Source organism: Homalodisca vitripennis, chromosome 8 (genome assembly GCF_021130785.1).
Source record: "Homalodisca vitripennis isolate AUS2020 chromosome 8, UT_GWSS_2.1, whole genome shotgun sequence".
Classification (NCBI taxonomy): Eukaryota; Metazoa; Arthropoda; class Insecta; order Hemiptera; family Cicadellidae; genus Homalodisca; species Homalodisca vitripennis.
The window spans coordinates 17,227,657-17,371,835 of record NC_060214.1 but is presented as its reverse complement, the minus strand read 5'-3'; the positions used below and the strand labels follow the sequence as shown (position 1 = coordinate 17,371,835).

Genomic DNA, 144,179 nt, shown 5'->3' with positions numbered 1-144,179 from the left:
GTATACATTTTCTGTACAAAAGTAGGCACAGAGTTGACTTGTCTGTTAAACCATGCAAATACAAAAACTGCATTATCTAGTGACAACTGTCTATTGATTTTCAGTTGACAAAAGAACATTTCAAGAGCAATACCCAAGAAATAAGCAAACACTCATATAAGTATATAGTGTTCACTGTGTGAAGCAATGAATTGGATGTTATTGCTCTATTATCTAGTTCTGATCTACATTTCAAATTTCAAAACTCTAGGTCTCCGCAAAACTAGTTTATAATTGATACATTATTTGTCTTACTTTTATAGACAGGTTTACCAAAAAAAAAAAAAAGCACTTACTTTTTTACAACATACATCATTACTACAAATTATATAGCATTTGTATGTGACCTGGTCTTATTAAAACCTGGAATTAATTACTGAAGGCGAGTTCTTGGGGATTAAGAAATCAGCTAAGCTATTAAAAATATGATTACATTTAACAAGACATAATTTACATGTTTAACATGAATGTATGTATAGAATTTTAAAAACAATCCATACAAGAACTCAATTTTCACTTTTAGTCTTTCATACTCAAGTTAAAATAAAACGTGGCAACAAAAATTTAATACTACAGTAAAACCTCAATTATTAGAAATATTACGGGATTTCCGATAATACTAGGTTATGTCAATATGACGAACTTCTGGGAAAATAAGTGTAGATACACTCAAATAATAAAATTACTCTTTTTATGTACAGAACAAGACATATAATTGAGACAAGCACTGGGCGACCATGGTTCACCTAACTGTCACCATGGTTGGCAAGGGCGGCGCAACCTGGTTGTGGCACGGTTGTGTTGTCCAACATGTGGACGTGGCAGCAGTGGTATAAGGGGGAAGTTGGTGACTCACCTACTAACGGTAGTTACGTTTGGGTGGTGAAATCTCGGATGGTAGTGAGGAGAGAGTTTTATTGCTTTTCTGTGAACGTCACCTGGTTGTGGCACGTTTACGTTGTTGTCTTCCACTGGCAGTCCCCAATAAGTATTTTAGTGTTATCACTATAATATTGGGATTACCGCACACCCAAATAATATTATGTTCTCTCTGTAGCTTCTCCATTCGAGACTAATAGATCTGTTTACACTACTTCGTCATTTCCGGTATCTGGGTTTTACTGTAAATTCATAGCAAATTGATTTACCCTCATTTCACTCAGTCTATTTAAATGTGTCAGACAATACAACATTTAGACTAAGGACAATTTTCGGAATCTGTCAAAAACATAAGGTTGACAAAATAATGCTTTTTTCTAAAGGCAGTATTTATTTTCAGATAAATAATATGAGCATTTTACTTAGCTATTATTTAGCAAAATCCAGATGTGTACGTGATTTTGCAAGATTCAAACCAATTCCACCTACCTGTGTAATATGTACATGTGTACATAGTAATTTACTTACCCGTCCAATGCAATTAAAATCATGATGCTTGCAACAGAAAGCTCATTTCCTACTTCCTAAATTTTACTAATGCAACATGGTAATTGATAATTTGTCAAATTTGTCAGCCAAGTGAAAGAGTTTAACAGCTTATTATTTTTCAGCCGTTACACTGAACATATTCATTTGTAGCAGTCCAGCACACATAGCATCAACACTGAGTATGGACTGTACTGTTACAGGTTAATTGTAAGATCAAAGTTATTAATGGTTGAGTAATTCTGCCAATCCATGTTTTCTGGGACAGTTAGTGTTCAGAGCAATTACAGGAAATAGAACATTCTAATAGTAATACATTTTTAATTCATCAATCAATATTTTACCACAGTTAACTAATCATCGTATTAATAGTCCGATCATGTTCTTATAATCATAGTCTTCGAATATAATAAAAATGTTTAATTCAATTTTTTTTAGACCATTTTTGTTCTAAGATATGAGTAACATCAGAATCAGATAACCAGTGCAATATTCTTATGGCCATCATTTTCAAATGAGTTGACTGATTTTGTTCATTTATAAATTTGAAACCACAAAGATGATTAGATGACAAATTTCAGACTTACTTCTACACAAAATCAAGTTAAAGTTTTATAAACATAGTCAGGTTATTTCACAAACATGGAGTCCAAAACAAAAACCAAATACATTTTAAATGTATAAATACTTTTTGAAATAAAATCAATTCAATGAGATAAATTGAAAGAACATTTTGGTTATGTTAGTGGGTATGACCTTGTTTTTTTGCCGATAATATTTTTAATATTACTGGATTTTAGGCTTTAATTTTATACGTGGTAACTGAACCAGTTTCACGTTTAAATATTTTTAATGACACAAATATTATTAACAATACAGATTTTTGGTTTCGATTCATTAAACGAATATTGTTCTTTTTAATACATACACATACACACTGCACAAGATAACTTGAATAAATACATCTCTTAAGTAATACATCGGCCGAGTACGGCCACTTAAGTGAGACAATGAACAACAATGTAGAACAAAAACTACGTTACAACACAGTCAGCTTAAATCAAGACACAGGTCAACATATGTTTGATACTGAACATTGAATTAGCCACACTAACTTGTGTCAATGTTAACTGGTATCTGCATTCAAATTAATTTAGGAGAGAACGATTTGAAAAAATGTCATAATTTTAGCTATAAATTTTAATTTTAATAAATAATGCTAACCTCATTTGCAACAAAATTGAGTCTAGTAATACATTTTTATTGAATCCCATCCTTTAACTAAAAATTTGAATGATAATCTGTATTTACAAAGCCTAATAATTTTTAAAATCTTTCAAATATTTTCCAAAGCATGAGATTTGAATTTCTGTAATTAAAATGAGTTGGAGATTTGTGAGACACGGCATACGCAAGACATTAAAAATAACTAAAACAGTACGGTAGATTTTTTAATTCAAAATGATTAATTTTTTACATTTATTTATGCACAGATACATTTTGTAACGGGCTTTTCAAAAGTGACTTCTACAAACGGGGAACAGAAAAATCCCAAATTTGTAAACGAAAATATAGCAAGTGTGACGCATGTAATGAAAACCACATAAAATTGTAGAATTCCTCCATGTCCCCAAAGGCATTGCACCTTCAAAATCCAATTGCTTACGGAAAACCTGTTTACAAGTTAATACTTTGTAAGGTCGATATCAGTATAATATACTGAAACAAATTCATTTTGTGGTACAATGTGTTGTTTTCACCGTCTTTCTAAAGAGTCTTCATCTAGTAAATTAAGTATGAAATTGTTTAGTCTCCAATTTCACTTCTAAACTATCTCTTTCTAATTATTGTTTGAAATATAAAGGCATCTCTAATCACAGCTCTCTCTTTTCAATCCTGTCGGATATTCAAATTTGAGGAAGAATATAAGTGTGTCTTGTACAATTTACCAAAACTCATCTGTGCAGTAAAGACAAATTAAAATAAGTCTTCAAGTGCAAAGAGGATTGCCAACTTGAGAGAGAGCAAAAACCAACTCTCACAGGCAGAATTTAAGCATAAGTTCACATACATCGAAGAAGGATAAATAAAAACAAAACGTTGTCGAAATAGCGCACATATATTTGTCAAAAGTGGTGGAAGAACACAGGGTCAGTGCAGCGAAAGCACCAAGTCCTACAAGGCAGTAGTCATGCAAAACCAAGTAAGCAATAACCTAACGCTGCACCACGGATGGAGTATGGAACAATGGGTACAAATACTAAATTAGTGTCAACGTAAGTGTGTACTTACGACAACGGCATTGTCCGCGATGTACGGCTTAATCGTAATCAATCTGCAAAGATAAAGAAACGGTTGATAATGTGAACGAGGGATTGAGGGGACCGCAGGGGACCTGGGGGTCCAACAGCTATCAGCTGTGACGAGATCATCGCCTTAGCGGGTCCCCTAGAGGACACAATCGCCTGACAATCAGGGGACCGGGGTCCAACAGACCAGCTGTGATTGTGCCGTCTCGCTAACCTACGGTAACAAACTTTCTAACAAACCTGTTCCTCCATACGGTAACAAACTTTTTAACAAACCTGTTCCTCCATACGGTAACAAACTTTTTAACAAACCTGTTCCTCTGTACGGTAACACTTCAACAAACCTGTTTCTCTTATGCGTTTTAACTTATTTCCAATATAAAGGTTGAACAATTTTTATTCCTTCATCTCGAACATGCATTACTGTATAAATGTAATATTAACTTCATTGAATGTTGACAGTATAATTACCATCCGTATTTCACAAACTAACTATTTGAGTTTCTGTTTCAGTTTGCAGTAATACAATTGTACAACTCAGAAAGGTTTTGTATTACAAATTTACAAATGTAAAGTGTTATGACATTCCACAAGTTTCATTATATCAACAGATGACTGTTTAATGGGTTTCTTTACCTTTTATAACCATTTCCACATATCTCAAATTTAGTAGCTTATGCTAAACCTTCTTTATCTGTGTACATTAAAAGGCAAAGTGGGTTCGTTCCAAATGAAAATTTTCACCTGGAATTTAAGTAAATCACCAAAAAATATTGTTTTGAGAAAAGGAGCAGTTTCTTTTTTTTAGAAACTAGTTTGTGTATCAAAAGACCTTTCAGTTTAATTTAACCAATCATCTTTCTTCATAGAAGAAATTGGAATAAGATCAAAATTTTACCAACGGCGCAAATAGTTTGAAAAATATCAGAAATTTACGTTTGTTATTGATTTAATATAATTTAGTAAACGCTGTACAAACTTAAGAGTTATAAATAAAAATATGTTTTGAATTATAAATTAATTGACAATCACGAATATTGTGATAAATATTAAGTATCATTATAATACATTATTGAAATAACGTGGTAATACACTTATTTTATTATCTATTTTTATTCAGATTTCATTGCTTAACAATTTTGTTTATACATCAATGTCAATTGATTAAATTTAACAAATTACTGTTAATCTTTTGAAAATATTAAATTTATAGTTTTAGTTCTTTGCAACTAAATATTTAATGTATTTATATACAAGGTCTAGTATATAAAATAACCGGACCAGGACTTTAAAACTCTTTTATTTTTACATCTTCACAACTTGAACAAAATCCTCTTGAATACACTTCCTTCCACGATCCTCACACCACTCCATACAACATTTCCACTGGCCAAAGCAATGTTCGAAGTCTTCTAACACCAAATTCACAGTTTTCAGTCTCTTTATCTTTTAAGACTTCAACTGTCTCAAATCTTGTTCCCTTCAGTGCTTCATGTTGAGAAGGAGAAAAATACTAGAGGGCAAGTATTGAGTAGAATTGATGTTCCAACACAGTGCAATAGCTGGCCTGGTGAATAAACCATGTTTGTGTTAACTTAATTACATTTAAACACTTAAACCAATATTTAATACTTTTATTTTTGTGAGGCCTTTCGAAAGCAAGGCTATCTTCGTCAGACACATCACAAATCTTCAACACGTTTGTCTTACCACTCATTTTGTTTTCAGTTCTTAATAGCTCACAAGAATTACCAATTATATTCAAATTTTATTTTATACATGTACTTGAACGCTACAACTTGTGCACAATGTGTGTACTTACACGTGTTCTGGTGTAACATGTGTTTATGTTCTTGACTTCTAGTGCTTGTGATGATGTACTAATTGTCTTCTCACATGATGAAGAGGATACGATTTCAATCCTTGAAACGTAGTTTTATGCATTTTGTAACATACAACGATGGCAAATGTATGAAATACTATTACTCTCTCAAACCTTCCATCGACAATAACAAACTCTAAACAAAGAAGATTCCATAAATGTACAAAAAACAAATCATTGCATTGAAATTTTTTACATTCAAGCTAGCCATGATCTTTGTGAAATGGGGTTCTTGCGATCCACAAATTGGCACTGTTTCCAGAGCATAAAGTGAAAAACTACTTTCTTCATCACACGTTATGGTTTTTAGAAATTTTTGGTTCATCATTTCAATAGTGTTCAGAGTGTTAGCACAAATGTTTACTCAAGTCTTTTTGTTATTTGTAAGCTTCTTAGGCACTATATCTTAGCTTCTTTCAAAAGTTAAAATATTCATGCAAAATCCACCAAACTGCTCCTTTGTCAATTCTCACAATCTCAGAAACTACACAAATATCCAATCGAAAGTCTTTTCAGATTAAATAAATTGTTTAAGTGTTCTCGGTTGTACGTCGACAATGAGAGTCTCCTTGGATGTGGTCATCTTCAACTTTTTCTTGTACCACTTCTCGCATAAATCACAAAAACTCACCTACGTGACAGACATTTATCACCATACACTCGTTTTTTTAGAATGGGCCTTTGTGATGGACTTCACGTGTTGCTCTTCCAACACGCTAAGCATTTTCCTGACAGAACACAAACGAATGCTGTGATCTAATTGAAGGCTGACTGGAAGAAATGGAGAGACGTCATGAGACTATAGGGCGTGTCTCCAGGTTTGGTTAGAAAAATTAGTCCGGTTATTTTTTGCCAGACCTTGTAGATTTTTGAAGTATCTAAATTGGTACGGAAATTTTAAAATAATAATTATTATAATATAAACAATTATTAGCGTTTACTTCATTAAGTCATATGATAATACAATAACATTCTCAGTAATAAAAGTATAAGTATAATTATAAATCTTTGGGATCATCTTTTACTATAATAACATTTCAAACAACATAGAAATCCATTACAAAATTAAGTCATGTTTTAATACTGTTTGAAACTATTGAGAATTTAACACTTGGCAAATTTGCTCAAATAATAATTGTAAGTATTTCAATTGACCTTATTGTTGCAACTCGTAGTAAATAATAAAATACTTAAGAACAAAGTTTGAATAAAATAAAAATAATAAGGAAATAGCAGTAATCTAATTTATATTGGAAATAAGGTTCGTCCAGAAAATAAATAAATGAAGACAAACCTGCAGCGATGACAGCCAAAGGAATTGTTAGGACTAAATAAAAACAAACCAGCTCCTACCTTTATATTTTACCAATTGATATTGATAATCGTGAATTACTGAATTGAATTACGTCAGCATTCACTGCACACCTTGTAAATTGAGATTCCTTCAGTTCTAAACAATTACATGATTGAAGATCGATACATCGGTTTCTGTACACTCTCACATGGAGTTCTATATGAATGAAGTTTGACTTACCTCCGACATATTCTACATTAACTTGCTGTAATCAATGAAATGTGCAAATATTGTTCAGTTCTCAGAGAAAAAATAATACAGTTGGTTTTATTTTCGCCAATTATTACTATTAAAATTTATAAAATTCAGGAAAAACAATAATTCAGAATGAGCCAGTTCTTGATTCTTAGTCGCTCGGTTCCTATTGTCTATTGTCTATAGGGAAAGACATACAATCTCCCCTCCCACCCAAGAACCATAAAAATAAATAAAATATTTGTGTAGCATTAACTCCCCCCCCCCCACAAAAAGTCCTAGTTAAGCCACTGCTTTTAAACCTAGAGGCAATAAACGTTGTGATGACACGATTTTGTCCTCTATCATTTAATTTATTTTTTTATTTTAATATTTGAAACAATTTTGAATCCCTGAATGATTTTTCCTCAGTCCTGAAACTGATGTTTTATAAGGCTGGGCCAATTTTTCAACGGTTATCGTGCGTTATGTGACAAGACAGTGTACAACAAAAATTGTCCCCTACACCCCATCTTTTAGAAGACACAATTAATTGTACGTGTATGTAAGTGGGAGGATCAAGAAGTCCCAGAAAACTGTTTCCATCACTTTTCTGACTGATTTCTGAACTTCCTCGGTGGTGTAGATCTCTTTAGCCACCACTGCATGGACAGCACTTGGTTTCAGGGTCCCATTGGTAAAGCCATTGGTTTTATCTCTGATCACTAGTCGGACCATCAAGTCTTCTGGGTCATTTATAGAGGTGCAACAGGTCCCAAGAGGAAGTCACACGATCATGGAGAGGTTCCAGGCAACCATCTGGCTGAGACTTTGGACACACCCAGAATGTCATTAATTATCGTAAATGCACTGCCACAGGATACATTTAGTTCAATAGCAAACTTCAGACCTTTATCCGCTGATTTTCCGTAATTGGGTTTCAGCACGGGTTTCATGATGTGGATCAGTCGAGGTGGAACAGGCTAAAAGATAAGCCGGGCTACTTTCTTATACCTTAGTTACAAAACTTGTTGATCCGCCCTTGTGGATACAGTCTACAGTCAGTACAGCTTTGAAAACTGTACAGAATGAATGTATTATATCAACAGTGTGATATTAATTTGCCCATGTCAGATATTTAAATATGGATTCAAGACCAATGGAGAACACAAATAGCTAGACAACAGTTGCCACTTTTTCATTCAATATTGAAACAAAAACAAAATTTTAATCAGGTATAATGTGTCGAACTGCGGTAGAATTGCCATGTGTTCCCAATCGCTCAGCTTGACTGACACCATCACAGGATGATATTTAATGTCCATACATATGATTGATGTGGTAATGTATATTACATGTCAAATGAACAGAATTAAATTCATGTACCATTCATAATTTTTCATAAGTTATACATAATTAAATACATAGCTATTTAATTATATATAATCTGGAAAAATAAGATGTTCAAAGAGGTCATCCCTAATTACAAGGATCTCTCCCTTTAAGGGACTCAAGTAAATCTATTGATAATTCATAATAGAAATTAAGTACAAAACAAATCAGAATTCGTCCATTCCCAAATGTGTTTGTTTGTAAACATTAAACACAAGCTGTGTAGGCTACATCTATTTGTTTGTACTCTACAAGACCTACAAGTCACTGCAAATTTAAGTTTGTCACAGTAAACAAATATTTTAATTTCATAATATCTTTAATCGATTCATAGGGTCTTATTTGCGAATTTTCAAATTTCTTGTGTTTACATTATGACTATCACATGCAAGTAATTCAGCAAAACATTAATACTATCTCAATGGTGAAAATTAGAATTCAACAAAGTAGTATATTCCCAAAGCTGATTTCTTTCTGCAAGTTAGAATTCTTCTTTAAATAAGAATTTAACAAACAAAGAGACCAGGAGAATCAAGAACTGGCATTATTGAACAGCTGAAAAATAAACAACTCATTCGCTAAATTCTGGGATATACAGTAATTTCAAATCAATAAAATAAAATTACTAAACCACAAAAACTCTGTATTTACTAAACGTTACCATCAATTTTTTGTAACAAAAAAATGTATATCATTTTCATAAATATTCCTGGATAAAATCAATGGATAGTCAACAAAACAATACATCACTTAAGTAGGCTAACAAATGAACCTTGCAATTAATTGAGAACTGAACAAACAATAACAATATCTCATCAAAATATTACCTTTGATTTGAAGTGGACAGTGGGATATTTTTCATATATATACAATCAATTAACTAAATTAAATTAATTATAAGTTATATACCTTCAATTTTAAGTAATCATTTACGTGCCTAACCTAACAAGTTTGTTATTTGCATGCCAAAACATTTTAACTTAATCAAATAAATATTTTAATGTAATTTCAACAAAAGTCTTGTATTAAAAAATGTGTATTAGTAATAAGGTGTACAAAGAAAAATACAGAACAAAAATGAACGAAAAACGGTTGATCCGTATGTTTTAGTTTAAACAAAATTCAAGAAATTAATTGATTTAAAAGTACGGTAGCGAGCAATTAAAATTTCAATCACATTACCAGCTATGGTAATTACACAAATACATGATCAGCTATTGGCATTTGGACGGAGAAAATCACACACGCAACATGGAATAGGCATTGCACTCGGCAGTACGGGTGGCAGGCGCAGAACTCGGCTAGTTACAGGGGGAAATAAAATTGTGAACATCGTAGGGAACAACAATCTATTTATTACAATAAAATATGAAAAGGTGTAGACAAATTCACAATGCATGGACAACAGTTAAAGCCAGGGCTAGATTAAGAAAACATATTCTCAAATTTAACTTCATTGCCTTAAAATTGTAACATTCATATTGTAGATATTACGGTTTTACAGTCAGTAGCTTGTTAATTAATTGTGACTGATTTGTGTATCCAAACCTGCAGATGATGCTGTGGCGCTCGGTAACCGTGAGATATATCTCACCAATGTGTCATCCAATCACAATTTACTACAACAGTTTGGAAAGTTAACACGTAAAAAATGGTCAGAGAGTTAATTAAAATTTAAAAGACTTCAATAAAGACCAGAAACGTAATTAAAATTATTGTATATAATTAAATTCTACATAAAATTGTAATGGCTGGGAAATTTAGGATGGTGTTTCTTTTTTTAAGATGATGATGATTATTATAAACCCAAACTTTTTAATTATTTGACAATACTGTTAAAATTAAAATTAAAGTGAGGACCTACTTTATCCAAACAAATTTCTACTATCTGCAACAGGCTTTTGTGAGGCAGCAATAAAAAAATTAATTGATTTAAGTATTTATTTTGTGACTTCATGCTTATTTTGAAAGTGTAATACACAAACATTTGTTGACGTGTACAGAAAATTTGTGTTCAATGGTGTACATAAATAGATTATGTACGACCAACGAACTTTAACATGACGTAAGACAGGTACTCAGCACATATTATAAGAGATTGTACAAACACTGTTATATCGCATGCTTATAAAAATGTTCTTAGTTCCTGAATACCAGATAGACTTGTTTTTGGGATGAGTTTAAACAATTCTTCTGAAATTTATATAAACAGAGAAATAAAATCCTATCCCTATGTTAAAGCTAAATGCTTTCCTCACCACAAAAAACCTTATTTATATAATACATACTCGTTTATTAGTATTATAGAAAATATCACCAAATCAATAATCCAAGGCCACGAAAAAAGCGTGTTAATAATAATTCTAATCATGTTTTGCAACTCAAGTCTTTAAAACACCGCCAAAAATAGCCATTACAAATTTTAATCCTCAAAAACAAAAATAACACTAGTAAGACTTCCTTGTAGATGCCTGATCCCGAAATCGGATGTGAAAGCACAGTTACCGAGAGCCACAACACGTGTGAAGACTTCTTGTGCAAGCCAGTTTACAAAATAACAATTCCACTTACCGGCTTTCAACACAAATATCACCAATGTGACAAGATTTCACCAAAGTGGATACGCTCCAAGATGCTACTCCAAATCGTCTAAATCACCTACTAGAACCAACGTCCACTACCAAAATACAATCCAAAGAACTACTTTAATCGATAATAATAAAGGTTAGACTTGTCTCAGGTTAATATACGACTATATTTCAAACATTAAATAAAACACAACGGAAATGCGGTAAATGGCTTTCCACACAGTGGGCCCAGCCTCTCGTTCTCGCGAGATAACACAACTTGGGACTACTGTGGGTTTAAATAAACTCTGAAATCAATGTGGATTTCTTTGTTATTAAACAGTTTGAATAAAAATTTAACAAGACGCAATAAAAGAAACAAACAACAATATGAAAATATTCTTGAGAATTCATGCAACATATTGCTATAGTAATGTTACTATCAGTGAATGTGAAATCAACTTAAAGAGATCATATTTTATCCACAATAATAATAGAGTAACCTTTTTGTATTACGTTCATACAGTATTTATTAAACTAACAATAATAGTTTTCAGAAAAATCTACAACAATCAACTTCTATTAATTTTATTAAAACAATGAAAAGAATTTGTGCAAAAACGTATTGAGCTTTTGAAAGAAAACTGATATCCAACCAATACTCTCTTGGGGAGAATAACTGCTAAAGTACGTGAACTTCACCACTAAAAATCTAAAAGAAAACAATTCAGCAAATGACAAAACAAAACAAATGTTATAATAATAATTTTCAATTTCGTTTCAATTAGTTTTTGCCCGAACATTTGAAAATTAACAAATATAATCACCATGAGGTAAAAGTCACACATTTTTTCCAAACGACACACGCGACTGCGATTGTCTCAAATGTTTCGTGTTTTTGAAGGAGCATCCATCGAGCGAGCAGCTTACCTCTCGGACAGGATGAATGTATGTGGACAAGAGGAATGGTCTAAGCACAGACTAACAGAACACCATTCCCAACCAGTAGGCTCGCAGAAACCATCTGTTGTCTCCATGCCACTTGGTTCCACCAGTTTCAGTGAAACCCATCAACCTTACCCCTTATAATATTTACTTCCACTATGCCTTATTGTTTTAGTAAATAAACCTTAGCTAACATGCTCTTTGTTTTCTGCTCACTACTTCGCTGTATCAAATTCTATCAGTAAGACCTTAATTAAATTTATGAGTTCCATTTTTAAATTAATAAATATAAATTTAAAAAAAGATATTCAACTGCTGAAAATTTACATTGAAAACTGTGAACAATATTTCATGGCTTCACCACGGGATTCGTTTAACTAAATAAGTAACAACTATTGAAATACAAATCCATGGTTGTTTTACGAACGAAGGAAGTATGGAGTGTGACTCACGATTGTAGGAGATCCCCGCTATTGTGGTTTTACATTTCAGATAAAATCCATTAAGGTACGGTTTGCACAATAAAAGTGACTTTAAATTTAAAATTGAGAAGCTGAGTAGAGCCGAGTTCAGATGTTTTCTGTTTAGCCCCGGGGTGACTATGGGACTTGTAGGCTGCCGATAGATAGAGGTGCACTAACACTCAAACGGTAAGACACCCATGCTATGGGTCAGGCCATAACAGCCATAGGCCCCCCGGAATACCTTGGGATCATCTGAAGCGGTGGTGCATCATGGGGAGCATCGGGGGCCCCGGGAATGCCATCGGGGGGCCCCCGTACGGCATCATGCCCCCCGGCGGCAGCGCTCCGATCAGACCTGCACAATAAATAGCCAAAAACTCATTAAAATGTCTTCCTGAAAACTTAAAAGTGTGCCAAAAGCTAAGAATGCTTTTAAAATTTAGACTTAAAGGAATGACGGAGAGTGATAGGATGAAATGGTTTAGAAATTTACAAAATGGATGAGGGAGAATTAAACGCAACAAATGGATGCTAAACTAGGAGTACCAGAAGAACAGAACAAAATACAAAAAGGAGACAGACAATAGAAAGGTTGAGTGAGAACCTTTGCTACAAAGACGGGTGAGATGTGAAAAAGAGAACTAGATAGAGAAATGATGGTACAGAAGAGTAACTTAGCAACTATCAGTAACAAATATTAATGATCTGTTGTTAACAATTGTTGCTGACAATTGATCTTGTTAATAATACAGATGGCTGTTATAAATATTTTCTTCATCCTAATACACAATTTTCCCCTATAATGATTTGGCATTTGTTCTAACTAGCAACATGATACTTCTTAACCCTTGGGGATTATTCACTCTGCTATTATATGTTTAAAATAAATTTTAAACAAAAACTGTATAGATATTATACTATTTTTATATTTGTCTATGACTCCTTGCAAATTATATATATATACCAAAATTTATAATATCAGGGTATCTAGCAAAGTGGCTGAAAACAATTTCCTGACTTTTTCATACAAAAAGAAATCATTTTCCAAATCCTATTACCGATAAAGTGATGGTATTTTAAAAGTTAGTTTTAACAGTTATTCAGAAATAATATGAGTAACTAAATATGGTTATAAATACTAATCAAAATACAATATTAGGTTTTAAAAGTTAGTAAAAAGCTAATATTTACTTAGACAATGTTATTAGCACATCAGTTGAAGTTAAAATAATGAAAGGCGTATATGTATTGTAGAGCGGTTATAGCATGACCGGTGACTTCGAGATGCGCCGCCGTAGGCAAAGACGGAACTAAAGTGGTGGGGGGTGGAGCGGCTCAGTCTGTTGCCGTATTTAGCCTTGTGAACTTCGGTCACTTCTATACGTGCCGCCCAAAAAACATTCGCTTGTGCCATTTCACGAGTTGTAATACAATTTGTGAATTAATTGCGTTGTGCTCATTACGTTTTAAGTAAAGAGTTTGTGATGGATCGTAATGTAAAAAGTAAAATTGGAGGTAGAAAGGTTATACACAGCCAAACAAGAGAAGTGACTGCAAATGTTTACCATTTTATGAAACGGGAAGCAGAAACCAACACACTTATAAATTTGAAGAAAGTTCAACAGCGTGTCGTAGAGGCAACTGGAATTTCTGAAAGTACGCTGAGACGAATTTTGAAGGAGGAAAAAAAATAAGTCCAATTGGCAATTCTTTTAGTACGCCCAACAAAGTAAGAAAACGCAAACATACTAAAAGTGATCTGGACAATTTTGATTTGGGTGTAGTTCGAAGAACAATAAATAATTTTCATTGACAACGGGGTTTTGTTATGTTAACTATTGCGTGTGGATCGTTGGCGTTATTGTTATTTTAAGTATACATCATTAAATTAACTTGATACAAGTTGGTAGATAAAACTGAGTTTTTTCTTATTCTACTGTGTATATTGACAAATTAGTTTCACCAGTTTTATATTAATTTTTAATAATACAAAAATTAATATTATTAAAAGCAGCTAGGCTATGTCAGTTGAAAATTTTGTAGTGTATAATTGTATCTACTATCGTAAATCCTGAAGCTTACACGGTTAGTATATGATAAATTGAATTTTAATGGCTAACAAAGCGTAACAATTACAATTCTGAACTGTTGTCGGCGTTGGAGATCAAGAATAATATAAATTCCTACCCTTTCCCAATTTATGAGAACCTTTCTTACCACCAGGTAGGTATCTCTACTGCGAACTCATTAAGAAGGGTGAGCTATAAACACAATTTCGGCAGAACATAGTCATTGTTAAGATCACGTACATCCGGTCCCAATATTTCCAAGATTTCCTGTATTGAATTCCCCATCATAAAACTCTGTCGCCGTAACCACAAAAGAGTCTAGAAATGTTCAAATATTCTCAAGGTCTCCTATACTAAATTGCTCATCATAAAAGACCACCGTGGTAAGAACATAAGGGTCTAGAAATGTTGGCAAACACTACAATATTCGGCTCCCGCCACCACTATGAGCCGGGAGCCGAAAACTCTCAGTAGGGGTAGTAGCACCGTATTCACTCCCCTACTCTAGATTGTGCCCCCACGCGCTCACCTCCTCCACTCCTCACGCGCATCCCACCGGTCATGCTATAACTTCCCTACTATACAGTATACAGGGGTGTTTGAAATTCACAACCCGACCCCGGAAAGTTCCAGAAGGTCTACTAAAACTTCTCTTGCATCTTCTTAATACCCGAAACTAATACAAAAAAGATTACAAGACGGGTATTCTACTACTGATGTACAATAATCATTACAAACCCATTAATAGGACTATCTATTTATGATTTTTAAACACAATATATGAAAAAAACCATAGTGGTAATTTAATGACGCCCCCGCAAGAAAATCTAGATAATTTTCCCGGTCTATCATGAAATTCCCTGACCTTCTCCATATTATTAAAATTCCTTGACTATACCTGGTTGAATATTTACAGTATGTAAAAGCAACAATTTCAACATCCTTACCTTTATTTCATGATATTACAATAGTACAGGTTTATATGATAACAAATCACCAATGCTCACATACCTGGGTGTATCCCCATGTGGGGGGGCCTCATCATACCCATATTGAGGTGGGGCCCGGCTAAGGGCATGGGGCCTGGTCGCAGCATGGGACCTGGTAGCATGGTGGGGGGCCCTTGCATCATGCTGGCCACAGACACCGGCATCGCCATCGGGAACCTGGCTAGCATCGGTCTGCGATCCTGCATCACAACAGATCAAATTTAATAAACAGAAGCTTTCCTGTATTAATTGTGTCTCACAGGACAGGAACCAGAGACTTCAACAACATTTTACTAAATATAATAATACAGTAAAACTATTAACCAGAAATTATTACATTAAAACCTCAATAACTAAAAACTCTCATTTACATAAATAATTTTTCATTATTTAAAAAAATTAATAAGTTAAAAAATATACAAAAATATTTTAGAAAACCCTTTATTTTCTAGGACAAAACTTAAAAAGTTTGATACCAAGTGGTACGTAACTGTGCCGTACAATGTGAATCCAATGACCACACCACTGTAAAATACTTAACCAGTGTACCAGAACACCAGTGTACCAGAACACCAGTGTACCAGAACACCAGTGTACAGAACACCAGTGTACAGAACACCAGTGTACCAGAACACCAGTGTACAGAACACCAGTGTACAGAACACCAGTGTACCAGAACACCAGTGTACAGAACACCAGTGTACAGAACACCAGTGTACCAGAACACCAGTGTACCAGAACACCAGTGTACCAGAACACCAGTGTACAGAACACCAGTGTACAGAACACCAGTGTACAGAACACCAGTGTACAGAACACCAGTGTACAGAACACCAGTGTACAGAACACCAGTGTACCAGAACACCAGTGTACAGAACACCAGTGTACAGAACACCAGTGTACCAGAACACCAGTGTACAGAACACCAGTGTAACAGAACACCAGTGTACAGAACACCAGTGTACCAGAACACCAGTGTACCAGAACACCAGTGTACCAGAACACCAGTGTACAGAACACCAGTGTACAGAACACCAGTGTACAGAACACCAGTGTACAGAACACCAGTGTACCAGAACACCAGTGTACCAGAACACCAGTGTACAGAACACCAGTGTACCAGAACACCAGTGTACCAGAACACCAGTGTACAGAACACCAATGTACCAGAACACCAGTGTACCAGAACACCAGTGTACCAGAACACCAGTGTACCAGAACACCAGTGTACGGAACACCAGTGTACGAGACACAGGCCATTTAAGTTAAAAATTTCAAAAATTTATAGTTGTTTTATTTGTTACAGAAAACAATTTTGCCAAGTTTTCAAATCTGCGTTCTAATGTTGCAAACTGCCTAATAGACAATAGATAAGTATATCATCAATTCTATCTAAAGAAATTTTTTTTTGTTGCGGGAATGAACATGTTAACCATTTTATCAAAAATATCAGTAATAGCTAAACTCGTAATTAATTTATCACTACAACTGGAACAAATAGTTCAGGAGACAAGACAATTTGCATTGTATAAGCACACAACAACAATTTGGTTTTTCTTGAAATCGATTGAGAACTTTCCTCTATGGAAGAAATCTACCAAAAGCCACACTAGTCTTGGTGAAGATCGAAATAGTAAGTTATGAAAAAGGTTAAACATGTTAAATAACTATTGTTTCTCAGATCTTATTAATACTAAGGCTGTTTATTTATTAACCTCCGATCTCACGCCATGACGTCCAGACACGTGGTAGATCCGCAGTGTGCATAGTAGTTCATTGCTCATCGGGCTGTTACGGAGGAAAACATTATGAGTCATGGTGTTGTGCGTAAATAATGTAAAAAGTTTAAAGATGGCCAAAGTAACATACGCTATGAAGGAGGTCAAGGATGCAAGTCTGCCTATAGACGGCCTTGGTGAACACATTGACAAAAGGCTTAGAGACTACCGCAAACTCTCAATAAGTGTTTTGTCTTTGGATTTCCAGAAGTGTCAAAATCTTCTCTTTACAGAATACTTAGGCTAAAAAAGATTTATGCTTGCCGGGTGCCAAAAATGTTGACTGACACCCACAAAACACCTGAATGTTAGCTTTGACATTCCTTCAATTGACCCTTGAATTTGACATTCAGCCATCTTTAAGCTTTTAAAAGCGATACATACACAACACCATCCCTCATGATGATTTCTCTGTACACACGGTACATTCTCCGATGAACCTCTGCTGCACTATTCCCTTCTGCTTGCAGGAAACTAATAACATTCCTCAATTTACATTTGGCAGGAGAATCAATACAGGCGGCCTTGTTTATGCAACTGCAGTTCAGTGCAAACTGACCGCTTGAATTCGGTAATGACAAATGTAGCGGAGAAAATGTGTGAAGGACTACTGTGCACTCTGCGGACCTGCTACGTGTCTACGTAGTACTTTTTGTACACAACACATATTTGACTACCAACAGAGTATGAATAATGCTGAACACAATTGAAATAATCACTAACAAACATAAAAACGGTAGAATGTTTCCGTGTATTGTAATTACTGAGGCCAAATATCAATCGCAGTACATGCCTTGTACAATGCCAACTCATAAAAGGGTGGGTTTAAATACATTCAACTCAATCAATCTCTTATTTGCATAGTAATTCAATATTAATTAAAAGTGTACTTATTCTACATTTTTGTTTCTTCAATGGAGCTTTTTTATATATAGGTTACAATGTATTTATTTTTTATAAATAAACATAGTCAAATGACATTTAAGGAATTCTATCATTTTTACTGACATCAAAATGACTAATTAAAATGGAAGAAGAGAACAAATAAATACAAATTTCATATAGAAAACCTATCAAGTTTAAAGACAACATTTATTTTGTTATTTTCCGTGGCTACCAATAAGAAAGATAAACATCTTATGGACAGTGAAATATAAAAATACAAAATGTTGTTGAAATTTTGACTTGGCTAAATAAACTGAACCAATAAAAAATTTGGTGAATAAGGGTGTAACTCAACCATGATGGCTTTAAAAACAAACATCTTAAAAAAAATAATTATAAATAATTTCAGTTGGTAGCAGGCATTCATAAAAATGGCTTATTTTTCTATACGATGATTCACGTGATACAATTATTCATAAGTGTAATCTAAAGCTACATACAACATTAAATAACTAAATCTTAACTAAATAAAACAAGAAAACTTGAACTAACCATATGAGGGTGCAAGTCGTGCAAGAAACTAACCTAGCAAAGAAAACAAGACAAGATACAAAAATAATAATAAAATATCAACAACAAAGTCTTATAACAATAACAGCACAAGACCATTAAGTAAATAACATTAACCTGCAATGATCGTGACTTTATTTTAACCCTGGGACTGGCAAATTGCATTCCCCTCCGGTGACAGGCCATTTTTTGGTGTTTTTACCGATACTTTATAAACATTTCTACTATTAACCTCAGGGAATTTTACATTATTTTCTCAGGGAATGTGAAGATAATTATGGTATAAAACACTATGCATAAACCGTTTAAAAATATATAACTACACTAAAAAGATTTATTTTATTTTTTAAGTGGGGGACTATACACCTGATAAAATTTGATAGTGTAATAAAAATTAGAATCTTAGATAGTAAATGTATTTTTCATTTTATCTAATTTCAGAAAATATATAATGGTATCCAGGTTCTCTTAAATAAAAAATTAAATATAGTGTAAAAAACACAATTTATTAGTACATGAAAGCCTTGTTACTGTAGGAGCGATTATTTTTTTAAATTTACAAAAAATATAATTCATTCACTAAGTGTTTCCAAAATACATCAACATTTAAAGAATTATATGTACTATAAAACAAAAAATAAATTATTAACCAATTTCTAAATTTTTTATTTTTTGAAAAGTGGTGGGATGCACCTAAATTTGTTTCTATGGATACGATTATTTTCATTCAAAAATAAAAATTAAGAACTATTAAGAAGTAAACATTTATATGAAAATATTTCACTGATAATATTAATTGTACAATAAATAAATACTATATTTGAACTTTAGCTGAAATATTGGCTTAGTTTTGGGTTCCAGAGACCATAAAGGGAAACCTAGGTGTCACTGTCAAGGCCATATATATTCATATATATATATATATATATATATATATATATATTATTAGGGGGGTGACACCTAGGTGGAAACACCCTTTATGGTCTCTGGAACCCATAACTAAGCCAATATTTAAGCTAAAGTTAAAAAATAGTACATATATATATAAAACCATGAAATTACTGAAATTATTTAAAAAGATCTATAATAAACTCGTTTATAAGTAATTAACACTGTCTCGTGCAATAGATACTTTTTGTCAATAAATCTGACATCACTGTTGCCAAAACAGCAAAACAAATTTCCATATTGAAATCATCAATTCTTTCTGTTTGAAATGGTATATAAATAGTTTTGGCAGTGTTGAAATGTCACAACGAGTGCGTGTCAGATTGACATTATAATGTTGTTTACCAGTTCCAGGGTTAAAAAATAATGTTTAGTACATTTTGGAAAATAAGCTAGTGTTTTATTTTGAAAAAAAATTATTGTCTTATTAAATTTGACACAAGCATTGTATTTTTAAACTAAAGTTACAATTTTAGTTATAATATTTTTTATTTCATAAAAAATAAACTGGTTAAACGAGCACTTATTTTGATGCTTTCAATGCAATATAGTAATATAATCTAACATCTATATCACAGTATAAAATATAAAAGACGAATGTTGTGATAGATCCATGATAATACAATTTTAAAATCATAATTTACGTTATATTATAAGCTAATAATGTTTATAATAATGTGTCTTTTCTAACCCTTATAGTATCTGTCTATTTGACATGTTTACTTTTTGTTTTATATTTGCTCCTTAATAACAAAGCTTCATAAACAATAACATTGATATTAGAGATTTTTCAGCCTTATCACAGCCAGAAGTTTCTACATTCAAACAAACAAAATGCTCATAAATGTTTTCACCGATGCAACAACTGAGCGTACAATAAGAAACGCTTTCTTTACATGCAACAAACATTATTCGGGTACTTGTATTAATTTCTCATTTTAGACTAATCCCAGCCCAAGAAGCGGCAGCTGTAATTGATGTTACCAATATAAATGGTTTACTAGTGAAAACTTCATTCAGGAGAAAGTATTTGCATTCAATATAACAATTCGTTCACATAAAATCTGATCTGTTGTTAAATTTAACTTGAGCGTATTCTTTCCCTCGTATTAATTTATTTTTATTTTTACGTTTGCTTTATCATATCTGAATTTTTTACATCTGAAATAGAGGATAATTTGTATTTCTGTGAGGTCTTTCTAATTCAAAGACACAATCAGATGACTCAACAAAACATTTTATTGTCACTATTAGTTACCATGGATACCTACATAGTCTTGAGAACACAATAAGACAAGTAACATGTTTGTGGTTACCTGGTACACCTTTCAATTTACAGTAACAAGCCAAATTACTAAACTGGAACACAAAAACCTTCATCCTGGCATCATAACACAAGCAGTTAAAATAACAAATCCATATTTAACAATAATAACTCAAGTTTCCTGTCTGTGAACAACAGAAACAACATGCAATGTGCAAGGCTTACTAAAAAACTTTACTTACAAGGTGTGTTCAAAAAGCATCCAATCTTGTTTTCTATTATGCAAGGAAAGAATTAGAGTGAGGTCTGGCATATAGAGTCAACTATAGAGCGCATGGTCAGCCTGAATACGCGACCTCAATATATCCAGTCAATCAGCTGCAAGCTATTAAACGTCAATGTCTGTACTGAGTGTTCATCATATTTTTATTTGTTTCTAAGGCACAGCGATATTGCACATAAGATTTTTGTTTGTTTTTATGGAAAAGCAATATTGCACATAAGATTTTTGTTTTTTTTTATGGAACAGTGATATTGCACATAAGATTTTTGTTTGTTTTTATGGAACAGTGATATTGCACATAAGATTTTTGTTTGTTTTTATGGAATAGTGATATTGCACATAAGACTTTTGTTTGTCTTTATGGAACAGCGATATTGCACATAAGATTTTGTTTGTTTTCATAGAACAGCGATATTGCACATAAGATTTTTGTTTGTTTTTATGGAACAGTGATATTGCACATAAGATTTTTGTTTGTTTTTATGGAACAGCAATATTGCACGTAAGATTTTTGTTTGTTTTTATGGAACAGCGATATTGCACATAAGATTTTAGTTTGTTTTTATGGAACAGTGATATTGCACATAAGATTTTTGTTTGTTTTTATGGAACAGCGATATTGCACATAAGATTTTTGTTTGTTTTCGTGGAACAGCAAAATTGCACATAAGATTTTTGTTTGCTTTTATGGAACAGCGATATTACACATAAGATTTTTGTTTGTTTTTATGGAACAGTGATATTGCACATAACATTTTGTTTGTTTTTGTGGAACAGTGATATTGCACATAAGATTTTGTTTGTTTTTATGGAATAGTGATATTGCACATAAGATTTTTGTTTGTTTTCATGGAACAGCGAAATTACACATAAGATTTGTGTTTGTTTTCATAGAACAGCGAAATTGCACATAAGATTTGTGTTTGTTTTCATGGAACAGCGAAATTGCATATAAGATTTTTGTTTGTTTTTATGGAACAGTGATATTGCACATAAGATTTTTGTTTTTTTTTTATGGAACAGTGATATTGCACATAAGATTTTGTTTGTTTTTGTGGAACAGTGATATTGCACATAAGATTTTGTTTTTTTTTATGGAATAGTGATATTGCACATAACATTTTTGTTTGTTTTCATGGAACAGCGAAATTGCACATAAGATTTGTGTTTGTTTTCATGGAACAGCGAAATTGCACATAAGATTTTTGTTTGTTTTTATGGAACAGTGATATTGCACATAAGATTTTTGTTTGTTTTTATGGAACAGTGATATTGCACATAAGATTTTTGTTTGTTTTCATGGAACAGTGAAATTGCACATAAGATTTTGTTTGTTTTCATGGAATAGTGATATTGCTCTTAAGATTTTGTCAAAAACTGGTTATTCCCTAGATGAAACTGTAAAAAAAATTCAACAGACTTTCGGAGAAGACACTTTGAGAATGTGACACAGATAAAGAAGTGGTACAAGTTTAAAGATGACCACACTTCAGTGGACAATAAACCTCGATCTGGTAGACCAGGAACAAGTCAAAATGATTAAATTATTGATCAAATTCACAGTTCAGTAATGGAGAATCGATGTATTACTCTCCGTGAACTAGCCACAGAAGTAGTGGTTCAGTTTATCCAATTTACAGAGAAGATTTGGATGTCCGCATATGAGTTAATGCAAAATTTGTTCAAGAAAACAAAGAAGCAATTGCAACTTGTAATTAGGATGCACTTAGAACATGTTAGGATGCACACAAAATGGCACCAATTTTCTCAAAACAGTTATAACAGTCGATGCATTGTGCGTTTATGGTTATTATAACACGCAACATTACTCTATCTAAAAAAGCAAAATCAAAGTCATGCAGTTTTTTAACTAAAATGGAATACTATTGGTCTATGAGTAACTGCTTAGAGGGTGTAAACATCCTGATTTGTGGACCACAAAATCTTTAGACCTTCATTAGACAATATTACACTGCACTCTTCTTGCTTTTGTCAAAACTTCTTGGAAAAAAAACAGCATTCACATATGACATTCTCCCTATGGTACTATTTGATTTATGGTTGTTCCCTCACTAGATGATGCCCCTAAAGCAGAAGCCCAATTTGGGACGAGGAATAACGTAAGACAAAAAAAAACCACTCAATTAATATCTATTCCAAACAAGCACTTCAAAGCTTGCTTCCAAAAGTGGCAGGAGCACTAGAGTAAGTGATTGGAATCTCAAGGTGACTATTCCAAAGATCACTTTAAAATAGGTTGATGACCTTTTTTCCAAATTAAGGTAGGATATTTTTTGAACACACCTCACATGAGATAGAATAGTTGTATATATAAGAGAACAATCAACTAATTTTGTGCCCTTATCAAATGCTTTGGAACAAAGACAAAAATTTTGCTTTTATTTTAAATTGACTTCCACAATGCAATTAACTCTAAAAACAGTGCTAAAATAGATTAGCCCATCTAGGATTGGAAAATAAACAAGTATGAAAAAATCACACAGTAAAATAAAATGCTATTAATTTTTTTTTTTTTATAAAAAACTGTTTTTCAGTTTTGGTTGTTAATATTTGTTTCTGATAACCAAAGCATTATATCTGAACACACTGAAATCATCAGTTTCCTATGAAGTATTATGAAAAATTAAACCTCAAAAAGCTACCCCAGGCAAAAACTGAGAGAAGCCATGCATTATTTGTGTTGATGATGTACCTCTACTGCCGCTTGTGCCACAGACGAGGGGGTGGATGTGGCAGGGGGTGTGGCTTGAGACTGTACCACCTCCACCTTGGGACTGGTTACCACCGGTTCGGGGGCCTTGTACTTGGGTTGTCTGGATCTGAACTCTTCCTGCACAAAAATCATATAACACATCAGTAAAGGGTAATATAGTTCATATATAGTTCATATATAGGTAATAGTAACTGGTAATAGTTCATATATTTGTTTTAAAGATTCCTTATATTACTGATCTAATGTTATAACCAATTTTACTACAATAGATGGTCGGCTATACCATGCTGTTTATCACAGAATTTCAACAGTAGGCTCGAAGTAGGCCTAAACACCATGAATGAGATAATTATACTATTAATCCTAAAGAAATTTTAAATAGTCCTGTACACTAGAGAAACTGATCAAAAACAAAAACTATTGTCTACTATTTTAACTGTTTTTTATTTGTGAAATGGTCTGATGATGGAATCTTTAATTTTGAAAGGAATCACAAAAAACTAACATTGGAAAATGTGTGATAATTTACTACTGGTATCTAATTGAAATCTTTCTAATCCTCCAAGAATCTTTATGTATAACCCTTTGACCACTGTAGATGAATATACTCACAAACAGAGCACTTGCCATCAGCGCTACTGTCGAGTATTTTCACACCACGCTATCGTTGTTCTGGAAAAATCAGGTGAAATTCTTGAAATTTGTGAAAAAGCTTTGTTACCACAAATTTTACACCTCAAGGGTTCCAAGAATCAAAATCAGAATCCTTACTAAGACCACAAAAAACAATGCCTTGCTGCACACTGGATTTTCCTGAAGGCTACAATAAACATGATAATAACCTTTTTGTTCATATTGTAACAGGTGATGAAACTTGGGTGATGCATGTTAACTGTGAGATGAAAAGGCAGTCTATGAAAGGGGGAGGCCAGAAAGATTGGTAACTGTTTTCTGGGTTAATAAGGGCGTGATCCTATTTGATTTCTTCGAATGAAACTCGATAATAAATGCAGAATGATATTGTGGAATACTGCAGAAACTATGGCGAGTAATACAAAACAAGTGCGGAGAAAAACAGCTCAAACACAGCCAATCATAACTGACATCTCTTGGATGATTCTGGATGTGAGATGTTCGATCATCCTCCATTAAGCCCGGATCTAGTACAAAATTGGCTGCCACCTCTCTCCAGTGATGAAGACCAGATTAATTGTTATGGTCTCAGGAAACAGATTTCTTCTAAGTTGGATTCGAAAAACTTGTGTCACGCTATGATAAGTACATCAAGTTGAACAGGAATTACATTGAAAAATGAATTAAGCTTTCAAATGCATATAATAAGTCTCAAATAGCTGTCCCTAAACTCCACGAATATGGTAATTATCTTAGAAATCTATCTCAAATCACTACTTGTAAACACTACATCTCACCTCAGTATCTACCACTATATACCAATCAATCAAAATTCAATAAAATTTTCCCCACCTCCCATCATCTGCAGTTCTCCAGCTAAATTCCTGATATACTGCTATTCAATCACACTATACATGAGTGCTCTACACAAGAACTGACTAATATCTTAACTGAAAAAAGACACAAAAAGAAGGCAGTCAAACTCATACAAAAAAACTGAGCCATGAAAATCAAAGAGGTGTGCCACAAGTATCTGTCCTCACCCCTGTCTTTTTTTATTTTATACACAAACAACCTCCTCAGTTATGGTGAACAGACAAATACCACCACATATGCACTTGACAAAGTTCTACTCTTCAGCAAGAGAACACCAAGTCTCACATTGCACTTTAGCCCTAACAATCTAGTTTTGAATGAGACTAAATCAGGACACAAGTCACGGAATGGTCTGCTCCAGCATAGGAAATCTACAAAGACCTCTCTTTCTTCAAGAAAGTGCAATTGAAATTTAGCAAGTTTACAGCCCAGAGAAACTTGTATTAAACTTTCATTTAACTCAAAAATGATAATGTCTGCATGTGATAGAAACTTGACAAGAGACCTACAACACCCGACGGGTTGCAAATTTCAATTTCAAGAATGTCACTGATTTAAAAAATAAACACCTGCCACACCAAAGAGTTAAACTGTTCAATATACCTTGAAGACATCAAGTTACAAGAAAAGAATAATGGCATCTAGATGAAGCTAAGAACAGTTGCTGAAACCCCCTTTTATATAATTGATGAATCTATAAATAAGAGGACCAAGTGAGTTTTGTATGGTTAAAAACATAATATTTTTATACATTGACCACCTGTTGATTTGATAGCAAAACTCATTATTTATACTTGACACTATTATAACTCTTGAAGGATGAACATATAAGGATTATATTCTATCGTTTTTAAATTCTAATTTTATAATCTTTCATGGACTACATTCCTGACACATTTCGGGTGGATATTACCACTACTCACCAGAGATATATCTTCCTGAGGATGGACAATCTTGCTGGAAGCACCTACTGTGTTGATGAGGCTCACTTTGGACGGCTCCGTACCCGACGGTGTGGTGGAGTTGGTAGTGGAGTTGGAGGTAGAACTGCTAGAGTTGCTACACAACAGAGAGCCAACACCAGAGTTAGTTAGTGCACTGTACAGCTGCAGGCATTCGTACAAGTTCAACTACATAAACTATAACTTATTATTTAAATTAATTAAAATACATTACAACTGCAGATTACGGTACTTAAACTAATTAGAGATCAAGAAAATTCAAACTCTGGTCATCCATTGACTTAATTTGTACAACTATTTGTTCTTTAATTTAACAAAACGAATTGTGACTACTGAAGCTCATCAAAAACGTCTAACTGGTGGTATTACCTATCTTATGGTAATACGATACAACAATAAAATACCTGTTGTGAGTTGTTCTTCTTTTGGAAAGGAGATGACGAAAATTACTTAAGAAAACTCTAAGATTTCTTGAATTCGTCTGAGCTTTCCTGTCTTAACAGTGTAAATATTTTAATTTCTCACTGGCTGATAAAAATGTAAGTTTCCAATGTTTTTTTTCATCTTTTTTAGTTTGAGTGTAACATGTCTATAATTTATGCAAGTTTAGTCTACAGGTTTGATGCCAATGTTTATTGTCATTCAGCACATAAGTATAAGTTATTAATTAATAATTTGAGTACATTTTTTCTATTGCATTTCTCATAATATAGTGTACTGATTCATTTCAAGAAATGGGCAATTCTCGTATATCAAGTTACATAAAAAGATTCTTGTACTAATCTAAATGGATCCAAATACATTAAACAACATGATTACTCGTCAACCAACATTTTTATTGCTCGTAACCAGATTGCCAAGTGTGTGGCTTGAAGCGATACACAAGGTCAGTACAGTCTCAGAACAGCTACTTCAGTACTTATCTGCTGCTGTAGGCAAGTAACTTGCTTCTTAATGACTGCCTCCACCAAATCTAAGATTTCTTGAATTCGTCTGGGCTTTCCTGTCTTAATGTTCTAAGTGCAATGTGTATGATCTTAAGCTAAAAGAACTTAAGAAGAAGCAAAAATGCGGAATTCATAGAGCAGGCTGACAATAAATCAAAAGCTGTCTGGAGGGGTAATCAACTCTGAAAGAAAACAAAACACCACAACCATAATTCCAGCAAGTTTCATTGTTGAAGGTGAATTACACGATTCTCCCAATAAACATTGCCAATGCTTTAAATCAATTTTTTTCCAGAATAGCAGAGAAGACACTTGACAAAAATAGAACAACTGAATCAAAATCTACACCAGCAAATGTTATTCAGGCTCACTTTGTTACTAACTTGCAGCACCACAACACTACTGAAGAAGAAATAGGAACAATTATTGACTCCATGAAAAGCCTAAAAAACATCTGCTGGAGAGGACGACATTTCTTCAAAGCTAATTAAACATTGTAAAAGTGAACTTTTAACCCCACTGACAACTCTTATAAACAAATCTCTGGACGAAGGAATTTTCCCTAACAGTCTAAAAGTGGCTAAAGTCTATCCCAAGTACAAAAGTGGCCAAAATCAATGACGCTGTTAACTATCGACCAATATCTCTGATATCAAAATCTTTCTAAGATCCTAGAGCGAGTAATATTGAACAGACTTATAGCACATCTGCAGCAACACAACCTCCTGACTCTAGACAACATGGATTTATCAAGAACAGATCAACAACAACTGCAGTAGTACCAACTAATTGAGTACATTATTGATTAAACTAGACCAGGGATGTGTTTGCAACAAGTGTCATGCTCGATTTCAGCAAGGCATTCGACTGCCTGGACCACAACCTGTTAATTGGAAAGCTCAAGGCACTTGGGATAATTGGAAAAGAAGCCAGCTGGTTCACAAAGTTATCTCAGCGATAGGAAACAATTGGTTGAGCTCAGCTACAAGGATAACAACACCCTTCTCACAGTAAAAATCTGAAACCCTCCCAATGAAAAGAGGAGTGCCACAAGGATCTGTCCTTGGCCCTGTACTTTATATACTCCTCACCAATGATTTTCCAAGTTACCTTTCAGAGTTTTGTGAGACAGTGATGTTTGCTGATGACACAGCACTACTTGTTGCCACCAAAAATCGACAAGAGCTTGAAATAAACTCCTATGTGGCATACAGCATGGCAAAACAGTACTGCCTTCAAAATGATCTGGTCCTGAATGAAAGTAAAACCTATCAAACTGATATACACATCACTTCCCAAATGACTACCAAGGCCTTCAGAATTAACAACACTAAACTCAAATAAAATATCTAGGCATAGTCCTTGACAACAATCTCTCATGGACACCTCATGTGACCCAACTTTGTAAAAAAACTGAACATGGGTCTCTATGCTATACGAAGGCTAAAGCAGGTCAGTGATAACAGAACAGCCATCATAGCCTACTACTCTTTATTTGAAACCCACCTAAGATATGGTTTAGTGGCCTGGGGTGGGACGAGCGCTTCAAACCTCCAAAGAGTATTGGTAATTCAGAAAAAGAGCCATAAGAACACTGAAAGGACTAAGACCGCAAGAGACGTGTAGAGAAGCCTTCAAGGAGCTCAGGATCTTGACAGTTACTGCACTCTATATTCTTGAAACAGTAATGCATGCAGTAAAAATAGGCCCGAGCCAGATTAGGAGACCACCACACATACAATACAAGGCATAGGCACAACTTCGCACTTGATACTCATCATCTCTGTCTATTCGAGAGAAGAAACCATCTTATCGAGGAGCTGCCTTCTACAACTGTCTGCCAGAAGAAATGAAGAGAATCCCTGAGAAGAATCTGAAGAGAAGACTCATGGACTGGCTGCTGGAAACGAACAATATACACAGTCCAGGAGTTTTTGGATTGGAGAACTCAGCAATGAAGGATGAATAATGACGAATTCTGTAACTCTTACTGTACATACTTTTTACCTAATTCGAACTTAACAATTGTAATTCAAATGACACAATCGCTGTACTCCATGTATATGTGAATAAAGATTTGATTTGATTTGATGTCACTAAACTTATTCCTGTTCTCAAACCAATAAGTTTGAGTATGTTTCAATAAAACCTCTTCCGTCTTTTGCTCTTCTTTTGTCCACTGCGAAAAAGTAAATTTGTACCATCACATCAGTAGCTTTCTATCATCAATGTTGCTTGATGAAGAACCAGGAAAATGCAGAAGAACGAGAAATTGCTGGATCGATTGATTGCTAGGACAAGAAAATACCTTTCAACCGACAATTCAACGAGCAACCACGTCACCGAATGTATGGGTAGTTTAAGATCCTGTTGTATGTCCTTCTTTCACGAGTATAATAATTACAGTGGTAGGACTGTTGGGCTAAGAGGCATGTATGTACTAGAGGAACAAACACATTTTACAAATTTGTTTCGTATCATCACTATAGCAAAGAGGAGAACAACCTTGCTATGACTGGTCATGGTACAGTGCTTTAAGACGGGTACCTTATTACGTTTGTATATCAGCTCACTATAGGCTTCACAAAATCTAGGTGATTAACGAGCAGGTTGTTTTTTTTTCAAAAATAAAGTTGAAAGAGATTTTTGTTCTATTGATTGTGTTGAGATTATGTAAATAATACAATCTAATATTTAATCAACTCAAAAATATACATAAAGAAGAGGCCGGTCCCCTTTAAACCTCATTCTGCTCATCACACTGACCTGTGTTAAGATCTTATCAGACAGAATAAGGGAAAGAATTAATAATACAAGATCGATTGTACTCATAAAAATTGCTGAGGTCAAGAACAGTAAGTGAACTTGCCTATCTCTAACTCAGATTCAAGTCCAACGCCTAACAGCCATCAGTTCTCCTATACTCAGAACGTTGTATCATGTCACACAAAAATTGCTGAGGTCAAGAACAGTAAGTGAACTTGCGCTATCTCTAACTCAGATTCAAGTCCAACGCCTAACAGCCATCAGTTCTCCTATACTCAGAACGTTGTATCATGTCACACAAAAATTGCTGAGGTCAAGAACAGTAAGTGAACTTGCGCTATCTCTAACTCAGATTCAAGTCCAACACCTAACAGCCATCAGTTCTCCTATACTCAGAACGTTGTATCATGTCACACAAAAATTGCTGAGGTCAAGAACAGTAAGTGAACTTGCGCTATCTCTAACTCAGATTCAAGTCCAACACCTAACAGCCATCAGTTCTCCTATACTCAGAACGTTGTATCATGTCACACAAAAAATTGCTGAGGTCAAGAACAGTAAGTGAACTTGCGCTATCTCTAACTCAGATTCAAGTCCAACACCTAACAGCCATCAGTTCTCCTATACTCAGAACGTTGTATCATGTCACACAAAAATTGCTGAGGTCAAGAACAGTAAGTGAACTTGCGCTATCTCTAACTCAGATTCAAGTCCAACGCCTAACAGCCATCAGTTCTCCTATACTCAGAACGTTGTATCATGTCACACAAAAATTGCTGAGGTCAAGAACAGTAAATGAACTTGCGCTATCTCTAACTCAGATTCAAGTCCAACACCTAACAGCCATCAGTTCTCCTATACTCAGAACGTTGTATCATGTCACACAAAAATTGCTGAGGTCAAGAACAGTAAGTGAACTTGCGCTATCTCTAACTCAGATTCAAGTCCAACGCCTAACAGCCATCAGTTCTCCTATACTCAGAACGTTGTATCATGTCACACAAAAATTGCTGAGGTCAAGAACAGTAAGTGAACTTGCGCTATCTCTAACTCAGATTCAAGTCCAACGCCTAACAGCCATCAGTTCTCCTATACTCAGAACGTTGTATCATGTCACACAAAAAATTGCTGAGGTCAAGAACAGTAAGTGAACTTGCGCTATCTCTAACTCAGATTCAAGTCCAACACCTAACAGCCATCAGTTCTCCTATACTCAGAACGTTGTATCATGTCACACAAAAATTGCTGAGGTCAAGAACAGTAAGTGAACTTGCGCTATCTCTAACTCAGATTCAAGTCCAACACCTAACAGCCATCAGTTCTCCTATACTCAGAACGTTGTATCATGTCACACAAAAATTGCTGAGGTCAAGAACAGTAAGTGAACTTGCGCTATCTCTAACTCAGATTCAAGTCCAACACCTAACAGCCATCAGTTCTCCTATACTCAGAACGTTGTATCATGTCACACAAAAATTGCTGAGGTCAAGAACAGTAAGTGAACTTGCGCTATCTCTAACTCAGATTCAAGTCCAACGCCTAACAGCCATCAGTTCTCCTATACTCAGAACGTTGTATCATGTCACACAAAAATTGCTGAGGTCAAGAACAGTAAGTGAACTTGCGCTATCTCTAACTCAGATTCAAGTCCAACACCTAACAGCCATCAGTTCTCCTATACTCAGAACGTTGTATCATGTCACACAAAAATTGCTGAGGTCAAGAACAGTAAGTGAACTTGCGCTATCTCTAACTCAGATTCAAGTCCAACACCTAACAGCCATCAGTTCTCCTATACTCAGAACGTTGTATCATGTCACACAAAAATTGCTGAGGTCAAGAACAGTAAGTGAACTTGCGCTATCTCTAACTCAGATTCAAGTCCAACACCTAACAGCCATCAGTTCTCCTATACTCAGAACGTTGTATCATGTCACACAAAAATTGCTGAGGTCAAGAACAGTAAGTGAACTTGCGATATCTCTAACTCAGATTCAAGTCCAACGCCTAACAGCCATCAGTTCTCCTATACTCAGAACGTTGTATCATGTCACACAAAAAATCAGTTTTTTCGTGATGAGATTTGAAAGAACAACTACAAAGTAACCTTATTAAAATAATAAATTAAAAAATTATAGGTTAAACTATGTTAATTTAATTTGCACACTACAATAATGAACAAAATAGTTGTATTACTAACCAGAAGGGTAAGGGGTAAGATTTGCTATTTATAGGCAATGTTATGGTAAAAAGTAGGTTAGTGTGATGGGTAGCTTATGTTTGTGCCAGTGACACTGCACATCCCCATTCTGTGACTAATTGTCCTCCAACCCAGGCGTGGAGAACTACTCTCTTAGGGATAGGTAAGAAACACATTTTGATGGGTTTCATCCATGTTGATGTAGCACAAATACAACTGAATTGGCCATTCCTCTAGGTCAGCTTTCTGTAATAAAATAATGTTTATACTACTCATACCACTGTATGTTACTGAACATATCTATATAGCTCTTTTAGGAGTCAAAATAAAACATTTTTATAACATCATTCTGCCTAAATGTTGCCTTTTACGAAATCTCCAAAGATAACAAAAATTCTTGTTTTGTAACTGCAAACAAATTGATATTTTAAATATTACAAAATTAGGTGCTTTGAGATAACGTGATTTAGTTTTTAATCTAGTTTTTAGCATAAAAACGGTAGCTTTTTTCCTTTTTAGCCTTAAACTGCTAGTCCTTGTGGGCCACTGACCTGTGCAAGGATCTTACAGAATTAGAGGAGTCTCATAAAGCCATCTTGTCGTCTCGCCCCTTCCCTTCGAACAGCTCTGATTTCAGAACGATACAAAAAAACACAGTCCATACATCCATGTGACTACCAGCCTTCCCAAGTTCATCAGGCACATCGTCTACAACCTCGTAAAAGACGGCAACCCACCCACCATCATCGCCAATTCTATTCAAAGACTATAAGAGACAAGTGGCTGCACAGTGGGAGAAAAGCAAAAATCAGCGGAGTTTATTTCAACGAGAGTCTTTCGGGTTATCATAGGCTGTTACTCAAAGACGCTAAGCTAAGAGCCAGAACACATGGCTACGCTTTTTGTTTGGTTTAGTGGCGGGAGAGTATTGGTGAAAAAGGGAGAAACCAGTCAAAATGTTCTGGTCATCAAGTCTAGAGACGACCTAAAAAAGATAAACTAGGTTAGCCTAAAGTAAACTCAAACAAAAAACTAACTTAAATTGTTTAACTTCGAAATGGAGCCCTTTTTTCACCAGTATTCTGGATATTTGGTTGTTTATATTGTTTGTTGGAAGCTGTAGCATGAATTTATTTAGCCTATATAGTACCACCACAGCATTTCTTACCATATTTATACTATAGTAGGCCTTTAGAAATTGTTGATTTTTTCATAGTTTGTTTAATTTATTGTTGTTTATTGTATCTAGATCTCTGTTGTGTGTTGTTAATTGATTGTTGTTATTGCTCTTTACACCTCTTTAGTTTATTGTTCCCTTTATTGGAGGCAAAGAGGGTTTTGTTAATTTTTTAATAGTCCTATTTTAGCTTGTTATTACTTGTTGCCTCTCTACCTTGTTGCCAGTAATGTTTAGATTTTGTTGTTACATTATAAATAGTTTATTCTTAAACTCATTATTCATGCAGGAATTAAATTTAAAACCGATAGTCGTTTATATTACTGTAATTATGGCAGTTTTGATGAATGGACAAATAGCCTAGGTGAAAGTAGAAAGGATATAGACCTTCTTTATCTAAACATCAGATCTCTGAATAAACACTGGGACACACTAAAATTACAAATTTTATCCAAAAATAGTAGGCCTAAGTTTTGATCTGATTATTTTATCTGAAGTGTCATGTGACTCTCATGAGTTTAGCTTTATTTAGTTTTGCCATCCTACACTAAAGTGTCAAAACTTAGAGAAAACAAGGGGGGGAGGGGGGATTGTTATGTTTGTCAATGACCTAACGCTTCAGTTTTCACAAATCACAGTTGATAAACAAAAGCACTTACGAACACATTACTGGAGAATTGAGTATAGTGGGATCGAAAGAACCTTACAAATTTATTATTCATGCAGTGTACAGACCTCCCACCTCCTCTAGTGGTTTTTTCACTCCCACAGGCCCACCGAAGAGCTAACTTATGCCCTCACGAAACTGCACACACTCGAAAATTTGATACTAATAGGGGATACCAATATAAATCTGTAGAACACAAGTGATATAAATGTATTGAGTTATGAGGCAGCATTAGCAGAAAGGGGCCTAGAAAGGGGTATATGGGACTACACGAGAGAGGAAATACGCCTGGGTAGTGTAGTAAGATCATGCATAGACCACATTTATTATAAACTGGATATGTCTATTAAAAAACATTTTTCACTGGTATAATTAAAACCAAAATTTCTGACCATTACCCTATAGTTGCCAGAATAGAGCTATTGGGAGGAAGAAAAAGAGACACTGAGGTTGAAAAAACTAAAAATACTAAAAGAACCACTGCTAAGGAAACTCATAGAGAAAGAAACTTGGGATATAGAAGATACAAACTAGTGTAAATGCAGGATTCGAGAAAGTAATAAATAAATTCATTAGCATCTATGACAGAAGTACTATTACCATAAATAGGACAGGTGGGAGGATTGATAAGCAAGGTGGACACCACGTAAGGACTCCACTAAAAGAATGGATGAATCAGGAACTAATAAACTTAATAAAGGAAAGGGACAGAATATTTAGACTATGGAAAGGGGACCCCTCTAACATCAGATTCCGAAATTTGTACAAGAATTTAAGAAATAGATTGAACAATAAAATAAAGTATAGAAAAAAATAGGTATTACCAGCATTTATTCGAAGTCAACAAAAACAATTCCAGGAAGGTTTGGGGAAAACATAAATTATCTTTTGGGAAGAACAACTAAAAATAATATTGATAAGACAATTGAGGTGGCTATGGGAAAAACCATGAATAACAAAGAAATTGTGGATAGCTTTTGCCAATTATTTTTTAGAAGGCATTGATAGAATAAAACACTGCTGTGGTAATAGAGAGGAATGTGATATGAATGACAATATGGGATAACAGTGTATTACAGAATTTCTACATACCTATAGCTACTCCGAAAAGTATTGTAAAAAATAATAAAAGGCATTAATGCTGACAAGTCCCCAGGAATCGATGGAGTAAGAATGAAAGACATTCAAAAAGCAATGGATGGTATCACCAAACCATTGACTATATTAATAAATAAATCATTAAAAGAAGGAATATTTCCGGATTGCTTGAAAACATCTATTGTTAGACCAGTATACAAAAATAACAGTAAAAAGGATTTTCAAAATTATCGTCCGATAGCCATATTATCATCTGAGAGAGAAAATATTAGAAAAATATGTATTAGAAAACTTAAATAAATACTTAGATGAGAATAAAATATTAAGTCATAAACAATTTGGATTTAGAAAGAATTACAACACTGAAATGGCATTAAAAGGGTTTGCAGATATAGGAAATAAAATTATGGACACTAAACTGCATGGATTGGCTTTGTTTATTGATTTTTCAAAAGCTTTTGATACTGTAGAGCATAATAAGATTGTTGCAGCCCTATTCAAAATGGGTGTGAGGGGTCCCTATTTAGAATGGTTTAAGAGCTATTTAAAAAGACAGGAAAATTTTGTGGTAAAAGTATTGAACACCACTAAGCGATGAGAGAAATATAAAGTAACGGAGTACCGCAAGGAAGCCAAATCGGTCCAGCTCTTTTTATAATTTATTTAGATGAGATTTTAAGAAAGATTGAGGATTGTCACATTTTTGCTTTTGCAGATGACATACTACTCCTGTCACAGCATAAAGATATAAGAATTGCAGAAGAAATACTACAGAATAATTTTAACACGTTAAACAAATGGACTCATGACAATGGCTTGATAATAAACAACCAAAAGACATGCTTAATGCATATTTGCCAAAAGAATATGAAAATTGATAGAGTAGTAAATATTAAATACCATGATTGTGAATGTTTGCATGGTCATAAACAATGTCAATGTGAGAGTATTAAAATTGGTTGAAACTGTGAGATACCTGGGCATAACTGTTTGACAATAGGCTAACATGGAAACCTCATGTAACTTTACTACAGAGAAAACTCGGCCCCTGTATTGCCATAATGCATAAACTGCAAAATAAACTTACTGAACCAGCAAAGATAGCAGTTTATAAGGCACTATTTCAATCAATAATCACATATGGAATAACTACCTGGGGAACAACAGCGAATAGCCATTTAAACCAAATACTAAATTTACAAAAAAGATGTTTAAGGGCACTCTACGGATATGAATTGGACATAAATGACAATCAATTGGACCAGCACTATAGTTTAAAGGGACAACTAACACCTAAAGGATTGTATATATTTAAAAATTTACAGATATATTATGAAAACAAACAATTTTAAGGAAACCCTGGACAGAAGCTAATAATACTAGGCATTTGGCTAAGTACAAAATACACACCCCAAGGACAGACTATGGGCGCAGGCTACCAGAATATATAGTACCCAATCTATTTAATCAACTGCCTAGTGAAATAGAAAATTTACCAAATCTAAAGAAGTTTAAATCGGCAGCCTACATTTGGTTAAATACAGCTAGACCTCTATATCAAGTATAAAGACAAAACTTTGCCATTTGTAGATGTCTTAGAAATAGGCCTAGCCTGCCCAATCCCCACTAAGCCTGCACTGACATTCCACTACACTGCACAACACTCAAAACTATTTTCATTACTCAGATTCACTCTCACTGTACTAGACTGTTGTTTATTCACACTACTTTATTCACCGACTACGAAAAGGCCCACTAAACCCACTTTACTCAGTGAGCAAAACATAACATAAACATAACCCAAAAACAAAACATAACCTAGCCACGATTAGCAGAAACTGTTTCGACCAGACGACACTACTGCAACACAACTGGAGACAGACAAAGAGGAACAAATTCAGACAGGTATGCACGTATTACACACCACTGAACTCCAGAAGAATATATTGTTATTATTATTAGAAAAATCGTTTTCAGATATCTAACCATGTTATTGTAATTTATATTGTTTTTCGTTATGTAATCGTTATATTATTTTATTGTTATTGTTTATTGTTATTGTTATATTAAGTTCAAACCATATTTCATAACAATTGCCAAATATAAATAGAAACATGATGCCTGCCCTAAACCGCAATAAATCGTCATTAGTAGTTTAATTTATTAAATTGATTTAAGCGATACAACTTATTAAAGACATTATTGCCAGTAGAAGTGGAGCATAGGAAGTAAGGAAATATCGCTGGACCTCGCCGACAAGTTTTTTTATGTAACTTGGCGAGGCCAAACTGTGTAAAACAATGTAATTGAATAAATAAATAAATAAATAAATAAATAAATACATTTTAGGGCCACTGACAGACTTTTTAAACATTTCAAGTCTATTCATAATTTTATTTTCAAGAGGTCCGGTGAACAGACAAGACACTTATATACAAAACAGAAATTGTGTCGTCCTATTAAGTAATAGGCTTCAATGACACTCAGCCTAATTCCATAGCTGGACATGTAACACCACAGAACTTATTCTTGTCTACGAAGAAATGAAAATTCATACAAATTTTAATTAGAGCCTACACATAAAATCTTACCCAAGATAACTAGCTATGTAATACAACCAAATTTTCTTCATTAAGTTGGGTTTCATAGCAGTGTTTAAATAATGAAAGTATTGTTGTGCACCAAAAGATGACAATGTATGTTTTGCGGTAGTTAGGCTACGTGTTAACCCTTCCCATGCCGTAGACGGATGTATTCCAATGACAGACTTTGACCAAAACGCCAAATACGATTATATCCAAAATTATAGATTGTAAAGTGAAAGTAAAATTAAGTCTTATTTTACCAGGTGAAGTTAGGAGAAGAAGCTCTCTCTAACACTTACACTTAACCTGGGGACCAACGGCTTAAAGGTGACTTCCGAACCATCACCAATGGCCGGGCAGGCGGACTGCTTGCAAGGACAGGATCGCTCAGCGGCCACCCATCCAAGCAGCAGCCACGCTTGACATTGCTTGTACCAGTTATTTTGTGATAACCGTTGTACCCACTACACTGCGCCATTGGCACTTTGCTTGTCTCTTGTTTTTTAAAGTTGACTAGGAAGTATTTCTAGACAACCTACACTCCACAGCTGAGGAGAAGGTGCCGTTTGTCTAGCTCCATCCACCTGCTCATCTGTTTAGCACCATAACCAAATATATCTAGAAGATAAGATGATAGACCTTATCTATAAAAACCTTAGATAAGAAAATGCTCTAATAATTAGTAGTTCATATATGTTTCAGTTTTATTAGATTGTACCACAAATTTTAGTTTTAAATAAAATTCCAGTATGTTAATAGTGGTAAAATAGTTTGTTTTTAGATTTTTATCAATATAATACTAATTTTAACTAAATTGCCTTGTTTTATATTTTTTTGTGTTTAGCTCATATAGCATATTTATAATGATAATTTTTGAACTTAAAGAAAAATATATTTTATAGAAGTGTTGGTGTTAAAGGAAAATTATTGATCTCATTACAGAGTGGCAAGGGTTAGTATGTCACATGTTCAAATCTCATACTGTACCGATTGTATTAAATTGTAATTCTGGGGTAACTGGATTACTGGTGGAAGGAGTAGGCCCAGAAGAATGATAAGGACTAGACAGTACAAAAGAGGCTACTTATCAGCGAGGCGCGCATCGCAGATGGGAGTGTTTGATAACGAAATTGAGAGGTGGGGCGAGGTAGATGTGCCGTACCTCCCGTCTCAGTTGATCGGAAGTAGTAATAACAAGTAGTCTTTGAAAGTGCTTAGAGTTATTTTTTTGCTAATCGTCATCGAACCTGCGGGTAAGTGAACTTTTTAACTGGAGTCCAGTCAATATTCAATCTTAGTTATTTTGAATAATTTTGGGAAAGAAATATTGTAAAAATTAAATTTAATGGGAATTTAGGAACTTGTCCTTTTGATCTGTGCAATATAAAACTTGTTGGTGCAGTGAACACATGTATATAAAATTTTATGTAAAAATACTAAAAGAGTTTTGTGGTTGTTACAGATGCTTTCAGCAATATTAAAATTCTAACACTGAAAAGAAATAATATTTAAAGTAAAGTAAAGAAAATTAGTAACAAAATAAAATTGAATTTTGAAGAAAAATTAAAGTGACGAATTGCCAGATCAGATTAGAGTGTGAAAGTTTTGAATTTTGAAAATTGAATAAAAGACAAGCTGTAAGAACTTTGTACACTTTGAGTGACGAATATATTACAAGTTTGAATTTAAAAGTCATCAAGAAGTTTTTATTTTTAATTTTAAATCCAGTAATTATTTTCAAGAAGAGGTTTTATTTTAGTTTGAACTTTATTTATTTCAGAAGATTTTCTTTCCTTTTTTTGAACCTTCACAAAAATTTAAATTTCAAAGCTAACCCCTCATGTGCCAGTAAAATGGTACATAAAGATTGTTTTCAATTTGTTTAAAAAATTTAATTTTTAATTTTCCTTAAGTTGGTTGGTTGCAACTGATTCTCGGGGAAAGAAAATAATTACTAGATTCCGGCTAAAATTTAATTTTCTCAGTCCCATCTAGTCCATTGTTCTTTGCATCTTTACTTGTGCTGTATTCAACTAATAACAAAATCTTTTTAGACAATTAATTATATAACCATAAATTTCCGCATGTTTTATGCCACTAATGTTTTCATCACATAATATTGATGTTTGCTTGTGAAGATGGTAAGCGCAAAATGTTGTAAGTGTTATATTTGTGCACGTAGGGAGGGTTATATTTCTGTACTGTAACTACTCACGCCACCATATTGTTTATTAGCATTGCACCACGTTAAATACGTTAGCTGCTAACTCCTGTTTTGTCGCACTGTGCAGTGACGGAACTGGTACTCTAGATTAGCAAATTTCAGTAACGACTCTGTTTAAGCATACTGTCATTTTCTAAATCACAATTCCAATTAGTTTTTAGTTCACACCAATAAGAATCAACAAAACTGATTATTTATTAATCTTTATAAAAATAACTATAAAAATCTGCTGATTTGGAATGACTAAAAAAGCTATGGAATCAAAATGAGGAATGGAATTGACAATGAACCCATCCATACTTAACGTTTACAAGCAATTCTGTAAATAAAATTCAATCCTAAAATAGAAGATATAATCTTTAACTTACCAAATTGGGACATCACACCGGTTTTTGCCTCTATGGACAATAAAGGAAAGAAACCTCCACACCACCACAATTCACCAGTTAATACGCACTTCAGCATTTTTGCATTTTGCATATGGGCAACTCACAAATAATTCTACAAATGTATAAAATAACACCATTTAACTGTAACTTGTTAATGTCTTCATGTTAAGAATTTAATTTTTGAACTTTAAATTATTTTTTCTATATTATCATGAATTTAGCATAATTGAGTAATATGTAAGTGTCAACCAAATCCAAAATTAATTTAACAAAGTTATTATTAAATTAACATTAATTTAAAATGTTAATATTAATTTAACGATCCCATAATATTAAAACAATTACATTTAGCGTTAAAAAAGTAAAACACGCACCAGCACCAGCTAAACACGCCAATGAAGGCTGCACGGAAAATCAAGAATACTCAGCTCTACCCTCAAAACCTATAATGGCTTCCTTCGCCATGTGGATAAAATCAAGACTTGGAAGAGAACTGTGTTATAGAACTATGCTAAAACTATGAACAATTTTAAGCTAGTAATTTTAATATATATTAAAAAAATTATGTACCATTAATATAAAATTTTCTTTAGTAAAAAAAAAAAAAAAAAACAATCTAAGAGTACACCAGACCTTATGTTGTGTATTGGCTTTGCTAGTTTCATGCAAAATTTCAATTCTATAGCTCATTTTGTTCTTAAAATATCATGTGGACAGAGAAAAAAAAAATGGAAGAGAAATGTTTGCAATTCCATGAGTGCTACCCCCAAATTCTATGGCTCTCTATAGAAATTGCACCTTTAACAAATGATTATATTGTATTTAAATCTAAAAATTAGTATTAATTACCTGTATCTAGTAGATAAGCTCATTATTAGAACAGGCATTGAAGAACATAAATGTGTTAGCAAAGCTTATTCACTCTACAGTCTAGCTTATCAATATCTTGAGAACAAGATATCTTATAGACCAAATTTTGCACGAAGCTTCATTCATATATATAGGCAACACTTGAGTTCGATGATGGTCCACGTCACTCCATAAGATTTCTCTGAGCGTTAGGGAACATTACTACATTGGTCTTATGGGTAACCATGATGGCAACGAGTAAATTTCACAATAAATAATTAAATATGAAAACAAACTGAGTACAATCATATGAAATTTTAACACATGACATAGTAACAAATGAAGCCTATTACCTCAACACATGCAATATCACCACTTGGTGTGCAGACTTTTATTACTATAAAACACTACTATGAAAACCCAACAGAATGAACAAAACTGTGAATATATATCATGTCACAAGAAATGTTGAGAAAAATATCATCTGTAAACTAAATTTTGCAAGAAACTTCATTTTTACATACACAAAAATGAATTCTAGGGTGGTACATGTCCAACAATGGGATTTGGCTGAGCATCATTTGAAGCCTATCACTCAGTAGGCTGACACAATTTCTCTTTCTTCTGACGGGGATGTAAAAATTTCTTTTCTGTACAGTTATATGTTTGTCTGCAGGACATCCACAAAAATAAAATATGCTATTATACTTGAAATTTTGCATGCAACTTCAGCAAATCATGTTGTGGCGTACTGCTTGAGCAGTAAATAAGTAGAATAAGCTGTTCTGCTGTCTGTACTAAACAAAAGCCAGTAAAAGTGCAGTACATTGACATCCGACTGGATATATGGCTGCTGTGTATATTTGACGGTTAGGAGCCGACTGGTTTTATAAAACTAAGACCGATCATTATGAAAATTTGTATATATATATGTATATGCATTTTTTCACGGAGAAAAGTTTTATAAGCTATGCCCATTGATGTAACTCGCCACCAGGCGGGTGCTGCTGCAAAAAAATAAAAGTTTTCAAAGCGCCTGCACATTATAAACTTCAATTACGAGATAGTAACTTATATTAAATAGCCAAACACTATTAGAAGGCACTAAGTTATGATGTATATTTGTCTTTAAAATAAATTTCTGGTTGAATGCTCGAGTGTCAACCCACTTCATAATAAAAGCGTGCGAGAGGCCTCGGGAAACAGCTAGTTTAGAAATATAAGTAAGTTGCCTTTTATTTGTAAGTTCTAGTTGTTTTTTTTTTTTTTTTTTTGTAAGTTAGTTGTAATAGTTTTTTTGGTGCTTGGTTACTCCATAGATTTATTTTGTTTTCATAATTATGTGTAGTAAACTATCTGATTGTTTAAAAAAGGTTTATTGTATAGATTTTAACCCTTTGAGTGCCAACGCCCCGATTTTACCGGACGTTTGGGAAAAAAGTCAATAAAAATTGTAACTTTTAATATTTTTTAAAATAATATCATATTGAAATGTTTGTGAAGAATCGTTCTTTTTCAAAATAAATTGTTATAGTACACTTTCCGATCAAACTTTAAATTATGAAACTCACATATAAACATTTTTTGGTTGCCATAGCTTACCAGAAAAACAAATGTGACAATAGTTTCTTAAAAGTTGTATAACTTACTAATTATTGAAGATAATAATATAAATTTATCAAGATTTACAGACAATTACATACACTTTCCAGAGATATGGACTAAGAAAAGGATATGAATTTTGTTAGTGGTCATAGTAATTTTGGTTGAAAAATGAAATTTAAAAACTTGAATTTTTGAATTTTTTTTAGGTAGGCAAGTCCATTTTTGGTATTCCTAAATTTAGTGTTATAGTAACTTTGTTATTTTATGTTAATTAAACAGAGTTTTCAGAGAAAAATAAAAAAAGAATCATGTTGATAGCTTATTAAATAATCAAACTGTGAAATTTTTTACTAAAACCTTGCAAAAATGCCCTGCAAAAGGGCTTGGCACTTTTAGGTACAACACCCCACGCAATAAATACTTGACACTCAAAGGGTTAACCAACTGAAAGTGATGATTTTAGACAAGTATTAACAAAGCTATTTTAGAAATATTATTGAGAGGTATATTTAAAATTTACAGATTGAAAGAAATATTTCTATTTCAGTCTTGCCTTTGTCAATTTGATTATTTTTTGAGACTAAATATTTAATTCAATTGGAATATCCTTAAGCAACCAAATAGAAGTAAAAATACCCAAAAATGTTACTTAAACACATTAACATATAAACCAAATTTTGCTGTATCAATTGGGATTGCCAATCTATTTTCGACTTCTTAGTGTTATTATAAGAATCTATAGCACAAACAACAAAAAAACATGTATATTTAGAAAAATACCTGTGAACCAATTGGTGCGTCTTTATTTTTTATTTTAATGAATTTCGCTACTGTACCGATTGGGTACAAACAGAATCGTGACATTTAAGTTAGAAATTTGTCCACTTCATTACTTCCACTTCAAAAAGTTTTGTCATTCCATAACCTCACCTCAAGCATACTTTTCCACTCAGTGCAGTTCCTCTAAACAAACAGTTAACCACCACTCCCAATGTAAATACAGGTGAGTGTTTTGTTTCTAGCAGTATTTGTTTTGTGTTCCAGTTTCATCTTGTAATTAATTTACTACACAAAATTGTACAATGAATGATGACTTACATGAATGATAACAAATTAGTTTCTGGATGTTACTATTTCAAGTGAACCAGATCGGAAAATACGGTGATTTTAGACATCTGCATTCAATTTTGCCTGGATTCGTTTCATCTTCTTACAATATTATAGGCATACTGTATGTATAAATTCCACATAAATACAATTTATACACATATTTTATCAAATAAAGTTTCCCTCCCAACTCGTTTACTCCACTGTGTCTTTCACTAATTTCACTCAAATAGGAAACAAAATGCGCACAACACTGGATTTTTTTACAAAATCCGTTTTTTTTAAAGACAGCACTCATAGATGGTTTATTTGTGAAACAGTATTAACAAATCAGATTTTGAGATATGTTTGAGCTATACTATCAGCATGTTTAAGCAAGACAATAACAATCCTACTTTCCCTCACCTGATTTAGCCAACAAAGCAGTATTGAAATAAAGCAATATTCTGTAGTAGGGCCTTGCCAATATACTGCACCGTTAGTTCAAAAACCGGTGTAGGAGGCAACCAAAAAATTAAAAATCATCACAAAGGCACTACCACCAATCCAAGGGCTGACTGATATATCGATTGGTAACATCAAGCCATCTAATGTTTTACAATTTTAACAGTTATTGAGGCTGCTACATACAAGAGTGCCCAACACTTTCTATATGTAACCCCTCTCATGCCGTAGACAGATATATTCTAATGATACACTTTGACCTAACACCAGACACGATTATATACAAAATTATACATTGTCAATTTGGAAAGATTTTTTTAATTCACAAAAAGTCTTCAGAAAGGCAGAGCACAATCTGTGCCTATCAGTTTAACTAGTAAGTATTTTTAGATGACCTACATTCCAAGGTATGGGGAGGGGGTGCCCTTTGTCTAGTTTCACCCATCTGTATCTATCTTTGTCTTTTCCCACAGCCATAACCAAATATATCTGACCTGCCTAGATATATCTATCTTATCTTAGAAAAGATAGACCATATCTATGAAACCTTAGATAAGAAAATGCTCTATTAGTAGTTTATATAATTGTTCAGTTTTATTAAATCGAACTAACATAAATTAGTTATTTTTAGATTTTTATCAATAACTCTGCCAATTTCAATTAAAACGCCCTGTTTTATATTTTTTGCATTTTACCTCTTATAGCATATTTATTAATAAAAATTAGCTTTGGAACTTAAATAAAAATATATTTTATTATAAATGTGTTGGCAATAAAGGGAAAATTATAGAATTTCCGTATTTTTAATTTCTTAACGTCCTATTTTGGAATAGAAACTTAGTTACAAACATGTAAACTAAATAAGAATTTGAATTAACTCTTTTAAATTTACTGTTTAAGTAGATGATGATGAAACCTGGTTATGATAGGCGAACATCTAACATGATATGAGAAGTTACGGAATGACAGAAGACACCCTTGAAACTTCCAAACTAGGAATTTACTTTCTACTACAGCTAGAATAAACAAAGTGTATAATACATGTTGCAGATTACTTCTTTACTTATAATCAGATTTAATAATTATTAAATAATTTTAAAAAACTTTGCACGCCACTAATAAATCCATTGATTTCCCTATAACGGCTAAAGACATCTATAAAATATATTTGCCTTTTACGTTCAATTAGTCCTAATTTTTAATTATAAATAATGCTATACACAGAGGTTAATGCGAAATTAAAATTTACACTACACAGGGAGTTTTTAGTTGAAATTAGTTACATTTATTTGAATAGAAAATCTGAAAACAAACAATTCACTATAGTTAAATTTGATCTAAATTTCCAAATTCATGGTAACAAACTAATAAAAACTCATAATTATTATCACAGGGTAATTACCTAGTTATCTAAGAGCATTTCCTGTATTCTAAAGTTTCACAGAAATAAGGTGTATCTTAATCTTAATCATCCAAGGGCAGACAAAGATATATTTTGGTTATGGCTTCTGTTAGGACACACAGAGACAGATAAAAACAGGTGGACAGGGCAGCCCTCCTCCCCAGAGTAAATACTTTCCCTTCTCAACCGTGCGATACTGGCACCAGAGCCTGCACGCTGCCCATTTTTTCGAAGAATCTTTATGTGAAACTAAAACAAAAACTCTCCAAAGCGGCACAACGTGTAATATCGGATATAACTCTAGCCGGTGTTTTGGTCAAAGTCTACCATTCTGGTATCATCCGTCTAAGGCTATGTGCGGAACGATGGTTTAACCCTTAAGAACTGTTTATAATCGACATAAATCTATGTCGGTTAATGCCAGGCTGTTTGTGGTTGTTTAACCGTCAAAATTTTGTCGGTTCAAAACAATTCTCCTCCGTATAATTATTTTTGCTTTTTATTAATATACTCCATGGCTAAACGTATATCGGATATAATTCGAGTGCACCATTGGATTCGGAGAAAGAAAAATGCTAAGGAAACAGATGAGTTTTATTCCCTCTTTTGTTATTATGGTTATGACGTCTGCCAAGGCTTGTTATTTTGAACGTTGAAAAGAAAACGCGACGCCAGTTTGTTGTTGGACCGCCGCCATATTGCCCATGCTGGCCGTTCCTTGTATCACACTTTTTCGTGCCCGAGCTTGTGGATTGGCTATTTTGGTAAGTTTTTAAATAGTTTTACACGTGTTGTTTATAGTGTCGTATTTAATGTTGTAGATGGTGTGAGTGGTGTTTGTTTGATGTCATAGTAGTTGTAAACATATATATTTTAGAATAAATCAATTTCTATTTACTGAAAATATGTTTGAGAAATTACAAACGCGGCTTTGTGTAGGCTATATGGGCAAAATGACTTGGCTTAAAATTTCATTTCACATAGTTTGTTTTATTGTTTTCACTTACTAAACGTTATTTATTAGCAGCTCTTTTAGTCTCTGATGTAACTATTTAATTTTTTGGTAAAATAGATAGTTTTCACAATAAAATATATATTTCCTGTAATTTTCTTTTCTTTGGTTATGATAAATAATAACTGTTTTGGGTTATTCTATATTTTTTTTCAATATCTTTAGTTTATATTTATTAGTTTTTAACTACATAAATCAATTTTCCTATCACTCACACATATCAAACCATAAATTTAATAAATTTTGATATAGTACAAGCTTTTAGGAAACTATTTTATATTTATGCTGAATGAAAAATTTTTTCGCACAATTTATTGAATAAATGAGCAAAATTCTTAACTTTTTTTACTTTTCAAGAAACCATAATTTATGGGTAATATATTATCATTACTAACTTGGTATATTTCTATTTTATTCTAAGTAATAAAATATGCAAAATAACATGTATTCCATAAGATAAATGTTATTAAGCAAAAAAACTTGTTTTACCAAAAGTCTTATGTTTACCCCCGATTTTCAGTAAATTTTATAACGCCATCGCTGCTTTTTGTGTCTATAGCTTTATGATGCTTTCATAAATGTGTATAATGTTTTATGTTTTTATGAAACAAGATAAAATTTTGACACAGAATGGCTATCCCCCCCCCCCCCTCACTTATAAATATTTCTCCACTATAACTTTTCATTTGCTAGGTTAATGGTCCCGCCCCAAATTTAAGAAATATTTTTTCGTAAATTTTAAATATTTGATTAAAAAAAGTGTTTAATAGAAAATTTTATTTGATGGTTAATTTTACAATATAGTGCAATTCTCTAAAACTACGGTTTAATTCTGAACACAAAAATATATATACTCCTTATTTATATTGCTTTTATTTTATATTTTATAATATTTTTTAAAAAAACCTTGCGCGAAAGCTCCAAAAACAGCCCGACACTACAGGATAAAATGACCGCTCATGTTCTATGGGTTAACATCAAACAGCTCCAATAAGTGAATTTTATTTTTTGTGATGCCACATTTGTTTATCAAGGAAAAACATCATAGAGACCCACAACAAAGACACCCACAAAACTAAAGAAGTGGTTACATTATTACTTGTGCCATATAATTTCTGTAACGCCACTTTGTTTTCAATTATGTAGAATCTGATGGTTTTTTTGTTTTCTTGAAAACGAAAAACCTATGATGTTTTAATTGATTGTATAAGATCAAACTATTCTGTCAACAATATGTATTCCTTTCTCATCGAATAAAAAATTCCTACACATGACATGAACTGTTTTTAGTTGTAATCTAAGATTTGTTAAAAAAAATAAATTCAATGAAAACAAAAGATCGACAGTCTACGTATTTATACAATTAATTAATCTTTACAACAGGCACATTTTTAATTACAGCCCAGAACTTTTCTTTCCTTCCTGAGGGAAAAGGAACAGTTAGTCCCCGGCAGCTTTAGTCCTAAAAGGACCTTTGTGGGGGGGGTGGGGGGGGGGGGGGGTGGGGGGGGGGGGGGGTGGGGGGGGGGGGGGGTGGGGGGGGGGGGGGGTGGGGGGGGGGGGGGGTGGGGGGGGGGGCGGGGTAGACAAAAGGAAATTGCGTCATCCGATTGATAGGCTTCAATGGCCTAAGTCAATTCTATTGTTAGGCATGCACCACCACAGAACGATCCTGTATGTGTAGAAAAACGAAGTTTCATGAAAAATATTACATTTACAGATGAAATATTTCTCACGATGTCTTGCCACAAAAATTCACATTTTTTGTTCATAACATGGGTGTTAGTAATAGTTATCAAATAATAAGGGTCTGCACATTTGTTTTTACTCCGTGGTACACACAAATCACCAAGTGTATGTGTTTGAGCAATTAGTCTATATTATGCGTTACTGCGTTACATATTAAAACCTTATATTCTTATTTTCAGTTTGTCTTTTTTTATTTAATTTAATTTTTCTATTCTCTCATTGCAATTATGGTTACTTATAAGACCAATGTAAAATGCCTGTTAACTGAAACTAAATCTCATGGAATGACATGCACCGCCACACAACTACGTGTTATCTATATAGAAATGAAGCTTCACGCAAAAGTTTCTAATCTTTAGGTTCGTTTTCGTGATATCATACGGTCTGAGACATAGACAGACCTTCAAATGATAGGCTTTCGATAACGGTCAGCCATTTAAAACACTTTTTCGTAACTACCAAGTTAGAAAAATTACGTTATATAACTCATTCAGAAAGAGGATTACTCTTTGTTATCGTGTAGGTACGACGAAGTCGTGGACCAATTATTATACAAGTCACTTAATTAACTAAGGCCGCTTCAGTTGTACCGTATGACGATAACACAAGGGGGTGGTGACTTCTGAGGTCGTAGTAATAAATACTAGAAATACAAAGTTTACTTATAAGTTCAGTTTAATTACGAAAACTTAAAAGCACCACTTTTAGATGGTAAAGGAAAAGTTATGTAATGCCACGTTGCTGCCAATTAGAATATAATAACTAAAAAGTATATCTTCTAGGTGGGCCTAAAATTATCCAATGTTCTATTGAATTATGCGTACGACGTTTTACTTTACAAAACAATAATATTTCACTTCCCTTCGCAATAGGTAGACTCACAACCCGGGTGTCGGCGTCTTGGCACGAGACATTGAAGCTGTAGTCTAAGAACGGTTATTTCTAGAAGAGGAGTAGATTGGGAAGTGGTAGCCATCTATTCAAACAACACGTGAGATACATCAGCTACGTAAACTCGCCTAAAACAAATTCGCGACGGTATTAGCCATTTAATGATACAAATTACTATTTATAACAACGTGCTCGTCGCCATAAGGACGACGCCACAACCTTTATCTATCTCAATCAAGCAAATAACAGATCTTCAAGGGTAAGTTACTTTACTATTCACATCTTTACTTTACGTTACATTCATTTTATACGTTTGGCATCAAAGGGCTAATTTAATAATACGAAAAGATAAATTTTACTTACGGACAAAGCGCGCGAGGTCTGATCGGTTACGTAGTTGGGCTGCTACAAAGGGTTAGAAGAAAACATTCATACGCGTGCCAATTAGGTAGTTACTCCGCCCAATAATTTAGTTCCGGAACATTGGATGTAAAATAATATTATACTGGCTGATTAGGTTGCGAAATTTACATTGTATGAAATTTAATTAACTAATTTACGGTACAGAATATCCCCCCTGTTTTGATTTCGCAACCTAGTTAGTCGCTTTACTTTAAACATATTCTAAATAACAAACTTAATTCAACCTTTTATTCATTACATAAATTCAAATTCAACCATAACAATACGATAGCGCGGGGTTTCAAAAGTTTCCTATGAAATCCGCTAGATCGCATGCCAATGCAGTTCTATGACTGCTCGCTTAGGGACCAAAAATAGAAAATCAATTTAGGCAAACTATTTTCATGCAGTGGACGTTGCAGCGTTTTAGAAGTTGCGGGTCGTTGCAAGAATAAGGGCATTTAAGGCGATTAAATCGTAAACAAGTGTAGTGTAGTGTTTTGTTATATAGGCGCCACATTCATACTTCTTTTTTGCATTCATACCAGTGTTTTGTGTATAGTGTTGTGCCATTAAATACCCTGAGACTTGCGGACAAGTTACCAATATGGATGGAATACTTTGGAATGAAACGTCCCCTCACGAGAAGCTAAGTCTCACATTTCTTATTAATACTGCATCACTCTTTATATATATTTACATACAACATCCTATACATCTTACATCTACATGAATTTTAACACTTCAAATATATCTACAAAATTCAAAATTCAACATTTCGGCATACATACAAAACACAGACCTTTTTTTTATATTTGATTCCCTCATTACAAACAGTCAGGATCAACTTTGTCTCATTTCTTTATACTAAGTCTATTTACAAATTCTTTTTCTATATTTCATTTCCATTGACACATTTGTTAACAATTCACCAAACAGTTAACTTCCTGGATTTTATCTTATCTTTTAAATTTGGCAGCAAGTGGTTCCTTAAGCTAGGGATGCTACAATTTTTTTTTTTTTATACAGAACAGGTCTTAATTTAATTTTAAATCTACAATATGAACCTTTTTTACATTCAAAACATTTTCAGTGTGTTGTACAATACAAGTTACAGGGCTTAAAAAATATAAAATTCTATAAATTCCTACATATTTTGGTGCTAATTTTGCACAAAACTTTTCTACCTTATTGCTTAAATAGTGGGTTCTAATCCATACTAAGGAATGCAACTTAAAGGGATGTTTTACATTTTGCTCTGAGTACTTTTGTCTATTACTGTTATGTGCTATACTCCTTTTTACATTCACCACAGCTCTCTTTAAATTGTTTACAATAGTTTCCTTGGACAAATTCTCACCAATTAGATCATTTAGCTTCCATAAATTAGATAAAGCATTATTACAGGAATGATTAAACATTAAATCAAAGGCAGCAAAACCTGTGCTTTCATTATGGGCGGTATTTAAACTTAATTGTATATAGCCTAGGTCATTATCCCAATTACTATGACAGTTGTGATATAAACTACGTAATAATGTAGATATGTTTCTAATATGCCTTTCTGATTGATTTCCATTAGCCCTGTAAGGCGCTAGTCTACGGTGTTCAATAAAATTCTTAAATAAGAACTTCTTAAAATACAGTGATGTAAAATATGCGGCATTGTCTGACACTATTATTTTAGGTACAGAAAAGTTGTTAAAAATTATGCGGTCTAATTTATTACATATTTCAGCACTCTTACATTCCCTCAAAGGGATTAGCTATAGAAATTTACTGGCGGCATCTACAACTACAAGTAAATATACATTGCTGTTTCTAGTTCTCACTAAGGGACCTAAAAGATCTATGAATAAACAATCCATATTGTTCTTAAATGGCACAGATACTAATTCGCCTTCATATTTTCTTTGGCACACTTTACTCATTTTACAAACATTACATGCTTTCACTTTTGCCTTTATAATTTCGTCTAAATCAGGTCTATAAAAATACTGATTATTTTTTCTTTGCGTTCTAGCAATGCCTAAATGACCTCCTATTAAAGAACTGTGGAAGAATTCATATACTAAATCAATTAACTGTACAGGCAAAAAATATCTTACTCTTACTTTTTACATTCCTTTTGTACATCAGTAAATTGTTTTTTATAAAATAACATAAATTGTTACTATTGCTTTTTACAGATTGAATGATTCGCTGAGTTTCTTTATCTTGAAGTTGATATTTTTCTAAATCTTTAAACGCTAATGGCAAATCATTAATTAACAACCACAAATTATCCTTGTTATTGCACTTATTATTTATCTGCATTTTAGGCTTTACATTAGATGTTCGTTTACATGTTTGCCTTCGGGAGGAGTTTGAATGGCAGAAGGAAATCGATAATCTATTTTTATCCTGGTCAGGACCGTTCCGGCAGTCACTGGGGCTCGGATCAGCTGTTCCCGTCGACTCGCCCTCAAACATACGTGAAAGGGCGTCTGCCAGCGCATTATCGGTGGAACTTTTAAATTCCACCTCAAATGGCAAATTCAAAATCCTCTCGATCCACCGGGCAAGTCTTCCTACCTTCCTTTTGTGATTGAGGACATAGGATAAAGCTTGGTTATCAGTTATTAATTTAAAGGTTCTTACTTCTAAAAATTCGTGCCATTTTTCTATGCAAATTAGTGCACTCAAAGCTTCTTTTTCATAAACAGTATATTTTAATTCGGCATCAGTAAATTTCCTAGAGTAATAGGCTATTGGCATTAATTCATTTTGGTCGTTTTCCTGTAACAAACAACCACCTGCGGCTATTCCACTAGCATCTGTCATTACTATAAATTGCTTTGAAAAATCGGCTAACTGGAGTACAGGAGGATTCATTATAGCTTCTTTTAACTTTACAAACGAATCTTGACATTCACTTGTCCAAATAAATTTAGCGTTTTTCCTTCTTAAACGATTTAAAGGATTACATAATTCGGCATAATTATTTATAAATTTTGAAAACAAATTGGTCATACCTAAAAACTGTGAAATTTGTTTGGCGTTCTTAGGCGGCATAAATTCTCTTATACTCCTTGTTCGCTCGGGATCTATAGTTACTGTATTATTTTTTATTAAGTTCCCCAAAAAGGAGATTTCCTCAAAACAAAACTTTGCTTTCTCTAGGTTTGCCGTTAAGCCATGTTTGCTTAGTCTATTTACAATCTCTCTGACATGTACTAAATGCGAATCAAGGTCTTTACTGTACACTAAGATATCATCACAAAAAATTATCACATATTTAAATTTTATATTGTCTAGGACTTTGTCCAGATAGGCGGACAATACAGCACTACCAACATGTAAACCAAAGGGTACTCGTTTAAATTTATATTTACCAAATATAGTGCTAAATGAGGTAAGATCTTGACTATCAGGTGATAATGGACATTGCAAAAAACTTTTTCTTAAATCTATTATTGAAAAATATTTGGCTCCACTAAGATGTTGATAATAATTATTTAAATCACCAATGGGAAAATCAATTTTCTGTAACTTTTTATTTAATTCGGTATAATTGACTACAAGTCTGTCCTTTTTGGTTAAAAAGGCTGGACTGGAGTAGGCTGAAGTACTGGGTTCAATTATTCCTTGGTCCAACCAATCCTGTATTATTGTTTTCATCTTATTTACAGTAGGAGGGCTCATAAAATAAGGCCTAATATTTACAGGTGTGGGGTCATTTAGAACTAATCTTACTTCCAAATCTAGAGCCTCTCCTAATTTTGGATTAAAAACATTTGGAAAATCCCCTATAAGGTTTTGTATCTCAGCCTCAGCTCTAGTGCACCCTATTTTTACATCAATGCTGTTTACTTCATGTTCAAAAGGCTGATGTCTGACAATAGTTATTTTCTCATTACAATTGAATTTAAAATAACATGAATCTCCATCAAGATCTAAAATTAATTTGCTATTAGATATAAATGGGTTTCCCAATACAATGTCCCATTTTAAATTATCCAATACAATAAATTTTACTTTCCAACAAAATTTAGAAATTTTTATCTTAGCATAACAGTAACCAAAACATTTTATTTCAGTGTTATTTGCAGCAAACATTCTATCATCTGACTTCATTAATTTAGAAACATTTTTATTCAACAATAGGCTATCATAAAATTCTTTACTAATTATATCTCTTGTAGCACCAGTATCTAATAAGCAGTTTGTTTTTACATTTTTACCCACTATAGCTTCAATTAAAGGCATATTGTTACACTGTCTAACATTTAGTCTTAAATTAGGTTTTCTATAGTTTAATTTACTCCAATTTTTAATTACCTTACCATAGACTCTCATAAAATAGTGTTTTTCTTTTCTTACTGTATTACTATTTATAAAATTATTATTCTTAAACTTATGAAACCGGGGAGGGATATTTTTAGGTGTTGTGTGTAATACCACTCCCCTATCGACTAGTTTTTTGGATTCCTAAAACAATTTTTTGCTAAGTGACCAGGCCTATTACAATTGAAACATAACTTTGGGTTTTTGACAGTAGGCCTACTTTTTCTAAGTTCAACATGTGGTGGATACATGTTGTTAACATATGTCTTACTTAAATTGTCCCTTAAGTTATCATTAAAGGTTATATTGTTACTAGCTATACACACATTTTCCAAATCTGTAAAACAAATGGGATTGTTTTCAAAAATTAACTTATTTCTATCTGTAGGCTTAATACCTCTTTTTATACAAGTTACCAAGTCCTGTTCACTTATGTTACACAATAAAACTTTACTGAGCTCTTTGATGTCATAGATGTATTCATACAGTGGCTCATCAATCCTTTGTGGCCTATAAACTAAATCTAGTCTCAGTCTTTCAATTAGGCCTACAGGGATAAAAGCACTAATTAATTCCCTGTGTAGATAGTTGACATTGGGCATGATAGACTTACACTGTATTATTTTGGCTAAAAGTGGACCTTTTGCATAACCTGGTAACAATGCTAAAATTTCATTTTCTGATAGGCTAGTTTCACATTTTAGTTTTAACAAAGTTTTCAAAAAGTTTATTAGCTCAGGTACTACTAAGCCATTTGTTACTGTAAAATTTTGTAAATAACATTCTACAGGGTTGTTTAACTTATTAAACATATTTAAACCAGACATAGGTTGACTAATACAATCATTGTTTGCATTATAAATAGGCATTATAGGCAAAGTGGGGGTACTGGCAGTAGGCTGTGATATTGTTGGTGGTTGTACAGAAATAGGGCCTATTTGTTCTTTCACTGCCTGTTCCATAGCCTCATCTTGTTCTAATGATTCATTTAAATTGGCTTCTAACACTTTAAGCTGTTCTAGGTTCACTGTAGGTAGCAAGTTTTTAGCTAATTGTTGTTCAACATTTACTAGCCTACACTTTAAAGCTGATAAAGTTTCACTATGTACAGAACTTAGTTCTAGCTGGTTGTCTAAAAATAAACGGTTTATTAAATGTTTACACTTTTCTTGGAATTTGGTGATTTCTAAAGGTGAACTAGCACTGTTCAATTCACTGCACCCATGTTCTAATAATATCACTTTTTCACTGAGAAGTTTTACTTCCTGATTGTGGTCTATTTTTAATAGGCTACTAGGAGTAGGTAAAATATTGTTTCTCAAACAGTGTCTTAAGGACTTTCTGAGTTCATTTACTGTACTGTCACTATTTAATTTAATACCTCTAGATATCAGTTCAAATAGCAACTCATCTTTAGACAAATATTCTATTTTAATGGCAGGCATTGTGGCGTTTTCGCTCAGTTTCACCCAGTTGATGGCAGAGTAGGCACATCAATAGCAGAGTTGCGCAATAAAATTGTGTACCGTATGACGATAACACAAGGGGGTGGTGACTTCTGAGGTCGTAGTAATAAATACTAGAAATACAAAGTTTACTTATAAGTTCAGTTTAATTACGAAAACTTAAAAGCACCACTTTTAGATGGTAAAGGAAAAGTTATGTAATGCCACGTTGCTGCCAATTAGAATATAATAACTAAAAAGTATATCTTCTAGGTGGGCCTAAAATATCCAATGTTCTATTGAATTATGCGTACGACGTTTTACTTTACAAAACAATAATATTTCACTTCCCTTCGCAATAGGTAGACTCACAACCCGGGTGTCGGCGTCTTGGCACGAGACATTGAAGCTGTAGTCTAAGAACGGTTATTTCTAGAAGAGGAGTAGATTGGGAAGTGGTAGCCATCTATTCAAACAACACGTGAGATACATCAGCTACGTAAACTCGCCTAAAACAAATTCGCGACGGTATTAGCCATTTAATGATACAAATTACTATTTATAACAACGTGCTCGTCGCCATAAGGACGACGCCACAACCTTTATCTATCTCAATCAAGCAAATAACAGATCTTCAAGGGTAAGTTACTTTTACTATTCACATCTTTACTTTACGTTACATTCATTTTATACGTTTGGCATCAAAGGGCTAATTTAATAATACGAAAAGATAAATTTTACTTACGGACAAAGCGCGCGAGGTCTGATCGGTTACGTAGTTGGGCTGCTACAAAAGGTTAGAAGAAAACATTCATACGCGTGCCAATTAGGTAGTTACTCCGCCCAATAATTTAGTTCCGGAACATTGGATGTAAAATAATATTATACTGGCTGATTAGGTTGCGAAATTTACATTGTATGAAATTTAATTAACTAATTTTTAACGGTACACAGTCCTCTTGGGAATACTGACTTTATCTCGGCAGTCAAGTTAATCCACTTCTGAACATTGCAGTTGCAACTTTCCCTGTTCCTTATCCAAACTGTTTATTCTTTGTTTATAATTTATCACTGAAGATGGATAATTTTATAAAACAACAGGTTTTCGGACATTTGCCATCGTTAATGTTACAGAGATCATTGCGTTACCTGGATTGGAATACACCCCCTTCTTCACTTTTTCAGGTGTGAAACATTGAATCACAAGGTTCAACATATTCAAAAATAAAAAAACTAATAAGCGATATATACCCGTCCAAGTCAACCAAAATTTTAAGTCAAAAAAGTTTCAGATGACAAATATTTACCATCGTTGTTAGCTTATGGCAATTAAATACTACTTTTTTAAAGCTGATATTTGTCTTTTTCTCCTTTTTACTTAAGGGGAGCCAGACCGGGGAAAATTTTTTTTTTACACATTTTTAGTTTTTTTAAAATTATTATACTCCATTTCATTCTCTTTAAAATGATATAATTGTCATCACTGTAACTTACGTATAAGCCCTTGAAAAAATTAAAACAATATATCAAGACACAGAGTTTTTTCTCTGAGCAACGTCAATAGTGTAGCTAGTATACTCCTGGCATTTAGTATAGTACCATTGGTTTTATACTCTGCATTTTTGTTTGTGTAGTTGGTCATAGTGACAGTTGACTAAACATCAGTTTATCCGTCAGCTGTCGTCTGTTGTTTTGGTTCCTTTCACAATACCGAACATGTAAACTTGTTTCTTGTTTACATTTTGTATTTTGTTCAAAGAAGACACTGATTTGGTGAATTGTTGTGTTATTTTTCGAAACATATTTGTTTGTTTAGTGGAACTCGCGATGCCAAGGAAACAATTGAGTTATAAAACCAAGAGTAAACATCATGTAGGTAACCAGTACAGTAGGCCTAGGCCTACATTGGTAGGTTCAGAAACTTTGTCAGGAACTCAAGAAACACCTAACAAAGAACTTGGGAGTAGTTCTACTAAAGTATCTTCTGCAAAGAAGTTGTCCTTTGATAGCTATGAAACATTTCAATCTTTCTGGAGCAGGAAATTGTATTTTTGATGTCCACTTATTGTCTTGTGCAATAAAAAAATTTGTTAAATGTAAGTATTGTGATTCAACAGACACAATCGAACTTATTGTGTGTTATGATGACTCTGAGAACTCTGGGTTAGTATTATCAACTAAGTTAGAATGTACAGCATGCTCAGAATGAAGGCCACAGCAGCAAACTGGACCTCTACAAAAGACTTGGACTGAGTTTGTGTGAAAAATCCGTCAAAAACTTTGCGGGAGATGGATATTTTGAGACAGCGTAAAAGTGAGAAAGCGGCTGAAAGTATCACGAAGGAGGCTAGACAAGCAAGAAGAAAAAGGCGGCTCATGGAGGAAGACCATGAAGAGGAAACAGATGATCCCAAATATGGAGCTGGCCTATTTTTAAGGTAGATATTGTATGCCTTTTAGTTTATTGAGTTCAGTCGCAATTTGCCGAAAGTTGCATTTTATTAAACAAAGGTACACTTATCTCTGTAAATAATTAACCTACATACCTGAAATTTTTTACACATCATTGTTGGGGTATAAGTAATATTTAGACCCATTTTTATTAATCTCACATTACTAGTTTTGTAATAAAAAATTTATGTTTTGTAAAAATGTTTAATTTTTTTTAGTGTTCTATGAAAAAATGATTTTTTAAGGTAATATTTGATTAGCAGGTGTAAAATTGGGTCTGTCAACACAAAAAGAGTTGGTAAATATAGCCCTAAAATTTGAAAGTCATAGCTTTACAACTTTTGAAGAAAAGTGTACCTAAAGATGGCAAATTTAACATTGGCGAGATAGGCCTTTCCCGCTCCCCTTAAGAAACAAACTTTAACAAGTGCGGATATAAACAAATGAGAAAAATATGGCGATGAATACGACAAATACATGTTTGAAAACCAAAAAATATCTTAACTTCAAAATTACACCTGGTACCAAGCAACAAAGACTATACAAGATAAAAAATACAGAATGTGGAGGTCAATGTTAGAGGTCGTTGCAAAGATTTTATTCTTCTGCCCTTTAAAGCCTCAGCTGTTGGCTACACTGGCTTGTCTGGGTCACTTTGGCTGTTATTCCTGTCTGATGTAACCTCCCCGGGATTTGAACCCGTGATCTCTCAGTTAGAGAGCCGTGGCTGTATCCACTAGTCTACGTAGGAGGACACACTCTCGAGTTGTAACATCCACCCGAGCTCACCGGAAACTGGAGCCCCTAGTTCCCGGCAACTGGCACGTGGCGCCAATTTCAAATGCATAATACTATTACAAAATAGTAATCTGTCAATTTTTGGCTTCTAAAAATTTCACTACAAATGTTCAATTATTTTAGATTTAGATGCATTATAAACATACAACGTTAATTTCCATACATTATAAAAGGTGTTAATAAGTTAAAGAACTGGAGGGAACTAAGTCTGTATCGAAGACACAATTTTCAATCATTTAAATTAATGTCGATAAACTATCCTTACAGCTGGAACTAAATGTTGAATAACCACATACATTTACTCAACTGGCTGAGTTGGGTGTTAACTTCATATCAGAGTGTCTGATAAATTAGTAAATCAGCAAAAAAAACTGAGAATTTATAAAGAAAATTATCGAAATGTTCACTCCTAGCACATCGGATACCAGGATGAATCTCAAAATCCGTATGTTTAAGAATATTTTATCAAAAATGTATACAAATGTATAGTTTAATTTAGTTTGAATTCAATTAAAATCTTTTAATTAATTAATATTAAACGTCGCAAATAATGTGAAAATAAGATGGATTTTTATAAATTTAAATACACACTACTTAAAACGTGTTTGTATAATTTCTTCCTAATCAATTAAAAAAACGCGTTATTTCAAAATAAACATTTAGGTATGATTTCCTTCGACAATCACAAGTTAAAATCAAAAGTATGTACCCTAAACCAATGTAAATGTGAAATTGCACTGTATCCTATACACGGAAATGATTGTACATTTAAGGAAGACATTAATTTTGACGTCAGGAAAAAACGCAAGAATCTCAGAGACCACCGGATAAATCTTTTAAGGAAATTAAAGTCCCGCAATGGAAGCTTTCTTACAGGGCACGATGCGATATGACAACGATGACGCACTGCGTCACTATTATCCAACACCGATAAAGGTTTTAGGACATACCTTCATTTGAACTTTTTTGCTCATTTTTAAGTATTGGAACACTTTTACTGAACACCCTTAATTAAAAAATACAAATTTTGTTCTCGCCTAAAACTGTTTATGGCGATATTTTCATTGTTTAATTTTTTTTGATCAAAGTAAAACGTAAGTGAATATGAAAGGTTTTGAACATACTGTACAGTTGACATAGGGAAATTGTGGTGGGGAATATTCGAGATAGCTGCAAAGAGGCTTTCAAGACCTTGGGAATTCCTACAGTGATAACTCTGTACATTACTGAAGTGATTCTACACGCCTACACACAACGTCCCGAGAGGAATGGTGACATCCATGATTACAACACAAGGCGGGCCAATGACTTCAGCCTTCCCTTACATCACTCAGCTCTTTTTGCCAAGAAGCCGTCTTATGCTGGAGCGAAGCTTTATAATATGCTTCCGAAGAACTTCAAAACCAGCACTCCGCAGGTTCTGAAGAAAAGACTTATTAAGTGGCTTGTTGGAAGGTCAATATATAGTGTTGAAGAGTTCAAGAATATAACCAATGTAAATATGTAAATTATATGTGTATTTTGTAATTGTTATTTTGGTAAAACTTTTATCATGTTTTAAAGAAATAGCTACCTAAACTGTGTCAGTTAAACATGTTAATTGTTAATGTAGTTAGCAACTTTTATCTACAATTAATTGACTATATGTCTTATCATATTTGACGCCATTTCTGTTCTTAATGAATACGAAAATAAAGCAATTGTCTATTGTCTATTGTCTATATTCATTATCTCTCTTGCACTAACTGTTCTGTGCGTCAAACACCGTAGCCCGCAATATAACTTAGTACAATCATATGAGATTTTAACATGACATTTTTATTCATAGAGTAATAAAAAGAAAAGAATAATAGAGTGGAGATTGAATGTCAAAAGGTGACAAAATTTGAATATTCACCGCAACTTATATTATTTGAACACGCTATGAAACCTAAGGAACAAAATGTGAATGTGTCATGTTCAAAGATATCTTCAGAAAGATTTCTTATTTAGACATTTGCATTAAACTTCATGTCTACATACACAAGAATGAGTTCTATGACCCAAACCATCGAATTTGGCTTAGAAAGTCATTGAAGCCTATCTGAACGGCTGACACATTTCTCTTTTGTCAGTGGGGGGATGTACACATTTATTTTCTGCACGATTGTCTGTCTATCCACCTATCTGTATGTAGGTCACCTTGAGAATGAAATTATCTGGATTTCAAATATTTCAAAGCATTACCAGTGAAGCCTATACGTGGTGAGGTGTATATCTTGATTAAGGACTTTACTCTCTTTCGTGATATCTCCTTCGTTATGTCAAATGTTCGTTATTACAATGTTTATAATGCACATTTTCTGTATTAAAAGTAATAGTGAGAAGTGAGAGAGAATGTCCACTTTCTGCTTGTTATTTTTGAAATACTTTTAAATTATTACCATCAACTGGGCCAATAGCTGTTATTAGGATCTACAAGCTAAAAGTATGTTTTGAGAAAAACCGCTTCCCAAATTATTATATTAGGTTGTAATGTTTAATGCCAACTTAGAATCTAAGACATCTCTGATCAGAAATACAGAGCAAAATTTTAAAATCAACTCCATGTCAAGAGTGCTTTGGAATATTGGCATGGCAGTGTGGTCTTGGTTTGCACTTCAAGTTCAAGATGCAATATGTAGTAAAGCATTTTAGTAAAGTAATGCAGTATTTAAAGCGCATTATTTTTATTTTTAGGGATTTTTTTAATGGAATGAGGGTGTTTTGAATCTAGTACAATTCTAGGATAAAATTATTTTACAGTAATATAAACGTGTTTACAGTGTTTGTTTTGACCACAAACAACATGAGACACTGCACCAACCTAGTAACACTGGGAAAATATTCTATTTTATAATATAATATCATCACAGTTGTTATTCTCGAAATTCAGAAAGCTTATAATTGATCTACTGTGAAAATTGCATGCCATTATGACGATCGGTTTTTGTTTTCTGCCACCCAAAAGGAAGAGATATCGGCGAGGAGGCCACTCTGTTCCTATCTACTTCTGGTTATCACGCGATATGCGTCGCTGTTGATTAGGTTGATCGTGATCTGAAGTCGGGAAAGTACCGATCGGAAATGCCCCGCACTTCTGGCGGAAAAAGAAAAACCTTCCTGGAGATATTACCTAAATTCAAACTCAGATCACGTGAGCTCTCGTGAACTTTTGATATTTAGAACATGTGCTTATGCATTTACCTGCTTACACGCAGTATACTAATAAAAACGGAATTGTTTTTTTAGAAGTTATATTTATTTAGTCTACATTAATGTTGTCACTTTCAAAATAGTCCGCATTAGATATTATGCACTCGAGCCTACACCAATCTTCGAATAAAAGTGATTCTTTGGTTTTAGCTCTTTCAGGCATTCATTTTTAATGTCATAAACTTATAAAACGACGGCCCTTTCCTATAAAGGAACTATGAATCTTTATTTTTGAAAAAACAAAAAGTCGCACGGAGTCATGTCTAGAGAATAAAGAAGCTTAGGCATCGTTACAGTACTGTTTTGGCCAAGAATTCACGAACAACCAGTGCAGGTGCATTGTCGTGGTGCAAAAGCCATGAATTGTTTTGCCACAAATTCGGGGTTTTTTTTTTTACTGCTTCACGCAAACGGCGTTAAACTTGCAGATAGTACTCCTTATTGGCCATGTGACCTCGTGGCAAGAATTCAAATGCACTATGCCTGCCATTAGAATTGAAGAACGTCGAACCCTTGAATGAATCAATAATGGAACATTCACGTTTGACTTCACTTCACAAGCCTTTTCGGTCTTGGCGATCCGAAATGTCTCCACTGGGATGATTGAGCCTGTTCCACGTCATATCCCATATCCATGTTTTGTCATAAATAACGTCTAGCCTCAGCAAAAAGAAAAAAAAAATTAATACACTATACAGCTCTAAATGTTATACTTCAGGAGCATGAGTACCAAAATAATAAAAAAGCTTGACAATCGGACTCTCCAAAAATTTGCAGTACTTAAGTACAATGATCTCCCTGACACGAAGACAACAAAAAAATGTGAACACAAAGAATATTTAGATTGTCTGAAAACAATTGTGTTTTGAGAATCCCATAATCTTAGATCTAGCTAAACTAGAGTAACACAAAAAAATGTTTGAAAGGCAGAGTACAAAATTCAAAGAGTCATTCAATACCTTTTGGTACTCAACAGTTTGCTGCATATGAACTTAACGTGTTTTTATGTGGGTCACTAAAACACAAAAGTGAACAATGTTCAGAGAGAATGGACAGAAACTAGGAAAACCTTTGTGAAGAACCATATGACAGGCAGTCTCCCAAAAAGGCTAATGCAGAACTACAGCAAAATTAAATATAGTTGGCAAGTATATTTAAAGAAAGAATTGAATTACAAATATAAAATTAGGACTAAGGTGTTTTAATACACCAGAATTGTATTGAAGGTATTAGGGATCAAAACTATCTGTACAAAGAAATGTTTGCTAAGGAATAAGTTTACAAAAGAAGTGAATAGTTAACTATCTCAGAAACTATTAAAGCTATTAATTGACTTCTAATTTTTTTTTGAACCTGGAGGATTAACCATATAAAGAAAATTCTTTTTATCTCTTATAAAATTTAAATTATTTATAACTTTATTATACAAAAACATATTTACATAATTCACTGAAAATTCAACGATTTTCTTTCTTTAATATCTCTAGCAACATCACATTAATACAATTTAATGTTTTGTAATTGAGAAATTGGGATCAATTAACACTCAATTTGCATGCACTAATACCCAAAAGTTAATTGTTATTTATTTTTTATTGCATCAATAGGTTAACAAAATTATTCACACTTCTTAGATAAATTATTCACTTTAAAGGGAACATTAAACTCGGGTAAAATCAATAACAGCGCAACTATACAGAAGTAATTTATTCAGAACCAGTTTTGGACCTTTCAACCATTATATGCAAAATGTTGAACAATGAAGTAGTTTGCTGCTATCTCCAGACCTCGGTCCTGCCTCTAGCATCTCTCCGCGACAACAGCCTCACTCTGTCGCCATCGAAATGTGGACTGTCAGTCTGTTAGTCCTCTTGTCACTAACCATTCCTTCCACCATAAGCACTATACTACTTTATTCTAAACAGTATCAACTAAACAAAAATTAGTGTCAGTTTATATTGTTCATTTATATTTTTGTCATACTTCCAATCAGCTTATGTCAAAGAATAGTTTAGTCGTAAAGACACAGAATAATTCAATTTATTATACTAAACTTTTCATTAATAGAAATCCAATATTGCATTAATACATTACTGATGTCATATGAATTTTAAAATGATTATTTTTTCATCCCAAAAAAGAATTAAGGATTTATTTTCTTATCTAATTTACGCTATGTCTCACCAGGGAATGACACAGAGTGGTGTTTTTGTTGTTGTAACTAATACACAGTATTGTTAACAGACACCATCATACTTAGTAAATATCAACTGTAAATAACAATACTAAATAATCATGTTTACAAATGATAATAATTCAAAAATTTACGTCTGAATAAAAAAAGATATAAAAAACAAATACACACATTAGATAATTTATTAAAATTCTAGTTGGGAGATGAGGATAAGGTTAATATGAAGCAAGAGTCCTTTCTCAACTTAACCTCTGTTTCATCTAAGATCAAAATATCATCATCAAGATTTTGAAAAAAAAAAGGTACTTAATCCTTCTTTTAGACAAGCAAATGATCATTTTAACACCCTTAATAGTTCAGGTCTATGAAATAAAGACTAACATAAATGATTTGTTCATATCATACTTAAACCTTTATGAAAACTATGTGACTATATACATAGCACAGATGCCTCTACGTATTTTCTTAATCACACTGAAAATGTTGCAAATAAATGATAATTTTGTAGATGTGAAGAAAAAAGTCATATAGTACAAAAATATTGGAAAATTATGACATTATTTCACATAAAATATAAGAAACTATCTATCCAAAAACAAATATGTACCATTAAAATGAGTTAAACTCATTTTTAGGGCAAAAGTACACCTAAATGTCTTTTTTGTGTTATGTTGCCCAGTAATTTATAAATGACATTTTTTGCTTTTTTTTAATTTGGGTTTGACTAAAACATGCTGTCAATTCTACGGAATAAACAAAAAGTGAATACTCTGGTCTTTATACTTTCCTAATTTCAAAATTGTAACTTCTTTTATTTGTAATGACTTTTTATGTAGTACAAATTTATTTATATTGTTATTCATGGCCACTTTGTATTCATTTATGTGGGTCTGATGGTGCTTTCCTTGAAAAGAAAAACGCTCACAAAAATAAAATCTAATTATTGGATGGTATGATTTTTAAATGAATAAAAATATATTCAAACTAGAGAAAGTTAGGGTTTTCAAGGACAAAATTGGTTTTTAAATCCAGTGTCATATGAGTTAATACTTTAAAAAATTCTAAATTTTATTTAATACACCAGACACGAAAGTACAACATATATGGCATTTTTGAAAACAGTAAAGAATTTACTTTCTTTTTACCAAGAAAAAATGGATTGTTGCGTTAAAAAAACTGAACTGAATCCTACACCTCCCTACTTGCTGGTGTTATTCTTCATTATAATATATAAAAACTAGAAGAAATTTCAAGCAGATTTCATGTAAAAACGTTCCATTATAGGTATTAAAGAAAGCTGTGATAGTTTGCATACTAGACCCAAAAATAGTCTTTTGGATACAGCAAGTGAAAGACACAACCAATAATTAACTTAATCACATAAATTTATTGCTCTTGTTGTTATGCAAAACTCTTTCAACTTAGTCTTTGCTGTACTTCTTATAATTTCCACGATCCCATAAGTGTGCACAAAATTTGGAAAATTCAAAACATATACTAGCAAATGTTAATACTCTGATTTTGTAAAATATTCATTGCATTGAGGCAGGGAGGTGAACTTAACATTGATCTGATGGCTGTATTTTGTCTATTTAAATTGTTTTAAGGTTTGAATCTGAGCCACACAAAAGATAACTGAGAAAACTGTAGAAGACACTTTTGGACACAAGGGAGTGTTTTTGAGCATTGAGAGATTATGAATAACAAAGGAGCCTTTCTCTGACTCGCTTTCAATTATGACCAGCTGGTTACTTCTTCTGGGCTATCATCCAAAACCACACTAAGCAGCTTAGCTGAATTCGCTATAATTATCTCAGTTACACCAATGTATAGACCAAGAATTTTTCAAGTTCCTTAGATTTTAGAGAGCTTGGAGAAAAGACCCCAGTGGATTGAGGCTGCTATGCCACGTACATTTTTAGGCAATGGCCCCAAGTGACAAATATTACCATACAATGATACTTCACGACAAATAATCACTTTTTGACACACATACAAAACATTAGCAACTATAGAATACACTACCTCACCCTTCTCACCAATGTTCAGAAGTACACCATGTACAGCCGCATTGTTTCCAACAGGTTAAGACAGCACTGCCTGATACACTATTGTTAAAATCATATAGGATGCTGAATGGTTTAATAAATATAGTCGTACAATAGCTTATAGATTTTAAATTTTATTTAAATTGAAACATGTGTCTAAATTTAAACTTTCATTAATGTGAGCTAACGTAAATTAAGTTTTGATATATTTAACCCTGCAGAACTCACATCACAATTATTTCCTCCAGGTGCTTAGCAGTTTTATTGTTTTTTGTTTATTGATGATGGATGTTTTAAAACGATATTAGGATTTCAGGCATTTCTCATCATTATATGTTACGAAAATACAACTCTACTGTTTGGAGCATTCTCAAAACATATTGTTCCATTTTTGTAATTATAACTATCACCCTTTCCAACCGTTTTAATTCATATACCATTGTGTGTATTCAACAGGTTATTACTTATAGATTCTAAACATAACCCATCTAAATTGCCCATGGGCGTATTTAATGGAGACTCAAGCTCCCCCTCCAAAATGTTGAAAAACAAATATTAAAACTGTACCCAGTAGTTAGTTTTAAGTTAGAGCACATTTATGAGGTTTTAAAGTTCAATAATTTCCTGTAGGATGACTCTCAAGCCATTTTTGAGGGTATTTTATACCTCCTAAACCGCCCCAGTGTGATAACCCCTCTGAAATAGTTTTCTATATACGCCACTGAACTACTTACTTTCTTCATTTTTAGGTGATAAATGCTTTAATTTAACTCTGTTTACATTGTTTTTATACCCTCCCTTCCTGTATTCTGCTGACTCGTATGTAAAAAAAGTTAAAAACTTGATATTAGTCATTATGTTAAGTATATAACTAAAAAATAAAATAACTAACCAAATATTTGCCTCTTGTGCTTGTTTACTTCTAAAACCAGCTGATCCACTTTACCTGACTGTATTTCATTTTCTTATCAAAATGAATCAGATAATATAAGTGTGTTAAAAAAATATTTTGTACTCGTACCATTGGCTTAGATTAGGTTAAACAGATTTTTCTTTACCTAGCCTCAAAGACAGCCGACACCAGAATTGAGTCAAACATGTGTAATTCCATGTTTGTAGAAGCATGAAACTGTAATTATAGACAAATATTTGGTACTTTACCTCGTTAAAAAGATCAAATTATTGTGGATCTAGGTATTTACTTTACTTTGCAGAAAAAACATATAGGCACGGTATAATGAGTTTGTAGCAGTGAGACCTACTGCTAGAAACTTAACTAAGAAACTAGAAGACAAGCCTAGACTTTTGTTTACTTGTTCCAATGGTACTACCATTTTACAGAGGGAATAATATTCTATATACCATGACATTGATTATAGTCCGGAGGTTTTGCACATATGCTACAGAGGTCAGAAACTTAACACCCTGGAAGAATATGAAATCTATAAACTTTTTCAAAACGAAGACCCAAATCATGCAATATTAAACTAAAAGCTCCAATTCAGTTCCCATTATATTTTTAAAACGTCCTCACTCACAAGAATACTTTATTAACTACTGATAAGACTTCAGTAGATAAACTAACTATAGGTTATTGTTATTATAATAGTCTCTAAATATAAATTGACACATAATAGTTTAGATTTGGACTGTCAGTTATGAAATGGGATAAATCATAAAAAAAACATCTGCGTGGCTGTTGAAATAAGGCCGCCAGTACAGAGTGATACCAATGCCAGTTGTAGACATATGGATACCTCATTCCAAAGACAACAATCTGTAACATTTACGTGTACATTTTCTGTACATTAGGCACATTCTGTCTGTAGGCACAGAGTTGACTTATCTGTTAAACCATGCAAATACAAAAACTGCATTATCTAGTGACAACTGTCTATTGATTTTCAGTTGACAAAAGAACATTTCAAGAGCAATACCCAAGAAATAAGCAAACACTCATATAAGTATATAGTGTTCACTGTGTGAAGCAATGAATTGGATATTATTGCTCTATTATCTAGTTCTGATCCACATTTCAAATTTCAAAACTCTAGGTCTCCGCAAACTTAGTTTATAATTGATACATTATTTGTCTTACTTTTATAGACAGGTTTACGAAAAAAAGCACTTACTTTTTTACAACACGCATCATTAGTACAAATTATATAGCATTTGTAGTATGACCTGGTCTTACTAAAACCTGGAATTAATTAATGAAGGCGAATTCTTGGGGATTAAGAAATCAGCTAAGCTATTACAAATATGATTACACTTAACAAGACATAATTTATATGTTAACATGAATGTATGTATAGAATTTTTAAAACAATCCATACAAGAACTCAATTTTCACTTTTAGTCTTTCATACTCAAGTTAAAATACAACGTGGCAACAAAAATTTAATACTACAGTAAAACCTCAATTATTAGAAATATTACGGGATTTCCGATAATACTAGGTAATGAAGAACTTCTGGGAAAATAAGTGTAGATACACTCAAATAATAACGGTTGTGTTGTCCAACACGTGGACGTGGCAGCGGTGGTGTAACCTACTAACGGTAGTTACGTTTGGGTGGTGAAATCTCGGATGGTAGTGAGGAGAGAGTTTTATTGCTTTTCTGTGAACGTCACCTGGTTGTGGCACGGTTACGTTGTTGTCTTCCACTGGCAATCCCCAATAAGTATTTTAGTGTTATCACTATAATATTGGGAATACCGCACACCCAAATAATATTATGTTCTCTCTGTAGCTTCTCCATTCAAGGCTACTAGATCTGTTTACACTACTTCGTCATTTCCGGTATCTGGGTTTTACTGTACATTCATAGCAAATTGATTTACCCTCATTTCACTCAGTCTATTTAAATGTGTCAGACAATACAACATTTAGACTAAGGACAATTTTCGGAATCTGTCGAAAACATAAGGTTGACAAAATAATGCTTTTTTTCTAAAGGCAGTATTTATTTTCAGATAAATAATATGAGCATTTTACTTAGCTATTATTTAGCAAAATGCAGATGTGTACGTGATTTTACAAGATTCAAACCAATTCCACCTACCTGCGTAATATGTACCTGTGTACATAGTAATTTACTTACCCGTCCAATGCAATTAAAATCATGATGCTTGCAACAGAAAGCTCATTTCCTACTTCTTATATTTTACTAAATGCAACATGATAATTGATAATTTGTCAAATTTGTTAGCCAAGTGAAAGAGTTTAACAGCTTATTATTTTTCAGCCGTTCCACTGAACATATTCATTTGTAGCAGTCCAGCACACTGAGTATGGACTGTAACTGAATAATTCTGCCAATCCATGTTTTCTGAGACAGTTAGTGTTCAGAGCAATTACAGGAAATAGAACATTCTAATAGTAATACATTTTTAATTCATCAATCAATATTTTACCACAGTTAACTTATCATCGTATTAATAGTCTGATCATGTTCTTATAATCATAGTCTTCGAATATAATAAAAATGTTTAATTCAATTTTTTTTAGACCATTTTTGTTCTAAGATATGAGTAACATCAGAATCAGATAACCCGTGCAATATTCTTATGGCCATCATTTTCAAATGAGTTGACTGATTTTGTCATTTATAAATTTGAAACCACAAAGATGATTAGATGAAAAAATTTCAGACTTACTTCTACACAAAATCAAGTTAAAGTTTTATAAACATAGTCAGGTTATTTCACAAACATGGAGTCCAAAACAAAAACCAAATACATTTTAAATGTATAAATACTTTTTGAAATAAAATCAATTCAATGAGATAAATTGAAAGAACATTTTGGTTATGTTAGTGGGTATGACCTTGTTTTTTGCCGATAATATTTTAAATATTACTGGATTTTAGGCTTTAATTTTATTCGTGGTAACTGAACCAGTTTCACGTTTAAATATTTTTTAATGACACAAATATTATTAACAATACAGATTTTTGGTTTCGATTCATTAAACGAATATTTTCTTTTTAATACATACACATACACACTGCACAAGATAACTTGAATGAATACATCTCTTAAGTAATACATCGGCCGAGTACGGCCACTTAAGTGAGACAATGAACAACAATGTAGAACAAAAACTACGTTACAACACAGTCAGCTTAAATCAAGACACAGGTCAACATATGTTTGATACTGAACATTGAATTAGCCACACTAACTTGTGTCAATGTTAACTGGTATCTGCATTCAAATTAATTTAGGAGAGAACAATTTAAAAAAATGTCATAATTTTAGCTATAAATTTTAATTTTAATAAATAATGCTAACCTCATTTGCAACAAAATTGAGTCTAGTAATACATTTTTATTGAATCCCATCCTTTAACTAAAAATTTGAATGATAATCTGTATTTACAAAGACTAATAATTTTTAAAATCTTTCAAATATTTTCCAAAGCATGAGATTTGAATTTCTGTAATTAAAATGAGTTGGAGATTTGTGAGACACGGCATAGCAAGACATTAAAAATAACTGAAACAGTACGGTAGATTTTTTAATTCAAAATGATTAATTTTTTACATTTATTTATGCACAGATACATTTTGTAATGGGCTTTCCAAGTGACTTGTACAAACGGGGAACAGAAAAATCCCAAATTTGTAAACGAAAATATAGCAAGTGTGACACATTTAATGAAAACTACATAAAATTGTAGAATTCCTCCATGTCCCCAAAGGCATTGGACCTTCAAAATCCAATTGCTTACGGAAAACCTGTTTACAAGTTAATACTTTGTAAGGTCGATATCAGTATAATATACTAAAAGAAATTCATTTTGTGGTACAATGTGTTGTTTTCAACGTCTCTCTAAAGAGTCCTCATCTAAACTATCTCTTTCTAATTATTGTTTGAAATATAAAGGCATCTCTAATCACAGCTCTCTCTTTTCAATCCTGTCGGATATTCAAATTTGAGGAAGAATATAAGTGTGTCTTGTACAATTTACCAAAACTCATCTGTGCAGTAAAGACAAATTAAAATAAGTCTTCAAGTGCAAAGAGGATTGCCAACTTGAGAGAGAGCAAAAACCAACTCTCACAGGCAGAATTTAAGCATAAGTTCACATACATCGAAGAAGGATAAATAAAAACAAAACGTTGTCGAAATAGCGCACATATATTTGTCAAAAGTGGTGGAAGAACACAGGGTCAGTGCAGCGAAAGCACCAAGTCCTACAAGGCAGTAGTCATGCAAAACCAAGTAAGCAATAACCTAACGCTGCACCACGGATGGAGTATGGAACAATGGGTACAAATACTAAATTAGTGTCAACGTAAGTGTGTACTTACGACAACGGCATTGTCCGCGATGTACGGCTTAATCGTAATCAATCTGCAAAGATAAAGAAACGGTTGATAATGTGAACGAGGGATTGAGGGGACCGCAGGGGACCTGGGGGTCCAACAGCTATCAGCTGTGACGAGATCATCGCCTTAGCGGGTCCCCTAGAGGACACAATCGCCTGACAATCAGGGGACCGGGGTCCAACAGACCAGCTGTGATTGTGCCGTCTCGCTAACCTACGGTAACAAACTTTCTAACAAACCTGTTCCTCCATACGGTAACAAACTTTTTAACAAACCTGTTCCTCCATACGGTAACAAACTTTTTAACAAACCTGTTCCTCCATACGGTAACAAACTTTTTAACAAACCTGTTCCTCTGTACGGTAACACTTCAACAAACCTGTTTCTCTTATGCGTTTTAACTTATTTCCAATATAAAGGTTGAACAATTTTGATTCCTTCATCTCGAACATGCATTATAAATGTAATATTAACTTCACTGAATGTTGACAGTATAATTACCATCCGTATTTCACAAACTAACTATTTGAGTTTCTGTTTCAGTTTGCAGTAATACAATTGTACAACTCAGAAAGGTTTTGTATTACAAATTTACAAATGTAAAGTGTTAAGACATTCCACAAGTTTCATTATATCAACAGATGACTGTTTAATGGGTTTCTTTACCTTTTATAACCATTTCCACATATCTCAAATTTAGTAGCTTATGCTAAACCTTCTTTATCTGTGTACATTAAAAGGCAAAGTGGGTTCGTTCCAAATGAAAATTTTCACCTGGAATTTAAGTAAATCACCAAAAAATATTGTTTTGAGAAAAGGAGCAGTTTCTTTTTTTTAGAAACTAGTTTGTGTATCAAAAGACCTTTCAGTTTAATTTAACCAATCATCTTTCTTCATAGAAGAAATTGGAATAAGATCAAAATTTTACCAACGGCGCAAATAGTTTGAAAAATATCAGAAATTTACGTTTGTTATTGATTTAATATAATTTAGTAAACGCTGTACAAACTTAAGAGTTATAAATAAAAATATGTTTTGAATTATAAATTAATTGACAATCACGAATATTGTGAAGTATCATTATAATACATTATTGAAATAACGTGGTAATACACTTATTTTATTATCTATTTTTATTCAGATTTCATTGCTTAACAATTTTGTTTATACATCAATGTCAATTGATTAAATTTAACAAATTACTGTTAATCTTTTGAAAATATTAAATTTATAGTTTTAGTTCTTTGCAACTAAATATTTAATGTATTTATATACAAGGTCTAGTATATAAAATAACCGGACCAGGACTTTAAAACTCTTTTATTTTTACATCTTCACAACTTGAACAAAATCCTTCCTTCCACGATCCTCACACCACTCCATACAACATTTCCACTGGCCAAAGCAATGTTCGAAGTCTTCTAACACCAAATTCACAGTTTTCAGTCTCTTTATCTTTTAAGACTTCAACTGTCTCAAATCTTGTTCCCTTCAGTGCTTCATGTTGAGAAGGAGAAAAATACTAGAGGGCAAGTATTGAGTAGAATTGATGTTCCAACACAGTGCAATAGCTGGCCTGGTGAATAAACCATGTTTGTGTTAACTTAATTACATTTAAACACTTAAACCAATATTTAATACTTTTATTTTTGTGAGGCCTTTCAAAAGCAAGGCTATCTTCGTCAGACACATCACAAATCTTCAACACGTTTGTCTTACCACTCATTTTGTTTTCAGTTCAGCTCACAAGAATTACCAATTATATTCAAATTTTATTTTATACATGTACTTGAACGCTACAACTTGTGCACAATGTGTGTACTTACACGTGTTCTGGTGTAACATTTGTTTATGTTCTTGACTTTTAGTGCTTGTGATGTACTAATTGTCTTCTCACATGATGAAGAGGATACGATTTCAATCCTTGAAACGTAGTTTTATGCATTTTGTAACATACAACGATGGCAAATGTATGAAATACTATTACTCTCTCAAACCTTCCATCGACAATAACGAACTCTAAACAAAGAAGATTCCATAAATGTACAAAAAACAAATCATTGCATTGAAATTTTGTACATTCAAGCTAGCCATGATCTTTGTGAAATGGGGTTCTTGCGATCCACAAATTGGCACTGTTTCCAGAGCATAAAGTGAAAAACTACTTTCTTCATCACACGTTATGGTTTTTAGAAATTTTTGGTTCATCATTTCAATAGTGTTCAGAGTGTTAGCACAAATGTTTACTCAAGTCTTTTTGTTATTTGTAAGCTTCTTAGGCACTATATCTTAGCTTCTTTCAAAAGTTAAAATATTCATGCAAAATCCACCAAACTGCTCCTTTGTCAATTCTCACAATCTCAGAAACTACACAAATATCCAATCGAAAGTCTTTTCAGATTAAATAAATTGTTTAAGTGTTCTCGGTTGTACGTCGACAATGAGAGTCTCCTTGGATGTGGTCATCTTCAACTTTTTCTTGTACCACTTCTCGCATAAATCACAAAAACTCACCTACGTGAGGCATTTATCACCATACACTTGTTTTTTTAGAATGGGCCTTTGTGATGGACTTCACGTGTTGCTCTTCCAACACGCTAAGCATTTTCCTGACAGAACACAAACGAATGCTGTGATCTAATTGAAGGCTGACTGGAAGAAATGGAGAGACGTCATGAGACTATAGGGCGTGTCTCCAGGTTTGGTTAGAAAAATTAGTCCGGTTATTTTTTGCCAGACCTTGTAGATTTTTTGAAGTATCTAAATTGGTACGGAAATTTAAAAATAATAATTATTATAATATAAACAATTATTAGCGTTTACTTCATTAAGTCATATGATAATACAATAACATTCTCAGTAATAAAAGTATAAGTATAATTATAAATCTTTGGGATCATCTTTTACTATAATAACATTTCAAACAACATAGAAATCCATTACAAAATTAAGTCATGTTTTAATACTGTTTGAAACTATTGAGAATTTAACACTTGGCAAATTTGCTCAAATAATAATTGTAAGTATTTCAATTGACCTTATTGTTGCAACTCGTAGTAAATAATAAAATACTTAAGAACAAAGTTTGAATAAAATAAAAATAATAAGGAAATAGCAGTAATCTAATTTATATTGGAAATAAGGTTCGTCCAGAAAATAAATAAATGAAGACAAACCTGCAGCGATGACAGCCAAAGGAATTGTTAGGACTAAATAAAAACAAACCAGCTCCTACCTTTATATTTTACCAATTGATATTGATAATCGTGAATTACTGAATTGAATTACGTCAGCATTCACTGCACACCTTGTAAATTGAGATTCCTTCAGTTCTAAACAATTACATGATTGAAGATCGATACATCGGTTTCTGTACACTCTCACATGGAGTTCTATATGAATGAAGTTTGACTTACCTCCGACATATTCTACATTAACTTGCTGTAATCAATGAAATGTGCAAATATTGTTCAGTTCTCAGAGAAAAAATAATACAGTTGGTTTTATTTTCGCCAATTATTACTATTAAAATTTATAAAAATTGAGGAAAAACAATAATTCAGAATGAGCCAGTTCTTGATTCTTAGTCGCTCGGTTCCTATTGTCTATTGTCTATAGGGAAAGACATACAATCTCCCCTCCCACCCAAGAACCATAAAAATAAATAAAATATTTGTGTAGCATTAACTCCCCCCCCCCCACAAAAAGTCCTAGTTAAGCCACTGCTTTTAAACCTAGAGGCAATAAACGTTGTGATGACACGATTTTGTCCTCTATCATTTAATTTTTTTTTTTTATTTAATATTTGAAACAATTTTGAATCCCTGAATGATTTTTCCTCAGTCCTGAAACTGATGTTTTATAAGGCTGGGCCAATTTTTCAACGGTTATCGTGCGTTATGTGACAAGACAGTGTACAACAAAAATTGTCCCCTACACCCCATCTTTTAGAAGACGCAATTAATTGTACGTGTATGTAAGTGGGAGGATTAAGAAGTCCCAGAAAACTGTTTCCATCACTTTTCTGACTGATTTCTGAACTTCCTCGGTGGTGTAGATCTCTTTAGCCACCACTGCATGGACAGCACTTGGTTTCAGGGTCCCATTGGTAAAGCCATTGGTTTTATCTCTGATCACTAGTCAGACCATCAAGTCTTCTGGGTCATTTATAGAGGTGCAACAGGTCCCAAGAGGAAGTCACACGATCTTGGAGAGGTTCCAGGCAACCATCTGGCTGAGACTTTGGACACGCCCAGAATGTCATTAATTATCGTAAATGCACTGCCACAGGATACATTTAGTTCAATAGCAAACTTCAGACCTTTATCCGCTGATTTTCCGTAATTGGGTTTCAGCACGGGTTTCATGATGTGGATCAGTCGAGGTGGAACAGGCTAAAAGATAAGCCGGGCTACTTTCTTATACCTTAGTTACAAAACTTGTTGATCCGCCCTTGTGGATACAGTCTACAGTCAGTACAGCTTTGAAAACTGTACAGAATGAATGTATTATATCAACAGTGTGATATTAATTTGCCCATGTCAGATATTTAAATATGGATTCAAGACCAATGGAGAACACAAATAGCTAGACAACAGTTGCCACTTTTTCATTCAATATTGAAACAAAAACAAAATTTTAATCAGGTATAATGTGTCGAACTGCGGTAGAATTGCCATGTGTTCCCAATCGCTCAGCTTGACTGACACCATCACAGGATGATATTTAATGTCCATACATATGATTGATGTGGTAATGTATATTACATGTCAAATGAACAGAATTAAATTCATGTACCATTCATAATTTTTCATAAGTTATACATAATTAAATACATAGCTATTTAATTATATATAATCTGGAAAAATAAGATGTTCAAAGAGGTCATCCCTAATTACAAGGATCTCTCCCTTTAAGGGACTCAAGTAAATCTATTGATAATTCATAATAGAAATTAAGTACAAAACAAATCAAATTTCGTCCATTCCCAAATGTGTTTGTTTGTAAACATTAAACACAAGCTGTGTAGGCTACATCTATTTGTTTGTACTCTACAAGACCTACAAGTCACTGCAAATTTAAGTTTGTCACAGTAAACAAATATTTTAATTTCATAATATCTTTAATCGATTCACAGGGTTTTATTTGCGAGTTTTCAAATTTCTTGTGTTTACATTATGACTATCACATGCAAGTAATTCAGCAAAACATTAATAGTATCTCAATGGTGAACATTAGAATTCAACAAAGTAGTATATTCCCAAAGCTGATTTCTTTCTGCAAATTAAACTTTAAATAAGAATTTAACAAACGAAGAGACCAGGAGAACCAAGAACTGGCATTATTCAACAGCTGAAAAATAAACAACTTGTTCGCTAAATTCTGGAATATAATTTCAAATCAATAAAATAAAATTACTAAACCACAAAAACTCTGTATTTACTAAACGTTACCATCAATTTTTTGTAACAAAAAAATGTATATAATTTTCATAAATATTCCTGTATAAAATCAATGGATAGTCAACAAAACAATATGTCACTTAAGTAGGCTAACAAATGAACCTTGCAATTAATTGAGAACTGAACAAACAATAACAATATCTCATCAAAATATTACCTTTGATTTGAAGTGGACAGTGGGATATTTTTTTATATATATACAATCAATTAACTAAAATAAATTAATTATAAGTTATATACCTTCAATTTTAAGTAATCATTTACGTGCCTAACCTAACAAGTTTGTTATTTGCATGCCAAAACATTTTAACTTAATCAAATAAATATTTTAATGTAATTTCAACAAAAGTCTTGTATTAAAAAATGTGTATTAGTAATAAGGTGTACAAAGAAAAATACAGAACAAAAATGAACGAAAAACGGTTGATCCGTATGTTTTAGTTTAAACAAAATTCAAGAAATTAATTGATTTAAAAGTACGGTAGCGAGCAATTAAAATTTCAATCACATTACCAGCTATGGTAATTACACAAATACATGATCAGCTATTGGCATTTGGACGGAGAAAAATCACACACGCAACATGGAATAGGCATTGCACTCGGCAGTACGGGTGGCAGGCGCAGAACTCGGCTAGTTACAGGGGGAAATAAAATTGTGAACATCGTAGGGAACAACAATCTATTTATTACAATAAAATATGAAAAGGTGTAGACAAATTCACAATGCATGGACAACAGTTAAAGCCAGGGCTAGATTAAGAAAACATATTCTCAAATTTAACTTCATTGCCTTAAAATTGTAACATTCATATTGTAGATATTACGGTTTTACAGTCAGTAGCTTGTTAATTAATTGTGACTGATTTGTGTATCCAAACCTGCAGATGATGCTGTGGCGCTCGGTAACCGTGAGATATATCTCACCAATGTGTCATCCAATCACAATTTACTACAACAGTTTGGAAAGTTAACACGTAAAAATGGTCAGAAGTTAATTAAAATTTAAAAAACTTCAATACAGACCAGAAACATAATTAAAATTATTGCATATAATTAAATTCTACATAAAATTGTAATGGCTGGGAAATTTAGGATGGTGCTTTTTTTAAGATGATGCTGATTATTATAAACCCAAACTTTTTAATTCTTTGACAATACTGTTAAAATTAAAATTAAAGTGAGGACCTACTTGATCCAAACAAATTTCTACTATCTGCAAAGGCTTTTGTGAGGCAGCAATAAAAAAATTAATTGATTTAAGTATTTATTTTTTGACTTCATGCTTATTTTGAAAGTGTAATACACAAACATTTGTTGACGTGTACAGAAAATTTGTGTTCAATGGTGTACATAAATAGATTATGTACAGGTACTCAGCACATATTATAAGAGATTGTACAAACATTGTTATATCGCATGCTTATAAAAATGTTCTTAGTTCCTGAATACCAGATAGACTTGTTTTTGGGATGAGTTTAAACAATTCTTCTGAAATTTATATAACAGAGAAATAAAATCCTATCCCTATGTTAAAGCTAAATGCTTTCCTCACCACAAAAAACCTTATTTATATAATACATACACGTTCATTAGTATTATAGAAAATATCACCAAATCAATAATCCAAGGCCACGAAAAAAGCGTGTTAATAATAATTCTAATCATGTTTTGCAACTCAAGTCTTTAAAACACCGCCAAAAATAGCCATTACAAATTTTAATCCTCAAAAACAAAAATAACACTAGTAAGACTTCCTTGTAGATGCCTGATCCCGAAATCGGATGTGAAAGCACAGTTACCGAGAGCCACAACACGTGTGAAGACTTCTTGTGCAAGCCAGTTTACAAAATAACAATTCCACTTACCGGCTTTCAACACAAATATCACCAATGTGACAAGATTTCACCAAAGTGGATACGCTCCAAGATGCTACTCCAAATCGTCTAAATCACCTACTAGAACCAACGTCCACTACCAAAATACAATCCAAAGAACTACTTTAATCGATAATAATAAAGGTTAGACTTGTCTCAGGTTAATATACGACTATATTTCAAACATTAAATAAAACACAACGGAAATGCGGTAAATGGCTTTCCACACAGTGGGCCAGCCTCTCGTTCTCGCGAGATAACACAACTTGGGACTACTGTGGGTTTAAATAAACTCTGAAATCAATGTGGATTTCTTTGTTATTAAACAGTTTGAATAAAAATTTAACAAGACGCAATAAAAGAAACAAACAACAATATGAAAATATTCTTGAGAATTCATGCAACATATTACTATATTGTTACTATCAGTGAATGTGAAATCAACTTAAAGAGATCATATTTTATCCACAATAATAATAGAGTAACCTTTTTGTATTACGTTCATACAGTATTTATTAAACTAACAATAATAGTTTTCAGAAAAATCTACAACAATCAACTTCTATTAATTTTATTAAAACAATGAAAAGAATTTGTGCAAAAACGTATTGAGCTTTTGAAAGAAAACTGATATCCAACCAATACTCTCTTGGGGAGAATAACTGCTAAAGTACGTGAACTTCACCACTAAAAATCTAAAAGAAAACAATTCAGCAAATGACAAAACAAAACAAATGTTATAATAATAATTTTCAATTTCGTTTCAATTAGTTTTTGCCCGAACATTTGAAAATTAACAAATATAATCACCATGAGGTAAAAGTCACACATTTTCCAAACGACACACGCGACTGCGATTGTCTCAAATGTTCGTGTTTTTGAAGGAGCATCCATCGAGCGAGCAGCTTACCTCTCGGACAGGATGAATGTATGTGGACAAGAGGAATGGTCTAAGCACAGACTAACAGAACACCATTCCCAACCAGTAGGCTCGCAGAAACCATCTGTTGTCTCCATGCCACTTGGTTCCACCGGTTTCAGTGAAACCCATCAACCTTACCCCTTATAATATTTACTTCCACTATGCCTTATTGTTTTAGTAAATAAACCTTAGCTAACATGCTCTTTGTTTTCTGCTCACTACTTCGCTGTATCAAATTCTATCAGTAAGACCTTAATTAAATTTATGAGTTCCATTTTTAAATTAATAAATATAAATTTAAAAAAAGATATTCAACTGCTGAAAATTTACATTGAAAACTGTGAACAATATTTCATGGCTTCACCACGGGATTCATTTAACTAAATAAGTAACAACTATTGAAATACAAATCCATGGTTGTTTTACGAACAAGGAAGTATGGAGTGTGACTCACGATTGTAGGAGATCCCCGCTATTGTGGTTTTACATTTCAGATAAAATCCATTAAGGTACGGTTTGCACAATAAAAGTGACTTTAAATTTAAAATTGAGAAGCTGAGTAGAGCCGAGTTCAGATGTTTTCTGTTTAGCCCCGGGGTGACTATGGGACTTGTAGGCTGCCGATAGATAGAGGTGCACTAACACTCAAACGGTAAGACACCCATGCTATGGGTCAGGCCATAACAGCCATAGGCCCCCCGGAATACCTTGGGATCATCTGAAGCGGTGGTGCATCATGGGGAGCATCGGGGGCCCCGGGAATGCCATCGGGGGGCCCCCGTACGGCATCATGCCCCCCGGCGGCAGCGCTCCGATCAGACCTGCACAATAAATAGCCAAAAACTCATTAAAATGTCTTCCTGAAAACTTAAAAGTGTGCCAAAAGCTAAGAATGCTTTTAAAATTTAGACTTAAAGGAATGACGGAGAGTGATAGGATGAAATGGTTTAGAAATTTACAAAATGGATGAGGGAGAATTAAACGCAACAAATGGATGCTAAACTAGGAGTACCAGAAGAACAGAACAAAATACAAAAAGGAGACAGACAATAGAAAGGTTGAGTGAGAACCTTTGTTACAAAGACGGGTGAGATGTGAAAAAGAGAACTAGGTAGAGAAATGATGGTACAGAAGAGTAACTTAGCAACTATCAGTAACAAATATTAATGATCTGTTGTTAACAAAATTGTTGCTGACAATTGATCTTGTTAATAATACAGATGGCTGTTATAAATATTTTCTTCATCCTAATACACAATTTTCCCCTATAATGATTTGGCATTTGTTCTAACTAGCAACATGATACTTCTTAACCCTTGGGGATTATTCACTCTGCTATTATATGTTTAAAATAAATTTTAAACAAAAACTGTATAGATATTATACTATTTTTATATTTGTCTATGACTCCTTGCAAATTATATATATATACCAAAATTTATAATATTAGGGTATCTAGCAAAGTGGCTGAAAACAATTTCCTGACTTTTCCTGATGGTATTTTAAAAGTTAGTTTTAACAGTTATTCAGAAATAATATGAGTAACTAAATATGGTTATAAATACTAATCAAAATACAATATTAGGTTTTAAAAGTTAGTAAAAAGCTAAAGTTCCAGAAAGTTCCAGAAGGTCTACTAAAACTTCTCTTGCATCTTCTTAATACCCGAAACTAATACAAAAAAGATTACAAGACGGGTATTCTACTACTGATGTACAATAATCATTACAAACCCATTAATAGGACTATCTATTTATGATTTTTAAACACAATATATGAAAAAAACCATAGTGGTAATTTAATGACGCCCCCGCAAGAAAATCTAGATAATTTTCCCGGTCTATCATGAAATTCCCTGACCTTCTCCATATTATTAAAATTCCTTTACTATACCTGGTTGAATATTTACAGTATGTAAAAGCAACAATTTCAACATCCTTACCTTTATTTCACGATATTACAATAGTACAGGTTTATATGATAACAAATCACCAATGCTCACATACCTGGGTGTATCCCCATGTGGGGGGGCCTCATCATACCCATATTGAGGTGGGGCCCGGCTAAGGGCATGGGGCCTGGTCGCAGCATGGGACCTGGTAGCATGGTGGGGGGCCCTTGCATCATGCTGGCCACAGACACCGGCATCGCCATCGGGAACCTGGCTAGCATCGGTCTGCGATCCTGCATCACAACAGATCAAATTTAATAAACAGAAGCTGTCCTGTATTAATTGTGTCTCACAGGACAGGAACCAGAGACTTCAACAACATTTTACTAAATATAATAATACAGTAAAACTATTAATTAGATATTATTACATTAAAACCTCAATAACTAAAAACTCTCATTTACGTAGATAATTTTTCATTATTTAAAATAATTAATAAGTTAAAAAATATACAAAAATATTTTAGAAAACCCTTTATTTTCTAGGACAAAACTTAAAAAGTTTGATACCAAGTGGTACGTAACTGTGCCGTACAATGTGAATCCAATGACCACACCACTGTAAAATACTTAACCAGTGTACCAGAACACCAGTGTACCAGAACACCAGTGTACCAGAACACCAGTGTACAGAACACCAGTGTACGAGACACAGGCCAAAGTTAAAAATTTAAAAAATTTATTGTTTTATTTGTTACAGAAAACAATTTTGCCAAGTTTTCAAATCTGCGTTCTAATGTTGCAAACTGCCTAATAGACAATAGATAAGTATATCATCAATTCTATCTAAAGAAATTTTTTGTTGTTGCGGGAATGAACATGTTAACCTTTTAACAGCCATGTTTTATATCTACTGGTGATACCCACAGGCCGGGTTTTTTTTAGCAAAATGTCATCAAAAACTTATTTTTGTCTCATGGTTTCATAAAATTATATATTTACCTTGTATGCTTTTAAGGTGTTCACTAGGACTAAATATAATAAAAAATGAGTTTTTTTTTATTTTATTTATTTATTTTTACATTGTAATACATTTTATTTTACATGGAAATTGTAACCTAACATTGATCAAAGTAAGCAAATTTAGGCAAACCTAAGAAATCTTTGTAATCTAAAATTAAAAAGACAAATTAAACCTATTGATGAATTAGGTCAAAATGAAATAGGTTCGGAGAGAAATTGTTATCATGTTTCCATGGAAACACAATCTTTTGTTTAGGCCTAGTTCTGTTAGTTTGTTCCGTTGTAGGCCTAGGTAATTGGCGAGTTTGTGTCAGGTTATGTTCATCAGGTCTAACTGTTTCAAGGGCCGGATAGGTGTTTTCATCAATACATATGTTATTTTTAATTAAATTGACATTATTACTTTCATATAACCTAGGTTCATTTGTAATGGATCTGTCGCCGCTTGGCCCTGGAATGATGTCAAAGTCGCTCGCCTCACTTACATTTGGTAAACTATCTGACTCTATTTCACCATCACTGTCACTCTCTCCATCATCTTCTGACAATTCACTTTAGTTATCACGACTAAAGTATTCATTTATGTCGTCTTATTTCAGTTTTCGTGAAGACATTTTACTTTGTTTACAAATAAACTTATCAATCCACAGCAAACTATGCAACAGCAGTTGTGACAGCTGGTAGACCACAAGAAAATTGATACTTGCAGTGATGCAACCATCTTGAGACAAAAAACAAAATATTTCACGAGAATCGCCGAAATTTCCCGAAAATTTCCGTACCAAACACGAAGTATTTCCGATCGTCTATGACGGAGTAAGGCGCGAAATTCAAAACCCTTACACTCGCTCGCATATATGCGAGCGTGGCCCGCGGGAAGGACAAGCTGCCGCTCGCATATATGCGAGCGTGGCTGTTAAAAGGTTAACCATTTTATCAAAAATATCAGTAATAGCTAAACTCGTAATTAATTTATCACTACAACTGGAATAAATAGTTCAGGAGACAAGACAATTTGCACTGTATAAGCACACAACAATTTGGTTTTTCTTGAAATCGATAGAGAACTTTCCTCTATGGAAGAAATCTACCAAAAGCCACACTAGTCTTGGTGAAGATCGAAATAGTAAGTTATGAAAAAGGTTAAACATGTTAGATAACTATTGTTTCTCAGATATTATTAATACTAGGGCTGTTTATTTATTAACCTCCGATCTCGCGCCATGACGTCCAGACACGTGGTACATCCGCAGTGTGCATAGTAGTTCATTGCTCATCGGGCTGTTACGGAGAAAACATTATGAGTTACGGTGTTGTGCGTAAATAATGTAAAAAGTTTAAAGATGGCCAAAGTAACATGCACGATGAAGGAGGTCAAGGATGCAAGTCTGCCTATAGACGGCCGTGGTGAACACATTGACAAAATGCTTAGAGATTACCGCAAACTCTCAATAAGTGTTTTGTCTTTGGATTTCCAGAAGTGTCAAAATCTTCTCTTTACAGAATACTTAGGCTAAAAAAGATTTATGCTTGCCGGGTGCCAAAAATGTTGACAGACACCCACAAAACACCTGAATGTTAGCTTTGGCATTCCTTCAATTGACCCTTGAATTTGACATTCAGCCATCTTTGAGCTTTTAAAAGCGATACATACACAACACCATCCCTCATGATGATTTCTCTGTACACACGGTACATTCTCCGATGAATCTCTGCTGCACTACTCTCTTCTGCTTGCAGGAAACTAATAACATTCCTCAATTTACATTTGGCAGGAGAATCAATACAGGCGGCCTTGTTTATGCAACTGCAGTTCAGTGCAAACTGACCGCTTGAATTCGGTAATGACAAATGTAGCGGAGAAAATGTGTGAAGGACTACTGTGCACTCTGCGGACCTGCTACGTGTCTACGTAGTGCTTTTTGTACACAACACATATTTGACTATCAACAGAGTATGAATAATGCTGAACACAATTTAAATAATCACTAACAAACATAAAAACTGTAGAATGTTTCCGTGTATTGTGATTACTGAGGCCAAATATCAATCGCAGTACATGCCTTGTACAATGCCAACTCATAAAAGGGTGGGTTTTATATATATTCAACTCAATCAATCTCTTATTTGCATAGTAATTCAATATTAATTAAAAGTGTACTTATTCTATATTTTTATTTCTTCGATAGAGCTTTTTTTATATATATAGGGTTACAATGTATTTATTTTTATAAATAAACATAGTCAAATGACATTAAGGAATTCTATCATTTTTACTGATATCAAAATGACTAATTAAAATGGAAGAAGAGAACAAATAAATAAAAATTTCATATAGAAAACCTATCAAGTTTAAAGACAACATTTGTTTTGTTATTTTTCGTGGCCACCACAGCAAGAAAGATAAACATCTTATGGACAGCGAAATATAAAAATACAAGATGTTGTTGATATTTTGACTTGGCTAAATAAACTGAACAGACCAATAAATAATTTGGTGAATAAGGGTGTGACTCAACCATGATGGCTTTAAAAACAAACATCTTAAAACAATTAATTATAAATAATTTGGCAGCAGGCATTCATAAAAATGGCTTATTTTTCTATACGATGATTCACGTAACACAATTATTTATAAGTGTAATCTAAAGCTACATACAACATTAAATAACTAAATCTTAACTAAATAAAACAAGAAAACTTGAACTAACCATATGAGGGTGCAAGTCGTGCAAGAAACTAACCTAGCAAAGAAAACAAGACAAGATACAAAAATAATAATAAAATATCAACAACAAAGTCTTATAACAATAACAGCACAAGACCATTAAGTAAATAACATTAACCTGCAATGATCGTGTGACTTTATTTTAACCCTGGGACTGGCAAATTGCATTCCCATCCGGTGACAGGCCATTTTTTGGTGTTTTTACCGATACTTTATAAACATTTCTACAATTAACCTCAGGGAATTTTACATTATTTTCTCAGGGAATGTGAAGATAATTATGGTATAAAACACTATGCATAAACCGTTTAAAAATATATAACTACACTAAAAAGGTTTATTTTATTTTTTAAGTGGGGGACTATACACCTGATAAAATTAGATAGTGTAATAAAAATTAGAATCTGAGATAGTAAATGTATTTTTCATTTTATCTAATTTCAGAAAATATATAATGGTATCCAGGTTCTCTTAAATGAAAAATTAAATATAGTGTAAAAAACACAATTAGTACATGAAAGGCTTGTTACTGTAGGAGCGATTATTTTTTTTAATTTACAAAAAATATAATTCATTCACTAAGTGTTTCCAAAATACATCAACATTTAAAGAATTATATGTACTATAAAACAAAAAATAAATTATTAATCAATTTCTAAATTTTTTATTTTTTGAAAAGTGGTGGGATGCACCTAAATTTGTTTCTATGGATACGATTATTTTCATTCAAAAATAAAAATTAAGAACTATTAAGAAGTAAACATTTATATGAAAATATTTCACTGATAATATTAATTGTACAATAAATAAATACTATATTTGAACTTTAGCTGAAAATATTGGCTTAGTTTTGGGTTCCAGAGACCATAAAGGGAAACCTAGGTGTCACTGTCAAGGCCATATAATATATTCATATATATATATATATTAATGATATATGAATATATATTATTATTAGGGGGGGTGACACCTAGGTGGAAACACCCTTTATGGTCTCTGGAACCCATAACTAAGCCAATATTTAAGCTAAAGTTAAAAATAGTACATATATATATAAAACCATGAAATTACTAAAATTATTTAAAAAGATCTATAATAAACTCGTTTATAAGTAATTAACACTGTCTCGTGCAATAGATACTTTTTGTCAATAAATCTGACATCACTGTTGCCAAAACAGCAAAACAAATTTCCATATTGAAATCATCAATTCTTTCTGTTTGAAATGGTATATAAATAGTTTTGGCAGTGTTGAAATGTCACAACGAGTGCGTGTCAGATTGACATTATAATGTTGTTTACCAGTTCCAGGGTTAAAAAATAATGTTTAGTAAATTTTTGAAAATAATCTAGTGTTTTATTTTGAAAAAAATTTATTGTCTTATTAAATTTGACACAAGCATTGTATTTTTAAACTAAAGTTACAATTTTAGTTATAATATTTTTCATTTCATAAAAAATAAACTGGTTAAACGAGCACTTATTTTGATGCTTTCAATGCAATATAGTAATATAATCTAACATCTATATCACAGTATAAAATATAAAAGACGAATTCAATGTTGTGATAGATCCATGATAATACAATTTTAAAATCATAATTTACGTTATATTATAAGCTAATAATGTTTATAATAATGTGTCTTTTTGATAATAATGATAATAATGATAATAATAATGATAATAATGATTTTATTATTTATTTATAATAATGATTATAATGATTTTCTAACCCTTATAGTATCTGTCTATTTGACATGTTTACTTTTTGTTTTATATATTTGCTCCTTAATAACAAAGCTTCATAAACAATAACATTGACATTAGAGATTTTTTCAGCCTTATCACAGCCAGAAGTTTCTACATTCAAACAAACAAAATGCTCATAAATGTTTTCACCGATGCAACAACTGAGCGTACAATAAGAAACGCTTTCTTTACATGCAACAAACATCGTTTGGGTACTTGTATTAATTTCTCATTTTAGACTAATCCCCAGCCCAAGAAGCGGCAGCTGTAATTGATGTTACCAATATAAATGGTTTACTAGTGAAAACTTAATTCAGGAGAAAGTATTTGCATTCAATATAACAATTCGTTCACATAAAATCTGATCTGTTGTTAAATTTAACTTGACCGTATTCTTTCCCTCGTATTAATTTATTTTTATTTTTACGTTTGCTTTATCATATCTGAATTTTTTACATCTGAAATAGAGGATAATTTGTATTTCTGTGAGGTCTTTCTAATTCAAAGATACAATCAGATGACTCAACAAAACATTTTATTGTCACTATTAGTTACCATGGATACCTACATAGTCTTGAGAACACAATAAGACAAGTAACATGTTTGTGGTTACCTGGTACACCTTTCAATTTACAGTAACAAGCCAAATTACTAAACTGGAACACAAAAACCTTCGTCCTGGCATCATAACACAAGCAGTTAAAATAACAAATCCATATTTAACAATAATAACTCAAGTTTCCTGTCTGTGAACAACAGAAACAACATGCAATGTGCAAGGCTTACTAAAAAACTTTACTTACAAGGTGTGTTCAAAAAGCATCCAATCTTGTTTTCTATTATGCAAGGAAAGAATTAGAGTGAGGTCTGGCATATAGAGTCAACTATAGAGCGCATGGTCAGCCTGAATACGCGACCTCAATATATCAAGTCAATCAGCTGCAAGCTATTAACCCTCTAAGTGGCAAGCGACGTCTGAGACGTTCTATTTACGCCGCCGTGACGTGGCAAGCGACGTCTTAGAAGTCGCTTCACATTGCCGCTTATTGCTAGGCAACCGATAATTATTTTTACGCCTAGTTTGCACAGTTGCGTTCACCACTAAATTCCAAATACATTCCATATAGTATCATCAACATCACGATGAAATAATCAATGGTACTAACTGTAAGTTTTCTCCCGCGGTCTGTGGCAAAACTAGCTGAGTAGGCCTACGTGACTGTTTTGTTTCTCTTGGCTTGTACATATAGCTATATATTCTCTTTATTATTGTAACATTGTCTATCTTTTGGTTTGTAATAAATTTGGCATTGTTTTTACGATCTTGTGTTAGTTTGTTTATTCACTGTTTCCTGGTACCAAATTTCATTTTCAAGTTTGATTACAAACAAAAAACTAAAAATAATAATTTACTGTAATAAACTGATCTGGTATATCTGTAAAAAAACTTTCTCTTCAAAGTAAAATATAGTATGCAAAGATTCTACAGCATTTAGGTTGTTTTTTTACCAGTTTCAACAAAATAACTGTTTTTGCTATTTTGCAAATTTTTAAATTTCTTAAATTTTTAAATTTATTTTTTTATAATTTTCAAACTTTTTCCTTTGTTATTTGTAGGAAATTATTGTTTCTACCTTTTGTATATAATGGATTTTCTGTAACTATGTGTTTGTTACTTTTTACAAAGTGTCAAAGTTACAATTTTAGTTTGGTCAATCAAAATTTTTTGGTTTTTCACATGATAAGACCAATTCAGGTTTCAAGAAATCATTTTATTTTGTCATAATATGAAAATTCAACTCTTTCCGAGGAATTCAGGATGCAACATGACTAGGTTAGAGTAAAAAATATATTTTTGGTGAATTTTTAAAAAATACTCTGCAAAGTGGCCAAAAAGAGCTTGCCACTGTGGAAGTTTAGCATCGCCACTTCTAGGGTTAAACGTCAATGTCTGTACTGAGTGTTCATCATATTTTTATTTGTTTCTAAGGCACAGCGATATTGCACATAAGATTTTTGTTTGTTTTTATGGAAAAGCAATATTGCACATAAGATTTTTTTTGTTTTTTATGGAACAGTGATATTGCACATAAGATTTTTGTTTGTTTTTATGGAACAGTGATATTGCACATAAGATTTTGTTTGTTTTTATGGAATAGTGATATTGCACATAAGACTTTTGTTTGTTTTTATGGAACAGCGATATTGCACATAAGATTTTGTTTGTTTTCATAGAACAGCGATATTGCACATAAGATTTTTGTTTGTTTTTATGGAACAGTGATATTGCACATAAGATTTTTTGTTTGTTTTTATGGAACAGCAATATTGCACATAAGATTTTTGTTTGTTTTTATGGAACGGCGATATTGCACATAAGATTTTTGTTTGTTTTTATGGAACAGTGATATTCCACATAAGATTTTTGTTTGTTTTTATGGAACAGCGATATTGCACATAAGATTTTTGTTTGTTTTCATGGAACAGCGAAATTGCATATAAGATTTTTGTTTGTCTTTATGGAACAGTGATATTGCACATAAGATTTTGTTTGTTTTTGTGGAACAGTGATATTGCACATAAGATTTTGTTTGTTTTTATGGAATAGTGATATTGCACATAAGATTTTTGTTTTGTTTTCATGGAACAGCGAAATTGCACATAAGATTTGTGTTTGTTTTCATGGAACAGCGAAATTGCACATAATATTTTTGTTTGTTTTTTATGGAACAGTGATATTACACATAAGATTTTGTTTGTTTTTATGGAATAGTGAAATTGCACATAAGATTTTTGTTTGTTTTCATGGAACAGCGAAATTGCACATAAGATTTGTGTTTGTTTTCATGGAACAGCGAAATTGCACATAAGATTTTTGTTTGTTTTTATGGAACAGTGATATTACACATAAGATTTTGTTTGTTTTTATTGAATAGTGATATTGCACATAAGATTTTTGTTTGTTTTCATGGAACAGCGAAATTGCACATAAGATTTATGTTTGTTTTCATGGAACAGCGAAATTACATATAAGATTTTTGTTTGTTTTTATGGAACAGTGATATTGCACATAAGATTTTGTTTGTTTTTATGGAATAGTGATATTGCACATAAGACTTTTGTTTGTTTTTATGGAACAGTGATATTGCACATAAGATTTTTGTTTGTTTTTTATGGAACAGCAATATTGCACATAAGATTTTTGTTTGTTTTTATGGAACGGCGATATTGCACATAAGATTTTTGTTTGTTTTTATGGAACAGTGATATTCCACATAAGATTTTTGTTTGTTTTTATGGAACAGCGATATTGCACATAAGATTTTTGTTTGTTTTCATGGAACAGCGAAATTGCATATAAGATTTTTGTTTGTTTTTATGGAACAGTGATATTGCACATAAGATTTTGTTTGTTTTTGTGGAACAGTGATATTGCACATAAGATTTTGTTTGTTTTTATGGAATAGTGATATTGCACATAAGATTTTTGTTTGTTTTTCATGGAACAGCGAAATTGCACATAAGATTTGTGTTTGTTTTCATGGAACAGCGAAATTGCACATAAGATTTTTGTTTGTTTTTTATGGAACAGTGATATTACACATAAGATTTTGTTTGTTTTTATGGAATAGTGAAATTGCACATAAGATTTTTGTTTGTTTTCATGGAACAGCGAAATTGCACATAAGATTTGTGTTTGTTTTCATGGAACAGCGAAATTGCACATAAGATTTTTGTTTGTTTTTATGGAACAGTGATATTACACATAAGATTTTGTTTGTTTTTATTGAATAGTGATATTGCACATAAGATTTTTGTTTGTTTTCATGGAACAGCGAAATTGCACATAAGATTTATGTTTGTTTTCATGGAACAGCGAAATTACATATAAGATTTTTGTTTGTTTTTATGGAACAGTGATATTGCACATAAGATTTTTGTTTGTTTTTATGGAACAGTGATATTGCACATAAGATTTTGTTTGTTTTTGTGGAACAGTGATATTGCACATAAGATTTTGTTTTTTTTTTATTGAATAGTGATATTGCACATAAGATTTTTGTTTGTTTTCATGGAACAGCGAAATTGCACATAAGATTTGTGTTTGTTTTCATGGAACAGCGAAATTGCACATAAGATTTTTGTTTGTTTTTATGGAACAGTGATATTGCACATAAGATTTTTGTTGTTTTTATGGAATAGTGATATTGCACATAAGATTTTTGTTTGTTTTCATGGAACAGCGGAATTGCACATAAGATTTGTGTTTGTTTTCATGGAACAGCGACATTGCATATAAGATTTTTGTTTGTTTTTATGGAACAGTGATATTACACATAAGATTTTTGTTTGTTTTTATGGAACAGTGATATTGCACATAAGATTTTGTTTGTTTTTATGGAATAGTGATATTGCTCTTAAGATTTTGTCAAAAACTGGTTATTCCCTAGATGAAACTGTAAAAAAAATTCAACAGACTTTCGGAGAAGACACTTTGAGTATGTGACACAGATAAAGAAATGGTACAAGTTTAAAGATGACCACACTTCAGTGGACAATAAACCTCGATCTGATAGACCAGGAACAAGTCAAAATGATTAAATTATTGATCAAATTCACAGTTCAGTAATGGAGAATCGATGTATTACTCTCCGTGAACTAGCCACAGAAGTAGTGGTTCAGTTTATCCAATTTACAGAGAAGATTTGGATGTCCGCATATGAGTTAATGCAAAATTTGTTCAAGAAAAACAAAGAAGCAATTGCAACTTGTAATTAGGATGCACTTAGAACATGTTAGGATGCACACAAAATGGCACCAATTTTCTCAAAACAGTTATAACAGTCGATGCATTGTGCGTTTATGGTTATTATAACACGCAACATTACTCTATCTAAAAAAGCAAAATCAAAGTCATGCAGTTTTTTAACTAAAATGGAATACTATTGGTCTATGAGTAACTGCTTAGAGGGTGTAAACATCCTGATTTGTGGACCACAAAATCTTTAGACCTTCATTAGGACAATATTACACTGCACTCTTCTTGCTTTTGTCAAAACTTCTTGGAAAAAAAACAGCATTCACATATGACATTCTCCCTATGGTACTATTTGATTTATGGTTGTTCCCTCACTAGATGATGCCCCTAAAGCAGAAGCCCAATTTGGGACGAGGAATAACATAAGACAAAAAAAACCACTCAATTAATATCTATTCCAAACAAGCACTTCAAAGCTTGCTTCCAAAAGTGGCAGGAGCACTAGAGTAAGTGATTGGAATCTCAAGGTGACTATTCCAAAGATCACTTTAAAATAGGTTGATGACCTTTTTTCCACATTAAAGTAGGATATTTTTTGAACACACCTCACATGAGATAGAATAGTTGTATATATAAGAGAACAATCAACTAATTTTGTGCCCTTATCAAATGCTTTGGAACAAAGACAAAAATTTTGCTTTTATTTTAAATTGACTTCCACAATGCAATTAACTCTAAAAACAGTGCTAAAATAGATTAGCCCATCTAGGATTGGAAAATAAACAAGTATGAAAAAATCACACAGTAAAATAAAATGCTATTAAATTTTTTTTTTTTATAAAAAAACTGTTTTTTAGTTTGGTTGTTAATATTTGTTTCTGATAACCAAAGCATCATATCTGAACACACTGAAATCATCAGTTTCCTATGAAGTATTATGAAAAATTAAACCTCAAAAAGCTACCCCAGGCAAAAACTGAGAGAAGCCATGCATTATTTGTGTTGATGATGTACCTCTACTGCCGCTTGTGCCACAGACGAGGGGGTGGATGTGGCAGGGGGTGTGGCTTGAGACTGTACCACCTCCACCTTGGGACTGGTTACCACCGGTTCGGGGGCCTTGTACTTGGGTTGTCTGGATCTGAACTCTTCCTGCACAAAAATCATATAACACATCAGTAAAGGGTAATAGTTCATATATTTGTTTTAAAGATTCCTTATATTACTGATCTAATGTTATAACCAATATACAATACAATACAATAGATGGTCGGCTATACCATGCTGTTTATCACAGAATTTCAACAGTAGGCTCGAAGTAGGCCTAAACACCATGAATGAGATAATTATACTATTAATCCTAAAGAAATTTTAAATAGTCCTGTACACTAGAGAAACTGATCAAAAACAAAAACTATTGTCTACTATTTTAACTGTATTTTATTTTGTGAAACGGTCTGATGATGGAATCTTTAATTTTGAAAGGAATCACAAAAAACTAACATTGGAAAATGTGTGATAATTTACTACTGGTATCTAATTGAAATCTTTCTAATCCTCCAAGAATCTTTATGTTTAACCCTTTGACCACTGTAGATGAATATACTCACAAACAGAGCACTTGCCATCAGCGCTACTGTCGAGTATTTTCACACCACGCTATCGTTGTTCTGGAAAATTCAGGTGAAATTCTTGAAATTTGTGGAAAAGCTTTGTTACCACAAATTTTACACCTCAAGGGTTCCAAGAATCAAAATCAGAATCCTTACTAAGACCACAAAAAACAATGCCTTGCTGCACACTGGATTTTCCTGAAGGCTACAATAAACATGATAATAACCTTTTTGTTCATATTGTAACAGGTGATGAAACATGGGTGATGCATGTTAACTGTGAGATGAAAAGGCAGTCTATGAAAGGCGGAGGCCCAACGCATTCTCCAAAAAATATCTCTTTGTTAGCCAGAAAGATTGGTAACTGTTTTCTGGGTTAATAAGGGCGTGATCCTATTTGATTTCTTCGAATGAAACTCGATAATAAATGCAGAATGATATTGTGGAATACTGCAGAAACTATGGCGAGCAATACAAAACAAGTGCGGAGAAAAACAGCTCAAACACAGCCAATCATAACTGACATATTATATGCATTTGAAAGCTTAAGGCATTTTTTAATGTAATTCCTGTTCAACTTGATGTACTTATCATAGCGTGACACAAGTTTTTCGAATCCAACTTAGAAGAAATCTGTTTCCTGAGACCATAACAATTAATCTGGTCTTCATCACTGGAGAGAGGTGGCAGCCAATTTTGTACTAGATCCGGGCTTAATGGAGGATGATCGAACATCTCACTCAAATAGCTGTCCCTAAACTCCATGAATATGGTAATTATCTTAGAAATCTATCTCAAATCACTACTTGTAAACACTACATCTCACCTCAGTATCTATCACTATATACCAATCAATCAAAACTCAATAAAATTTTCCCCACCTCCCATCATCTGCAGTTCTCCAGCTAAATTCCTGATATACTGCTATTTAATCACACTATACATGAGTGCTCTACACAAGAACTGACTAATATCTTAACTGAAAAAAGACACAAAAAGAAGGCAGTCAAACTCATACAAAAAAACTGAGCCATGAAAATCAAAGAGGTGTGTCACAAGTATCTGTCCTCACCCCTGTCTTTTTTATTTTATACACAAACAACCTCCTCAGTTATGGTGAACAGACAAATACCACCACATACGCACTTGACAAAGTTCTACTCTTCAGCAAGAGAACACCAAGTCTCACATTGCACTTTAGCCCTAACAATCTAGTTTTGAATGAGACTAAATCAGGACACAAGTCACGGAATGGTCTGCTCCAGCATAGGAAATCTACAAAGACCTCTCTTTCTTCAAGAAAGTGCAATTGAAATTTAGGAAGTTTACAGCCCAGAGAAACTTGTATTAAACTTTCATTTAACTCAAAAATGATAATGTCTGAATGTGATAGAAACTTGACAAGAGACCTACAACACCCGACGGGTTGCAAATTTCAATTTCAAGAATGTCACTGATTTAAAAAATAAACACCTGCCACACCAAAGAGTTAAACTGTTCAATATACCTTGAAGACATCAAGTTACAAGAAAAGAATAATGGCATCAAGATGAAGCTAAGAACAGTTGCTGAAAACCCCTTTTATATAATTGATGAATCCATAAATAAGAGGACCCAGTGAGTTTTGTATGGTTAAAAAACATAATATTTCAAAACATTGACCACCTGTTGATTTGATAGCAAAACTCATTATTTATACTTGACACTATTATAACTCTTGAAGGATGAACATATAAGGATTATATTCTATCGTTTTTAAATTCTAATTTTATAATCTTTCATGGACTACATTCCTGACACATTTCGGGTGGATATTACCACAACTCACCAGAGATATATCTTCCTGAGGATGGACAATCTTGCTGGAAGCACCTACTGTGTTGATGAGGCTCACTTTGGACGGCTCCGTACCCGACGGTGTGGTGGAGTTGGTAGTGGAGTTGGAGGTAGAACTGCTAGAGTTGCTACACAACAGAGAGCCAACACCAGAGTTAGTTAGTGCACTGTACAGCTGCAGGCATTCGTAGAAGTTCAACTACATAAACTATAACTTATTATTTAAATTAATTAAAATACATTATAACTGCAGATTACTTAAATTAATTAGAGATCAAGAAAATTTAAACTCTGGTCATCCATTGACTTAATTTGTATAACTATTTGTTCTTTAATTTAACAAACGAATTGTGACTACTGAAGCTCATCAAAAACGTCTAACTGGTGGTAATACCTATCTTATGGTAATACGATACAACAATAAAATACCTGTTGTGAGTTTTTCTTCTTTTGGAAAGGAGATGACGAAAATTACTTAAGAAAACTCTAAGATTTCTTGAATTCGTCTGAGCTTTCCTGTTTTAACAGTGTAAATATTTTAATTTCTCACTGGCTGATAAAAATGTAAGTTTCCAATGTTTTTTTCATCTTTTTTAGTTTGAGTGTAACATGTCTATAATTTATGCAAGTTTAGCCTACAGGTTTGATGCCAACGTTTATTGTCATTCAGCACATAAATATAAGTTATTAATTAATAATTTGAGTACATTTTTTCTATTGCATTTCTCATAATATAGTGTACTGATTAATTTCAAGAAATGGGCAATTCTCGTATATCAAGTTACATAAAAAGATTCTTGTACTAATCTAAATGGATCCAAATACATTAAACAACATGATTACACGTCAACCAACATTTTTATTGCTGGTAACCAGATTGCCAAGTGTGTGGCTTGAAGCGATACACAAGGTCAGTACAGTCTCAGAACAGCTACTTCAGTACTTATCTGCTGCTGTAGGCAAGTAACTTGCTTCTTAATGACTGCCTCCACCAAATCTAAGATTTCTTGAATTCGTCTGGGCTTTCCTGTCTTAATGTTCTTAAGTGCAATGTCACTAAACTTATTCCTGTTCTCAAACCAATAAGTTTGAGTATGTTTCAACAAAACCCCTTCCGTCTTTTGCTCTTCTTTTGTCCACTGCGAAAAAATAAATTTGTACCATCACATCAGCAGCTTTCTATCATCAATGTTGCTTAACCCTGCAACTGGCATTAAGCGATTATCGACGCATTAACTACAGTTTCAAAATGGCACTAAGCTATTTTCGACGCATTAACTATGTCGTAATATGATCTCTCACAGCAAGTCTATTTTTATTTTGTTTGAAGTAAAACATACGTAAATCTAAAGATAAAGATTCAAGGTTTCATATTATATCATAAAACGCTCTATAGTTAAGTTAAATCTTTCATTATAAAATTCTATACTTGGATGTTCACATTTCCGATTGCCATTTTGTTTGCGTAATTTCCGAGCACGCTAAAATTACCGTATGTTTGTAAAAATCCCCTATCGTGAGTTTACGTTCTACACGATCGTAAGTGTCGTCATTGAAAACAGTGTATTCTTGGCTTTCAGAAACATCTTTTCAATAGCCAGTAGGAAAATAAATATTTATAAAATAAGCGTTTGAAAAGCTCGTGTTTTGTAAAATCACAAATTGCCTAATGCGTCGAAAATAGCTTCATTAAATTTTGTTATTTTTGTTACTTTATCTATGTCTGGAAATAGTAAAAATCATATCAAAACAAAGAAGAAGAATTGCTCTAAGCAACAGTATAATAGACAACGAAGACTATGAACTAGTATTTTATTTTTGTTCTGTTGCGCAATCACCGACTCAGCCAGTAGAGAAGAACAACGCATCGCATGGTTGCCGTGTTGATTTCTTTGTTGTTATTACGCTATTGCCAGTATTAGTGTATTGCTTGCTATTTATTTGGATATTTTAGACTTTTCGTTATTTAGTGTGTATAAATAAAAGTTTGTTTATTGTTTTTTTTAATTAGTTAATTAGTGAAGTGAAAAATATAGAGGTTAGGTTAAGTTTTAGCGAATAGGTTGGATTTTTGTGAAACTGAAAATATGTTATGTTCACGTAGGTTCAGTGTTTTATTATTTTGTAGACAATTTAATTTTAATTAAAATTAAATTTTGATTTAAATTTATGCAAAGGTATTTATTTAAAAAGTTTTTTTTTACTTTTTTTGAAGTTATTAGCGTTTTATTTCTATGACCATCGCTTGTTTTATTGTTTTAACAAAAAAAATAATAGAGATAAAAATACATTGTTGTACATTTTTTTAAACTTCAATAAACGTACTATCTTTATAAAAAATATTTGGATGAAAAGAAAATTGTTAGCTAAAAAAGTTAGGCATTTATTTCACAATTTTGACTTTTGTAAAAATTTAAAAAAAGTTTGTTGCCGTATAAAAATATCTTATACAATGTAAATTCTATAAATATCACATTTTTCTCTTCTACATATATTTACCTCTTAGAAAAAAATATTTTGTTCATCCAATAGATTCCAAAATGTCGCAATGGTATACATAAGAGTGCTATACAAACTTTTTTCAGATTTTGTAGTTTTTATAGATATATTATCCAGAAGTACCAATAAACTTCTTTTAACTAAATATTTGTTTTATAATTTGTAATTGAGGTATATAAGCAAACTTTTGTATATTTTAGAATTATTCTAAAAACTTTCATATTACCTGAGAGGGTGCTATACATTTTGAGAAAAATTTATTCTTTACTAATATTTTTACGTTAATCTGTAAAAAAAATAGAAATATATTACATGATTCAATCTAATATTTTTTTTGGGAAACTGCATTTATTTCTAATGACATTGATGTTTTTAAAATGTTTGTATCTTAAAAAAATAGATGAGCAGTGATTAAAATACAAAACCCTTACAAAATCACCAAAAAGTGCCTGCCATTTTGGGAAAAATGATGGCCAGTTCCAGGGTTAATGAAGAACCAGGAAAATGCAGAAGAACGAGAAATTGCTGGATCGATTGATTGCTAGGACAAGAAAATACCTTTCAACCGACAATTCAACGAGCAACCACGTCACCGAATGTATGGGTAGTTTAAGATCCTGTTGTATGTCCTTCTTTCACGAGTATAATAATTACAATGGTAGGACTGTTGGGCTAAGAGGCATGTATGTACTAGAGGAACAAACACATTTTACAAAATTGTTTCGTATCATCACTATAGCAAAGAGGAGAACAACCTTGCTATGACTGGTCATGGTACAGTGCTTTAAGACGGGTACCTTATTACGTTTGTATATCAGTTCACTATAGGCTTCACAAAATCTAGGTGATTAACGAGCAGGTTGTTTTTTTTTTCAAAAATAAAGTTGAAAGAGATTTTTGTTCTATTGATTGTGTTGAGATTATGTAAATAATACAATCTAATATTTAATAACTCAAAAATATACATAAAGAAGAGGCCGGTCCCCTTTAAACCTCATTCTGCTCTCGTCACACTGACCTGTGTTAAGATCTTATCAGACAGAATAAGGGAAAGAATTAATATAATACAAGATCGATTGTACTCATAAAAATTGCTGAGGTCAAGAACAGTAAGTGAACTTGCGCTATCTCTAACTCAGATTCAAGTCCAACGCCTAACAGCCATCAGTTCATCTATACTCAGAACGTTGTATCATGTCACACAAAAATCAGTTTTTCGTGATGAGATTTGAAAGAACAACTACAAAGTAACCTTATTAAAATAATAAATTAAAAAATTATAGGTTAAACTATGTTAATTTAATTTGCACACTACAATAATGAACAAAATAGTTGTATTACTAACCAGAAGGGTAAGGGGTAAGATTTGCTATTTATAGGCAATGTTATGGTAAAAAGTAGGTTAGTGTGATGGGTAGCTTATGTTTGTGGCAGTGACACTGCACATCCCCATTCTGTGACTAATTGTCCTCCAACCCAGGCGTGGAGAACTACTCTCTTAGGGATAGGTAAGAAACACATTTTGATGGGTTTCATCCATGTTGATGTAGCACAAATACAACTGAATTGGCCATTCCTCTAGGTCAGCTTTCTGTAATAAAATAATGTTTATACTACTCATACCACTGTATGTTACTGAACATATCTATATAGCTCTTTTAGGAGTCAAAATAAAACATTTTTATAACATCATTCTGCCTAAATGTTGCCTTTTACGAGATCTCCAAAGATAACAAAAATTCTTGTTTTGTAACTGCAAACAAATTGATATTTTAAATATTACAAAATTAGGTGCTTTGAGATAACGTGATATAAAAATCTAGTTTTTAGCATAAAAACGGTGGCTTTTTTCTTTTTAGCCTTAAACTGCTAGTCCTTGTGGGCCACTGACCTGTGCAAGGATCTTACAGAATTAGAGGAGTCTCATAAAGCCATCTTGTCGTCTCGCCCCCTCCCTTCGAACAACTCTGATTTCAGAACGATACAAAAAAACACAGTCCATACATTTTAGTGCCACTGACAGACTATTTAAACATTTCAAGTCTATTCATAATTTTATTTTCAAGAGGGCGGTGGACAGACAAGACACTTATATACAAAACAGAAATTGTGTCGTCCTACTCAGTAATAGGCTTCAATGACACTCAGCCTAATTCCATAGCTGGACATGTAACACCACAGAACTTATTCTTGTCTATGAAGAAATGAAAATTCATACAAATTTAATTAGAGCCTATACATAAAATCTTACCCAAGATAACTAGCTATGTAATACAACCAAATTTTCTTCATTAAGTTGGGTTTCATAGCAGTGTTTAAATATAATGAAAGTATTGTTGTGCACCAAAAGATGACAATGTATGTTTGGGGTAGTTAGGCTACGTGTTAACCCTTCTCATGCCGTAGACGGATGTATTCCAATGACAGACTTTGACCAAAACGCCAAATACGATAATATCCAAAATTATAGATTGTAAAGTGAAAGTAAAATTAAGTCTTATTTTACCAGGTGAAGTTAGGGCTAAGAAGCTCTCTCTAACACTTACACTTAACCTGGGGACCAACGGCTTAAAGGTGACTTCCGAACCATCACCAACGGCCGGGCAGGCGGACTGCTTGCAAGGACAGGATCGCTCAGCGGCCACCCATCCAAGCAGCAGCCACGCTTGACATTGCTTGTACCAGTTATTTTGTGATAACCGTTGTACCTACTACACTGCGCCATTGGCACTTTGCTTGTCTCTTGTTTTTTAAAGTTGACTAGGAAGTATTTCTAGACAACCTACACTCCACAGCTGAGGAGAAGGTGCCGTTTGTCTAGCTCCATCCACCTGCTCATTTGTTTAGCACCATAACCAAATATATCTAGAAGATAAGATGATTGACCTTATCTATAAAACCTTAGATAAGAAAATGCTCTAATAATTAGTAGTTCATATATGTTTCAGTTTTATTAGATTGTACCACAAATTTTAGTTTAAATAAAATTCCAGTATGTTAATAGTGTTAAATAGTTGTTTTTAGATTTTTATTAATATAATACTAATTTTAACTAAATTGCCTTGTTTTATATTTTTTTGTGTTTAGCTCATATAGCATATTTATAATGATAATTTTTGAACTTAAAGAAAAATATATTTTATAGAAGTGTTGGTGTTAAAGGAAAATTATTGATCTCATTACAGAGTGGCAAGGGTTAGTATGTCACATGTTCACATCTCATACTGTACCGATTGTATTAAATTGTAATTCTGGGGTAAGTGGATTACTGGTGGAAGGAGTAGGCCCAGAAGAATGATAAGGACTGGACAGTACAAAAGAGGCTACTTATCAGCGAGGCGCGCATCGCAGATGGGAGTGTTTGATAACGAAATTGAGAGGTGGGGCGAGGTAGACGTGCCGTACCTCCCGTCTCAGTTGATCGCAAGTAGTAATAACGAGTAGTCTTTGAAAGTGCTTAGAGTTATTTTTTTGCTAATCGTCATCAAACCTGCGGGTAAGTGAACTTTTTAAACTGGAGTCCAGTCAATATTCAATCTTAGTTATTTTGAATAATTTTGGGAAAGAAATATTGTAAAAATTAAATTTAATGGGAATTTAGGAACTTGTCCTTTTGATCTGTGCAATATAAAACTTGTTGGTGCAGTGAACACATGTATATAAAATTTTATGTAAAAATACTAAAAGAGTTTTGTGGTTATTACAGATGCTTTCAGCAATATTAAAATTCTAACACTGAAAAGAAATAATATTTAAAGTAAAGTAAAGAAAATTAGTAACAAAATAAAATTGAATTTTGAAGAAAAATTAAAGTGACGAATTGCCAGATCAGATTAGAGTGTGAAAGTTTTTGAATTTTGAAAATTGAATAAAAGACAAGCTGTAAGAACTGTGTACACTTTGAGTGACGAATATATTACAAGTTTGAATTTAAAAGTCATCAAGAAGTTTTTATTTTAATTTTAAATCCAGTAATTATTTTCAAGAAGAGGTTTTATTTTAGTTTGAACTTTATTTATTTCAGAAGATTTTCTTTCCTTTTTTTGAACCTTTACAAAAATTTAAATTTCAAAGCTAACCCCTCATGTGCCAGTAAAATGGTACATAAAGATTGTTTTCAATTTGTTTAAAAAAATTTAATTTTTAATTTTCCTTAAGTTGGTTGGTTGCAACTGATTCTCGGGGAAAGAAAATAATTACTAGATTCCGGCTAAAATTTAATTTTCTCAGTCCCATCTAGTCCATTGTTCTTTACATCTTTACTTGTGCTGTATTCAACTAATAACAAAATCTTTTTAAACAATTAATTATATAACCATAAATTTCCACATGTTTTATGCCACTAATGTTTTCATCACATAATATTGATGTTTGCTTGTGAAGATGTTAAGCGCAAAATGTTGTAAGTGTTATATTTGTGCACGTAGGGTTATATTTCTGTACTGTCACTACTCACGCCACCATATTGTTTATTAGCATTGCACCACGTTAAATACGTTAGCTGCTAACTCCTGTTTTGTCGCACTGTGCAGTGACGGAACTGGTACTCTAGATTAGCAAATTTCAGTAACGACTCTGGTTAAGCATACTGTCATTTTCTAAATCACAATTCCAATTAGTTTTTAGTTCACACCAATAAGAATCAACAAAACTGATTATTTATTAATCTTTATAAAAATAACATAAAAATCTGCTGATTTGGAATGACTAAAAAAGCTATGGAATCAAAATGAGGAATGGAATTGACAATGAACCCATCCATACTTAACGTTTACAAGCAATTCTGTAAATAAAATTCAATCCTAAAATAGAAGATATAATCTTTAACTTACCAAATTGGGACATCACACCGGTTTTTGCCTCTATGGACAATAAAGGAAAGAAACCTCCACACCACCACAATTCACCAGTTAATACGCACTTCAGCTTTTTGCATATGGGCAACTCACAAATAATTCTACAAATGTATAAAATAACACCATTCAACTGTAACTTGTTAATGTCTTCATGTTAAGAATTTAATTTTTGAACTTTAAATTATTTTTCTATATTATCATGAATTTAGCATAATTGAGTAATATGTAAGTGTCAACCAAATCCAAATTAATTTAACAAAGTTATCATTAAATTAACATTAATTTAAAATGTTAATATTAATTTAACGATCCCATAATATTAAAACAATTACATTTAGCATTAAAAAAGTAAAACACGCACCAGCTAAACACGCCAAAGAAGGCTGCACGGAAAATCAAGAATACTCAGCTCTACCCTCAAAACCTATAATGGTTTCCTTCGCCATGTGGATAAAATCAAGACTTGGAAGAGAACTGTGTTATAGAACTATGCTAAAACTATGAACCATTTTAAGCTAGTAATTTTAATATATATTAAAAAAATTATGTACCATCATTTTAATTAATATAAAATTTTCTTTAGTAAAAAAGAAAACAATCTAAGAGTACACCAGACCTTATGTTGTGTAACGGGCTTTGCTAGTTTTCATGCAAAATTTCAATTCTATAGTTCATTTTGTTCTTAAAATATCATGTGGACAGAGAAAAAAAAAACGGAAGAGAAATGTTTGCAATTCCATGAGTGCTACCTCCAAATTCTATGGCTCTCTATAGAACGTGCTCCTTCAACAAATGATTATATTGTATTTAAATCTAAAAATTAGTATTAATTACCTGTATCTAGTAGATAAGCTCATTATTAGAACAGGCATTGAAGAACATAAATGTGTTAGCAAAGCTTACTCACTCTATAGTCTAGCTTATCAATATCTTGAGAACAAGATATCTTATAGACCAAATTTTGCACGAAGCTTCATTCATATATATAGGCAACACTTGAGTTCGATGATGGTCCACGTCATTCCATAAGATTTCTCTGAGCGTTAGGGAACATTACTACATTGGTCTTATGGGTAACCATGATGGCAACGAGTAAATTTCACAATAAATAAATAAATATGAAAACAAACTGAGTACACAATCATTTGAAATTTTAACACATGACATAGTGACAAATGAAGCCTATTACCTCAACACATGCAATATCACCACTTGGTGTGCAGACTTTTATTATTATAAACACTACTATGAAACCCAACAGAATGAACAAAACTGTGAATATATTATGTCACAAGATATGTTGAAAAAACTTTTAATTTATAAAGTAAATTTTGCAAGAAACTTCATTTTTACATACACAAAAATGAATTCTTGGGTGGTACATGTCCAACAATGGGATTTGGCTGAGCATCATTGAAGCCTATCACTCAGTAGGCTGACACAATTTCTCTTTCTTCTGACGGGGATGTAAAAATTTCTTTTCTGTACAGTTATATGTTTGTCTGCAGGACATCACAAAAATAAAATATGCTATATACTTGAAATTTTGCATGCAACTTCAGCAAATCATGTTGTGGCGTACTGCTGAGCAGTAAATAAGTAGAATAAGCTGTTCTGCTGTCTGTACTAAACAAAAGCTAGTAAAAGTACAGTACATTGACACCGACTGGATATATGGCTGCTGTGTATATTTGACGGTTAGGAGCCGACTGGTTTTATAAACTAAGACCGATCATTATGAAAATTTGTATATATATATATATATATATATATATGTATGTATATGCATTTTTTCACGGAGAAAGTTTATAAGCTATGCCCATTGATGTAACTCGCCACCAGGCGGGCGCTGCAAAAAAATAAAAGTTTTCAAAGCGCTTGCACATTATAAACTGCAATTACGAGATAGTAACTTATATTAAATAGCCAAACACTATTTGAAGGCACTAAGTTATGATGTATATTTGTCTTTAAAATAAATTTCTGGTTGAAGCTCGAGTGTTAACCCACTTCATAATAAAAGCGTGCGAGGCCTCGGGAAACAGCTAGTTTATAAATATAAGTAAGTTGCCTTTTATTTGTAAGTTCTAGTTGTTTTTTTTTTTTTTGTAAGTTAGTTGTAATAGTTTTTTTGGTGCTTGGTTACTCCATAGATTTATTTTGTTTTCATAATTACTGTAGTAACTATCTGATTGTTTAAAAAAGGTTTATTGTATAGATTTTAACCCTTTGAGTGCCAACGTCCGATTTTACCGGACGTTTGGGAAAAAGTCACTAAAAATTGTAACTTTTAATATTTTTAAATAATATCATATTGAAATGTTTGTGAAGAATCGTTTTTTTCAAAATAAATTGTTATAGTACACTTCCGATCAAACTTTAAATTATGAAACTCACATATGAACATTTTTGGTTGCCATAGCTACCAGAAAACAATGTGACAATAGTTTCTTAAAAGTTGTATAACTTACTCATTATTGAAGATAATAATATAAATTTATCAAGATTTACAGACAATTACATACACTTTCCAGAGATATGGACTAAGAAAAGGATATGAATTTTTTTTGGTCATAGTAATTTGGTTGAAAAATGAAATTTAAAAACTTGAATTTTTGAATTTTTTTTAGGCAAGTCCATTTTTGGTATTCCTAAATTTAGTGTTATAGTAACTTTGTTATTTTATGTTAATTAAACAGAGTTTTTCAGAGAAAAATAAAAAAAGAATCATGTTGATAGCTTATTAAATAATCAAACTGTGAATTTTGTACTAAAAACCTTGCAAAATGCCTGCAAAAGGCCTGGCACTTTTAGGTACACCACCCACTCAATAAATACTTGGCACTCAAAGGGTTAACCAACTGAAAGTGATGATTTTAGACAAGTATTAACAAAGCTATTTTAGAAATATTATTGAGAGGTATATTTAAAATTTACAGATTGAAAGAAATATTTCTATTTCAGTCTTGCCTCTGTCAATTTGATTATTTTTTCTGAGACTAAGTTTTTAATTCAATTGGAATATCCTTAAGCAACCAAATAGAAGTAAAAATACCCAAAAATGTTACTTAAACACATTAAAATATAAACCAAATTTTGCTGTATCAATTGGGATTGCCAATCTAAATGTGGCTATTTCAACTTCTTAGTGTTATTATAAGAATCTATAGCACAAACAACAAAAAAACATGTATATTTAGAAAAATACCTGTGAACCAATTGGTGCGTCTTTATTTTTTATTTTAATGAATTTCGCTACTGTACCGATTGGTACAAACAGAACCGTGACATTTAAAAGTTATGAATTTGTTCACTTCATACTTCCACTTCAAAAAGTTTTGTGTCATTCCATAACCTCATCACCTCAAGCATACTTTCCACTCAGTGCAGTTCCTCTAAACACAGTTAACCACTGAATCCGAATGTAAATACAGGTCAGTGTGTTGTTCCTAGCAGTGTTTGTTTTGTGTTCCAGTTTCATTTGTAATTAATTTACTACACAAAATTGTACAATGAATGATGACTTACATGAAGATAACAAATTAGTTTCTGGATGTTACTATTTCAAGTGAACCAGATCGGAAATACGGTGATTTAGACATCTGCATTCAATTTGCCTGGATTCGTTTCATCTTCTTACAATATTATAGGCATACTGTATGTATAAATTCCACATAAATACAATTTATACAATATTTTATCAAATATAGTTTCCATCTGACTCGTTTACTCCACTGTGTCTTTCACTAATTTCACTCAAATAGGAAACAAAAGTGCGCACAACACTGATTTTTTTACAAAATCCGTTTTCTAAAGAAAGCACTAATAGATGGTTTATTTGTGAAACAGTATTAACAAAAATCAGATTTTGAGATATGTTTGAGCTATACTATCAGCATGTTAAGCAAGACAATAACAATCCTACTTTCCCTCACCTGATTTAGCCAACAAAGCAGTATTGTAATAAAGCAATGTTCTGTACTAGGCCTAGCCAATATACTGCACCATCAGTTCAAAAACCGGTGTAGGAGGCAAAATCTCAGTACCATCCTATCAACGGCACTACCACCAATCCAAGGGCTGACTGACATATCGTTTAGTAACATCAAGCCACCTAATGTTTTACAATTTTAACAGTTATTGAGGCTGCTACATACAAGAGTGCCCAACACTTTCTATACGTTAACCCTTCCCATACCGTAGACAGATATATTCTAATGATACACTTTGACCTAAACACCAAACACGATTATATACAAAATTATACATTGTCACTTGGAAAGATTTTTTTAGTTCACAAAAAGTCTTTAGAAAGGCAGAGCACAATCTGTGCTTATCACAGTTAACTAGGAAGTATTGAAGTATTTTTAGATGACCTACATTCCAAGGCATGGGGAGGGGGTGCCCTTTGTCTAGTTTCACCCATCTGTATCTATCTTGTCTTCTCCAGAGCCATAACCATATCTGACATCTGCCTAGATGATATCTATCTTATCTTAGAAGATGATAGACCATATCTATGAAACCTTAGATAAGAAAATGCTTCTATTAGTAGTTTATATAATTTTTCGTATCATCAATTTGAATTTAGATCCAATCAACAGTGTGTTAATAGTTATTTTTAGATTTTTATCAATAACTCTCCCAATTTCAATTAAAATGCCCTGTTTTATATTTTTTGCATTTAACTCTTATAGCATATTTATAATAAAAATTAGCTTTGGACTTAAAATAAATACATTTTATAGATGTCTTGGCAATAAAGGGAAATTATAGAATTCCTATTTTTTAATCTTAAAGTCTATTTTGAATAAACTTAGCTAACATGTAAACTAAATAGAATTTGACTTAACTCTTTTAAATTTACTGTTTAAGTAGATGATGTGAAACCTGGTTAGATAGGCAAGACATCTACATGATAGAGAAGTTACTGATGTCAGAGACACCTTGAACTCCAAACTAGAGTTTACTTCTACAGAGAATAAACAAACTGTAAATACATTGCAGATGCTTCTTATTTATCACATTTATATTATTAAATAATTTAAAACTTTGCACGCCACTAATAATAAATTCATTGATTTCCCTATAACGTCAAGACACCTATAAAATCTATTTTCCTTTAAGTTCAAAGCTAAGTTTTTATTATAAATATGCTCAAAGAGGTTAATGCAAAATTAAAATTTAAATAGGGAATTTTAGTTAAAATTAGTACATTTATTGATAAAAATCTAAAAACAACAATTCACTATTAAATTTGATCTAAATTCAAATTCATGGTACAAACAAATAAAACTCATAATATTATCACAGGGTATTACTAGTTATTAGAGCATTTCCTTATCTAAAGTTTCACAGATAAGGTGTACCTTATCTTATCATCTGGGCAGACAAAGGATATATTTGGTTATGGCTCTGTAGGACACACAGAACAGATAAACAGGTGGACAGGGCAGCTCCTCCCCAGTGAAGGTCCATCTATAAATACTTCCTTCTCAACCGCGATAGGCACAGAGCCTGCACCTGCCATTTCGAAGATCTTATGTGAACTAAAAAACTCTCCAAGTGGCACAACGTGTAATATCGGATATACTCGTGTTTGGCGTTTTGGTCAAAGTCTACCATTCTGATATATCCGTCTAAGGCGTGGGAAGGGTTAACATCAAACACTCCAATAAGTGAATTTTATTTTTGTGATGACTTTTGTTTTCAAGGAAAACATGAGACCCACACACCCACAAAACTAAAGAAGTGGTTACATTATTACTTGTTCGTATAACCACTTTTATTTCTGTAACCACTTTGTTTTCAATTATGTGGATCTGATGGTTTTTTGTTTTCTTGAAAATGAAAAACCTATGATGTTGTACTTGTAAACTATTGTAAACTTTTATTTGACTTAAAGATAAAACTATTCGTCAACAATATGTTTCTTTCATCGAATAAAAAATCTACACATCACATAACTTTTTTAGTTGTAATCCTAAGATTTTTGTAAAAAACATTCAATGTTGATAAAAAAGATCGACATTATTTATTATACAATTAATTAATCTTTACAAGAGGCACATTTCATTTGGTTCTTACAAGAGCCTACACTTACAATGAATTTTGGTTCTTAGGTATTATCTGGAGGGCAATACTTTTACAAGAGTTTATCTTACCGGGACCCTAAAAATCTATGTTATTAGAAAGAATAGACTTTATTTGACCTAGTGTGAAATTTATGTGTCATTATGACAATTGATTCTTGTTTCCTGACTCCCAAAGGGAAGCGAAGTTGACAAGAAGGAGTTCACTCTATCCCTATCTGTGATTGGTTATTAGATTATACAAGTAGATAAATACATACATATATACGTATTATAAATTTAAAAAAGTTAACAAGTGCACAAGGGATCTGAGCTTGAATTTAGGTACTTTCTAGAGAGATTTTTATCTTCACCAGAATTGCGGGGACACCCAAGTCCACACCGATGGCCAGGGGCATTTCCGATCACGTGTATTTTCCTGTGTCAGATCGTCCAATGTGATCTGATGTCAGAATATTTAGACGATCTGGGATGTGATCTGAGGTCGCACTTCTGGCAAAAAACAGAAAAACGGCCCTTGAGATTGCACTTAAATTCAAGATCAGACCACGTAAGCGCTCGTACAGTTTTTAACTTTAACTTTGATACTACTAGTAACATATTGATGATAACCTAATCTAAACTTACCTATATAGCCTAATAACAAATAGTAGATGGGGACAGAGTGGGTTCTTTACCGACATCGCTTCCTTTAGGAAGGTAGAAAACAAAAATTGATCGTCATAATGACATGTAGTTTCCACAGTAAGTCAAATAGTCAGTTCTTTCGAATAATGTAGCTTTTATAGGTCCCCAGTAAGAAAAATTCTTTCAAAAATATTGACCTCCTGGTAATACCAAAGTACCTGAATTTGACTTAAAAACCGTAACAAAATATGTTTGGTTCATACGAGAGATCTAATCTTTCCGTTTAATCTAATTTACAACAAAACCGTGCCAGTCACAATTGCTGTGAGCCGCTACATGCTCGTGAGAACCAAGACTTCAGACGAAGAAAAGTGCGACCAGAATAACGGCCTATAACTCGTACCTCTTCGGTTATCAGTACAGATGAGCAATCCCAGCAGACAACTTATAGACAAATTCTTTCGATGATACACGATCAAATCACATGATACACCCGCTACTCAATCTTTTTCAAATTTTATTAACCTTTCCAGCGTTATTGACGCGGATCCGCGGAGGGCCACTACAAGCTCAAAACGTCATTGCCGTGGATCCGCGTTTTTGCATTCTTTATTTTCTTACTGCTATGTTAGTTGAATATTTTGCTGCTAGATGGTTCTAGTAGTCATGCGACATACAGACGGGTTGCCCCGCCTCGAATTCTGTTACAATGGGAGTGGCAGTTGCTTCTAATTGGCCAAACACTGTCTAGCGGGCGTGGCCCCGTGCCTTTCACAAAGTCATTGACGGGAGCTCCCGTCAAGGCATCTAGCCAGTTAGTTAGTGGGAAGCGTCCGGTACACACATATGTATTTTGGTTATCGCCAATTTTCTGTTGTGTCCTATTCTTTTTAAAGTAAATTATTCGTATTACATACAGCAGTTTCCAGTATTTATTTAGTGTTTTTTACCATTATTCATGTGAATGGCAAATCCAGACGATTCGGAATTTGAAGATTCGGTAATTTTGAGCAATTACTTGGTCAACCCCAAACTTTTTTATATTTTATTACGGTCATAAGGATGTTATTAGAAAGCAAGAAACATAATTCAAGCCCCACAAGGCTGTCCTACAAGTTGCCGAGCGATAAGAAGGTTCAAAGTCCATGCGATAACAGTGGCTTGCGGGAGAACGCGCGGAATGCCAGTTGTGACAGCCCGCCACCAAATAAACACTCTTTGTCTACTTTTGTATTTTTCTAATTTTATTGGTTTGTAATATAGTATATGTTTATCTATAAAACTGTGTTTCATTCCCATACTTACGGAATAAATAAAAAAATATTGGTGACAACTACAGTGCTATTGTACGATATTCTCAAAAGTTAAAAATTAGCCTAGGAAATCCAAAAAGGGCTAAATAAATTTTATTCACCGTTAAATAACTCTATTTTCACATACAGAAAGGAAAAAAAAATTTAACTTTACACATTGGAAATTTTAAAAAATTGTAACTTTATCAAAGATCAGGTCTAATTTTTCATGACGCTTAAAGGGTTAATATTTTAGCCAATCCGATCCTCAACTAAACTGAATTCATACAAGTGCAAATATATGAAAAACTTTAATTCCATCAAGGGAGAATACATTTAAGAAGTGACAGTTCTGAGACTGCAATCACATCAAATATTAACTGACCTATACGCAGGGAAGGTGGGCTTGACTGGGCCGATGGTTGCTTGGCTGGTGATGGGCTTGAAGTCAGCACCGACAGGAGTAGAACTGGACGTTGACGCAGCCTGTAACACAAACCCCAGGTGTACTACCATTTCTGTAGTAAATTAAGTTTAATTTTTGTTTGCTGTTATTTTTTTATTATTATCATACACAAGGAAGATGGGACACAAGATATAGTATTAATCTCTCTATTTACAAATATTAATAGGATGAAAATAAAATGAGTTGGAATCAATGTCCTCTGGTTCCAAACTTTAACTTTTAAGATTGTTAATAACAGACAGAGTTTTAGAACTATGTAAATCAGAAATATAATTTGGTTGCACTAAAACGATTTGAATACGTTTTAAAAACTGTTTTTTTGATTAAGATGAGTCCAGGTAATGTTACTTATCAAATTTAAATCAGCTTAACTATTTTAAGGTTCAAAAATTGCATTAAACACAAAATATTAGTTTAAAAAATATCAATTCTGGTTCAATTTTATGCAGCAGGAAACAAGTGTGTCCTTAAAATGGAACACATCTTCTCTTATAGATTTATAGAATTTATAGTTCAAAGTATCGGATAAAAAAAGGTTCTAACGATTCATTTTTGTATGAAATCAACGCACTAAATTAAAAAAATGTACTTCATTATCTTAGAATTTGATGAAATTTGGTATGAAGGTAGTCCTTATATAGATTAGGAAAACTGTCCCCTTAAATATTTCAAACGGTTTCAAAATGACAACTATGTAAAGTTTCTCAAAGTCAACCAAAAAACTGGAACAAGCACATTTTGAAATCACCATAGCTTTTCTCCTCATTGAGCTAAAGAGATGGAAATGGTGTCATTTTACTCAGTTTTAAATGTTCATTCTTTTGATGTACAACACAACATACTTTGTCAAAGAAAGTTTTTTTTTATCAAATTCAAAATACTGATTTTCTCAAAAAGTGCGTTTTTAAATTTTGAAAAATATTTTTAATTAAGTGATTCTCAAAATTTCAAAGTGGGAGGCTAATGAGTTCATAGTTAATAATAATATAAGAAAGGGTATTTACAAATTTTTGTAAAAATGTTATACTATGTATCCTTACTTTACTTAATTTCATTATGATGGTGATTATTATAGTATATAATTTGAATACTTAAAAGTGGGTTGTCTCTAAGAGAGCAGTTTAGCTATTTACAAAACAATTGTTTTTTAGATGAAAATTGTTTTATTTTATAAAGTATTAATTTAATATGCAAGGAGATGCTCATAAATAATATTCAGGAGACCGTGGTCTAGATGATTCTTCAAGTCAGTACCAAAGAAGATTTTTGATTACTCAGATAAATGTGTACATGTAAATATAATAATAACTAGTATTAACTGATGCTATCATAAGCAAGATTTCGGTGTAGAGCAGAGTGGCATTTTCTGCTAATACCAATGGAAAAAGACCATGTGATGGAGTTGGGGGTTCAATGAAGAGACTTGATGAAAGAACAAGCCCACAACGTCCATATGCAGGAAAATTTTTAACTCCTTTGCCACTCTATGAATGGGTAATGGGAAATTTATCTGGAATTAAATTTATCTTATTAATGCTACTGTCAGTACAGTTGGTGAGGGCAACACCGACATTTCCAGATATGATTTGGAAGGGACAGTGGAGGCGGCAGAGGTTAGGGGGGGGAGGATGTGACATCTACTGACTATACAGTTACATTTAAGTGCATCGCTAGAGAAGCTCTGCTGGTGGTTAGGAGGAGGGTTTTATTGCTATTTCTTTCAAACATCGGCCAGGTGGTTTGGGATGTTGTCTTCCACTGAAGGCCCCCACAATAAATATTGCTATCAGTATAATATTAGGATTACCACGTGCCCAAATTATTTGTTCTTTTTGTAACTTTTCGATCAGAGACTACTAAAACATTTTTAACTACTTCTCAGGTAATTTCCGATGACCTGGGTTTCTGATCATCGAAGTTCCGTTAATCAAGGTGTATCTTAATTAAATCCAACCAACCATAGATAAATCTATCGAATTTCTATCATACATAAAGCAACTAAAACAATCATTTAAAACCTCTACAGCATTTCAAAGCCAATTTCAATAACTCGGTCTACTACTTAATTCTTTACAGCACAGACAATTTTCTATAAGCCTACTGTATCTTTACCTACTCAGTGACTAAGCTTAAAAAACTGAAATTATCAGACTATGTTTTATTTACAACTGAGTCTAAGTTCTGTAACTTCACTATATTCATACATAGTCCATATATTATAACAGTTCTAAGTTAATTAAATGGAATAAATAAATAAAATCAAAATCAATCGACTGGCTAAAGCTATTTGAATTAAATCAAATAAAAATATTCGAAGAAACATTACTTTACAATAAAGAAAGTAATTTATGTAATAAATTGGCTAGGCACTATTTAGTCTAGACCAGTTTGTTATTCTACATAAGGTAATACTAATTCTGATTGGTCAAGGGAACTAGCGTAGCAATGTTCTGGACATGTGCTGGGAATCTCGGTGGAATTTATTATTATAAGTAGCAATCACAGTACAGTAAAAGCTCGCTAATTCGGCACTTTCGGGGATCGAAGTGTTCCGGATTATTGAAAATTCCGGATTACCGAGCGTTATATGAAAATACTGGAAAAATTGGAAAATTCGGTTTTTAACCGCTAAAATCGTATCACACTAAAGTAAAAGGAGTGAAATCAAGTGATATTAACTCAGAAAAGCTGAAAACCCAGCGAAAAATACAATCACTCTTTAAAAATATTGGCTGGGTTTTCAGTCCCAAAGAGATAATGTACAGCAGCTTGATTTTACTTTTTCTACATTAGCGATGATAGCGGGCTAAAAATCGTCGTCTAACTTTCAGAGTGTGGCTTTAAAAAAAAATCACTCTTTACGTGTAAACAATTAAAGAATTACTAAGGAGATAAATAAAATTAAACAAACATTAGTTTGAACACAAAATGAACATTTAAATGCCTAGAAAAACATTTCTAAACTTAGGTTAACTTAGATGTAGGCTAACTAGTGCGTACATTATGTAATAAATATTATGGTAAACATAATTTTTGTGTACAGTATTTTATTTGAAAAAAGACCTGATGTCTGTTTGTTTTTTTTTATCATGTTTCTTCTTTAAAAAGTCATTTCTCAGAACATATAAATTTACAAGCTCTGAAGCATTGTAGGAGCTGCTGCGTTCGGCAAATCGTATAAAACGTGTCGATAGTGGCACTTGCTTCACTCCACGTAGGCACGGGTGTTGGATCATCATCTGCTCCCTCTTCATCATCTGATTCGGACTCCACAGGATGAGGCCTCTGACTGAGGTCCAAGTACACTTTTGATGAGCAGTTTCATCCGTAATTTCTTCTTCAACTGGCTCGTCGCAATCAATGTGTATCCACTCCAAGATTTCTTCTTGTGGCACTTTCCTTATTTCGTCTTGGGAACTGTGGGCCACCAAGTCCAGTTATTGCTTCATTGTCGACTGAAACAGCAATGTCCTCTTCTTGGTAGGCAGCTGGCCATAGTTTTCGCCAAGATTTCTGTAGAGTGGTGGGCTTGACCATTTTCCCATGCCAAGGCGATTCCGAAATTGCATCTTTTATGTTGAATTTTTTCTGAAAATCAACCACCATACACTCTGAGTTTATCAGGCCTTGAAGAAAGGACGCTCTGTAAAAAACATTTAAAGTTCTGAATCACTCCTTGATCCCACAGAATCAAGGACGTGACATTTGGCCGGGAGGTATGCAATAAAAATATTTCCCGATTATCAACTCAGACGCTGCAGGGTGAGCTCTGCAAATTGTCTAGGATGAGCACAACCTTGCTGTCTTCAGGTAAGCCACGGTTTTTCAGATTGCCTTTAACAGATGGGACCAAAGTGGTGGAAAAACCAATTTCTAAATAAATCGGAGTTCATCCACGCATTGGATTGAGCATTCGTATATTACGGGTAGGTGGGTAATGGCTTTCAGAGGTCTTGGCTTTTTTGCTTTTTTCGATGACGAAAGGCATCAACATGTGGTCCCCTGAGGCATTGCCACAGAGCAAAATTGTCAAACAGTCTTTGTTTTTTTAAAGCCTTTGGCACATTTCTCATCCCCTGCTGCCAAAGTCGAAATTAGGCAAACAACGCCAAAGTAGGCCAGTTTCATCAGCGTCGTAAATCCGGCATCCTGACAAGTCGTAGTCTTCAACTAGATTTTCAAAGTCAGCTTTATATTCTTCAGCCGCATTTTTGGTCGGCTGATCGGAGCTCCCCAGCTACATCAAGCTTCCGTATTCCGTGTCGATTTTTAAATCGGTGCAGCCAACCATCAGAAAAAGGCACATTCTTTCTCATCTATTTTTAATTCCTCACGGATCTGTTTAGCTTTTTCCATGATCATGGGCCCAGTCACAGGCTTCCCTTCAGACCGCTTAAACGCTAAACCATTTGAATAAAATTTCGTCAAGGTCGTCAAGTTTAGGTTTTTAGTTTGTCGAGACTGCATGTCTTTGACATTTGTAGTTTGAGACTTAAATTAAGTAACTTTTCTTTATTCTTCTTGATGTCATACATTGTTGATGAACCAATGTTGAATTCTTCCATTAGCTTCATTCTACTCTCACCTTTTTCTACACGTCTTATAATTTCTAGCTTTTGTTTGAATGGTAAGTGTGACATGCTTACGTTTATTTCCAACTTTGCTGGTGGATGAGCCGGGCTTGGGAAAACATAGGGCACAACTTTGAGAAAGTTAAAACACAATATAAACGAGCACAACATTCACGACTGCACTCGAGTACGAACTGACAATGACTGAGACTGAGGCAGACGCTAGAACGCTAGACAAAAACACGTAAACGGCGGACACTCAGCCAGTGGCCCTGAAACCCCCTCACACACAGCTGCTGCGTCACATACGGTCTTCCGAGACTGAGCACGAATCTTTCCGAGCGCTCTTGCGAACTGTACGTTTCACAGTGCGGTTAAAATATCTTAACGCGATTTTTTTAAAGACGGTGCCGGATGAATGAAAGTGCCCGAACCATTGGATGCCGGATTAGCGGCTTTTACTGTATAAACAAAATTTAATCTGAGTTTAATGGACAGGATTCCAATAACTGTACACGAGTTACAGCCCAGACAGTGTAAGTAGTGTGACTTACCAGAGCCGCCGCACTAGGGAACAGAGGTTTGTTCTGCTGTGATGGCGGGGGGCCCATGGGCGGGGCTCCAGGTAGCGGGGCCCCCATCGGTCCGCCAGGCCCCATCATACCCATTCTGCAACCGTATTAAAAATTATACACAATCCTGTATACAGGGCTACCGCCAACTTACAAGGATTGAAAAAAATCATAAAACCCTCAAAAATAGACCATTTTCTGTCAAAACCACAATAATTTGTGGCAAAATATTGATCCAAATTTAAGAAGGATCATAAATTATTTACAAAGCAACATCTTTAAATCCAAACATCCACTTGAACCTACTGAACGTTACTATATGTTCTACATCTTACAAAAGTGAAATAAATCAAGGATTGGAAGGCTAAGAAAATCGTAAACAATTAAATAGCCTACCAGTTATACTAGAGTTTCCATCCTTTGTTTTGTATAAAATCTCCTTCCACAAACCATTCCTCATATATTGAGATTCGTCCAATTAAACCTACACTAAGAAGTAGGACAATTTTGAACAGTTGTGGAATGCTACTTCTTCCATTTTAAAACTATTCGCCTATACAATTAAACTTATCACACAAGACCGTACGAAAAGTTTGTGCAATGGAAGATTCAATTGGTTAAATAAGGTAGTTAAATGAAGAGAAATTCTAGATAAAAGGATTTCATATCAATGATCAGTGATGTTTTCCTTCCTACATGAGTCTATTTGGAAAGTAATAATTGCTTTGCAGCCTTAATGCTGATTACAAACTTTTGTAACATGAGAACGGGAACTTCATCTTTTCACAGTAAAACATTGGTTTTCAATAATGTTACCCTTCTAAAACGTGCTTCAAACATTTTAATCCCTCGAATATACAGTTGGTTCCTACTTGTAGATACCGTTAACGCCCCAGACATTGATTTGCATGTTTTACGTATTCATTTCAGCAGCTGTTGAATAAAACCCATTTTTTGTATGTTGTTATGTACACTGTGGAAATAACTCGAGTTCGGCAGAAGTTTTTAAAGTAATTTTTTTTTTTTGTGTTGTGGGCATAAATTTATTTGCCTTTGTCAATGTAAAGAAATACACAAAACCAAATTAAAAGTAAGTAAATCTTTGTAATAGGCATGGTGACTACAAACGAAGTATTAAAATATAAAACTATTTCATTGTGTGGGTATAAAAAAGTTATATTTAAACACAGCTAGGGGTACACATTTATGACAATTTTATGTATAGACATTCTCAACAAACAGAATAAAAACATTGTGTTTCCAAACACTAAAGTATAAAGAACTATATTTTTTAAGTATACAACATTTTGAATACAAATTAGTTGTTGGTTGCCATGGAAACACAATTTTAGTATTACCTGACTGTAGGTAATATGTTGTAACAACATAATGTTTACTTTTTGTAGTTATTTTGTTACTTTTTACAAATAGAACAGATCAATATCAGTTAAATACTAATTTATTATTATTCAGGATCTAATACTGAATAAATTGATGTATAACACATAGTTATGCAAGTAACATTCAGACTTATTCACATATTCTTTGCAAACTGGGCGGTGTTTGTAGGGTTAGAGCCTAGTCCATTTAATCCATATTCTGTGATTCAGACGTACTGTCAGTCCTATAAAGCTAAAATAATGTGATTTTTAGTACCTAATTTATTCCTAAGACTTATTCACATTCTTTGCAAACTGGGCGGTGTTTGTAGGGTTAGAGCCTAGTCCATTTAATCCATATTCTGTGATTCAGACGTACTGTCAGTCCTATAAAGCTAAAATAATGTGATTTTTAGTACCTAATTTATTCCTAAGACTTATTCACATTCTTTGCAAACTGGGCGGTGTTTGTAGGGTTAGAGCCTAGTCCATTTAATCCATATTCTGTGATTCAGACGTACTGTCAGTCCTATAAAGCTAAAATAATGTGATTTTTAGTACCTAATTTATTCCTAAGACTTATTCACATTCTTTGCAAACTGGGCGGTGTTTGTAGGGTTAGAGCCTAGTCCATTTAATCCATATTCTGTGATTCAGACGTACTGTCAGTCCTATAAAGCTAAAATAATGTGATTTTTAGTACCTAATTTATTCCTAAGACTTATTCACATTCTTTGCAAACTGGGCGGTGTTTGTAGGGTTAGAGCCTAGTCCATTTAATCCATATTCTGTGATTCAGACGTACTGTCAGTCCTATAAAGCTAAAATAATGTGATTTTTAGTACCTAATTTATTCCTAAGACTTATTCACATTCTTTGCAAACTGGGCGGTGTTTGTAGGGTTAGAGCCTAGTCCATTTAATCCATATTCTGTGATTCAGACGTACTGTCAGTCCTATAAAGCTAAAATAATGTGATTTTTAGTACCTAATTTATTCCTAAGACTTATTCACATTCTTTGCAAACTGGGCGGTGTTTGTAGGGTTAGAGCCTAGTCCATTTAATCCATATTCTGTGATTCAGACGTACTGTCAGTCCTATAAAGCTAAAATAATGTGATTTTTAGTACCTAATTTATTCCTAAGACTTATTCACATTCTTTGCAAACTGGGCGGTGTTTGTAGGGTTAGAGCCTAGTCCATTTAATCCATATTCTGTGATTCAGACGTACTGTCAGTCCTATAAAGCTAAAATAATGTGATTTTTAGTACCTAATTTATTCCTAAGACTTATTCACATTCTTTGCAAACTGGGCGGTGTTTGTAGGGTTAGAGCCTAGTCCATTTAATCCATATTCTGTGATTCAGACGTACTGTCAGTCCTATAAAGCTAAAATAATGTGATTTTTAGTACCTAATTTATTCCTAAGACTTATTCACATTCTTTGCAAACTGGGCGGTGTTTGTAGGGTTAGAGCCTAGTCCATTTAATCCATATTCTGTGATTCAGACGTACTGTCAGTCCTATAAAGCTAAAATAATGTGATTTTTAGTACCTAATTTATTCCTAAGACTTATTCACATATTCTTTGCAAACTGGGCGGTGTTTGTAGGGTTAGAGCCTAGTCCATTTAATCCATATTCTGTGATTCAGACGTACTGTCAGTCCTATAAAGCTAAAATAATGTGATTTTTAGTACCTAATTTATTCCTAAGACTTATTCACATTCTTTGCAAACTGGGCGGTGTTTGTAGGGTTAGAGCCTAGTCCATTTAATCCATATTCTGTGATTCAGACGTACTATCAGTCCTATAAAGCTAAAATAATGTGATTTTTAGTACCTAATTTATTCCTAAGACTTATTCACATTCTTTGCAAACTGGGCGGTGTTTGTAGGGTTAGAGCCTAGTCCATTTAATCCATATTCTGTGATTCAGACGTACTGTCAGTCCTATAAAGCTAAAATAATGTGATTTTTAGTACCTAATTTATTCCTAAGACTTATTCACATTCTTTGCAAACTGGGCGGTGTTTGTAGGGTTAGAGCCTAGTCCATTTAATCCATATTCTGTGATTCAGACGTACTGTCAGTCCTATAAAGCTAAAATAATGTGATTTTTAGTACCTAATTTATTCCTAAGACTTATTCACATATTCTTTGCAAACTGGGCGGTGTTTGTAGGGTTAGAGCCTAGTCCATTTAATCCATATTCTGTGATTCAGACGTACTGTCAGTCCTATAAAGCTAAAATAATGTGATTTTTAGTACCTAATTTATTCCTAAGACTTATTCACATTCTTTGCAAACTGGGCGGTGTTTGTAGGGTTAGAGCCTAGTCCATTTAATCCATATTCTGTGATTCAGACGTACTGTCAGTCCTATAAAGCTAAAATAATGTGATTTTTAGTACCTAATTTATTCCTAAGACTTATTCACATTCTTTGCAAACTGGGCGGTGTTTGTAGGGTTAGAGCCTAGTCCATTTAATCCATATTCTGTGATTCAGACGTACTGTCAGTCCTATAAAGCTAAAATAATGTGATTTTTAGTACCTAATTTATTCCTAAGACTTATTCACATTCTTTGCAAACTGGGCGGTGTTTGTAGGGTTAGAGCCTAGTCCATTTAATCCATATTCTGTGATTCAGACGTACTATCAGTCCTATAAAGCTAAAATAATGTGATTTTTAGTACCTAATTTATTCCTAAGACTTATTCACATTCTTTGCAAACTGGGCGGTGTTTGTAGGGTTAGAGCCTAGTCCATTTAATCCATATTCTGTGATTCATGTACTGTCAGTCCTATAAAGCTAAAATAATGTGATTTTTAGTACCTAATTTATTCCTAAGACTTATTCACATTCTTTGCAAACTGGGCGGTGTTTGTAGGGTTAGAGCCTAGTCCATTTAATCCATATTCTGTGATTCAGACGTACTATCAGTCCTATAAAGCTAAAATAATGTGATTTTTAGTACCTAATTTATTCCTAAGACTTATTCACATTCTTTGCAAACTGGGCGGTGTTTGTAGGGTTAGAGCCTAGTCCATTTAATCCATATTCTGTGATTCAGACGTACTGTCAGTCCTATAAAGCTAAAATAATGTGATTTTTAGTACCTAATTTATTCCTAAGACTTATTCACATTCTTTGCAAACTGGGCGGTGTTTGTAGGGTTAGAGCCTAGTCCATTTAATCCATATTCTGTGATTCAGACGTACTGTCAGTCCTATAAAGCTAAAATAATGTGATTTTTAGTACCTAATTTATTCCTAAGACTTATTCACATTATTCTTTGCAAACTGGGCGGTGTTTGTAGGGTTAGAGCCTAGTCCATTTAATCCATATTCTGTGATTCAGACGTACTGTCAGTCCTATAAAGCTAAAATAATGTGATTTTTAGTACCTAATTTATTCCTAAGACTTATTCACATTCTTTGCAAACTGGGCGGTGTTTGTAGGGTTAGAGCCTAGTCCATTTAATCCATATTCTGTGATTCAGACGTACTGTCAGTCCTATAAAGCTAAAATAATGTGATTTTTAGTACCTAATTTATTCCTAAGACTTATTCACATTCTTTGCAAACTGGGCGGTGTTTGTAGGGTTAGAGCCTAGTCCATTTAATCCATATTCTGTGATTCAGACGTACTGTCAGTCCTATAAAGCTAAAATAATGTGATTTTTAGTACCTAATTTATTCCTAAGACTTATTCACATTCTTTGCAAACTGGGCGGTGTTTGTAGGGTTAGAGCCTAGTCCATTTAATCCATATTCTGTGATTCAGACGTACTGTCAGTCCTATAAAGCTAAAATAATGTGATTTTTAGTACCTAATTTATTCCTAAGACTTATTCACATTCTTTGCAAACTGGGCGGTGTTTGTAGGGTTAGAGCCTAGTCCATTTAATCCATATTCTGTGATTCAGACGTACTGTCAGTCCTATAAAGCTAAAATAATGTGATTTTTAGTACCTAATTTATTCCTAAGACTTATTCACATTCTTTGCAAACTGGGCGGTGTTTGTAGGGTTAGAGCCTAGTCCATTTAATCCATATTCTGTGATTCAGACGTACTGTCAGTCCTATAAAGCTAAAATAATGTGATTTTTAGTACCTAATTTATTCCTAAGACTTATTCACATTATTCTTTGCAAACTGGGCGGTGTTTGTAGGGTTAGAGCCTAGTCCATTTAATCCATATTCTGTGATTCAGACGTACTGTCAGTCCTATAAAGCTAAAATAATGTGATTTTTAGTACCTAATTTATTCCTAAGACTTATTCACATATTCTTTGCAAACTGGGCGGTGTTTGTAGGGTTAGAGCCTAGTCCATTTAATCCATATTCTGTGATTCAGACGTACTGTCAGTCCTATAAAGCTAAAATAATGTGATTTTTAGTACCTAATTTATTCCTAAGACTTATTCACATATTCTTTGCAAACTGGGTGGTGTTTGTAGGGTTAGAGCCTAGTCCATTTAATCCATATTCTGTGATTCAGACGTACTGTCAGTCCTATAAAGCTAAAATAATGTGATTTTTAGTACCTAATTTATTCCTAAGACTTATTCACATATTCTTTGCAAACTGGGCGGTGTTTGTAGGGTTAGAGCCTAGTCCATTTAATCCATATTCTGTGATTCAGACGTACTGTCAGTCCTATAAAGCTAAAATAATGTGATTTTTAGTACCTAATTTATTCCTAAGACTTATTCACATATTCTTTGCAAACTGGGCGGTGTTTGTAGGGTTAGAGCCTAGTCCATTTAATCCATATTCTGTGATTCAGACGTACTGTCAGTCCTATAAAGCTAAAATAATGTGATTTTTAGTACCTAATTTATTCCTAAGACTTATTCACATTCTTTGCAAACTGGGCGGTGTTTGTAGGGTTAGAGCCTAGTCCATTTAATCCATATTCTGTGATTCAGACGTACTGTCAGTCCTATAAAGCTAAAATAATGTGATTTTTAGTACCTAATTTAGAACGTTTACAGGTGGTACAAAATGTAACAAGAGCAAAAGAACATGTAGTAAAAAACATGGTAAATAATTACAAGTACACATTATATTTCAAAATATCAGTTTAAGCCTTCTTACCCAGGTCCCATGAAAGGAGGCCCCATCGGCCCCATGGGGCCCATCATTGGGCCCATAGGAGGCATCATGCCTGGACCCATGGGGTGTGGTGGGGGCATCATTCCTGGAGGCATCATTCCTGGTGCCATCCCCGGCGGGGCAGTTCCCAGCAGCCCCTCTGGCTTGTTTTTCTTGGCAGGAGGATCCTCATCTCCGCTGTCAGGAGAGGCAGCCCGCCCTGCAATCATAACATTAAATTTCCCCATTAACATACGTTATAAGTTATATAACAAAATAACAATGAGACGAAAGTATATTTACCAATCTTACTTCTATTACAACATATGTATTACAATAATCACAATTGCAATAACAACTTATAACTAAATTTCTCTGTTAACCCTCCACATGCATGTAATGGCAAATCTCACATGGTTTATTTGCTCAAAACGCGTATGTTGGGATATCTCAGTTTAAAATTTTTGCTCCTGTGAATTTGTGAGTTTGTAAAAACTGGTGATAGATTCATTGTTGTAGTGAACCTGTTATCAATACAAAACTGGTTTTTGTAACCATCAAATGCCACATTTTTGGACTGCACACTGGCACGTTAGAAGGCTATTTCTGTATGTGAAGAGTGCCAGTGCAACACGTGAGACTGGTGTGTTCCTGTGTTGTGTTGCATGTTAAATGATATGTCCGCACATTGTTTACAATTGTAGGTGGCCAATTAGGAGTAGGGTCAATCCATTTCAAATCACCCAGGTCATGTTGCTCAAACATTTTTAATTTGCCTAATTTTTTTATTATGAGTTCAATATGGGTAGACAATCACAAAACACTATTTGAAAAAATTTTACAAGCCATAGTTTTTTCCTGGCGGCCATTTTTAAAATGGCGGTTTTTGCAGATTTTAGTAAAATACGCGGTTTTGCGAAAAGTTTAATTGCCAAGCTATTTTTAAAGATATCAGAATAATCCAAAAACCAGTGTGTTCAGCATAAAATGAACTTCAATTTGACATTATAATAATATTTTCTTTTGTGCAAGAAAGTCAGTCAAAACTTGTTCTGCAAAATCTCAGAAGTAAAATCATCAATTGTTACTTTTTAAGACATAAAAGTTTAAGAAGGAAATGAGACTCACTACTAATATTTTATTTCTTTGTTTGAAAACTAATATAACTACCTACTGAAAAAGTTTTTAGCCCTGAGAATGCTCTCCTTTTTTTTCTAGAGCTTTTCAAAAATGGCCGAAAGCCTAATAATGTCAATTTTCTAGGGTTTAATAACTAAAAAGGGACTGAATGAAAATAAATAAAAATTTTACAGAATGTTCTTTATACAAATAGGAATATCTCATAATAAAATTATGACTGAGACTTAACTACATTTAGAGATATACAGCATTAAATTTCAGTTAAAAGCGCTACCCTTTTTCTTGCTTGTGCAGTACCAAGTTAGCAAACAAGGGCTTGTTTAAATCATTATGTTAACAATAAACTTATATTTAATGCTCAAAACATTATATTCCTTATTTTAAACCTATTAGGATTTACAATAAAAATTATTTAAAACCAGAAAAATAATGGTATACGTAAACAATACTCATAACCACAAAATAGCACTTGCGCACTTTAGGAAAAAATAATTTGCTTGGATCTATTATACTGTCAAAATGTATATGGCATTTTAATTTATGTTCTAAAATATAATATTATTAAATACATTTTTATAAAATACATGATGTAAAAATATATGTTAGTACCTGAGGAATATTTTAAAATAGTAACTCATAATCTTACACAATTGGTATCATGTTGCAACAAGTCAATGAGAGTTTTGCAGGGATTGAGGTGTGGACAACTGCAATTGTCAATACAGCCTGTCCTGTACTTGCATGTTCCTGCAAGTGGTGACATGAACCCCCCCCCTCACATTCAATGCTTGGTTCTTTGACTAGTTATCATTTCCCGTCAGTGTTGTTTAAAATTTGGATTGGCCAATGCTCTGTAGTGTTTTAGCTTATAATTAATAACATTAAATATGAGTTTGTTTTGTGGGTGAACTAATAAGTGAACAGTGCCATAAAGAACATTACAAGAAAGAAGTGCCTCAAGAATTAATTAGAGTGAGTGACTTGACAGCTGAAGAACAATGTTTGCTAAAATTAAGAATTTTGAAAGAAATTACTAATATTTGCCACTACCACAAAGATAAATATTTAGACAAATAACAACCACATTTATGGGAAAGAATGTCGTTGCCACAAAAAAACAGTTAAGAACGGTTTTGCGTAAAATACTTATGGATCACCTTTCAAAGAGAAAAAATGTAGATATCAACCTGATTCCTGGACAAGCTGTATGTCCAACATGTGCAACAAAAATATTTGTTGAGAAAACCAGTTGAAGAAGAGGTGGATTGTGTTGAAAATGACCCTGAATTCCATCCTCAGCCTTTTGAATTAGTTGAGAATAACCCTTTGCATTAAGTAGAATCCATATGTGAAACTTTGGAACTATCTCCTTTGTGTAAAATAAGTAAGCTTAACACAGAACAGCGACTGTCAGCTTTACAAAGAAAAAACTGATAAAAATTACAAGTGCAGTTAAGAGAAAATTGGAAGAATCTTTCCATAAAGATTTAGAAGCCCCAAGTCAAAGTAGTACAGAAAATATAGAAAGTGAGTATGACATACTTATTACCAAACTGAAAGAAAAATTCAAAAGATTCTAGTAAAGATGATAAAATTAAAAATAATTAGTCTCTTGCCAAGATCATGGTCAAAGCAAAAAATAATTCAGGAATTCGGTGCTTCTGAATACATGGTAAAGTTAACAAGACAGCTAACAAAGGATCAAGGTATCTTACCACATCTATCAAAAAGAAAGGGTGGCAACAAAATAAGTGAAGTTGTTAAAAATAGTGTAAAAGAATTTTTACGGGGATGATGAAAATAGTCACTTATGTCTTGGTAAAAAAGAGTGCGTTTCCAACTTTTATTGACAATGTTAGGGTGCATAAGCAGAAAAGGTTAATTCTTCTCTCACTGAATGAGCTCTATAGCCTCTATAAACAGAAATACCCTAATCACAAGATTGGTCGCTCTATGTTTTGCACCCTGCGACCAAAGTGGTGTGTACTTCCGGGTTTATCAGGGGTTACACATAGTTTTTTATTGTAAATCCTAATAGGTTTAAATAAGGAATATAATGTTTTGAGCATTAAATATAAGTTTATTGTTAACATAATGATTTAAACAAGCCCTTGTTTGCTAACTTGGTACCGCACAAGCGAGAAAAAGGGTAGCGTTTTTAACTGAAATTTAATGCTGTTTATCTCTAAATGTAGTTAAGTCTCAGTCATAATTTTTTTATGAGATATTCCTATTTGTATTAAAGAACATTCTGTAAAATTTTTATTTATTTTCATTCAGCCCCTTTTTAGTTATTAACCCTAGTAAAAATTGACATTTATTAGGCTTTCGGCCATTTTTGAAAAGCTCTAGAAAAAAAAGGAGAGCATTCTCAGGCTAAAACTTTTTCAGTAGGTAGTTATATTATTTTTAAAACAAAGAAATAAAATATTAGTAGTGAGTCTCTTTCCTTCTTAAACTTTTATGGTCTTAAAAAGTAACAATTTATGATTTTCTTCCGAGATTTTGCAGAACAAGTTTGACTGACTTTCTTGCATAAAAGAAACATTATTATAATGTCAAATTGAAGTTCATTTTATGCTGAACACACTGGTTTTTGGATTATTCTGATATCTTTAAAAATAGCTTGGCAATTAAACTTTTCGCAAACGCGTATTTTACTAAAATCTGCAAAACCGCCATTTTTAAAAATGGCCGCCAGGAAAAAAAAACTATGGCTTGTAAAATTTTTTCAAATAGTGTTTTGTGATTGTCTACCCACAGGGAACTCATAATCAAAAAATTAGGCAAATTAAAAATGTTGAGCAACAAATTTTATTTTTTATTGGGTGATTTTGAAATGGATTGACCCAGTATTAATTCTTTGAAATAGTGATTGTGTCTTTCCGTTTGGAGAGAATTCTTTTTATTTTTTTATTCAACTATAGTTATAAAAATGGTTAACTCATATGATGAAAATTTTAATCAATTCAACAGTGACATTATGAATGCTTCTTTTTCAACTTAATTTGCACCTCGAAGTGAACTTAATGACATAGACCTGAACTGATGATCCCTGTGCCAGATCTGATCTGACGTCGGAAAAGTACCGATCGGAAATGCCCCTGGCCATCAGTGCAGGCTTTGACGAAGAAGAAAAACATCCATTGAGATAGTACATAAATTAAAACTCAGATCAAGTGAGCACTTGCAAAGGTTAACATTAAATTTTTTATAATTATAATATGTTTGTTTAAACAAGGACTATTCATGAAGTAAGGAACATTTCCACCTGACGTCACCAGTCACGTGCCAATCACGTATATACAGTATTCGTGTACTCGTGCCATGGGGACACTAATATTTTCCCCCCACATAAATAACCAACTTTTATACCAAACCACCAATATATAGTTTGACATAACAAAGAGCTTGCCCTAAGAAAGACAACAGAAAAAGAAGAAATCAGAAAAATTGAATTGGATATTATAGAAAATGGTTACCCTCTGTGTGTCGTAAATAGGCGTAAAAGAAATAACAGATAATCCTGTGTTATAAAATAAAGGCAAAGAAAAATTAGCTTAAACTTCAACCATGTATATGTAGATCCCTTATGTTGCCGGGATTATCGGAGACAATTAAAACAATTCTACAGTCTCTAACCATTCACTTATAAAACATGTAGTTGAAACACCTTTACTGTGGCTCTAAACTGAATGAACTTGCGTACTTTGAATGCAGTCAACGTGTCAAATCACTGTCCAACTATAATACACGTAGTGAACACTTACTGTAAATACGTACTCTTACTAGCCTACACGTACTACGGCATCTGTTTGCTGCAGTAATATGTTGTTACAATCAGCTATATATTTTACAATACATTTACGGCACTAAAGGAGGAATCGCAGACTGTACATCTGATAGTTAAAACATAAACTGAGAGCTTAGTAACTTCATTGTACCTTGCTTTCCCTGCTTGTGCCTCTCATGTTCCTTGAGATCCTCTGGAGGGATGCCTTCCATGCCATAAATCTCTATCTCTATATTAGATCTGGAGGACAGAGAGTTGGGTACCTTGTCAATTGCTTCTTTATGAACCTGCCAGCAAAAACATACATTAGTTACACTACATTGCAAGAAAGTAAGAAAGATGTTCTCTAGTTATTTCTACAAACAATATTGCAATACACTATTACAGAAAGGATAGCTGGCAAAGTTGAATTTTAACTGACAGAATTTTGTAATTTTAGGCATACTAAAAATTAAGCTTTGGTCAATATGTGGTCTATATCAATGCCACTGCTGCTGTCAACAATTATCAAACTTGAAATGTGTAAAGACCTTGATATTTATTTTCATTGATAATCCAAATTTACAAGTGAATCCATTATGAAAATATTGTTGAATAACGTATCAGTTCTAAGGTATAAAGAAGTTACGTAAGTTTTGGAGGCTACAAATGACAAAAGTATTAAAATAAAATGGATTTGATAACCATTACGAAAAAAAATAATTCATACACTTTACAACTTCAAAGTAGACAATAGCACAAAACGTAAGACTATTTTTAATTTTTTCAGTAAATATAACACAATATTTATTATTGGCTAATTGTTAGCAGAGCTTAGCAATGTAGGAGCTGGAAAATTTCAATTTCTGTCTATCTGTCAGTCCCTACGATATCTCAAGAACAAACTGACCTACGACTTGAAATTTTGCATGAAATTTGATTTCTATATAGGCAACATCAAGTTCAATGATAATTCATGTAACTCCATGGGACTTGGATTGAGTGTCAAACATTTTTATATTGATCTCAAGAGTAGTGTTGGTAACACTTTTTTATAGTTCTTAAGGTAATCACGATTAATTATTATTTATAAACAAACTGAGTATAATCATGTATTTTAACATGTAGCTATACACTTAAAATTTTGCGTACTACCTCAGCAAAGCCTGTTTTGCAAAATGTGATATGGAGTAATCCTACCTAGTTGTTTCAGCTAAAAAAAATTTGGATATTTTCCACCTACTATTAAATAATAATGACAAATTTAAATCATACCAAAATGAAATGTCAATGGTAAAACAGGGTACTTTCTCATTAAACAGAGGCCACCTATTCAAAGCACACTGCGGCTTATGTGGTTAGGCGATTTAGATTTAGGTTTACTAACCTAACCTAACACCCAACCTAACCTAGTCTAACATAACCTCTAAACTAGCTTAACCCCTAACTTACCACCTAACCCCAATAACACCTAATCTAAAATAGCATCTAATCTAACACCTATCCTAGGCTAGCCCCAACCAAACCCAATCTAACCGTAAGTACGAAGTGTGTCCAAAAAGTATCCGACCTTGACGTCTGGCATGAACTGACGTTACTCTGCGGCAACAGCAATCTGGTCCCCTTCAAAGTACTTCCCTCTACAAGCCACTACCTTATTCCAACGCTCCTCCCACTTCCGGAAACACTCCTTAAATTCATTTTGCGGAATGGCTAACAGGTTCTTCGTCGCATTTTGTTTTATTTGTTGAATATCGTCAAATCTTTTTCCTTTCAAAGGAATTTTTAATTTCGGAAATAGCCAGAAGTTACAAGGAGCTATGTCAGGACTGTAGGGAGGCTGTCATAGTTGATTAATGTCGTGTTTGACCAAAAAACGCTGAATAAGATTTGAGGAACGAGCTGGCGCGTTGTCGTGGTGCAGGATCCAGTCACGGCTTGTCCACAGTTCAGGTCGTTTCCTTCGCACTGCATCTCGTAGCCGCCTTAGAACCTCAAGATAATATGCCTTATTCACTGTATGGCTTCTTGGAGCATATTCGTGATGAACAACGCCGTCCTGGTAAAAAAAAACTGTCAGTATTGTCTTGAAATTGCTTCGACTTTGTCTTGATTTTTTCAGCCGTTGATCTTCACGAGTTTTCCACTGTGAAGATTGAGCCTTTGTTTCAGGGCCTTAGCCATAAACCCATGACTCATCACCAGTAATAACTTTTTTAAATTGTCCTGGGTCACTTTTTATCAAATCCAGATTGTCCTGTGCGATTTCAAGTCGACAGTTCTTTTGGTGTTCTGTCAGCAGCCGAGGAACAATTTTGCCGAAACACATTTTTAAATCTTCGTGTAAGATGTTACAAACTGACGATTTTGGTATTCCTAAATCTTCCTCCAGCTCTCAGACAGTCAATCGACGGTTATCATTAATTGTTGCACGAACACGTTCAACATTTTCAGCGTTTCTGGCCGTTGAAGGCCTGCCAGATCGGTCATCACTCTCCACTGATATGCGGCCATTTTTAAACCGCCTAAACCACTCTTTTATTTGTGTATCGCCCATAGACCCGTCACCATAAATTTTCCGTATCATAGTAATCGTCTCTGATGCTAAATGGCCAAGTTTTTTGCAAAATTTAATGCAAATGCGCTGCTTAACACATTCAGTCACTGTACGGAACAGAGCGCCGGATGACCGGATTGTATTCGGTGCCTAATATGAGAAGGAGTAGGCTCGCCCCTTCTCCTCCAATAACCAGTTCGAGCCGGTCGGTTACGCCGCGGCCGCCTACTGGTCAGCGGTCAGATACTTTTTGGACAGACCTTGTATATATTGTGTAACTGCCCACCAAAAATTGCTAAATCCCGTTTATTATCCATGGCCTCCATTTAATCAGAAAGTACAAAAAACAGTTTCAGAAAATCAATCTCAAATATGCATATTTAAAAACGCAATCAGGTACATGAAACATTGTGACAACTCACCTGCATACAATGTATTGAGAGTCCTGGACCCGTGTACAATTTTTTGTGGCATATGTGACATTTGAAATGTTTAGCTTTCTGGTGCTGAATGAGAATCTTCTCGTCCTCAAACTCACGGTTGCAATACCTAAGAAATTGGTTAAGGAAAACACAAATGGACAAATATGATCAACAATAACAACACCGTTAAGTTGGTGGCAAATTTTTCACCTTATAAACCAGACAAAAAATTACATTAAATATGGTTGCAGATGTCAATATTACAAAACTTAAAGAGTAGGCCTTCAAACACTGTTTAAAGGCTGTTGAAAAAGAAACATTATTATTTTTCTTTAAGTTCCGCTGGAATTACAATTTAGAGTTTTAGGAACATAGGCTAATTTAATTACTCAAAGAAGTTCCTATAAATTAATTAAGTTACAGGGCTACCTTAATTTGTCCAGTTCAAATGAAAACATTGTTTAACCCTTGTCAGCCCAGATAATAAAGTGAGAAATGAATGCTCTGTACAACTATTCAGCATATGCCTGTGTCCATATTGCTACATTACGCTGTTAAGCAAGACTACTGAATAAAATTAAACACACTGAAAATTTTCATTTTGTTTAAAGTTTGTTATTGAAGATGAAATGTTTAAAAGGATAATAGGATTTTGGACGTTTACCATCGTTATATGTTACAAAATTATAACACATTTTGAGGATTGAAATCTATCCTCTTCATCAGGTGTGAAATAAGTTAATACACATACATGTACCGAAAACGTGCAGCAATGGACTACCACTAAAAAAGCGGAATGATACTCGAAAACTGCTTGTAGTCTAGACAGAAGGAAATGAACCCAGGTATTAAAATAGACGTAGTGTAAAATACAAATGTAAGTTTAATAAATAAGCAAAATTAAAATTAATGTAGGTAACCATACTTCGTAATTATGTATGTATATGCAATTACGATAGCCTACCACTTGCTAACTTTTAATTATACCAAAATAGTTTTTCTACATTTAAAAATAACACAAGATTGCAATCTCATACTCTATGAAAAAATACATGCTGAAAAATTAAATAGGAATAAATTAATTTCCTAATATTTTAACTGGGTAGGGTACGATAAGCGGACCCGGTTTTTTATACTGAAATTGGCAAATGATACTACTTAATCATAACCATCGATACTGATTAATTATTTTGAATAATTAAATAATCTATATCAACAGCTGTAAACACTTTCAAATGATACGCGTAAGGTAATATTTCAATTTTACAAAGTACAATTTGATTATTAAAAATTGCAGTCAATTTTAGAAAATTACACGACATTGCTTTGAAAGATGATAAGACATGTTTTACGTGGCTTCAACATGTTGGACTCGTACCGAAAAACCGAGATGTGAAATTTGTGGGAAAGAAACAACTGTATCTGTGAGAGGAGCAAATATGGTCGTCTTCAGTTTTCCTAATTTTGGTTATAATAATTTGTTTCATAACTGTAAATATTAAATTCATATTTTATTTATTTTAATTTAAAACATGTGATTGTTATTGAGGACTATAAATACTTTTATATCGATTGATAGTGTCTAGGTTTTGAGATCCGAATATTAGGTATCGATGGTAACATTCTTAGATATAAAAAACCGGGTCCACTTATCGTACTCTACTCTTTTAACTGCTTAAGTAATCCACTATCAAAAACGTAAATAACCTTGAACACTGGCAGTATTCAGCTTATGCGCCGCAGTATATTAATGGACATCATTGCTTATCTATGAGGCAGTGAAGGTTACTGCAGGGTTGTTAGTTAGGGTGGGCTGAAAAAAAAAAATTATTTTTTTTTTTCAAGTGCTATACCGCGGAAAACTTGCATATATACTTCATAAATAAAATGCAACTGGGAAAAAAATTATTTTTTCAATATCACGGTAGCGCAATGCAATTAAAATAGTTCGTTTTTTGAAAAAAAACTTGGATTTTTTATAATTTTTTCTCCGGTGTAAAAACTTTAAATAATCAATCGCTATAGTGAAAAAAACTGTATAATTTGACTTAGAAAACAGAAATACACAATGAACCAGTTAAAAAAACAATGTTTACGGTAGCGCAAACAGCTTTAAATAACGGATAATTACGCTAAAAGGCGCAGTTTACAACACTGCCGTCCTGCGACAGTTTACTCACAATGCCTTTTTAATAAAAAGTTTTGTTTTAATTTATTTGTTGTTTTAAAGTGTGGGGGACTGCAAATTAATAATTCAAATTCCTTTTAACATAGTTTATTAGCATCAACTTAATCATAGCATTACACATTTTTCATGAAAATTGTTATTGAAAATTCAAAAAGGAATTTTGATTTGTAGGATATATTTCATCACAAGTCCATAATCATTCTTGTTTAGAAGTTTGAAGGCTGATTTGCTTTCAAAGCATGGCATAGCTGCTCTTGACTGTAGTGTAGTTCGGATGAGCCCATCTCTTGCTTCAAAACCAACTACTTTTTGTGAAGCGATGGTTACAAGTTTGATGCATCGTTCAAACCGCTTGCGTATGACAAGGAAATTTGTTCGAATCTCCATTCAGCTGCGGTGTCCCCAGTCAAGATTTTTGCAACGAATTTCTTCGTTGCTGATTCTTCTTAGTAATGGTGGTGGTGACAATGTGGTGGCAGTCCAGTCAATCAGTTCACTGTACTCTGTGGCTTGAAAAATTTAATTTGGGTGGATGGAAAGCTCTAATTGACTTTCTTTTGGGTGCTGATGTCCTGGCCTTTATGATTCGTCTCAAACCCAATTCTCTTATGTGAGTTCTTTTATCTACTATCATACTCAACATCAAGTTTTCTGGGTGGGCAAAGTAAGCGTTCCTTTCAATAACGGGGTCAATTACTTGAAGCAGATTTTCAGGCAGGAATCTTGAGGATTTTACAGTTTGAAATATGTGTTCTGGTCCATCAGTTAAGTACTTGCTTTTTTTGATATTGAACCAAACAGGCATGTATGACTTCAGAATAAAATGAACTACGATTTTATGTTCGTCTGATGGATATTCAACACTCACATACAATCTTAGAATCCTGTTAGCCATTGTTAGCCATCTTGCGTGAGAGGTGGGCCAGGTTCACGGTGAGATAAATCTATAGGACAGATTCCTGATTGTACAGCAGAACTTATGTCCAGTAAATACTGTTGGTCCTTGCTCAATATGCTTCGGTCAATATCTGGAATTTCACACTCCACACTAGCAAATTTCACCAAGGGGAGTTTTTCGCAGTTATTGAGCTCTGTTCCGATAGGTCCTTTAAATGTTGTAGGCCCTGTAGTGTCTCCATCCAAAAACTGGAACAAGTGTCGGAGTGGTAATTCGTTGAAGTGCAAGAGACAAACTGCCCACTGCATTGGCCTTTTCACTTTTTTCTTCAATTGTTCGAATTACGCCCCCTTTCCACCCTGTATTTGTAACGGTGCCGTCACATCCAATGACGTCTAAATCATCAAGGGAAAGTCCAGTTTTTTTTAAATAAGAAAATTATACTGTCGGCAATGTTTTGAGCAGATCCAGAACAAGGTGTCACATGACCAACATATACAGATCCAGGTTCTTGAATGATAGAATAATGTTCTTCCTTAATCACTCTCCGAAAATGCTTTGAATTTACCTTTTCAATCACAATAGTGTCATCTTTCCTTCCATCAAAATACAATCCCTTGAAATGTGTTGAGCTCAGCCTGATTCTGCACCTGCAGTTCTGTGCGGATAACCTTTTTCCCCCTTCGGATTTTATTTTTATCAATAACATTAGAATGTTCAGTTTCAGTTATAATACCAAAATCTTGCAAAAGGCTAGAAGCAATAGCAGCTGTTGCTCTATCAGAAACTCCAAAAACGATCACTTGTTAGCGCAGTATTAGTCAATTTAACTCGCATCTGCCATGGTGTCTTTACAACAGGTTGAAACTCTTCATCGCTACTATCCTCAATTTCTATTTATTTTCAGTTGAGTCAAAGTCTTCTATTTGTGTAGGTTCCATAGTTTTTGAGCACGATGGCTGTGACAATGAGTCAACGTTCGACTGACATCTGCTGTACTCAGTGTTTTTTTCTTTTTTGTCTTTGAATAATTTTTTTTGACTCCTTCACATCTACGTTACCAATTTTGCCTAAACTATGTTTTTCTTTGAAGGTACAAAAACTTAAGTTCAATGACTGGTACTTTTTTTTGACTTCTCACATGTACAAACAATCGATACCGGACACTCACACAAGTCAACGCCTTTCGGCAATTTCAATCTAATGTTATTGTGCATTTTGCATGCGGAGATATCAAACAGTCGCAAAGACTTTTGCTTGAATTCTTCAACTTTTTTTTGAACGAGTCTTTTTCCTTATCTCGTTTGTAGGACTTCATAAGACCTCTGTAACTGTTATTGTAGGCATTGATCATTTGAACAATTTCTGTAAAGGGAGACTGTTGGTATTGAGGATTTATCAAATAATTGCTTAACTTTCGGTGCAACAATATTAGAAATTTGTGAAAAAACTGTTGTTTTCAACAATTTGTTGTTGGTTTCCACAGCTAAATTGTAATGTTCAAGAAAGAAGCACTTTAAAACGTCTTTCATAGGAAGGCAGTTTACTTACAGGTAGTTTCCTTTGGGTAACCGAATATCGGACAATAAAACTCACTACGCGTAATTTTCTTGGACAAAGCCATGACACTCAACACACACTCAACTAAGTAACACAAAAGAAGCTTTGACACTGACAAAAGCTGCCGAGTCACTGACGCGAGCTCACAAAATGGCGAAGCAAGCGTACACAACGCAAGGAATTGTGGGTTGGGTACGAGTGGTGGGGGACACGGTACAGTCACATACAAAACGAATCATTCCGCGCGGGACGGCAGTGTTGTAAACTGCGCCTTTTTAGCGTAATTATCCGTTATTTAAAGCTGTTTGCGCTACCGTAAACATTGTTTTTTTTGGTACTTTGGGATTATACCGACCACACCCAGACATGAATCGTTATTTCACATTTCGTTTCTACTGATTACTAGATTAGCGTAGAAACAATATTTCGTCAATATAAAACAGGAATTGTCTTATCGCAAACCCCTCCCCATCCTCAGACAGACAGGTCAAAGTCGAGCGTCTAGTAGATAACGTGATTGCAGTCTCGCCGCCCGTTCAGCTGGTGCATCGCTTTGTTGTACTTCCGTGTTTTACCTCTACATTTCTCCAAACACAAAAATTCAACAAAAACAAAACATTTACCAAACTAAACTCTTTATTAAAAAAAACACTAAAAACTTGTTTTTATTCTTGATCACATTCCGCCACCCAAAATGCGAGTGCCTCCGGCCATCAGCGCGGGCATTGACAGCACCTTCGGTGCTGCCCCCGCGCTGATGTCGACGAAAGAAAAACATCCCTCGAGATAGTACCTATCAGTAAAATATCAAATTCTAGAGGGGCTAATCAGAAATATAAATGAATTGTAATGGAAAGGCAATTATGTACCGTGCAAATCACGTGATGCCGCGCGGCGGCCTGCCGTAATCAGGATTCTCGAGAAAGATAAGATAACAGCGATCACAATACCTGGAAATGCTTGTAAGTTTGTAATTTTGTAATTGAAGAGTTGTTTTTTCGTTCTATCATGTTTGTTTCTATAAATTTCTATTTTTGTGTTCTTCATACTAGTGTGGTCGGTATAATCCCAAAGTACCGTTTTTTTAACTGGTTCATTGTGTATTTCTGTTTTCTAAGTCAAATTATACAGTTTTTTCACTATAGCGATTGATTATTTAAAGTTTTTACACCGGAGAAAAAATTATAAAAATCCAAGTTTTTTTCAAAAAACGAACTATTTTAATTGCATTGCGCTACCGTGATATTGAAAAAATAATTTTTTTCCCAGTTGCATTTTATTTATGAAGTATATATATGCAAGTTTTCCGCGGTATAGCACTTGAAAAAAAAAATAATTTTTTTTTTCAGCCCACCCTATTGTTAGTGTTATACTAAGCTGTTGTTCTGACTACAGAACACTCAGCTAAGCTATCAGGTGCAGATACTGCTGGAAATAATAAATTACAAGAAGCACAGAAAACAAATAAAACCACAAAATGACATTTCTATTCCAATTCTTAAAAAACAGTTATTTGTGATTTGAACCAATAAAAATAAATATAAGCTAGTTTTGTTCAGGGTGGCAAGCAGAATACGTTAACCCTTTCACTGCCAACGTCCTGTTTTAAGGACGTTGTAAAACTATATCTAAACTGCCAACGACCTTAAAACCGGACGTCGGTAATCTACGCCTAAACTGCCAGCGTCCTTTTTTCCGGACGTTCGTAAAATAATTAATTAATAATATAGAAGTTCACATAATTGTCTTTTATTTGTGTTTACTGTGTTCAGAATGAAGCACAGAATACGTAACACATGTTGTAAAGTAATATTCTATTAACTCATTGCGGATCAACGACGTGAGGGTGACGCGGAGCGAGGCGTGGACCAAAAGCACAATGACGTGACCCTCACGCGGATGACGTGGTACGGATGACTCATTTGTTTTGAACGCTTATCGGTGTTATAAGCCTCGGAGATATTTATAGTCTGTTTTCCTGGACTGGCTTTTTTATCTTATCTCTGGTACTCGTCCACAAATACTTCCCTCGTTATCGGCAATAACGTTATTATTTGCGACAAATAATTTGTCTGAGGCGTACAGTCGTGGCGTTCGATTTTCCTTTGCCTCGTGTGCGTGTACGTAAATGAAATGGGTGACAATTTACGATCACCTGAATGAGATAGACTATTATTAGAAATTGGAAGTGATAAAATTGATGTCGATAGTGTTATTGAGGATGGAGACGGTTCTATCACGCGTATTTGTCCACGTTTTCATAATTACGCGGATACTAATGTTGACAGTGACAAGCGGGCTATCACACTAAAATCCACTACTAAGACAAAAGACAGTCTCAATACAGTGTAAATATTAGATTAGTTGTTTCTTGAAGTGACAGTTTTATTACAACATTTTTTTATTGTGTAAAACATTTGATCCGTCCTACATCAAGCAGCTACAACACGCAAAAAACGTTAGTAAAAATGTTACGTACCTGTATTTTTACATTTTTTATACTATAATATGACAAGAATGATTTTGTAAATAGCCTAAGAAAATATTCTAAGAACTATTTTTAAGTTGAAAAGAATAATAAAACAGTTTAGAATAGTTGAATAAGACAATAACTTGGTGAAGCAGTTGTTACAGTATGGTTTTTCAGATTGCCTTTAAATTTTGTGAGTTTGTAATAAGTCATAAAAACACTCATAAAAACTATAATTTTAAAGATATTTACATAGTTTCTTTTTTAATTTGCTTAAAATAGTATTGAGCTTCAAAATAAAACACTTTAATTTATATTGAATGAAGTTTACAAAATATAATCTCAAGTCAAACTAAAAAAAAAAAATTATATAAAAGGTAAGTACATATTTTGTTTCAAAAATATTATAAGTTCCTTGATACTTACTTACTTACTTGATACTTTTGTTTCCGCAGGAAGTTGGCCCATCTTAGGGCTTCTGCAGGTCCAAAACTGCCCTGCATAGGAGGGACAGTGTTTATGGTAGGGTGGGGTGTTCCAGCCCTTTACAATGATCAAAAAATTGTTCCATGCTATAGAAGGATTGATCTATTAGGAAATTTTTTAGCTCACTCTTGAATTTTTTGTTACAATTGATTGTTCTTATTATTAGTGGTAAAAACTTGATAAATTTTTAGTCCAGAGAAATTTGGTTTTTTTTCAAAAAGAGTAAGCCTATGTTGCATTGAGAAATTGTTCTTAAATCTAGTATTGTAATTATGACTATTGTTTATAAATTCTAAGTTTTGAGATTTTATGTACCAGGCACATTCATAAATATATAGACATGGAACTGTTAATATTTTTAGGTTTTTGAAGTGATCACTACAATGTGAGCGGGGAGGCAGGCCCAACATGGCTCTGATGGCCTTTTTTTTTGCCAAGTAAAAATTCGTTTGAGATTTGAGGCTGAGCCCCCCCACAGGATGATTGAGTAAGAGATGTGAGACTCGAACAAACAGTGGTATACAGATTTTTCCAATTGGTTGTTTTTGAGTTTTGCAAGGTTTCGAAGGACAAAAACGCCTTTGGCTAATTTGCTTTCAATTTTGACCAACTGTTCATTCCAGTCCAACCCATCATCCAATACCACCCCCAGCAGTTCTGCTGATTTTGTGACATCCATCTCCCTGTCACCTATGCACAAGCTAGGAGTCCAGGAATTTTTTGAATTTTTCTTTTGTTTTGTTTGGATGCAGATGCATTTTGTTTTTTCTTGATTGAGTTTGAGGTGGTTTGTTTCAAAAAATTGGGCTAGATTGTTTGCTTTGATGAAGGATTCTAATTCCAGGACTCCACAATCTCTGTGCCTGGTAACTAGGGTAGTGTCATCAGCGAACATGTAAAGATTTTCCACTGGAATCTTACTGGTTATGTTGTTTACATAAACCAGGAAAAGCAAAGGGCCCAGGATTGAACCTTGTGGCACGCCATTTCGGATCAAACTGGGTCTTGAAAGTGTGGATTTAATTTTGAATTTGGTTGTGCTGAGAACCTCCACTACCTGGTACCTATTGGTCAAGTATGAGGTTAGCCATGCAATGGCAGAATTTTGAACGCCCAGTGCTGATAATTTCTTCAATAAAATGACCGCATTGACACAGTCGAAGGCCTTCGATAGGTCAGCAAAACAGCCGAATACCGTCTCACCAGCCTCGACCGCATCAATGCAACCATTTACAAAATCTATTAAGGCCAGTTTGGTTGATTTGGATTTTCTGAAGCCATACTGCCTCTCCACCAGGAGTTTATTTTCCTCCAGGTAGAGAGTCAGCTGGTCACAGATTACCCTCTCAATGATTTTGGATACTGCCGGAAGGAGCGATACTGGACGATAGTTGCAGACATCGGACTCATCACCCTTCTTTTTGAAAAGAGGCCTCACCTTGGCCACCTTGCAGGCATCCGGGAAGGTGCAGCTGTTTATGGAGGCATTCACCAACTCCACAAGGGGTTTAGTCAGTTCCTTTTGACAGAATTTAATAGCCTTCATACATAGACCATCCACTCCGGCCGATGTTTTCGGTTTGAGTTTTGAAAAAAGTTTTTTTTAGTATTCTATCATCTATGGGCCTGAAAGATTCTAGTTTTGTGTTAGGGTCTATGTTTGGACCGTCATTGTCATCAGAGCAATAGTTTAAATTTTCATTTATTTGGTCTGCAATGTTTATGAAGTAATTGTTAAAAAATTCTCCGATCTGCTTTGGGTGATTTATTTTTTTGTTTCCATTAATTATTTCAATATTTGTTATCTTATCAGTGCTCTTTCCTCTAAAATTATTTACAACATTCCAGGATTCCTTTTGTTTGTTGTCAGATTCATTTATTATTTTGTTAAACCATTCTGCTTTTGTTGACTTGATTCTTAATCTGTAAGTCTCAAGGGCTGAATTGTATTTCTGTCTGTTTTCTGAATTTTTGTTTATTTTCCATTTATTAAACAATTCATATGCCCTGTTCTTTAAATTGCTTATTTCATTGTTCATCCATTTAATTCTGTGATTTTCTTTTATGGTAACTTCTTTTAAAGGGCAGGCTATATTGTAGTGGTATGCAAAAGTTTTGATAAAAGCTCCATATTTGTCATTTATATTTAGGGCGTTATAAAAATCTCTCCAATCTTCATTTCTCAGTCTAAGTTTTAATTCATCTAGGTTATTCTGTTTCAAGCTTCTTATTTGTTTTTTAGTTTTACAATTTTTCCCTTTGTGAGTATCAATATTTAGTGATATGGCATGGTGATCAGATAGGAGTGGTTCGATTACTTCGTTTTTGTGTTTTTCAAAATTTGTAATGAAGTTGTCGATACAAGTGGCAGAGGTATCAGTTTCTCTGGTGGCCTCTTTTACAGTTAGATTCAAGCCAAAACTTGTTAAACTATTTTTAAAATCTAATATGGTTTTATTTTCACACAATATATTCAGGTTGAAATCACCACCAAGTATTATATTGTTCTCTTTTGGTGTTAATTTAGAGAGGTAAAGTGTTAATTTGTTTTGGAATATGTCAATGTTTCCATCAGGGCTCCTATATAGGATGCCAATAATGGTTTTCTTATCATCTACTTCGGTTATTATTTCACAGCATTCAAAATTCTTGTTCTCAGATAATTTATTGCCAATGCTGGTTATTTTTAGAACTTTTAGTTTAGACTGATTTTGTTTATAGATTGCAACTCCGCCCATTCTCATCCCTTCCCTGCAAAAACTGTTTTGCAAAGTGTAATTTTGTATTTTCAACATGTTTAATTTAAAATCTTCAAGACCATGCTCAGAGACTAAGAAAAAATCAGGTTTATTGTCATCCAAAAATATTTCAGTTTGTGTTATTTTTCCAAGAATGCCCCTTATGTTTAGGTGAATTACTTTACAGGACCCTGTTATATTGTTAGATGAAGCTTTTTTCCCCAATTTAGCCTTCTGTCCCGTCGTGGGATATATCGGCTTGTGGTTATCTATGTGTTTTCCAGGGTCATGTCTATTTTTGCGTTTTTTTCATCCAGTGCTTTTTTTGGACTGACTAGTGAGAGATAGTTGATTATTAGGTCATTTAGGACATCCTTGCCCGTTTTGTTAAGGTGTAGGCCATGTCTAGTAAAGCAAGTCCTATCTAACATTGAATTTATGTTTAGGAACGCCCAGTTATTTAGTTTACATTTATGTTGTATGATTTCGTTTTGTTTTTTTTTTTTTTTTTTCCTGAATTGCACATTTAGATATTGTATTAAATACTAAATTTCTTGAGGAAAAAAACAAAGCATTATTTAGCTTTCAATGACTATAAATAGCAAAGCTATGAATTTTTATGTGAAACATTGCAAAATGTCCAAAATTGGCCTGGCAGTTTGGGTACATGCCCATGATGAACAGCCTGGCAGGTTGGGCGCATGTAGTAACAAAATTGTCTGGCAGTAAAAGGGTTAATAACATGGAAATTTTGATTGGCAACTCTAGCTGTTGTTACCTTTACTGATACCAAGTGCAAGACTACAGGTTAGAAATATGAACAGTGAACTTTACATAGCATTATAGAGAACTTATTTACACTTTTCCAATATTCAGAGAGTATATTAGTATCAGACATTGATTTTATATGAAAATAAGTAAAAAGGTATTGATTTTTCATTAGTAGCCTAAGTTATACTAACTGTTCCACTCATACAGAAAGGCTAATTTTATTATATTCTAATTTACTGCTCTTGTGGCCAGAATTGCAGCCTGCTGTAACCCTTTAACCACACTAGTAATTAGGACATATGTTTCACTGAGCTTAGTCCAGCCTGTGAGGAAGTTAACTTGGCCCTATGTTTAGCCTAGGACTATGCTAAACAGTGTACAAGTTTATAGTGATAGATACCTTATACCTTACAGCAGGGCTGCCCAACCTACGGCCCGCGGGCCGAATCCGGCCCGCGAGTCAGTTTTATGTGGCCCGCCTTGTTGCCAAAACAACCAAATTTGTTTAAAAGCATTTGAAATATTAAATAAATACAAATTTTGAGAAACAAGCAGTCTAGCCGATTTAACGTAGAACGAGCCGTATTCATTTGGTGGAGTATGAGTGTTGAAAGAAGTAAAGTAGTTGCAGACAGATTTCACTGACTACGGTGGTGGCTGCCGGCTGGCGAATAGAGCGCGCGTAAAGCACGGCACAGCGCGCGGTGCGGCGACGTAACCCCTACCCAACTCAAGGTCACCACTCGCCACGTAATTTGTATGTCCTAGTATCCTAGTAGGATTAATAAAAATCAATGTATTCAATTTATTGGTGACTTTTTTATTGTTCCCTCAGAATTAGAGCAAACATCCAAAAGTCTGGGTTTATATTTATTTCTACTAAAAGAACCTAAAAACATAATATATTATAAACCTTTACCTAACAACTAATAAATAATAAGAAATTACAATAATCAGGAAACAAGGGCAAAATAACCTTAAAACTCATATTTTGCACAAGATTTCTGGAACAAACCCCGGACAATACGTTTTGTTTGGGGTTCCAAATCCCCTGGGATGTTGGCCCGCCTGGCCATAAAGGCTTTACAATGTGGCCCTTGGGTAAAAAAGGTTGGGCACCCCTGCCTTACAGAATCATTATTCAGTAGCCCTACTCTCAGACAGCACAAACTAGCAGAAAATGTGTTAAAACTAAAATCAATATATCTAGGCATATTGTCACTCCTAGGCTATGATTTTAAGAAAATTATGTTTCATGTTTAAGTCTATAAACAGAATATTAAAAATCCATCTATTCGACCATTGCACAGTTAGTAAATGGCTAAATATATAAAAATAATATGAATTTCAAAAGGATACCAACACCAGGGTTTACTTTGCTTCTTTTTCTTGCGACCCATTGCAGCTTAGACAACACTAGTTCTGTTACAAATTAGGAACTAAATATTTCCTATTGTGCGTGTCAAACTTGGTAATATTTCATAACAAGTACTATTATAGAATATGTGTGTTATATAATTTTAATAAACTAATAACTACAATTCAACATAAAAACTTAATAACTTTGGCACCACCTTCAATTCACACTAGAAATAAAAATGGCTGACTAAGACATCGTTCAAGAAGAGTCAAGTTGATTACGCGTCTGCAGTCTGCACAACCCCGTACCAAGGCCAGCTGTATTACATATGTGATTTTATTTAATATATAACAGAGTACTACTATTAAGTTCAATAAAAAATAGTACTTCTTAATCTATATTTAAATTTTTCGTTTGAAACGTTTTTTTCTCTTGTTATCAATGACTTACTCATACCCTTGTAATTAAATTTTTCTGAAACCAAAATTACAAATATGCTTGGTTTGTATGATTTGGTTGTATAATAGTGTATGTTTTCAACTTAGTTATTTTTCATCCCCATAATTTATTTTAGGAGTGTCAGAAAACTCCACCAAATGACGTGACAAGTGGGGTGGG

At 33.4% G+C, this 144,179-nt stretch overlaps 2 protein-coding genes and 2 long non-coding RNA genes across 5 annotated transcripts; all 4 read right to left on the bottom strand.

The window, feature by feature from the left end:
- Nucleotides 1-3,564: 3,564 nt before the first annotated feature.
- On the bottom strand, nt 3,565-4,807 carry LOC124367371. Its single transcript, XR_006922888.1, has 2 exons — nt 4,050-4,807; nt 3,565-4,013 (listed from the first exon to the last, which is right to left on the bottom strand). It is a non-coding gene; the product is annotated as an uncharacterized LOC124367371 (long non-coding RNA).
- Nucleotides 4,808-9,910: 5,103 nt separating this feature from the next.
- On the bottom strand, nt 9,911-46,226 carry LOC124368038 (BUB3-interacting and GLEBS motif-containing protein ZNF207-like). The gene is made up of 6 exons (XM_046825312.1): nt 46,200-46,226; nt 26,504-26,710; nt 24,051-24,188; nt 18,825-18,857; nt 15,632-15,809; nt 9,911-12,906 (listed from the first exon to the last, which is right to left on the bottom strand). Exons 1-6 carry the CDS (start codon nt 46,224-46,226, stop codon nt 12,800-12,802), a joined length of 690 nt encoding a protein of 229 aa, XP_046681268.1. The 3' UTR covers nt 9,911-12,799.
- A 25,452-nt stretch (nt 46,227-71,678) lies between these two features.
- LOC124367370 lies at nt 71,679-75,421 on the bottom strand. Its single transcript, XR_006922887.1, has 2 exons — nt 72,164-75,421; nt 71,679-72,127 (listed from the first exon to the last, which is right to left on the bottom strand). It is a non-coding gene; the product is annotated as an uncharacterized LOC124367370 (long non-coding RNA).
- Nucleotides 75,422-78,017: 2,596 nt separating this feature from the next.
- LOC124367369 (BUB3-interacting and GLEBS motif-containing protein ZNF207) lies at nt 78,018-143,830 on the bottom strand. Of its 2 annotated transcripts, XM_046824132.1 has the most exons (11): nt 143,561-143,830; nt 131,091-131,217; nt 128,284-128,419; nt 123,203-123,419; nt 116,704-116,818; nt 111,498-111,598; nt 95,739-95,874; nt 93,312-93,449; nt 85,773-85,805; nt 82,155-82,332; nt 78,018-80,969 (listed from the first exon to the last, which is right to left on the bottom strand). In XM_046824132.1, exons 1-11 carry the CDS (start codon nt 143,599-143,601, stop codon nt 80,863-80,865), a joined length of 1,329 nt encoding a protein of 442 aa, XP_046680088.1. In that variant the 5' UTR covers nt 143,602-143,830; the 3' UTR covers nt 78,018-80,862. The 2 variants fall into 2 exon arrangements, with proteins under 2 accessions (XP_046680088.1, XP_046680090.1); XM_046824134.1 differs by lacking the exon at nt 85,773-85,805.
- Nucleotides 143,831-144,179: the final 349 nt, after the last annotated feature.

Coding starts and splice junctions, on each gene's coding strand:
- LOC124368038 (XM_046825312.1), bottom strand. CDS start 46,226: ATGGGCAGCGTGCAGGCTCTGGTGCCA. Junction 24,189..26,503: donor CTCAGGAAGATATATCTCTG/GTGAGTAGTGGT, acceptor ATTTTTGTGCAG/GAAGAGTTCAGATCCAGACA. Junction 12,907..15,631: donor CCACATGGGGATACACCCAG/GTATGTGAGCAT, acceptor TTTATTGTGCAG/GTCTGATCGGAGCGCTGCCG.
- LOC124367369 (XM_046824132.1), bottom strand. CDS start 143,601: ATGGGTCGCAAGAAAAAGAAGCAAAGTAAACCCTGGTGTTG. Junction 131,218..143,560: donor CAAAGTAAACCCTGGTGTTG/GTATCCTTTTGA, acceptor CCAATTTCTTAG/GTATTGCAACCGTGAGTTTG. Junction 95,875..111,497: donor CCCACCTTCCCTGCGTATAG/GTCAGTTAATAT, acceptor TCTGTTGTGTAG/CAACTCTAGCAGTTCTACCT.